Source organism: Brachypodium distachyon, chromosome 2 (genome assembly GCF_000005505.3).
Source record: "Brachypodium distachyon strain Bd21 chromosome 2, Brachypodium_distachyon_v3.0, whole genome shotgun sequence".
Classification (NCBI taxonomy): Eukaryota; Viridiplantae; Streptophyta; class Magnoliopsida; order Poales; family Poaceae; genus Brachypodium; species Brachypodium distachyon.
In genome coordinates this window covers 48,520,445-48,657,130 of record NC_016132.3, presented here as the reverse complement: position 1 = coordinate 48,657,130, position 136,686 = coordinate 48,520,445, and the positions used below count along the sequence as shown (strand labels likewise).

Genomic DNA, 136,686 nt, shown 5'->3' with positions numbered 1-136,686 from the left:
GATGGTGCCTGTCCAGGCTCCGTGGTTGCGTTCAATGATAAAAACCTAAGCATGTGAACCATGATCTCGCAACTTTTCTTTATCTCTAAGAAATCTGATCGTTGCCGATTTTCAAATAAACGAATTTTTTAAACCTCATCCGATCGATCCAGGTCATGATTGAATATTTGATTTGACAGCCTTCTTTCCTTGCTCCCTTTGTAAGTGCCCTCTAAAGCAGCTAATGGCATATACTAGGAGAGCTTTGCAGTCCTTTTCAAGAATATATACAATATGGAAAAGGAAAAAAGAAGACAAAAGGAGCAAAAGCAACTGTTGCAAAAGAGGGTATGGACTATGTATCCGGGCCGGTGATCACAGTTTTATGACAGAGAGCCGTGACAATGACACGTAAAATGTATACCATGACAAGGACGAATGTTATATTTCACCAAATGAAGGGGGGAAACTACCAAAATGCGCTATGTTAGCACAAGTGTCACTGGAAGGTTGCTCGGTTAGGAGAGTTGGTTGAGATTATATATTTTTTTCTTTTATCTTGGATGTAGAGGTTAGGGGTAATAGAGCTTTTATTTTCTCAAACAATCACATGAGTGCTTGAAATTACAATTATCTAGCTACCATAAATTTCAAAATATTTATTGTTCAGCAAAATCGAGCCGTAACATTTTTAAGAAACAGGAAATTGTTTCCTACCACAGGGATGACAGTCTAGCCGTATTGCCGTCAGATGCGGTGCACCATGATTTTTACCCTGATGGCCTGATCAATAGCTTAGTTGTTTGACATCTAAACTTAGCATAAGATAATAAAGTTAGAGACAAGCACAAGGAGTGCACACTTTGTTTGTCCGGATGGCTGCCCATGTTGTATCTATTCACCTGCAAGGCTGCAACATCGATGGTGAACAGATGCCTTTTGACAACAATCTGTCAAGTTCTAATTAAGATGTTTATGTATACATAGCAAATAGCAGGAGAGGAAGTGGTTGCTGTCCCGTAGGTCATGGTTACACTTTTAGGGGACTATGCTGATGGTGAATTAGTTTTATGCAAATATTGGTTCAAACATAACGATTTGGGGTGGGTTGTCCAATGTAAAATGACTCCAGCCCATGTGATGTTCTTGCAGGATATGTTTTGTTCGTCGGTTTAATTACACACACTCAGAGTTCAAAGAATGAGCACTTTGCTAAATAAAGCCCCTGGTCCTGATGGTTTTCCCATAGAATTTTACCAGAATTTTTGGCATTTAATTAAGGCTGACTTCATGCATCTTTTTAAATTGTTTAATAGAGGGAAGTTAGATATTGATAGAATTAATTATGGTAATATTACTCTTTTACCTAAGGGGCAGGATGCTGATTGTATACAAAAGTATAGGCCTATTTGTCTGTCCAATACTCTCTTGAATTTTTTTACTAAAACATTGAATTATAGAACTATGCTAGTAGCTGATAAAGCAATAGATGAAGTGCAATCTGCCTTCATCAAGGGTAGATTTATTTTGGATGATGTAGTGTTACTGCATGAAACCTTGCATGAGGTCACTAAGACCCATACTGATGCAGTCCTTTTTAAGGTTGATTTTGAAAAAGCGTATGATAAGGTTAGTTGGAGCTGCCTTCTCAATGTTTTACAGATGAAAGGCTTTCCAAACCAGTTTATTAAGATGGTGATGCAGATTGTTTCTGGGGGGTAGTGTAGGGATAGTGGTAAATGACATGTTGGGTCCTTACTTTAAAACTAAAAAAGAACTCAGGCAGGGGGATCCTTTCTCCCATTATTTAACTTGGTAGTAGATGTGCTTAATGTTTTACTTAAGAGGGCTCAAAAACAAGGTCTAATTAAATGTTTAATTCCTAGACTAGTTCCTGGTGGTCTGAATATGCTTCAGTATGCTGATGATACTATTTTTTTGTTTGATGGGAATCTAGAAGGAGCTAGGAACCTCAAATTTCTGCTCTGTATCTTTGAACATATCACTGGTTTAAAGATTAATTTTTATAAAAACGAAGTCTACTATTTTGGTAATGCTGTAAATAATAGTGAGCCTTGGCTCAAATGTTTACTTGTAAGATTGGTACAGTTTCATTTAAATATCTTGGTATACCTGTGCATAATAAACATTTAAGTAATGCTGATTGGAAAGATACAGAAGGAAAGGTTGAGAAGAAATTAGGTTGCTGGAAAGGCAATTTACTTTCCTATGGAGGGCGCTTGACTCTTTTAAATTCTAGTTTAACGCATGTTCCTTCTTATATGGTGTCGCTTTATGTTTTGCCTAAAGGTGTTAAGAAACATACAGACTATTTTAGAACTAGGTTACTTTGGCAAGAAGATCAAAGTTGTAAAAAAGTATCATCTTGTGAGCTGGCAAATTGTATGCCAACCCAAAGAACAAGGTGGTTTGGGTGTTGTTGACTTAACTGCTAAAAATATTAGTTATTTGGGTAAATGGATTTGGAGATTAGAACATGAAGATGGTCTTTGGCAACGTCTGTTAAGAAATAAATATGTGAAAAAGGGCACACTTGGTCAATGTGGTAGAAAAACAGGGCAATCTCAATTCTGGAATGGTTTAATGCAGGTTAAAGATTTATTTTCTCAGTTCTGTACTAAGAGAATAGGGAATGGTAAAAAGACCAGGTTTTGAAAAGATCAATGGCTAGGACCCTCTAGTTTACAACATCGATATCTTAGGCTTTATTGCATTTCTATAAATCAAGACATTAATGTATTTGATGCTATTAGCAATAACTTACAGATCCTCTCTTTTAGAAGAAATTTTACTACTGATACATATAGGATGTGGCAAGATTTGCAGAATTATTGTTCTACAGTAAGGCTTACTAGTGGGGAGGATAAATGTCATTGGATTCTAGAGAAAAATGGTGTGTTTTCTGTTCGATCTTTCTATAATGCATTAGTTACCTGTAGGATTAGATTTCCTTTTAGACAGTTTTGGAAACTTAAAATGCCACTGAAGATTAAAGTATTCATGTGGTTGATTCATCGAAAGAGTATCTTGACTAGAGATGTTCTGTTGCATAGGGGGTGGAAAGGACCTAAGAAATGTGTTTTCAGTGGACAGGTAGAAAGCATTAATCATCTTTTCCTTGAATGCCAAGTTACTAGATTTGTTTGGACTACCATAAGCTGTGCTTTTGGTATTAGGCAGCGTCCTAGTTCTATGCAACATTTACATACTTGGGTTTGTTGCTTTCCTATTTCAATTCAAGCTAGTGTAACTATTGGTGTGGCTGCTCTCTGTTGGTCAATCTGGAAAGCTAGACATGCTACCTGCTTTCAAAGAATTGTTCTTAAAGATCTTGCTAACTTGGTGTTTTCTGTTTGTCACTGGTTGGAATTTTGGGCTGGATTGCAGAAGCATAGGATCCGGCGCCTTTTGCTGTATATTGCGATGGTCCTCAAGACTGTGATGGCTGACGCTATGAACAAGACTCATGGATGGGGGGCGTTGAGGCGCTTGGAACATTGATACCCGGCTTCTTCTATTTTGTTAGCTTGTTACTGGATCTGGTAGTTGCCCCTGAAGTTTGTTTTCAGTTTGGTTTTGCTCTAGCGGTTCATAGCTCGGGCGTGTGTCCCGGCTGTGGTTTACTTTTGTTGTTTTGACTGTTGAACTGTGAACATGCACGATGCGGTTTTTTGAATGAAATCGGGAGCAAGGCGCCTTTCTCTAAAAAAAAAAGCAGGCCGACATAAAAATGGCCATGTGGATTTGGTGCATCTGTTTTCTTGACCAGAACATGCTTTTGATTTGTTATTGATTAAAGCACACATGTGTATAAAATAAACTACAGACGAATTCTGATTTGTGGCACGTATGGAGTATGGTTCATGTGTAAATTAAATAAACTACAGGAGAGTTCTGGTTTGTGGCACGCATGTAGTATGGTTCCTGTGTATTCTGTTGATATATAAAACATGCACCCACGAGTAAGGAGCTGATTATCAGCTATTAAAAAGGAGAGAAAAGTATATTTTTGGACCTCAACCTTCACACACAGACACACACACACAAAAAAAATAATTCTAGTTTTGGTCCCTCTGACTCTAAACTAGATAACTTAAGTCCTCCAACTATTAATGTCGTATGGTTTTAAATTTTAATATCTTATCCCAACTTAAACAGTTCTGACTGAAAACTTTAAGGTCCTTGTGTGTTTAAATGAGTGATTTCTTTCTTTTGACCCCATTTAGTAAAACTTGTGCCACCAATGACCTCATTTAAGCTTTTAATTTGAATTCCCTTCTTCTGAAAAGTGAAACTTTGGAGGGGGGGGGTCAAAAATGGAATTCACTCATTTACTTTTTTTGCTGGGAATGCATACAGTAGTAATATAGCAGTTGCTAGCTGATTTTTTCACCTATACCACCAAAAAAAAATTGAAACTTCTGCTTCGGCACACCCCTCTCCTTCAAATTGAAACACAAGGACGGTTCAGATTGCACCATACCCCTTCGGTAAGAAGCACACGATAGTCAATTTAAAATTTATAAGCCTCTTTGTCCCTCCTGGCTCCCTCTCCAGCACCTGCTCTCTCTGTCTCTCTCCCGCACCTGCTCTCGGGGGCCAGGGAACCGCTCCTCATCTTGCCTCCCTCAGTCTTCCTTCTATGTTAACCTTACCTTTCTAATTTCCCCCATCAATTGAATCACTAATTTCACTGATTCTGATCTTGTCAAGCAGGATTGAAGTTGCCGACGCCAATTAAACTGCTATTGCTCCCCAACCGTCTGGTGGTTCGTGAAGGGGGCCCGTTCCCCATGGCACTTCGCCTTCCCGAGGGGCAGAACGGGTGAGGTCGGGGTCTCCGGACGCTGCTGTCCATCTGTCGCGTAGCTCGGATTCCTTGGCTTTTCTGAACAGCTGCGACCGACAAGGGAGGCGATGCCGCGGTGGCGTGTTGGAGGAGGGAGGCGGTGGCGCCGCTACGAAGAAGGAGCCGACGATGCGACTGGTGCGGCGGCGCTGGTGGGTTATGAGAAAAAAAAATCTGTTTTTCATTTTTTTACCAACATAAAAAGTCTATAGTACCCTTGAGTCTGGGTACAGAAGCAGACCGTGTCGTTTTTTCAAAAGAGGCACTCAAAGCATCGCATACTGGCGTTCATGCCTGTTTAATGACGTGTCAAATCAAGAATAATTCTCTAGTCACGTTGACTGCCATGCGGTATTCAAACCTCAGAGCGTGCGTGCAAAACGGCAGGGAAATAGCTTTTGATGGATCAGTTTAATTAACCGTGTCACTGACCTGTCTGCCACCGATCAATTTCTAGCTATTTTTTCCTAGCAAAAGAACAAAATAAGAGCTACTAGTTGCTTTCAATGTACATCATGTGTTGAAAACGCAGCTACGAGCTGCGAACAATTGGATCAGTGGGTTTGGTAAAGAAGCAGATTGTGTTAAAAAAAGAAGTAAATACTTTCTGCTAACGTAAAGCGCTTCCATTAGGGTTCTGCGGTAGCTTTTACGGGTTAGCTTTTGGTGATTAGCCTACTCGATCAGCGGCATCATTGTGTTGCAATTTGGAAATGATGAGCTCATCATATTATGTATATATGTACTCACCTTTGAGGGTAGCTGCGCTGTGCACATACTCGTTTGACACACTTTGTTTCTTCATTTAGTTGCAGATGCAAGCCAGGAACATGTGTGTTAATTACCCCCAACAGTAAGAGTAGGGGGAATGGTTTAGGGAGTCCGCAATTTAAAACAAGATTTCCAAGAGGTAGAGAGGGTATTACTGTATTAGGTTATATCTCCAATGCAACGCAAGGGTGCTTGCGTACGTTTAAAGACAGATAAAACAGAAACATCAACATAAACGTCACACCCTCTAATGTAAACTATTATTTCATGGACGTTTAGACAATTAAAAAAACACCACTATTTTCTTGGGTTGTATAATTCACTTAAACATTCAGACTCTATGTTAAGAGTCGATGCCAGCTTCTGGGTTGAAAATAAATTCTGAAAAGTTAAACAACTAAACGGCATCCCCGTAGGAGATAGCCTAAGGGCTTGTTCGGTTGTGGGTTTCCCTGTGCGGATCGGACGCACTACTACAAAACGGTATATATGTAACGGCACATCAGTAACGGGTCCGGCGAGACCGTTACTGATGAACAGAGCGGGGTCTGTCCGTCCCCGCCCAGCCATACATCAGTGGCGGTCGCGCGAGGCAACCGCCACTGATGAACCATCATACCTCGCGAGACATCAGTGGCGGTCGGTTAAGAGACGACCGCCACTGATGAACCACGCATCAGTAACGGTCGCGCTAACACGACCGTCACTGATGTACCCTCTATTATCAGTAACGGTTGCCTAAGTCCCGACAACCACTGATGAACCACGCATCAGTAAAGGTCGCCCTAACGCGACCGTTACTGATGTACCCCCTATTATCAGTAACTGCCGCCCAAGTCCCGACCGCCACTGATGATTGTCGCGTTTTAAATACGCGGGGCAGAGCCACTGGTCGCGCTGCGGGTTGTAACGGACCAGCTGTGGCCCTTCTTCCCCAGCGAAGGCGAAGCGCTGCCCGAAGGCGCCATGGCCGCCGGCGAGCCCACCAGGTAGCGCCTCCCTCCCTCTCCCTTCCTCCTCTCTCCCCCCCCCCCGCGCCGGGCGGCGAGCTCCGATCTTCGAGCCCGAAGCTTCCCTATCCCCTGCGAGCTCTCTCTTCCTCCCGATCTGTCTCGCCGGCCTCCAATTTCTCTCCGAATTTCCCCAATTTCAAATTTTTGAGCTCCGGTCGTCGGCCAAAATGCGGCCTCCTCGTCGTCGCCCGGAGCTTCCCTCTCCCTTGCGAGCTCTCTCTCCCTCCCGATCTTTCTCGTCGGCCTCCAATTTCTCTCCGAATGTCTCTAATTTCAAATTTTTAGTTAGCCCCGGTTAATTAACACCTTAATCCCCTTGTCAATGATTAGGCTAACTATTCTGCTTGTGTGTTTTCTTGTGTATTGTGTTGTAGATCGAAGGACCGTTCTTGGATGTACGCCAAGGAAAGAATCAATGCTCGATGGATAACCGAATGGACGGTCTTTTTTGGAGTCGCGAAAGGTGATATGGAACGAAAAGGACTTGTGATGATGCGTTGTCCATGTCGCAAATGTGAAAACACATGCATGATGAAGCTTGAAGATGTTCAGATGCACGTGCTGGCATCGGGTTTTGTGGAAGGTTATTCTCGCTGGACTTGTCATGTGAAGGATGCGGTTGATGTCGGTAGCGGTAGCGAAGATGATGATGTCCTGCGGTATGATCTGGCGGATGATTCCGAGGAAGAAACAAGGGTCGATGAGGAGGCTAATGTGGAAGGTGAAGGAGCTCCACGTGGCAGGATTGCCAAAATGCTAGATGACCCGTACCTACGGGACCAGTTGGAGGACCCCGAAGATGAGGCAGAGTCTGCTCAGTTCAAAAAATTGTTGGAGGACGCAAACACACCCTTGGATGATGGAGCTGGCGAAGAAAACAACGTGCTCGAAGTGACGCTCGAACTTTTGAGGCTAAAGGCAGCATCATGCTGTCAGACAAGGGCTTCACGGACTTGTTGAGTTACCTTACTTCGGTTTTTCCATAGCCAAACAAGTTTCCCAAGAGCACATACGAGGCGAAAAAGATTACATGCCCGCTTGGATTAGACTGCGTGAAACATCATTCATCTCCAAACGACTGCATGGTATACATTGGAGAGTACGAGAACCATGAGAGCTGCCACATATGCGGTGCATCGAGATACAAGAAGAAAAACGCAGAGCTGGCGAAGACGATGGGGAAGAAGTGATGAAGGGCAGGCCGGCAAAGACTATTTGGTATCTTACGACACGTGGCCGAGTTGAGCGTTGGATGCAGAACGTTAAGGACGCGAGGTATCTCGTCTATCACGATCCGGCGCAGGCTGCATTCGATCCTGAAGGGCACTGCCGTGTGGAGGAAGCTGGGGTCCTAAGACACCCTGCCGATGGGACTCAATGGAGGAACTTCGACACGGCATTTCCAGATTTCAGGGCAGAGCCCAGAAACCTGAGGCTCGGTCTCAGCACTGATGGGATAAAACCTTTAGGAAACATGAACAACAAGAACAGCACATGGCCAGTAATCTTGTTTGTCTACAACCTTCCTCCATGGTTAATCATGAAGAGAAAGTACATCCACATGTGCATGCTCATACAGGGTCCAAAGCAACCAGGAGCTGACCTAAATGTGTATCTGCAGCTAGTGAAGGATGAGCTAAAGCAGCTTTGGAACCCTGGCAGAGTGATTTGGGACGCAAACAGGAGGGAGAACTTCACGATGAGAGCAGCGCTTCTGAGCTGCGTGCATGACTACCCCGCGAATGGAAATACTTCATGCCAGGTGACAAATGGCTACAAGGCATGTACAAAGTGCGGGGAAAACACTACATCGGAGAAGTCGCCCGCTTCATCCAAAATTGTTTACATGGGCCACCGAAAGTGGTTGGATGCTAAAGATCCTTGGAGGGATGACAAGGAAAGGTTCAATGGGAAGACGGAGCACGAGACAACGCCGAAGGAGAAGTCTGGTATGCAAATTCTTGAAATTGTGAACGATCTTGAAGTTGTCCCCGGAAAGATTGCTGCGAAGAAATATAAGGAACCTGAAGACGTCGTGTGGAAAAGGAGGTCCGTATTCTGGGACCTGGAGTACTGGGCATATTTAGAATGCCGCCACAGCATAGATGTCATGCACGTGGAGAAAAATGTATGCGACAGCGTGCTGGGGTTGCTGATGAACATTCCAGAGAAGACGAAAGATGGACCCAATGCACGAAAGGACCTGGAACTCATGTCTATTAGAAAAGAGTTGTGGGGCAAAGATCAAGTGTCGGCAGCTGACAAGAATGGTTTCGTGACGGTGACCATGCGGTGTTGTCTTGCATGTTACAACATGTACAAAGACGAGTTGCGTAGGATGTGCCAGTGCCTGCAGGGCATTAAAGTCCCATCGAACTACTCGTCGAGCATCAAGCATCTAGTTGACATGAAGAGTCACAAGCTATCAGGCATGAAGTCTCATGACAACCATGTCATTCTCACTCAGTTACTTCCAGTTGCAATCAGAGGTATCGTGGAGCCGCACATAAGGGAGACAATCATGAAGCTTTCTGGCTTCTTTGACATCATCTCGCAGAAGTCAATCACCGTTAGACGATGCCAGATACTGTAGGATAGTATGATACAGATTCTATGCGAACTCGAGATGTTCTTCCCTCCATCATTCTTCGATATCATGGTCCATCTAATGATCCACATATGCGATGAGATCTTGTCCCTAGGGCCCTCATTCCTGCATAGCATGTATGGCCCTGAACGATACAACGGTGTTCTGAAGCGCTACGTTCGTAACAGATCGCGTCCGGAAGGTAGCATCGTGGAAGGCTTTAGGGCAGAAGAGTGCATTGAGTTCTGCATGGATTGGTTGGCCGATCAGAAATCAATAGGTGTTCCGGAATCACGGCACAGGGCAAGCTCGAAGGCGAAGGTGGCCTTGGACATACATTCCTTAATGTCTATGGAAGAGAAAGGGAAGCTGACTTTGAAAGAGCACATTTGGTTGTGTTGCAAACTGTCGATTGCTGCAGGCCTTATCAGGAAATGCACATGAAACAACTGCGAAATGAAAACCCTAAAAGAGGAGAAGTCTGGATCCACTGGGAGCACAATAAAACATCCGCAGCGTGGCTGAAGAATTATTGGTACGGCAGGGAGACGACCTATGAATCAGAAGAGACGGTTGCATGTTTGTCACGGGAACCTGCTTACCACGTCTCTACTTAGCAATCATATGCGATCAACGGCTATAACTTCTACACTGCGTCTCAGGACCGTAAAAGCACGCATCAAAATAGTGGTGTAGTCATGACTTCTGAGACCGCGACCGACGACAACAGCAAAACCAAAGCGTTCTTCGGTGTTATCAAGGAGATCTGGGAATTGGAGTACACGATCACAAAGATCCTAATGTTCCGTGTAAGATGGACCAAAGGTGACAAAGAAGAAAGTCACAGGTTCACGACGACGGTGCTACCTCCTGAGATCTCTTGTGAACAAGTTGACGTGAGAAAAATCCCGGCAAGAGAGGAACCATGGGTCTTTGCTAAACAATGCAAGCATGTATTCTACATAGATGACCCGGCAAATAAAGGCCGCGCCGTAGTAAGAAGAGGGAAAAGAAGCATTGTTGGAGTGGACGGAGTTACATCACAAGAAGACTACGAAGGTTTCCATGATCCGACGACCGCCGCAGATGACGAAGAAGCGGAATGCACGATATTAACGAGGAAAAAGGAGAAGGAAAAGAAGAAGTGATGGGAGCGAGAGTGAGAAAATACCACAAAAACCTACCTCAGAAGCAGTACTGCGAGGAGTCAAGTTATGACTTACCGAAGGAAGGAGAAGCACCAGTAATCACATTGTAATGTACTTGTACTGAATTTGAATGCAAACTTTGTACTAAGTGAAATTATGTGTGATCGATGTACTTTTGTGTATGCATGTTAGTACATGGCTTTGTCACTCCCAAAATTTCAAATTTAGCAAAAAAAACACTCAAAAGGACAGGTTTTAAATCTTTTAGCAAAAAAAACTAGACAAAATGCATGAATTTATTCATCAAACTTCAACTTTTTGATTTCATCTATTGAATGTGACAAGTACATCTTCTAAAACACTCAAAAGGACAGGTTTTATTTTTTTTAAACGTTCCTGTAATTTAAATTGGTACAAAGCTCAACAAGGACGGGAACACATCAGTAACGTCCTGTCTTATATGATAACAGGAAAATGCCCACAAATGGGAGGAGAGCAAGAGGTCAGAAACATCTGACAACTCCGTGCAGAGCAAGAGGTGGGAGTCGGCTGTGACCGCCGTCTTGCAAAAGACGGAGCACACGGGCCGTGTTCTAGGGGAAGGCGAAGGGGCCTGCTGGGATGATTATTTCCCGCCTGCTCCGAAGCGAAGCAAGGTCCAGGAAAAGCTCCCCGCTTTTGCTGAAATAATAGAACAAGCTAAGGTGGAGGCGCGAGAGCAGGCATCTATGGTGTGTCAAGAGGTGTCAAGAGAATATGCAGTGCAAGCCGTCCATCATTTGGTGTCGGCATTGGCCAAAGACTACCCCGCCCTTGACGCCATACTCGGGGGAGGAGTGGAAGGTTTGAGGAACCTCCTTCCTCCTCTTCCCCCGCGAAAGAGCACCCCGCTGAAGAGCAGCGCCGCCTCCGACACACGTATGGACGACGAAGACACCTACACCCTAGGTTACAGCCCGGCTCCTAGCATGGACACCCCCCCCCCCCCCGCCCGCTAGCCAACCGGACCCAAGCGAGGGCATTCGGGATAACGATCCAGGTCCGAGCGACAACATCCTTGTAAGCATACTTTTCAAACTCTTTTTCACTCCTTACCTTCATGAATAAAGATTTTACACACATATGCCTTCTTCTTGTTACGCGCAGGCACCGGTGAAGTGTCGTATCCACGTAGACAAGCCTGGGAAGCCTGTAGGCGCCATTGGCCGCCTGATGCCCAGACAATCACCGCCACTGGTGCACGGCATTCTTATGAATGACACACAAGTGAGTGTGATGGTGGACTCCATCGTCGACGACCATCGTGATTATGCTATCCCGCTACCTCCGGAGGAAGGCGTGGATATCCTAGGCGGTTGTCCAAACTACCGCATTATGTGGCCTAGGAGCTTGGTATCTCTTTACAACCAGCGCCGGCTCTCTATGACTCCATCTCCGTCCGCCCACAAAGGTACTTCTCAATCGCCGCCCGGCCTTTCCCTTAGGATACTTCCTCCTGTCGATGCCGGTGGAGATGAAGAGCGGGCAATGTCGATGCCTCCACAGCTCAAAGATAGCCAGACCACAAGGTCGGCACAGGCTAGAAGTCCCTCCTACCTTCTCTCTCTTGGGTGCCGCTGAGTCCATGGGTGGCCGCAAGATCGATGACAAGTACAAGGCAGAGGAGCAAAAGGCATGGGACAATAAGAGGAGACATAAAAAGAGGGGGCGCGGCGGCAAGACCATCAAGGAGTCCTCCAATATCAATCAAGATGAGATGCACTATGTGCCTGACATGAGTCTGGGAAGACAATAGGCCTGACATTCTCATGAAGAACCCCCGTCAAGGCCAGAGATTCGAAGACGGATCCTATTTCGTGGCTAGAGAGTTTGACCGGGTGCTTATTTACTATCCTGGAAGACCGATAGTCACCGAAGATTCCCTGCGTGCCGTGTCCAGAGAGATGCAAGAGCTTCATCAGTTCTAGCATGCAAGCATCAGCTGGTTCTCAACAGCATGCCCAACAAATCAATATGTGAATCCCACGAGACTATGGCTTTTTGACCAAGAAACTGGAAACATTCAGGAACGTCCTATCACCTTTGGTGTGGAGTTCAACGAACTGTTCCACCTCTTCAATCGCCAAAAGCTTGATATCAACCTCTTAAGGCTGTGGTTTGCCTACCAAATAAGGAAAATGCGGCGAATGGAGGTAAAAAAAATAGCCATTCTAGACCCCGCGGTGTTCAACTACGGTGACATCGGTTGAGTCAGAAAAGGATCACTCAAGAACCCTGACATCTAAATACTTGGTGGCATGTCTGGAGAAATACGCGGACCACGACTTTATTCTCTTCTTCCTTAATTTGGAGTAAGTTGAATTTTATATATGGAACCGTTTGTTTTTTCTAATTCAGTCTTTCTTATACACCCTTAGATACTAATTAAAGTTTGTTTCTTTTGAAAACAGAGACCATTGGGTGACACTACTCATTTGTTTGCCTTGGTCCGCGGTGTACTACTTCGATTCACTACTTCCAAAGAAGGGTGTTCGAGGTCGGTACTGGAAACCCATCAAATCACTCATTAACACTGCCTGAAAAGTGGCGACCAAGGGAAAACTAGCTGGTAAAGGCTATAAAGACAAGCCTCACCACAACCATAGGTTCACTTGCCAGCAACAGCCGGCCGACAGTGTGTACTATGGCTACTATTGCTGTCACATCCTTATGGAGAATGCCAGCATGTTCAAGCCTGAGTGGAGTGGAACAAGTGGTGACTAGGGTTCACCCACAACAATAGTTTCAAACTTGAAATGAGATACATTTGTATACTTTATATGCTTCTATGAAATTTTGACACTTTGTAATCAATGACGTGAAGTGTGATACATTTGTATTCTTTATATGTTTTAAATGATGCGGCTTTATATACATTTGTATGCTTTAAATGATGTGGCTGTGTATTTTTCTGTGATGTGATGTGCTGTATATATTTTTCTGTGTATTTCCTGTGGTTTTAATTATTTTTTTAATTACCGAAAATGTATCAGTGTCAGTCGCTCGCCCGACACTGATGTGGCAAAGCGACCGTTACTGATATACATATCATCAGTGACGGGCGCGGAAACGTGACCGTCACTGATGATGGTATTCATCAGTAACTGTCGGGTCAGGCTGCCCGCCACTGATGATGGTACATCAGTAACGGTTGGAGCGACCGTTACTGATGATACCCATCATCAGTAACACGAAGTTAGTAACGGCGGCCCCGACCGTTACTGATGTTGTTTTTCGACCGTTACTCATAAGCCTTTCTGTAGTAGTGGCGGGATCAACGGGAATTTGTGCTCAAATCTTGATAATTCCGGTTGATCCCGGCCGGGCTGGACAAAACGAACGGGGCCTAAAGTGGAAGATTTTGGAGAGAGATATTGCCAACGGAGACGACGGAGAAGTTGGAAAAGGCGGTGACACGTGTCGCCGAGAGAGATTGGTGAGAGAAGATAATAATGTTGATCGACACCCCCCCCCCCAACTCGATTACAGGGATCACACGCAAGTACACACACAAACATGCCTCTTATGCTCTTATGCCCAGTATTTGGCATCGCCGTGTGTTGCGCTAAACTTATTTTATAATCTGCTATGAGAAAATACACACAAAAGCATATAGAAGTTGGTTAGCCAAACATAAAAATAACAGAAACTGTTGGAAAAGCTAGATTATCATAATAAACCTCACCAAACTCACCCCTTAGTCATACAGTACAGCAGAGCACACCCCACACAACACACATACACCACCGAGAGGGAGTGTTTTTTCGAAGCTACTCTACATCCAACGTTTTTCATCCGATACTTCTTTCCCTCCGTGAGATGGTCCAAGCTGATGGCTTGATTGCAGCGTCGGATGTGTGTCGGACAAAAAAGGCAGATGTATAGCATTAATTGTGTTTCTACATGTTCTCTAACCGAAGGATAACAACGGGAGTAACTGAACTTTAACTTAGCGATATTTTTATTTAGGGTTGAAGAAAGCTATAATGATATACTAGTATTCTTAATTCTCCTTATACCTAATTATATGTAGAAACCTGAATAAGTTGGTAGATTATAGTGCAAAATTGGTATTATTTGTTTCACCGTGTTAGTACTGAAAATTTCAACAAGCACCATGACATAATTAAACTAATTAACATTTAAATCCTTTAGACAATATCCTGGGTTATGTGCGTCTACATTGTAATGTTACCGTCGAAAAATACTACAACTGTATCTTTGATAAGAGACAGAGTTCATAACTATTCATATATCCTTAAGTAAAAAAAATAGTGTTTGCAAATCTTATCGATCTTATGGACTTGTGCCCACCCTTTTTTGTTGAAAAGCAAGGTGGCGTGTGTGTTTTATACACACAGCTGATATGCAGACACGCACGCCTGTCCAAATTATTCTACGTGACAGATAAATTTGTGATGGACAATATCCTAACTGGTGGTAGCAATTTAAGTCTGGCACGGTAAGAACTACTAGCTAGTGGCACCACTAATGAGGGTAGGGCTAAAAGGACTTCCCATTTGTCTTGTTAACTTTACCACCCCAGAAAGCAGTTTTGCTTGACTAAGATATATAGTAGCAAATTATAGCAAGCTGCATGCTTTATCAGAGACCAAACCCTACACTACACTGCAGGCCCAATTGCAAACAAAAGGGCCAACATTAGTAAAGATAAGGTAGGCCTATATATAAGAGAGCATTACTACTATTAAAACATGACATAAATGAATGAAAAAGTAAAAACACTACTTATGGGCGAGGCCGTGACTGCGTGACATAGTCTATAGTTTGCAATCCTGTAGGGCTGTAGGCCAACTCTCTCCAAATATATATATGCTTTGAATCGAGATCCCAACTCGTTCAGTCGTTCTGTTGCAATGTGATGTGTACATCTTTGTCGTGCAAAGCCAAAATGAGCATGAATTTGGCGTCCAGCGAGCTGGCATTCTCGGTTTGCAAAAATAAATAAATCCATAAGAACCATGACATGATGTTTCGGCGATTCTAAAAGATTTTTGCAAACATGGACATGCATGATCTCTGGTCCCTGAAATCGAGACTCTGACAGATTAATTATGCAAATCTCTTAAAATAAACTAACTATGGTGTACATGAACAATGCAAGAGCAAGAGTCCCTGAAATCAAGATTGCACTGGATCGATCCATTCTCTCTTTCTCCTGTATATTTCAAACACTATGTATATCATGCATTCACCGACCAACTTTTCAAAGCCAGAGTTAAGAAAGAAAACGCGCGCGTGTGTATATCCCTGTGCTATATAAAGCCCCCAGTGCGGAGTCCATTGCAGTTGCAGCAACCGCAGCGAAGTGACCTGTGCTAGCTAAGTGTGGCTACTGCGACGTACGGTTGCTACCACACCCAGCTAAAAGATGAGTGGTACCGGCCACTCGGCAAGCACCGGGGGCGCCGGCGAGCGGCGGAGCATCGGGGGCCTGTTCAAGTTCGCCGACAGGGTGGACATCCTGCTCATGGTGCTGGGCACGCTGGGAGCCATCGGCGACGGCTGCTCCACGAACCTCCTCCTCATCTTCGCCAGCGACGTCATGAACTCGCTCGGCCGCGGCCACGCCCAGCAGCAGGCCAGCGCCACCACCGTGCACTTCATGCACGACGTCGAGAAGGTAATTACTGGTGTTCGGGCAGCTTGGCGGACCGGCCGTTTCACGAATGTGTGCATCGATTGATGCAGAGGCCATTCGTTGTTCATCCTTTTCGGAAAAGAAAAAAAATTGATACATGGGGTTATGGAACGCGTGAACTAATTCCACAGGGATTCGATCCAGGGGAAGAAAATTACTGCATAATCCGGCATTTCCAAACGGGACTAGATTATATACTCTATTCATTAGTACAAGGCTTAATTTGTAGTTTTCCTACGTTTTCCACCGGCACAAAAACTAACTCCTTGCTGCGTTGTTGGTGCAGTCGTGCCTGAATTTCGTGTACTTGGCATTCGCGGTCTTGGCGGTGGCTTCCATGGGTTAGTAATTAACCTCGAATTTGCACTTTGATGCATACGTAGCACCCAGTGATGTACCGAAGTCGAACACGCAGATTTTTTGGTCAGTTGCCTGAATCATTTTCTGTGTGTGTGGACGGATGAGGCAGAAGGGTATTGCTGGAGCCGGACGAGCGAGAGGCAGGTGCTCCGGATCAGGCACCTGTACCTGCAGGCCATCCTGCGGCAGGAGGTGGCCTTCTTCGACTCGCAGGAGGCCACCACCTCGGAGATCATCAACAGCATCTCCAAGGACGCATCCCTCATCCAGGAGGTCCTCAGCGAGAAGGTAATTAGCTACTCCTCAACCCAAGCAAACCATAACTTGGGTGGTTAATTACTTTGTTCAACAAGGACCTTAATCAATTAATAAAGGTGCTGGTCTTTCACAGATCATCCAGGAGCATTTTGTAACTATTGTTTGGCCATAGCCATAGATTTACCTTGGAAAGCTGGAACATCCTCCCTTGTGATTCATGCGTGCTTTATACTACTAGTGTGCTTTGTTCCTTTGCGACGGTGGCATACCTACTTTGCTTTGCTGACTCTAGATCGTCACTGAATCAGCGCTGAGTCAAACAGTTTGACTAATAAATGATACTCAATCATAGAATCGGGAGGGAGAGATTTCCCTCACTTGATCTTGTTTTGGGATCTAGCTAGACTGCATGCATGTTTTATCTGTCAACCACTGCCGAAGGACATGCAAATAAAAAATGCCCCCAACATATTCATGTGATTTTCCTTACACCTTAATTCCTTAAAGGTAGGCCTACAGAGGGAATATGGGAGCACGTCAGGAGCTCCTAATGAGGCAAAGGAATGTTAGAGATACTTCCCCAAAAAAACGTCTTCATTAAATAAGTGGAGTGCAGTATCTTAGTTCCACTGCTACTGAAGTTGATAACTGAATACTGGAGTGTGTTGATCTGAACTTGACAAGTTTTCAGTAAGTGACATGGTGACTGATGAAACACTGACGTGATAAAAACAAATTTTGGAAGAAAGAAGTATAAGAAAAAACCTTTGAGATGCAAGAAGAAACAACAGTATAGCTGAATGCTCTTCTTGATTCTTTATCTTGAACAGGTTCCTCTGTTTCTGATGCACTCTACAGTCTTCGTCTCCGGACTGGCCTTCTCCACCTATTTCTCCTGGAGGCTAGCTCTGGTTTCTTACCCTCTAGTTCTGCTCCTGATAATCCCTGGGCTCATCTATGGCAAGTACCTTCTGTATCTCTCACGCCAATCCCGCCACGAGTACGCCAAGGCAAACTCCTTGGTTGAGCAAGCGCTCGGTTCGATCAAGACCGTTTACTCCTTCACGGCAGAGAAAGGGATCATCCAGAGGTATACATCAATTCTCGACAAGACAATCAACCTGGGGATCAAGCAGGGCATCGCCAAAGGACTTGCGGTCGGATTCACTGGCCTTTCTTTTGCCATTTGGGCATTTCTCGCCTGGTACGGCAGCAGACTGGTGATGTACCACCATGAAAGCGGAGGAAGGATATATGCTGCAGGAATCTCCTTTGTTCTGGGTGGCCTGTATGTTCTTGTGCCTCTCCCTTCTCCCCTACTGACTGACTTACATTTGATTATGCAGAATATAATGATTATAATACCCTGAAATGTTGCAGATCCCTTGGAATGGCACTCCCAGAGCTGAAACATTTCATTGAGGCATCCGTTGCTGCCACGAGAATTCTCGAACGGATAAACCGTGTGCCACAGATTAACGATGATGACCCAAAGGGGCTTGTTTTGGAGCAAGTCCGTGGCGAGCTTGAGTTCGAATCCGTCCGCTTTGTGTACCCATCAAGGCCTAATATGACAGTCCTCAAAGACTTCAACCTCCAGATTTCTGCTGGCCAGACTATTGCTTTGGTCGGGTCCAGTGGCAGCGGCAAGTCTACTGCAATAGCATTGGTGCAGCGCTTTTATGATGCCAGTGAAGGAACTGTCAAGGTCGACGGGGTTGACATTAAAAAACTTAAACTCAAGTGGATCAGGAGCAAGATGGGGCTTGTCAGCCAAGACCATGCACTGTTCGGCACGTCCATAAGAGAGAACATCTTATTCGGCAAGCCAGATGCAACCATGGATGAACTCTATGCAGCATCCATGACCGCAAATGCTCATAACTTCATAAGGGGACTTCCTGAGGAATATGAGACTAAGGTATGTGTATCACAAGGAAAAAAAATTGAAGCGGCTTAATCCCTGTTTCCCTTGCCTTATTGCTGCCTTCACTCTCCTTGCAGATTGGTGAGCGTGGCGCATTGCTATCAGGTGGCCAGAAGCAGCGCATTGCCATTGCAAGGGCAGTCATCAAGAATCCTGCTATACTTTTGCTCGATGAAGCCACAAGCGCACTTGACTCGGAATCAGAGAAGCTGGTGCAGCATGCACTTGATCAAGCATCTATGGGAAGAACAACACTGGTATATTATCAGCACCTCAGCTCTTCCAACTCTTAGTTAGAATGCTGATCTTAGAATTTCTTGATTTGTTTAGCGTTGTAGCACTCATTATATGTTAATGCTGATCAGGTAGTAGCTCACAAGCTTTCCACAGTGAAGAATGCTGATCAGATTGCAGTAGTGGATGGTGGCACCATAGCTGAAATCGGTACACATGATGAACTGATCAGCAAGGGAGGCCCATATTCACGACTTGTGAAATTGCAGAAGATGGTGAGCTACATAGATCAAGAAAGCGACCAGTTTAGGGCCTCCTCAGCAGCACGGACCAGTACCAGCCATCTCAGTATGTCAAGAGCAAGTCCCATGCCACTTACACCAGGTGTTTCAAAGGAAACTGAATCCTCTGTTTCTCCCCCTGCACCGTCTTTCTCCAGGCTTCTTGCAATGAATGCACCAGAGTGGAAACAAGCACTCATAGGCAGCCTCTCAGCACTGGTTTATGGATCCTTGCAGCCCATCTATGCTCTAAGCATCGGAGGAATGATCGCTGCATTCTTTGTTCAGGACCAGAATGAGATGAATGCAATTATCAGCCGCTATGCCTTGATCTTCTGCTCATTGTCCATGATATCCATTGCTGTTAATCTGTTGCAGCACTATAATTTCGCCTACATGGGGGAGCATCTAGTTAGGCGCATCCGAGTACAAGTACTGGAAAAGATCTTAACCTTTGAGGCAGCATGGTTTGATGAAGAAACTAATTCAAGTGCCTCATTGTGCTCTCGGCTAAGCGATGAGGCTTCTCTTGTCAAAACCCTTGTCGCAGACAGAATCTCCCTGCTACTTCAAACAGCATGTGGAATTGTAATTGCGGTGACAATGGGCCTCGTAGTAGCATGGAAACTTGCTCTTGTCATGATTGCTATACAGCCCTCTACTATGATATGCTATTATGCCAAAAAGATAGTTCTCTCAAATGTGTCAAGGGACTTGGCAAAGGCTCAGCATCAAAGTACTCAGATTGCCATTGAAGCTGTTTACAACCACAGGATGGTGACCTCCTTTGGATGCTCATCAAAGATTCTTCAGCTCTTCGAGCAAACACAAGAGGAACCATTGAGGAAAGCAAGGAAGATGTCATGGGTAGCAGGGATCACTACAGGGCTGTCACCTTGCCTCTCATTCTTATCGTGGGCACTGGATTTTTGGTATGGTGGAAAATTGGCACAGTCTGGGGAGATCTCAGCGGGTGATGTCTTCAAAACCTTCTTCGTCTTGGTGAGCACAGGAAAGCTGATTGCTGATGCTGGCAGCATGACATCTGACCTGGCAAAGGGAGCAAATGCTGTTGCTTCAGTGTTTGAGGTGCTAGATAGGAAATCTATCTCTCCACAAAATTCACAGGTAACACTTTCATAACTACTCACATGAGCACTGTATAGGATGAAAAATCTATAGCCTTGCAAAAATAGTGATTCTTTATCATGCTAGATTGTTGTATACATAAAATAACACAGCTACTGCACTGTAGGTGGAAAAGGACAATCCGAAGAGCAAAATACAAGGAAGAATAGAGTTCAAAAGGGTAGATTTCGCATATCCAACAAGACCACAATGCCTAATCTTGCAGGATTTTAGCTTGGACATCAAAGCAGGAACAAGTATTGGTCTGGTCGGGAGAAGTGGATGTGGTAAATCTACAATCATAGGTTTGACCCAGAGGTTCTACGATGTTGATAGAGGTGCTGTAAAGGTTGATGGTATGGATGTGAGGGAGATGAACATTCTTTGGTATCGAGGATTTACAGCTCTAGTAAGTCAGGAGCCTGCAATATTTTCTGGCAGTGTCAGGGACAACATTGCCTTTGGTAAACCAGAAGCTGATGAAGAAGAGATTTTTGAAGCTGCTAAAGCCGCAAATGCACATGAATTCATCTCGTAAGTATTCATTATACTTGCCGCTTGCATATTAAATTATGTTCTCCGTTACAGTAAAAAAGTTATGTACTCCCAGTATCCATATGGAATTTAAAGCTTACTCCTTTTCAGATCTCTGAAGGACGGATATGATACTGATTGTGGAGAACATGGCATACAATTATCAGGAGGGCAGAAGCAAAGGATTGCAATTGCGAGGGCAATAATCCGTGATCCAGCAATACTACTTCTTGATGAAGCAACAAGTGCTCTCGATGCAGAGTCAGAGCAAGTAGTGCAGGAAGCCCTTGATCGCATCATGTCAGGGAGGACCACAATCGTGGTGGCACATCGACTAAACACAATCAAGAATGCAGACTCAATAGCCTTCTTAGGAGAGGGCAAGGTGGTGGAGCGTGGTACTTACCCACAGCTCATGAACAAGAAGGGTGCATTCTACAACCTGGCAACTCTTCAGAAATAAATTGACTGCTTAATAATGTAAACTACAGCAGTAAGTGATATCCTATTGTAGCCTAATAATATAGTATAAGAACAACACTCCTTGACAAGTGTTGAAATGGCAGAGTATGCGCATTACAAGTAGTAATGTTTTTTTGCCTCTCCTGTTAGCATGATGTGGATTTTAACTTTTAGGACAACGCTAAATGATTACTGCAAACTGTAACATAGCCATAGCCAGAAGAAGAAATACCTACAACTGAACACAACCCTGACATCATCGTCTCTACTGTTACTTGAAATTGATATGTAGGAGGCTTCCCTTAGATATCTCGATCTCCTTGCTCATGTTATCCATTTCTACCGTGACCAATGCCTCCACATCAATTACTCCAAGTTCAGCCGAGGCTAGCCGGTTTTTTAGTCCAACAAGAATCTGCTCGTAGTTCTTCAGAACTGTCTTAACCCTTACTCTTTCCATTAAAGACTTCTGGACTAAGCTCTCATGCTCAGCAACTTGATGCACCAATTTCTGCATTTCATCCTCCTTCGTGGTCAAGGACTGCTGCATGTCTTTGATCTCATCCAGAAGGGTGTGCAACTGCAATCTTTTCTTCAATTCTTCCAATGTCGAGACAGCTATGTTAGAATCACTGGTCGCTTTCTTGTAATCTAATTCCAAGTTAGTGTATCCACTTTCTAGTTCATTGAGCTGCCACTTGAACTGATCTCGTAGCTTTTCAGAAAACTCTTCCTTCCGGATCTTCATGTTGAAATTGTGAATCTCCTTGATTTTTTTAGCATGCTCCAGAAATGCAATCACTATCCTTTTAGCATCCATATCCTCAAGACATGAATCCCATTTAAGAATTTCTTTCTTCACAACAGTTTCAATTACATCTGCGCACAGTAGGTCTGAAGGATGACTCCGAACAATTTCCTGAACATGTGAAATGGTCTTTAAAAAGTTGTCCCGTTGAATATCAAGTAAAATTTTCTCAATGGGATTTGCATGTAATGAGGGCTTCCATGTCAAATATAGCTCATTCATTTTCAAAGGTGCTGAGACCTTGGAGTTGGTTGGTGGTGATGACTCCATGACACCTGTACGTATGAGCGACTCAGAAGTCTCTAAAGCATTTCTATTGATTTGTTCTTCAAAAGTTTCTTCACTATGTGCAGGCTCCTCACTTGGGACCATATCACCTCGTGCTGATTTGAGTCTCTTGCAGTCTTGAGGGAAGGAACCTAAAAAGGCACAAAGTGATTGATTCAACTAGAGTATCATGCTTGAGAAGGCATAAGTTCTAACCAATAGGAGACGCAAAATACCTATCATATTCTTACAATCTCCTTGTAAGACACTGCCTGGCTTCTTGTTGAGTAAACGTGCTTGTCCTGCTCTGTCCTCCACCCTATCTATTGTGCTGGTTGGTGATGATTCTAACACTTCAGGTCGTTCTTTCAATAGGCTCTCTATGCTGTCATGAGAAATATTTAGGCGTGCCAGTCTTGGTGATCTTCGTGGTGTTTCAGAAGTTTGCTGTGTACGCGACTTGCCAATTCTCCTCTTTTGTTTGCAAGACAAATCACATAACACATGGTCGTCAACTAGCTTTCGCTTCACTGCAGACTGGTCACATTGTAGAGGCTCGCTCAACAAATTAGGCTCGTCAAGACTGCTGTTCCTGCTATCACATATTTGAGTAGAACAATCATCCTCTAGAGGGAAGAAGCGCCGTAGTTGTATCTTTATAAAATCAACTGGACAATAAAAATATATGTAAATATAAGTTTTCAGCATGTTACCATTGCAAAAGAGACATGAGAGGAGGCCAACAAATCTTACACTGCAAAACAAGTTTCTTCTTTAGAAACTGGTTCTGTGTTTGTGGTTTGCCCCTACATATATCAAAATCTTCCGCAGCTGCATCCACATTCCACTTGTACAAACAGAGTATAGCACAGAATAATTCAATTGTCACTTTGTCAAGATGCAATCTTCTCATTACTTCAGTCATTGTTTTAGCTTTGTCATCCTCCATTGGTCCCTTCAACAATAAGCATGTCCTTAACTCATCTTTTGAACCACCAACTTCATGAAGATGTAGGTCAGCGAAGCCCTGTGATGAAATATGCCCATGCCCTTTAGTACTCCTTTGAAAGGTCTCTAAGTTGATATAAATGTATCAGCTTAAGGAGACAAAAATTACTACTAAGGTACTAATCAACATTTTAAGCTTCTGCTCCTCTGTGAATTCAGTGTTACAAATATGAAATAACAAAATGAAATAACGAGTAAAACATCCTCAAGTGATATGAAGAAATAAATCTTCTGAACCCTAAGCTTCTCGAGTCAACAGCAATTTCATGTGCTTTTACAGATCAGCATGTGTTGTATAATTGTAAATCGTGTATTCTATGATTCAAAATATTTACTTATAAAGATTTGAGTTGGTGGTCGTCCGTTCACTCCATTGAGACTATTCCGTAAATTGCTAAAAACTCAACGTAATTTCACTCAACCAATATCTTTAAGATTGTTTGAATCAAGATAATTGACCTAGAATTATTTGGATTGATGTGTATTTTGAGATAATTGTTAGTCAGCAGCAATATACATATAGGGACAAAAACACATTTACGCAACTTATGTACATTTTCGTAAGTAACGTAGCAAGGCACGGGCATTTAGCTAGCATAAGCTTAATGACCGCACTTGCAAATAAAAATGATCTAAATCTATTTGGATAACAAAGTGGCTTGATATGAATAAAGAGTAGGCAAAAAACATACAGAGAGAAAATTATTCTGCACAAAATTTATTTAGTTCTTTGCAGAAGATTAGAACAGAATATTACTTCAGTATCAAATTGATCTGGTGTCTTAACCAGTGAGTGACTATGCATGAGACCATTAGCGATCTCTGTTAGTTTATCAGCACTATGTCCCCTTCTATTAGAGGGGCATATATCAGACCGGAGTTTTGCTTCTAGATTCCCAGTAGCTTGAGCACCGCTTCCTGAATACCGAATTGCTTTCTCACAAGCATTCCGACCAAAAACAGAAACCATGAAATGCAGGTCCATGTCATATCTGAAGAGAAGAAACTCGTATTCCCTCAAAGAATTGTCCTCCACAAACCTCGACCATCCGGTGGTCATAAATACGCGACGATCAACTTTCTCTAGCTCAACAGGCCAAGTCTTCCATTTTGAATGCTTAAGCATAACTTGAGCAGATGAAGCCACAGAAGTGTCTGAACGCCTGCCGCCCACATCTGGAATGTGACAGAGGAAGTCTCGAGGTATCTCCTACATATGGAAGCAAGGTTAGGGCATACTTTAAGCTATTTCCAATTTGCTGCAACTGCAAATATCAGTTTTGATATAATAGGCTAGTTGTGAAGAGCGAGTCAAATGCAAATGCATCATTTTGCTAATTATGTACATCAAGATGTCATTGAGCAACACAAATGTATGCTCACAATGTGATGGTTTACTTCCACTTTTGGACAACATGCATGCATAGGGAAAGCAGTATGTCACCAGCCGAACCTCTCTCTTTTTTGAAGAAATGCCGAACCTCTCTCGGCCTAATTATGCAAACAAGCATGTAATCAGACGTTGCCAGATTGGTGTCCTTTCTAGTTGTGTATCGATATGAACAAACATAACATGTGGAGTTTTGAACTACCTGTCTACTGCATCGCATCAGTTAAAAATACTACGGAGTACAAATCACAAGCATGGGAATGCGAACTAGTTTTTTTAGGAAGACGCACATGCAAACCATATTTTTAAAATTTGAGATAACAACCATGGGCTTCATATGAAGCATCCAATCCACACAGAAAAACTTCATACAAGTATTTGATTTTACACCAACCACCTATCGGGTAGCACATCTGCCAGTAGCCCAATAGAATATGCAATGCAAAGGATCGCGGCCGGATAAAACATGACTTTTCAAGGGCGCATGTCCAGGAGGGGAAAAAAGGGGGGGACAACCCAGACCAAAAAATGCGCACATGCAAACACCACAACAACTGAAAAGAAGGGGGCGGAGCGGCCCGCGGGGGAGGAAAATACTGACGAGGCGACGGGCGAAGTCGCCGACGAGGACCTTGAAAAACCGGTGCCTCCCCTTGCCCTCCTCTTCCATGGGGAAACCAGCAGATCGATCTTCCTTTCCTCTGGGACTGGGAGAGACGGAGAGGAAGTCAGTAGACCTGAGAGCTGAGAGGCAACAGAGTGAGGCTGGGGGTGGTTGGCTGTTGGACGAAGAACCGAAGAAGAGGGAGAGGAACCCGTTGGCTTGGCTTTCTCCTGACCTCGGAAGAATCGTTCCCCTGTCAACGGCGGGGCGTGCTCCTTCTTACGCGACAGGCAAGAACGAACAACGAACAAAAAAATCACGAAACAAGAACGCACGTGAAAAACCCTCTCAAATAATGAGAGGGAAAAAACACGGACGTCAGCCAGCGAAACTTTATTATATGGAAGTGTTTACAACGACAAAGAGATTTGACGAACTCAACTCATCTCAAAACGGCGGCATACAAGGGGTATATATAGCAAGAGCATTAGGGCAACTTAGATCTGTAACGGTCACACCGGAAGTTCCGGTTGGAGGCCGGAAGTTCCGCATATTCTTGAATATTCGAAAGTTCCGCAGCAAGTTCCGTAATTTCCTGAAAAGTAACAGAGAGCATCCGAAGGTTCGGCCGGAAGTTCCGGCCCCTGGGAATTTGGAACACAAACCTGTGCACGGGTTGTCAGCCGTGGAAGGAGGCACACTCATCAGTCACGTCGGGCTTAGGCTCGTGCTCATGAGTCATGTCGCTGGCAGCAATTCTGATTAGCTTTTTTTTTTACGGAACAACAGTTCTGATTTCAGGACGCGTGATAGATGGAACGGAGGAAGTGACCCCATGCTATCAGAAAAGAAAAGAAGAACCGCAACGAAAAAGTCATCGAAGGATACAGCCTCCCATACAAAATAAGTGTTTCCGTTTGAACTAGCTTTGAACTAAGCTTAGATTAAAACAGAGACAATTACTCGGTTTTTTATTGGAGGGAGTGTGTTTCTTTTCGTTGTAAAGTAACCGAAGGGGTTTAGAAAGGAACGCGAAAGTACACCCAAGAGCGTTCCTTTCTAAACCCCCTGGGCCATTGAAAGATCGTCGACTAAAGGGGGATGAATAGGAGACTAACAAATTTTAACTTTTCTTTTTCTTTCTTGAAAGATAAAACACTTAATCCTAGGGGTTACTAGATTCTCTAAAGTAAATGCAACCCTAGAATGAAATACAATAGCCGAAGCAACAATAGATAGCAAGAATGTAAGGGTGAAATGATACCACGCGTGGAGACGAAGATTTCACCGCAGTTCCACCTATTGGGATCGGTGTACGTCTCCGTTTGGAGGAGTGCTCTATCACAAAGGTAGAGACGTCATGAAGGCTCACTCTATTTTCCAACTCACCACAACACAAAGGTGGAATGAGCTCTCACAACACCACAAAGGTGAGGTGAGTTCCACTAATGGCTTCCTTGAGGGCGAACGCCGAACCCTTACAAACTTGATCGGAGCAAACTCCACAACTCAATTGGAGGCTCCCAATCCAAGCCCACAGCTCCTCACACACCAAGGGAGAGCTCGAGGTGACCACTTCCGTTTAGGGTTCCCAACAACCCAAGAGAAACGAAATCCACAAAGAAAACAAGGGGAATCAACTTTTGACTTGTCGAAACCCTAGAGCAAGATCTTCTCCTCCAATCCTCAAAGAATCAAGAGTTATGAGTGGCTAGGGAGGGAGATCTTGGAGATTTAAGCTTGAGGTGTTCTTGAGGTGAGTGGTGGTGTTCTTGACTGCTTGCTCGATCAAATGGCTCGTTGGGGACGAAGGGGTATATAAGTGGGTTACCAAAAATCGAGCCGTTAGGCACAGGTCGGGGTAGTCCGGAACTTCCGCTGAATAGCCGGAACTTCCGACTGACCGGAAGTTCTGAATATACACTGGAAGTTCCGCATATTCCCCCGGGACTAACAGAGAGCACTCGGAGGTTCGGGCGGAAGTTCACCCCGCCTGGAAACCTGAGATGCCAGAATCACCATCAGAAAAATGTTTTCTTCTCACACCTTTTTGGGTAGGCTTTTTAGTGGGTGCAATTTGGTGTAGATGTGTACGTGAAATTGATTCACCCGTTACCTTCCCTTGTGGATCCCCTTTTAATAGTACGGATGTCCTATGACTCAAATCAACCGAAAAAGCCGCTACACACCACTACGCTTCTTTCCTTTTTGAGGGTCCACAATTCATCTTGTGTCGAGTTCTTTATAGATCCTGAAATGCTTAGCACAAGATTAGATAACAAAACACGTTGTCATCACCATCAAAACCACTTAGGAGAGAAATGCCCTTTCAATCTCCCCTTTTTGGTGAATGATGACAACACACAGATTTGCATAAAGAATAATCAATTAAGACTAGATGCATGGAATATAAAATATAGACGGGCTCCTCCTAGGTGTATGTACTAATTTGATTTGCTTGACATGCAAAGTGCACATACAGTAGGATCAACACTCCCCCTAGATTTTATAAACCAATAACTCATTTGCAAAGGATTAAAGGTATTTCACTAAAAGATCTACAAGGATATGTAGGATTCATTCATAAAGAAGATATAGATCATACCTCCACAAGGCATACCAATTTTGAATGAAACCTACAATGACTTATTCAACAAGATATCGAGCAATGCTTCCAAGAAGCATAAAAGATTAGATAAGTCAAACCAATTGAACATATACCTTTTGCAATGAGATCTTGTGATGGAGCACATATCTAAGAGCACAAAAACATCACATCGCCACACAAGATTAGTAAGACTTGAGATAAACATTAAAGTCATATCTAGAACAAATAATCCATCACACAAAGCTTAAAGCTAGCTATTACATCACACAAAGTTATCAAGTCTTACACAAACCACGAATTTAAAATAGTTCAACAAACTAGATAAGTAGCACAAGCACATAAAAACTCCATGAATAAGAACGAGCCTGTGACTAAACCATGCAAATTCCCGAGGCCCTAAACTCTCCCTCACAACTACACTCTCCCCCTTTAGCATCAAGACACAAAAAAGGGAAGAATCGTCCCAAGAGAGAAACACACAAATCACTCGGAGAAATCATCATCAATGTCTTCTTCCTCATCCTCTTCTTCACTACCCTCGGTAGCAGGCACTTCATCTTCATCATCATCCTCATCTTCTTCATCACCACGCACCGGAGAGGGAAGATGACCATCATTGCGGTTCCAATCTCCATGGGTGCTCCTCCAACTCTCAAAGTTCTCAACATCGGACACAAGAGAGCTAGGAAAGCCCATATTGTTCATAATGCGCTCTTGACGACGAAGAATGCGATGATTAACTTGCTCAACCTTGTACAACTTCCCCTCATTAGATTGTTGCATGCAAAAAATCTTCCTTAGCATGCCCTTCCAACCACCTTGCTTGCTAGAACCACGTGTGTGAGAGGAGGGTCCCAAACCCAAATCTGAAGAAATATCCTCAATCTCAACCGGGGCTTGAAAGTTGTTCGGAGGCGGTGGAAGGTGTCTCTTCTTCTTCAGCTGCTTGGAGGGGTGAACCACAAACGCTACATCATGCATGAGAGGTGCCTTGGCAAGAACGAGCTTCATGATGTACGGGGCATAGGGAGGCACTCTCCTATGGAGAATAGCAAAATACAGTTCATGCCATAAGTAATCCATCACATCCAACGGTGTATCTCCATTCTTCCTCCTATGTGTTTCCAACATGAGATTGACACCAAAACCATGTATCTCATCCGAGTTACCCGTCTTGCAAGCAATGGTTTCTCTGTAGATGCGTTGCAAGATGTCATAGGTGGGCTTCACAAAATTTGGTCCCTCCAAGAGTAACCCTTCCTTCCATGTAAAGTGGCTTCAACACCTTCTTGCCCGCAGCGTCATTGTCATGGGGGCGAAAACCAGATGGAGTGCAATGTCCAGCATTCTCATACCCAAGGAGGCTCGCAAACTCGGCCCATGTGGCAGTGCAAAAGTGGCTCCTTGACATCCATGAAACTCTGCGAATGTTCTGGTCATCTAGATCTTCTTGGAACACCGTGGCAAAAAAAACTAAGCCACAAGAGTCTCATCATAAGGTTGATTCAAGGTCATCATAGGAAACAAATTGAGCTTCTCACAAATAGATAGCGCTTCTCCAAAGTACTTCTTGTCGGCTTGCATAGCTTCAACATTGATAGAGCATTGAGAAACAACTTTGGTCTTGGGAGGCAAATATATCTCTTCAAAGATACGAATCTGAAAGTTGGTATGGAAGTGATGGTTGTTATCCTTGAGATCTGAATCAGGGTCCTTCAAATAAGGATTAATGAACCTCTCATCCGCAAACACTTGCTCGGGCCAATGCTTGATAGGAAACTTGCTGGGCTGAGCTTTGGAAGTCAACTTTCGGCAAGAGGACTTGGACTTGGCGAGGTCTAGCTGCTCACGCTCACGTTCTTTCATCACAATCACTGCCCTCTTCTTGGTTGTAAGCTTCTTGGGAGAAGGAGGAATGATCGGATCCTTCCCCTGTCTTGACGAGAACTAGTACCCCCTGTGAACAGAAAGTGATACGAGGGACAATAGGTAAGTGCTCAGGATTGTAGAAGTAAAGAATCGATTAATTGGAGTCGAGGCTGTACAGAAAGATTGTCCAGGGACTGGAAATTCCGGCTAAAATCCGAAAGTTCCGGTCGCGACCGGAAGTTCCGGGGTCCCGCAGAAACATGACGAACCCTAACTTCCAATCCCTCAACAATCAAGCCATACAATCTCAAATCCAACTAGCCTAGTCCTTGCATTCTACACAACAAAGGAATTCCACCAAGAAATTTGCCCTAATTTCTCACATTCATCCAAGGATTCAAACAAACCCTAGAAGGAGAGAAAAGAGGAATTACTTGATTTCACCATGGTGGAGATCGAAGAGAAACACGTCCTTGTTGCAGATCTGAAGAAAGGAACCGGATCTTCCGGTTGAATCCAAAGATAGAGATGCTTCCTTGGAGCTAGGGTTTGAGGGAGCAAGAGAGATGAGGAGGGGGTCGGGCTGGAGTGGGGGAGAAAACCCCACCCGGTCGGCCCCCTTCACTTAACAGGAAAACTCCTTGCCGGAAGTTCCGTCCGACAGGCGGAACATCCGGGTGACCGGAAGTTCCGCCCGAGAGCCGGAAGTTCCAGCAAACCCAGACACAGAAAATGGATTCAAAATGTGGGAACTTTTGAGCATAAAGAATAATACATTGTTTTCAGATAAGATGGCTTGGGTTAGATCACACAAAGTTGGAAATATATTATGGCATTATACACTCAATTTGTAAGAAGCAAAGTCAAAATACCAAATATGAGTGCATTTTCATAGATACATAATATGTTAGATTTGACTATATAAGGATTTGCAATGAATTAAAAGAACCAACCTCACAAAAGTGAGGGCGGTGGACTAGGCCACCATATTTGAGTATGTATGAGCTTGACACCGCGAATATAAATTCTTGTGCTCAAGACTCAAAACTCACATTGAAGCTCAATGTATGAAATTAATGTTAGTATAGTAAGAGTAGCATTTGCCCATGAATTGAGCTATGCCCCCCCTACATCCATGCGCACATCCAGACTAGACAAATGTTAACCGTGGGTACGGGTGCAAGTTTATCAAATCACAACACTAGAATCTAGGATATTTAGCTCATGCTTAACTCCCGAAATCTTGCGTCATCAAGTGGCTTCGTGAAAATATCCGCTAGTTGCATACCGGTGAAAATATCCGCTAGTTGTAAGAGAGATCAATATCACCACGGGCCACGTGCTCTCGAATGAAATGATGATGAATCTCAATATGCTTCGTCTTGCTATGTTGCACGGGATTGTGGGCTATCTTGATTGCACTCTCGTTGTCACATAAAAGAGGCACACTTTCACAAGTGATTCCATAGTCCAACAATGTTTGCCTCATTCATAATAATTGTGCACAACAACTTGCGGCGGCTATATACTCGGCTTCCGTCGTGGAGAGAGAAACATAATTTTGCTTCTTAGAAGACCAACTCACCAAAGACCTACCAAGAAATTGGCACGTCCCAAAAGTTGACTTCCTATCCACTTTGTCTCCCGCCCAATCCGAATCCGAATTTCCCCTGAGCTTCAAACTTGATCCTTTAGGATACCATAAGCCAAAGTTTGGGGTATGAACCAAATATCTAAAGATTCTTTTGACCGCCACTAAGTGGCTTTCTTTTGGTGTGAATTGATATCTTGCACAAATAGCACACTTAACATAATATCCGGTCTAGATGCACAAAGGTAAAGCAAAGAACCAATCATAGAACGATATACCTTTTGATCCACATCTTTACCATTGGGATCGAGATCAAGAGAGCTTGATGTAGGCATTGGGGTCTTGGCATTCTTGGCATCATGCATCTTGAATCTCTTTAGCATGTCTTGGGTGTATTTGGCTTGATTAATAAAGATTCCTCCTCTCAATTGCTTGATTTCAAATCCAAGGAAGAACTCCAATTTACCCATCATAGACACAAATTTTTCGGTCATTAGCTTAGCAAATTGATCATTGAACACATCATTAGTAGAACCAAATATGATGTCATCAACATATAGTTGGCATATAAAAAAATCACCACCAACCATCTTAGTAAAAAGAGTGGGGTCAATACCCCCAATTTCAAAGCCACGATCCACTAGTAGCTCCTTTAGGTGTTCATACCAAGCTCGAGGTGCTTGTTTGAGGCCATAAAGGGTTTTATCGAGTTTGTACACGTGGTTAGGAAATTGAGGGTCCTCAAACCCCGGTGGTTGTTTGACATATACCAACTCATTTAGTGGACCATTAAGAAATGCACTTTTCACATCCATTTGTTGCAAAGTAATGTTATGATGCGATGCATATGCAAGCAAGATACGAATAGATTAGAGGTGAGCAACGGGAGCGAAATTTTCACCGTAGTCAATACCCTCGACTTGGAGAAATCTTGAGCCACCAATCTTGCCTTGTTCCTTGTCACTTGTCCAAGTGCATCTTGCTTGTTCTTGAATATCCATTTGGTATCAATGACATTCTTGCAATCTTTTGGTCTTTCCACCAATGACCATACTTTATTGCGCTCGAAGTTATTCAACTCTTCATGCATGGCATTAAGCCAATCCGGATCCTCGAGTGTTTCTTGTACCTTTTGGGGCTCAACACAAGAGACAAAAGCATGATGTTCACAAAAGTTAGCTAATTGTCTACGAGTAGTTACCCATTTTCTCACACTTCCTAGGACAATGTCCAAGGTATGTTCTTGACGTTGAAGTCGTGAGGCAATCTTCATGGCCCGACATTCCATAGCTTCTTGAGATAAATTTTGAGGCTCAATGGAAGCTTGAACATCTTGAATATCTTGATCTTGGACATCATTTGGTGAAGAATCACCAACATCAACATTTGGTTGAACTTGTCCTTGATCAACTTGTTCATCGACATGAGAGACTTGTTCTTGTTTTTGGCTAGCTTGTGGATCTTGTGGAGATGACGGCTCCACTTGAGTAGAGCATTGTCCTTCTCCTTCTTCCATACGGGGATCCTCAACGGGCATAATTTGACCTATGCCCGTTCTTCGTATGCCTTGGGAAGGAATCTCATCATCTACATCCACAACATCAACTTGCCTCACATGGGAGCCATTATTCTTATCAAACTCCACATTACAAGACTCTTCAACACATCCGGTGGATTTGTCGTAGACTCTATAAGTGTGGGAGTTTGATGCATAGCCAACAAATATGCCCTCATAAGTTTTAGGCTCAAATTTAGATAAACGAACACATTTCTTAAGCACGAAACACTTACAACCGAATATCCGAAAGTACTTGAGGTTGGGCTTGCGTCCCGTGAGAATTTCATAAGGTATCTTGTTCAAGATCTTGCGGAGACAGAGGCGATTAGTAGCATGACATGCGGTGTTGATAGCTTCGGCCCAAAAGTTGTATGGAGACTTGAACTCCGCCAACATTGTCCTTGCTGCATCCATGAGAGTTCTATTCTTCCTCTCCGCTACACCATTTTGTTGAGGGGTATACGCAGCGGAATATTGTCTTTTGATACCCTCATCACTCAAAAACTCAATCAAGGTGTAATTCTTGAACTCGGAGCCATTATCACTCCTAATAGCCATAATCTTTCCATTGTATTGGCGTTGGGCTTCATTGGCAAAATCGATGACGGTTTGTTGGGTCTCACTCTTGTGCTTGAAGAAATATAACCAAGTGTACCTAGAATATATAGTCATCAACAATAATCAAACAATATGTCTTACCACCAAGACTATCATATGTAGGAGGACTGAAGAGATCCATATGAAGGAGCTCCAAAGGCCTCGTTGAAGTGATAATTGTCTTGTGGTGATGTGCGTTCTCGTGTAATTTCCCTTCAATACAAGCACACACGGTCTTTATTGAAAGAAACATTGGTTGGTCCTAGCACATGCTCACCTTCGAGGAGACTTTGCAAAGATGTCATAATGACATGGGCTAGACGGCGATGCCATAGCCAACCCACATCAACTTTAGCCATTAGACATGTTTCTTCTCTAGTGGGTTTCTTACCGAAATCTACCACATAGAGACCATTTTCCACATATCCAACAAATGCTACTTTAAGAGTCTTGCTTCACAAAAGAGTCACACTAGTTGTGCCAAAGAAGGAATAAAAACCCATATGTGCAAGTTGAAGTACCGAAAGTAAATTGTATGAAAGGAACTCAACAAGCATGACATTCTCAATGGATGTATCCGGAGAGATGACAACCTTGCCTAGTCCCAATACCGTTGATTGTGAAGAATCTCCAAATGTAACTTGCTTGGACCCTGATGTACTCATTTTGGCATCCACAAGCAATTCTTTGCTCCCGGTCATATGATTAGTGCGTCCACTATCCATGAAGATCGACCGGAAGCAACCTCCTACAAGTTTAAGCTTTGATTTTAGGTACTCATCTTTGAATGGGTCCTTTAGCGTTAGCAACAAGGGTCTTAGGAACCCAAATAGACCAATGAACATATTCATAAGGAGAACCAACAAATTTGGCATTAACATGCCGATAATTAGTACGACAAAGAACATATGAGGGATTGAAATCCCCGGCACTATTATCATAGGTGGCCTTGCCACCCTTCTTGTTTTTTGACTTCTCCTTGGCCGCCTCCCATTCCTTCACAAAATAAGCATTAGTGTGGGGAAGTGCATTGGCCTTCTTCTTGTTGTTGCTCTTCTCATTGGGGTTGTACCCAATTCCCTCCAATCCAAAAGTTTCCTATAATCATTCAAAAGATCATGGAGGTTCTTCTCCCCTTGGAAGCAAGTGGCTAGGCCCTTTTCAAGTTGAGCCTTCAACCTAGCATTCTGCTCAATCATAGATGTATGCTTAAAACAAGAGTTAGTTGAAGCATCTTTATCATTAGAAATTAATTACTTAACAAGAGAATATAGAAGATAATCACAAGACTCTTTGAGATACTTGTACTCATTTGTCAATGACTTGTGATCCTTTCCAAATTTGTCAAAGTCCTCAAGGAGGTTCTTATGACCATTCTCAACTTCACTTATCCAATCCAAGTACTCATTAGCAAGGGTAATAGCATTATCATAAAAAAATTTAACTTTAGCAAGTTCCTTAGTAAGTGACTCCTCAATTGCTTCCCTATTTGCTTGTTCTTCCTCAAGAGCTTCATCAAGCTCCGCAATCTCATGAGCGACAACGCACTCAAGTCTTACCTTCTCATCCATGAGCTCATCATGTTCTTCAATAATAGCTTGAACTTCACCTAGTTTTTCCAAGAGGTCTTCAAACCTATTTTTGGTCTCACCTTCCAAGCTTGCCATGAAGATCTCGAACTCATTCATGTTATGCTTAACAACACTACTCTCCTCCACACAATCAAATAGAGATAAACTCTTAGGAATGACATGTTTGGTGGGAGGAGGGATTACCGAAGAGGTCTTGGCCATAAGGCACTTGGGTGAGCGGTTTTTGTTCTCATTGGGGGAGTCGAAGAGATATGGAAGTGAAGAAGAAATGACAATGTTCGCCCTCTCCGTGGACTCTTCATCATCATCATCATCATCATCATCATCTTCGTCACCCTAAGCATATTCTTCTTGAACAAGAAGCATTCTTGGTTGCCTCTTGTTTGTTGGCTTCTTGTGGAAGGAGGGCTTGGTCTTCCCCTTAAGGATAAGGCGACCACCATTTTCCTCCCTCTTCTCATAAATACACTCTGCAACGAAATGGTCATTGTTATCACAATTATAACATTTATGAGATCTTTGACCTTTGGGCTTGGAGCTTGAAGCTCCCTTGTTGTTGTAAAAGTTGTTGGGGTTGAAGGTGTTGGTCTTGACAAACTGCTTGTTCTTCCAAAAAGCTTGAGCCGTAAGAGCCATATGATCACTAAACTCATAGTTGCAATTTTCTTCCGTGATCTCAACCTCTTCTTGTTGGGGTGCTTCACATGGAGTTGAGGTGGGAGTCACGTTGGCCTTCAATGCAAGGTTTGAGCTGTGTGAGAGAAACTTGGGACGAATGAGGTTGTCCTCGGAGGTCTTCTTGAGAATATACATAGCCACGAACTCTCCCATCACTTGACTTGGAGTCAAACTATACTAGTCCGTTCATTGCCTAATAATTGCGGCATGAACCTCTCGATGTGGGGAGCTGGTTTCTATGAATAGACGCTTGAGCCATTCATCATTGATGTCACGACTTTCATGGTCCTTCATCTTGGCTCCAAGAGTGATGACTCTCTTATATAGCTCATCCGGAACCTCTCCATCCTTCATGAAGAAATTTTTGCATTCGTTGATGACCACTTCAAACTTCGACTTCTTGACACTCTTATTGTTGTCAAAGTGGTCACCAATGAGCTTCTAAGAATCTCTAGCAGAATCAACACCACGGACAAATGTTCTATACTCCAAGGGTAGAGCCCTTAGGAGTATTCCAATGGCATGCTCATTGAGTTGATTGTCCACATACTCTCTTCGTGACAAGTTCTTTGGATCATGAACAAAGTAACCTTCTTCAACAATTCTCCACAACTCTGTTGATGTGCTCTTGAAGTGAGTCCTCATGGAATGAAACCAATCAACGTAATTAGTAGAGGTTAGCAAGGGGGTTCACCTTGGTTATACGTAGGTGGCAAATTATGGTGGCGATGATTATATTGAGGTGGTGGAGTCACCTCACTATACAACCCATAGCCACCCCTACCTTGGGATTTGGTAGCACTCTCTTCGATAGCCTTAGCCTTGTTACGGGCTTCGGCATCCGAATCTTCCTTAGTCAAATCCACCGCACGTGGTGGCTTGGCGTGGAAAGGCTCGGTAGAAGAAGAAGAGGCTTTGTTAGGTAGGTGTTCACTAATCTTTTTGTCCACACTATTTAGAACAACTTTTTGCATGTTATCCAAAATCAATTTGATGGATTTAAAAGTTAGTGGAGCATTATCATCTATCACCTCGATTTCTTGGGGTTTCACGGTGTGTCGTACCAGTGGCCCACAGGGTCCCACTAATACGGGACGCGTGGGTTGCCAATAACGAAGCCCCGTCAGGAAGGCCTCCTGGGAAGCGATGAGTCCGGAAGCCTGCCTCGAGGAGACGGCCTTTGGCGAAGTTAAAGGCTAAGGGCCGAGTACAAGATGTCCCTGGGAAACCCCAGTCCCGGAAAGCTGAAGGAACGCCTCCGGCAACTAGCAGGTGCGCTAGTTAGGAAGGTGCAACCCAGCAACCTGCGCTAGGGCATGCAGGCGGGACCAACAGAATAGTGAAGACAGGACAAGACCCGGGCGCAGTGCATTTAATGCACCGACAGGAGTTTTATCGACAGGCCTAGCCTTGCTGAGCAAGGCTAGGGCAACTACCCTGCGAACTGTTTTTTTCTACCGTGTACAGTAGACAGGGCGCTGCATGGCGTCCAGCGCGGATCAACCAAAGTGTATCTCTTGTGGCCAGGACACGCGTCTGGAAAACGTGTCACGCTGCATGTTTAGGCACCTGTGGTATCCCCTTGTCTATAAAAGGAGGACCAATGACACCGGTCAAAGGGTTCCAACCCCAGTAGTTAGAGCATAGCACAACGTTCACCTAAGTAGCCAATCCGGGAACTCCCCGGGTAATCTGTACGCACTCAAACTCGTGAATAAAACTAAAAGCAGGACGTAGGGTATTACACCTCCGGGTGGCTCGAACCTGGGTAAACTCTTGTGTCTACACTTCGTGTCTTTCGCCACGTCGGCGATCGCCGGAGCGATCACCTCGCCCTCCACCGAACCAAAAAGGGGGTGTCCGGCATCCCCGGTGCCGGAGACCGTGCTCCGACATCCGGCGCACCAGGTAGGGGGCCTGCAGAAAGCTTCGGGTGACCGCCGGCGTCATCATCGTCAACACCGGCTTCTTCGCCTACGACGTCTTCAACAACTAGTTCGCCATGCCGCCCAAGAAGGAAGACGAACACCGGGTCGACTTGCGCGACACTCTCGCCATGCGCACTCAGTCCCATGATGCTACGCGCGCGTCACAAGCACAAGGGGACCAGGGGTCCCCTCCACGGCAGCAGCAGCAGTCTCATCTGCCACCACAACCTCCTCGGCCGTCGGTAGACAACCGGCTGAGGGGGCCTGCGGCTCCTAGCATCGGAGCCAGCCGCGCGCGCCGGCCAGGGAGTCCACTCGCGGGCCGAAGACGCGCAGTGAAACTGCGCCACGAGCACAGCGCGTCGCGTGCGACGCCGACGGAGTCTCGCCCCACACACCCGAGGGCACCGGGTGACAGGGCGGAGGGCAGCCGGTCGGAGAATCGGCAGCCTCCTGCCCAGACCCCGGCGGAAGCCATTATAGCTGCGCGTGTCATGGTGCGCTACGAGCCACCGCAAGGCACGCCGGCGCAAGAAGCATGGAGTGCGGAGCTGGACGCGCTCCTCGCACTCGCCGCCCAGCAGCCGCAAGGCGAGGGCGCCTCAGCTGGTTCAGGCCGGGGGCAGAACCCGGGATGCAGAGACGCGCCCCGCGTCTCAGGATGCGGAGAACACCTCCCCCGCCAGGAGGGCAAGGAGGCGAGGATCCCCGTGGGATCCTCGAATTCGTCAACGACCGTTACACGGGGTGACGCGCGAGGCGTCCTGAACGACGGCCAGCAGGAAGACCTCCGCCCGCGCTTGGAGCGCCGGCGCCGGCGTGAAGCAGACCGCCAGCGCCCAGAGGAGCAGGAAGATGCTCCCATGGGCGCCGAGGACGGCTGCGCCGCGTTCACTCGCGAGCTGCGCCGGGTGACGTGGCCCCACAAGTTCCGAGCGCCGACGCTCGGGACGTACGACGGGACCGTGAATCCCAAGGATTTCCTCATGACCTACACGTTGGGCATGCACGCCATTGGCGCCGATGATATGGTCAGGGCCAACTGGTTCCCGATGGTCCTCAAAGGATCAGCGAGGACTTGGTTGCTCAACCTTCCCGCCGGGTCCATAGCCTCCTGGGCTGACCTGCGCGAGCAGTTCGTGAACGCGTTCCAGGGTGGCTACAAGTGCCCGGGAACCATGGCGGAACTACACACGGTCGTGCAGAAACCGGGGGAGACATTGCGGGACTTCACCAACATGTTCTCCAGCACGTACGCCATCAACGTCCGAGACCCGAAGATGCATGAGAAGCTCAACACGCACCGGATCCGGACCACAAGGGATCTCTACGCTCTCGCGCACAAGTGCACGATTGCCGAGGAAGGGCGGTTGGCGCCCGAGCTTGCCGCCAAAGCAGCGGCAAAACCACCGGAGGGCTCCGGGAAGAAGAGCTCCCAGAAACGCGACGGGAAGCAAGTGCTTGCCGCGGAGCCGGGGGCTCCCCAGAGGCCCGCCAAGAAGGCGGCGGCGGCGGGAGCATCGGGCAGCAAGCCGGCAGCGGCCGCACGCTGCCCCATCCACACCAACGCCACCCACAATACGCAGGACTGCCGCACTCTCCAGACCATCAAGGAGACAGCGCCACGAGGAGCGCCGTGCTACCGGGGCGTGCTTCAACTGCGGGGACATCGGGCACCTCTACCGGGACTGCCCGAACAACCCCCGTGGCGGAATAGGCCGGGGCGCAGCCGGCAGCGACAAAGGAGAACCCGCGGGGGGTCACGGTCAGGCCCGCGGCGGCAAGGACCGGCCTCCCCATGGACGCGACAAGCCTCGCACTGAGCAGCGCGAGGATGTCTACAGCGATGACGCCGCCGACGAGCCCAGCTTCCAGGAGCCTCGCGACGTCGCCTGCATCCACGGGGGAGTGTATGCTCTCATGTCTCGCGCTGCCATGAAGCGGCTCACACGTGAGGTCTGCGCCCTCCTCCCCAGTGTGGAGGCGCAGCAGCCGTTGAGGTGGTCGCATGTGCCGATCACCTTCAAGTCAGACGATTACCCGATCCATCCCTTGGGTTCAGGGGTGCTCCCCCTCGTGGTGTCGCCGATCATAAACAATGTGACGGTGACCAAGGTTCTGGTGGACAGCGGGGAAAGCCTCAACCTGCTGTCCGCCAAGCTGGTGGAAAAGTTTTAGCTGCCCCTGGAGCAGATGAAACCCACCGACCCGTTCCGGGGGATCAACCCCGGAGTGGTGCAGCCCATGGGGCGAATCATGCTCCCGGTGACCTTCGGTTCCCGAGAAGCGTTCCGGACGAAGCACATCATTTTCGATCTGGCTCACACCCCGTTGCCGTACAACGTGATCATTGGTCGGCCAGCGCTGATCAAGTTCATGGCGGCAACGCATTGCGCCTACGGCGTGATGAAGATACCGTCGACATACGGCGTTCTCTAGTGCGACCTGAAGGACACTGCTTGGTGCGTGGGCGAGGTCATGAAGACCTCCGCAGTGGCAGATCTCGGCGATTACGACGTTGCCGGGAGCGAGGATTCACTTGCGGGTGAACAACCCGCACAGAAGAAGGCGCGAGCCGCTCCCGGGCAGGATGCCGGGAGCAGCTCCAGCTCCAGCCCACGCGTAAGCAAGGGCACGAAGCTGAAGGAGGAGGGCACCAAGGTCAAGAAGGTGCCCCTGCATGCCGGCAACGAGACACGCACCGTCTCCATCGGTGCAAGCCTCGGCGACAAATAGGAAAGTGCCATCGTTGCCTTCCTCCGGAAGAACTCCGACGTGTTCGCTTGGAAGCCGTCAGATCTTTCCGGAGTCCCTAGGGAGGTGATTGAGCATCGGCTGGCGGTGCGGCCCGTCAAGCAGAAGGTTTGCCGGCAATCCCAGTAACGCAAAGACTTCATCCAGCAGGAAGTAGAGAAGCTCAAGAACGCCGGGGCGGTCAGGAAACTGTAGTACCCTACTTGGTTAGCAAACCTTGTTGTAGTCCCTAAAGCTGAAAATAAATTGCGCATGTGTGTAGATTTTACTGATCTTAACCGTGCATGTCCTAAGGACACCTTCCCTGTACCCCGTATCGATCAAATAGTAGATTTTACAGCAGGTTGTGAGTCTTTGTGCTTTCTAGATGCCTTCTCCGGCTACCATCAGATCAAGATGGCAGTCAAAGACGAGGAGAAAACAACGTTTATCACCCCGATTGGCTGCTGCTGTTACACGTGCATGCCTTTCGGGTTGAAGAACGCGGGCTCGACATTTCAGCGTGCTTTGCGCGAGTGTCTGGGACCCCAGCTAGGCCGGAACATCGATGCCTACATGGACGACATCGTCGTCAAGTCGCTGCGTAGGGACTCGCTCGTCGGTGACCTGCAGGAGACGTTCAACAACCTCCGCAGGATCAAGCTCAAGCTTAACCCTGAGAAGTGCACGTTCGGTGTGGACTCGGGGCACTTGCTGGCTTCTTGGTCTCTCACAGGGGAATCGAAGCCAATCCACAGAAGATCGAAGTGATCGAGAAGATGGAGGCACCCCGCAAGGTTAGAGACGTCCAGCGCCTCAACGGGTGCGTTGCGACGCTTGGGCGTTTCATCTCATGGCTGGTCGAGCGAGCCCTGCCTTTCTTCAAGGTGATGAAGAAGAAGGGTCCATTCAATTGGACCCCCGAGGCGGAAGCGGCGTTCAGGGACTTGAAGAGGTACCTGAAGTCGCTGCCGGTCCTCATCGCCCCCAAGCTAGGCGAGCCGTTGCTGCTGTACCTAGCAGCGACGGATCAAGTAGTGAGCTCCGTGCTCGTTGCCGAGAGGGAAGAGCAAGTCTCGAGGGCTGAGACGGAAGGGCCGGGGGCTCCCGGCGAGCCTAAGGAACCCCCGACTACCTCCTCTGCCCCTGGATCCGAGGGGCAGCCGACGTAGGCTGCCCCCCGCAAGCGGCCCGAACCTGGGTAAACTCTTGTGTCTACACTTCGTGTCTATCGCCACGCCGGTGATCGCCGGAGCGATCACCTCGCCCTCCACCGAACAAAAAAGGGGGTGCCCGGCATCCCCGGTGCGGAGACCGTGCTCCGACACGGTGGGTTCCCCATCATCGCCGTCCATACTCTTAAGAGCGGTAAATCCCTGATTAAGAGATGAGGCTCTGATACCAATTGAAAGATCGGTATGGTCGACTAGAGGGGGGGTGAATAGGAGACTAACAAATTTTAGATTTCTTTTTTCTTTTCTTGAAAAATACAACACTTAATCCTAGGGTTTACTAGATTCTCTAAAATGAATGCAACCCTAGAATGAAATGCAATAGCCGAAGCAACAATAGATAGCAAAAATGTAAGGGGGAAATGATACCACACGTGGAGACGAAGATTTCACTGGAGTTCCACCTATTGGGGTCGGTGTGCGTCTCCGTTTGGAGGAGTGCTCTACCACAAAGGTAGATACGCCACGAATACTCACTCTATTCTCCGTCTAGGGTTCCCAACAACCCAAAAGAAACAAAATCCACAAAGAAAATAAGGGGATTCAACTTTTGACTTGGTGAAACCCTAGAGCAAGATCTTCTCCTCCAATCCTCAAAGAATCAAGAGTTATGAGTGGTTAGGGAGGGAGATCTTGGAGATTTAAACTTAAGGTATTCTTGAGGTGGGTGGTGGTGTTCTTGGCTGCTTGCTCGGTCAAATGGCTTGTTGGGGACGAAGGGGTATATAAGTGGTTCTCAAAAATCGAGTCGTTAGGCACAGGTCGGGGTAGGCCGGAACTTCCGGCTGACCGGAAGTTCCGAATATACACCGGAAGTTCCGCATATTTCCCGGGGACTAACAGAGAGCACCCAGAGGTTCGGGCGGAAGTTCACCCCGCCTGGAAACCTGAGATGCCAGAATCACCCTCAGAAAAATGTTTTCTTCTCACACCTTTTTGGGTAGGCATTTTAGTGGGTGCAATTTGGTGTAGATGTGTACGTGAAATTGATTCACCCGTTACCTTCTCTTGTGGATCCCCTCTTAATAGTACGGATGTCCTACGACTCAAATCAATTAAAAAAACCGCTAAACACCACTACGCTTCTTCCCTTTTTGAGGATCCACAATTCATCTTGTGTCGAGTTCTTTATAAATCCTGAAATGCTTAGCACAAGATTAGATGACAAAACACGTTGTCATCGTCGCCAAAACTGCTTAGGAGAGAAATGCGCTTTCAACCCCGACCCGCGAACCTAAAGTAAAGTCTTCACTCGGCCCACGCCGCCTGAGTCGGAGAGCTCCCAGACTGCCGCACAGTCGTTGCCGAGGACACCACCCACCCTTGGCCTCCGCCGATGATGTCGATGATGCACCGCTTTCGGTACGAACTTCGAGGACGAGGATGCAGAGCACTTTGTCTGGTAAGCTCTTCGGATCTCGCGGTAGACCGCAGCCAGCGAGGACGCTCGCCTCTAGAGGTCCGCGGCCGAAGAGCTCGCACGGGGCATCCGCGCATCCCAGGAGCACACGAAGACGACGGAGGCGTGGCGTGCGCAAGCGGAGCTCCAGACACTCATTTGCATCTCCCCCGAGTCCGAGTGAGCCGGAGAGGAGAGGTTACCGATGTCACTGAGTTGAGTGCCGCCTTTTGTTTGTTTCTTTGTAGCTGAACTATGTTCACTACTCCGTATTATCTGTCCGAGAAGTCTGAAATGATCTGAATGTGAATCGACGCATGAACTTGTTCTTTTAAATTTACAGTACGAAATTAAGGATATATTCTGCCCGACAAGAAATGACACCGTAAAAGCATTTTTAGGTATACCATAAAACAGTTATACGGGCCAGAATATGAGGTATCCGCTGAAGATGCTGTTAGCCCAGCTAACGGGACGATCAGCTGGAGTTTTAAATAAAGGGCCATGAGCATGACATAAATGGAGAAGAAAAAGAAGCAAGCCTACAACTCAAATGAACTTATTCCATGATTACATTTATAGCGCGCAAAGGTCAGCCTCAGTAACTTGACTTGTCCAGCCAAATTATTAGGCAGACTATCCTAATAATGTTTTTTGCCGTTCCACCAATCCATTGAACACCGCCTCAGGTGAAGATATCTAAGTTTAAAGGAACAGATATTACAGAAGATCCTTTCTAGAGGGAGAAAGAAACTATTTCAAAAAGAATGGAAGAAATAAAATTTGAGAGCCTGAAAATGTGCTAGAAGAATGAACAAAAATATCCCACTGGGGCCAACAGATCAAATTAGCTTTGCTAAATCTGAAGAGCAGAAGCAATAGAATCTGCCAGACTGAGAACTTCAAATGGCCGCCTGTCCTTGACCGCTTTGACAGTGAGAGGACACGAATCGGTGATCCAAAAGTGGCTCAGGGCATGCTCCGGACCCTCTGAAATTATCACATGAACAATTTGGTAACTATATTCAAGAAAATAAACAATGAATTATTCAACTGAAACTACTGGACTAGCAACAGCTCTTGAAATTTCAGCTGCACGAGGTGCTTCCGCCATTTTCATGTATAATCATGTGACAGAAGTTTGGAGTTGAAACCACGTAGAGATGGCAACTGGCACGAACAACCAAAAGGTGTTTGGATAGTGCTTCATACAGTTTAGTGTCTCGAGGTGTTAGGACAAATGATTTTACTTATGTTGTGAGAAATGAGGAAAGGCTACCTTAGATGAAATTAAGATTTGGAGTTGAAACCTTGTGGGATTGGAACTGGTACGAACAAACGAAAGCGGGTTTCCAAAGTACTACACATAAATTGGTGTCTCAAGGTGTTAGGACAAAACATATTTACACATCACTACTGCATCATCAAGGAATTATAATGCAAGGAGTATCAGAAGATTTTAGGAGAAACAGCATTTGGAATCAGACCTTAACCTTCAAATCCCTGGATTTCGAACCCTGACTTTTCTGATCCCGGTTAATTAAAACTTTAAATTTAACTATATTGTGATTAGTCAGGAGAGGTTATAGGGGGTAGATGCAGCTCAAGTGCATCATCAAGGAATTAGGATGCAAGGAAAAGCGTAAGATTTTATGTATCGCTGGAGAAACTAGAAGCCATGTTACATTGTTACTCATCTCTGATGGGAGATTTGCTTACCAGGATATTTCTTAAGCCGAAAAGGTTTGCAGCTGGAAGCTGACTTGTTAAAATAAAATAAATGGCTTTGCCCTAAGGGTGAATTGCTATGTTGCTCTTTGAAAAAGTCAAGAGTTGCCCAGTCAAACATGTATGGCAGGAGAAAGAATAAATGATTTATCTTTGACAAAAGTAAGAAAAGAAAGGGAAAGACAAGTCACACCAACCAGTTTGACCGTGCTCTTCAAATTTAGTCATATACCATTCGAATTTATCTTTTTTTTAATCCCCATTCAAAATTATCAGCTGAGAAAGAAACTAACTTGTTTGTAATAATATGTATTGCCTATGATTCAACAGCCCTAGAGTGAAAAATGAGAACACTATGGGGTACTTATCAGCATCTAATATTATGAAGCTAATGATGGGTACATACCTCCATTATCAGGCTGAAATTTCTCCCATGACTTGTTGGGGAAAATGCCATGTGTTACATACGCACTAACCTTTGCTGCTCCATGAGCTGCCAAAACTTTCTGGACAGGAAACATGAATATCAGTTTACAAGCTTAATGAAGTATTGTACAAATATATAATTAGAAACTGTTAAGAAGCGTCCTCTAAGAAAAGAGTAAACTGACAAAGAAATAAATATCTTCAACCACAAGGCTACATGGGTTGGAGACCCACAATTAATACATTATAAAAGAAAGAATATAAGCCATAAACAAATTTCATTACCTGGCATTCAATCAAAGTACCACCAGACTGCACCAAGTCATCCACTATAACAACATGACGGCCTCTAGCATCTCCCTCTTTTATACGCACAATTCTCTGATCCCCTTCTCTAACTTTGTTGCATATAATCTATTTTGAAAAACATTTTATGAAAAAAACAAGTTATTGTACAAGGATAGATAGGGTGCCAATTTTTGTTGGATTTTAGAGGTATTCAGACAGAAAATATTTACCGTAGGAAAATGTTGAAGTTGCTTATGGAAGCGCTTCCATGCGCCATCATCCGGAAAAGCTATGACTATCTGATGAAGATATAATAAAGGAGCATATCAGACTTTATATCACATAACAACTTATTTCCATCATTTAGTCAGGGGTACTTACGTTATCAGAATCAGGTAGCTCCTGAAGCCTACTTATCAGCAAGGGGATTCCACTCTCAAAACATGGTAAGACTGCGTCTCCAAAGTAGAATCTCTCCTGTTGTATTGTCATTAGATAAGTTATTCCATGTTAAAAAAAAATCAAAGGGAACAGGGGAAGGAGTCAATTGGGTGACATAAAGATTTCACTTACCTGCAAAGCATGAATATCAAAAATCACTAAACTGGTTGGTCCGCCCCTTGATATTGGTATGTGTGACAAGCTTCTAGCGAGTGTGAAGGCTGTTGCAACATCTCCTTCATCTTCCATACGCTCGGAAGTCCCAGTTGGGAAAAATGGGAGTATAAGAGTAAATGAAGCAATAAACAGCTTCGGCAGAGCATATATAACCGACAGTTGCTCAAATATGACACCAGGCGAGCTAAATGATGCTAAGAATGCGACGTGTCGTCCACGGATGCTCTGGGCATTCGTGATAAACAAATTTGGGAATCCATCGGCAAAGGTCCTGAAAATGGAACCAAATATATAACATAAGGAGAAGAGAAGATTGGTCTAATTTTGGCTAATATTAATTCAATTGCTGCTAACAAAGGTATGGTAGAAGAGAAGGGGGAGATTGGTGTACCTCCAGGAGATGGAGCAGAGCTCGATGTCGTCGTTCCGGGCGGCCACCTGCTGCGCGAGACCCCGCATCTCCTCGCAGTGGTAAAGCAGGATGCTCTTCTGGGCCCCCGTGCCGCCGGCCATCTTGGGCACGGCCAGCGGCGTGAGGTCGGGGTGCAGCACGTGGAGGCCGGTCCCGTTTGCGCTTCCCGTGCCGGTGCCCGTGCCGCGGGCCCCGCCGAGGTGGAGACTGGCGTGGAGCCTGCCGGAGGCGGAGGCGGGGGCGGAGGGCCGAGGGGAAGGCCAGGGGAATGCGAGGCTGGGTTTGGGGCCCGGGTGCGTGGGCGGGGTCGGGGTTTTGGCGCGGAGAGCGGCGGGGGAGGCGGAGGCGGCCGTTGTTGCCATCCTTCTCTTGCCGCAACTGGTGACGCGGCCGCGGCGGGCAGGCACGAGTTGTGATGTGGCAGGTGAACAACGGGGAGCTAGAGCCTAGAGGGGATCGTGTTGCGTTGCAGGTGCGCGCGTTTACGTGCTACGCATATGGGTCTCGCGTAGGAGGCGGGGCGAGATGGGTTTATTACTGTGATGAGATTTGGCGCGGTTTATAGCGGTTGGACTGCACAGAGCGGCGTGGGCGCGCCGGCGGCACCGGTGGTCGTTGGGGTTGGTGTAGTGTCAAGGCGCGGGAGCCGGGCGGGGCAGACGACTAGAGCGCGAGGGTGGCGTACGTGTGCCGGTGTTGTCAGCCGTTAGGGATCCTGAATCGCTGTGTTTTTTGTGTTGGGACGCTGGACGTTGCGTCACATGTATTGCGCCATCTTTGTTTTGTTTTTTTCGTTTTAAAACGTGATACTTTTTTTGACGGTATGATTGCGGTTTTAATTTAGAATTATGATTGGCGACTGTACTCATGATCCAATTCGTATTTTGGATGCAAATACGAAAATGGGGTTCTCTTGTAGCAAAAGGGTGTCCACTGCAATCTGCTGCAAAATATGTTGGGAGAAGTAAGTGAGCATCGATTGTACATGTATCTATTTTATTTCTCACATGCTTTGTCAATGTAAACACCAGGATATCAAAAATCAGGCAGAGAATTTTGGAAGTGTTACCTTTTTACGTCAGGAAAAAAAGGGGGAAGGCAGTATTCGTGCCGTCGTGCGGCGGTGCGGGTCCCGAATCAACTTTCGGGGAAGGCAGAGCAAGCCTGCAGCGATGGCACGGCGTTTGCGGGGGTTGGTAAGGACTAAACAAATTTATCCGCAGTTCCTCATGGACCATGACTCGTCGTCTGATCGGTTCTGTAGCGCCGGCGATGTGTCTAGCAGCAGCAGGCTGCGCAGCGCGCTCAAATTCTTTGTTGCACGATTTTGCCACGAGCGACGTCGACTTCCACCGTTTCCACGTTCTTACGAGAGTACTTTTCCACATTGTCCACGCGAAGATTAAAGTAGACTTTCCTTCCTACTTAGTACGCGAAAACTCGTTGTCGTTTCTACATCTCTGACTGAACGTTGGCGAGTCAAGATTTTTTATGTCTCACTGATCATGAATTGGGGAGTCCAGATTCAGCAGCGGAAAAAACAGCATTATTTCATTTGGGATACCGTACACTGCATTGCCAAGGTGTGCAGTAAATCCCCTCTGGATTGCTCAGTACCAAGGCACACAATTTCTCGTTCATTTTGCTGTTGATCAAGCTATCCGGAGCCTGACCGCCGGCACGGGCGGCTCGACCACCCTGAAGATGTGGACGCGGAACTCGGCCGCCCCGACGAGCTCGAACACGCAGCAGTCCCCTTCCTCGAGGCAGTTCCCGCGCGCGAAGGCGCACCAGCCGCGGGACAGCCGGTCCCTCGTGTTGGGGATGTAGAGCACCGCCCACGCCTTGCCGTCCGGGTCCCGGAGCGCCATCTCCGCCCTCTCCCGCGGCAGGTGCTGCCGCGAGAACCCCGTCGGGAACCTCTGCAGGCATAGACGAGAGAGAAGAGTCAGAGACGCATCACATTCACGTCTCTCAATTCACGTACGGCTCACCATCATGAAGGAGTAGTAGACGTGCATGGTGCTCATGCGGATGACGCAGTGCGGGAGGGAGGACCGGAAGGAGCGCGCGATCTCCGTGGCGCGCTGCCGCTCGGCGCACGTCACGGGGCGCCGCCGGGACACGTAGCCGTTGTAGCGACGGACGGAAGGGGGGATGCCGGCGGCCACGGCCAGGTCGTCCTGAATGCTCCGCGTCTTCGCCGGGCACCCGTCCTGATCGGCGTCTGGCCCGTGGCGCTTCTGCGACGGTCCGGCGTTCGAGCGAAGCGGGAGCGCGTGCGCGTCCGTATCCGCTTCTGTTTTCGCTGCGATGGACTGCCCTGCTGATCCTGCAACACCCGTTTGTAGCTCTGGTGATTCTGGCGAGAAACTGGGCACAGAAGCGAATTTGTCGTCCGCTAACTAGAGACCACAACATAATTAAAACCATGACCAACTCACCCATGGCCATGTGACGTGAGATGACCTCCGCCCATCATTTGAAACTAGAATTGTGAAATTCATTTTAAATTCTAAAAACTAACTTGTTTTGGCACGAAATTGACTACATGAATTCAATTTGCAATTTCATGGAATCACAATACAACTAACCTCAATTCCTCTCTACAAGCCATCATTTCTCTGGAATTGTCTCTAACTCTACAAATCCATATGGTAGACAAACATGATTTTTGAATCCGAAATTCAAATTTAACCAAATGAAATCCTACCAAAAATTAGATTTCATTTCATTTGGACCAAATGAAATGAAATGAGGGGTGCCAAATGAGCGGTTACGTCTTTTCTCAAATGTATGAAAAATTCTTTCCATACTCGTGAACATTTTTTATACACACAAACATTATTTTGTAAGTCCATGACCATCTCATCATAAAGTTCCATCAATATGAGTATAAAGGTTTTATGTACGACATAATTTTTTTATTAATATACAAGGAAATTTTTCACGAGTTGCACGTTTTATTTAAGATGCACGGACAAACTTCAAAAACAAATGGATTTTGGAGTTCTTTTTTTAATTTTTACTTTTTGTTCTAACAAAAAGATTTTTTTTCCCCTTTCTCAACAACCTGGGATGCATCCCAATTCTTTTGTGACCCACTACACTTTGGAACTTTCGAAAAACAGTTTGAAACATGTCTAACATCCCTTTGAATTTTCCAAAATCAAGCATGATTCGTAAAAATAAATCTCATTTCTCATGCTGAAGATTTAACTTCGAGCACCATCAAGCAAGGGCATCAAACAAAAAAAATCAAAACGTAAAATTTTGAGACCCATGGAAATGTGCAGAATTTAGAATCCTATTCTCTGCTGTTTTTGTTTTTTGTACAACAATTAGACACATTATTGTCAAGGAAAGTCCAAATATAGACAAAATGGAAAAAAAAAGTCACTTCAATAGGCTTTTCTTAACAAAAATATAAGGGAGTGTCTAGGTGTAAGTCGACTGAGAAACTTTGTTTCTCAGTCAATGTGTGTGGGTCGGTGTGTGTTGGTGTGTGTGCGTATGTGTGTGTCCTTGTGTGTGGGGGGGTCTGTGTGTGTGTGTCTGTATGTCCGTGTGTGCGCACGCAATTTTTTTTAACAAATTATCTTAATTGCATGAGAAATTTTAAAAAAATTATAGGTGAAAGTCTTATAATTGCACTGAAATTTTTGTGTGCAACGTGGAATTTCATATGCAATTTTCTTAGGCCGAAACTATAACAATGATCAAATTTTAAAAAATAGCAAGTGAAAATATTATGTACAATTTTAAAAATTGCAGGTGAAACTTTATGTGCGGTTCTAAAATTGCAGTTGAAAGTTATGCATGCTTCTAAAAATTGCAGTTGAAAGTTTATGCGCGATTCTAAAAAATTGCAGGAGAAAGTTTATGCCCGATTCTAAAAATTGCGGGTGAAATGAGAAGGATATTTTAACAAAAAACATAAGTTTTTAAAATTAATTTTATTTCACATTGTTGACAAGCGGATTGCCTATGGTGTGGATACTCAATTTTACTACTAAAAGAAGTGTAAGTGATACGAACACTAATACATTGGGCTAGGCATAAAAAAAATCCTTAAACAACATGAAAAATAAAAGGTTTTGTGTATTTCCAATAAATGGTTTTGTGTATTCCATAAAAATAATCCATATAGAAACAAGGGATAATGAAAAGAAGAATCAAGACATAAAGAAAAAGAAAGAAAAACAAAAGAAAGAAAAAAGAAAGAAAGAAAAAAGAAACGAAATGAAGAAAAAAAAAGCTACACAAGGGGTTCCAACAGGCGCCTGCTGCATCCAAGTACAACACAGCGCACGGGTGGTTGCCACTCGAACAGTCAACTCTTTCTGAATTTGTGCTGTTGTTATTTTGTATGTATATTCACATTTCTGTTTAAACGCCCGCACGAATCTCAGCGTATGATCCGACGGTTCAGAGCGTCAACTGCGAAATATCAATTTCTCAGGCGACTGAGTACTAGCAAATCCGAAAATATAACTATCCGGGAGTGGCGGAGAGAAAAAAAAATCTTACGGAGTAATAGCTTTCAAATCCTTATTCTAAGTAAAATGATTAAATATAGTTATCCGAACCGATAAATTAGTATATATCTGGATGCCATCTTTACCCCTTTATGGGTTCTTCCGAATTTCAGAACACAAATTAGATCCGATGATTAAGCAATCGATTGCTTACTAACCGAAAACGAGACAGATTGAGCATAGTAAAACCGCTAAAAAAGCATCGAAATAGCAGAATAATGCGCACTGTTAGTGAATTTTTTAGTTTAGAAAGAGAACGGAGAGAGCAAATACCACTTTGACTTACCGAGCTCCACCGTTGAATTGGGGCACGCGACTTGCGGCTGCCGGTCGCCAGGCGCACCACAGTACGGCACCAGCTCCTTGCCAACCGTATCATCACGCGACGAGGCCTTCCTCGGCCGGCCCCGTTTCTTGCGCGGCCCATCCTCGCCGAGGCGCAGGAGGTCCTCCCGCTCGCAGGCTGTCTTGTCGAACACCATGGCGGCGAAGCGCGTGCCGCCGTCGTGCCGGAAGACGAGGAAGTCCAGCTCCCGCAGCGCCTGGTCCTGCACGAACTTGGTCCAGCCCGAGGCGAAGAAGGTGCCCTCGGCGGCGGTCCGGCGGATGACCACCGGCCACGTTCGGCCGCTGGGGCCCTCCAGGGTGGCCGCCATGGACGACGACGCCTCCTTCAGGCTCTTCTTGGCCTTCGTTGACGCCTCCCAGGGGATGTGCTTGCAGAAGTTTGGCGGGATCTTCTGCAATTTGCTTGCATGCACGGAAGAGTTATTTTTCAGAGGAGATTAGCATGAAACTTCCTTAATCACTCTTGCTGAGATGACATTGCACGGCTTCAATGCTTCATGCATATGATGGCATGTGTGTTCCTCTTTTTGGTGTTTTAAGCGCGGGGGGGAAGTTAATTATTAACCAGGTAAACAAATATGCGTGTTCTTTTTGGTCTGCAGAGTGGCAATCGTGCATGCTGCAAGGCTGTAACCTGTAACTATCCTTTGATTCGGAGGTAATTTCCTCGGAAAACGCCAAGTTGGTTAGAATGCACAAACATCAGTGCATCACATACATCTCCGGACCGATCGTTTTCACTCACCAGGCGCTTCTGGAAGTCGCCGATAAGCACCTTGAAGAAGTGCGGCCGCCTCCCCCCTGTCGCCCACGGCGACTGCCCCTCCGCGTCCGGCATTGATCCTTGCCAGCTCTTAAACGTAAACACTCACCTCGATCAGCAGCACGTACCCGCGCGCATACATGCATGCACTGCCGCGGAGGAGGCGCCCGGGCACGGCCGATCGATCAGGAAGCTAGGCTAGCTAGTCTACCGAGCGTACCGAAGGAAGCGAAGCATTGGATGGAGGGGCATTGGAGAAGGGGGTCGAGGGAGGCAGGGGCTGGCCGGCCCGGGGGGGACGCGCGGTGTGGGGGTGAAAGAGACGCGAGAGCTCAGCTTTTGAGGGGAGCAGTTTTTGGCTGTGGCGAACTGGCGATTCGGGTGACAGTGTCCGCGCGTGCGCCGGGTGTACGCCGCGGCCCGCGGGTATCCATCCCATGTACTACATAATTAAACTACTCCGCCCAAAAGCCTCCGGAAACCGTGATTTTGTTGTACAATGACCATCTAGCCTACCGTGGGCAAGGTCACTTTGGCACCGCATATCATTATTTATTTGACAAAACAACGATCAACGGGTTATTTATTGTCAGAGAACGGTCGAAAAAGAATTTCGACCGCGGAAGAAGTGGCCCAACCTGTGCCGAAAAACAGAAAAAAAAAACACTAGAGTTTGGAGGAAGGGTTCAGAGGGTCTAGAGAAAACTAGAAAGAGATTACATCTTTACTCTTACAAAGATCTCAGTTGATGGTGGCGACGATTTGTCATCCTTACACTATCACGTTACCTATTGATTTGGCAAAAATCGTCAACACAAGAGATCAAGTATGATTAGAGAACAAATGGACGATGAAATATTTTTTTAAACATGTGGTGTATTCTCTAGTTTATAGCATCACACGGGTGTACTTCAGAAAACACGAAATATCTTGTTACATGAAACACGTATGTACGGTTGGATCATAAGTGTTTTCTTCTTCATCTTTTTGTGGGGAGATCAGAAGTGTTTTTTAGAATACCATAGGATTGTTTTGCTGTAGAGGTCATTTGGTTAAAAGGAATGATATCTTCAAAATTCATAAAGATTGCTTTTCTAGGTATGCCCCAATTCCATAGGAATCAGAACAAGAGGTTAGATCGTTTGAAAACATTTCTTTGCGTTTATGTTGTATGGCATGTGCTTAATCGCTCTACAAATTTCTCATGTTTTTCTTGTGGTGCAACCGAACAACTTCTATCACCATTCATGTGTTTTCAATTCGTGTAGGATCCAACATGACATGCCATTATGTTTTTAATTTTACCTAATTATGTGTTTTTCTGTTCCTACTATTCTCAAGTCATGTGATCCAAAGAGACCCTAGAGGAAAATAATCATAGTTTATGCTAGTTATTTCGCGTAAATTATTTTTTATCCTTACTATTCCTTCCGATCCATAATAATTGTCTCAGGTTTAGTACAACTTTGTATTAAGTTAGTGCATAATTTGAGACACTTATTATGGATCGGAGGGAGTACAAAATAGTTGAAATCAAATTGTACTCCATCGGTTTGAAGTTATGAGATGTTCTAGCTTTGTCGTAATTAAGTCAAATTTGTTAATTGGCTAAGTTTCTAGAAAAATCTACCAACATATACAACACTAAATTAGTTTTATCCATCATGATATATATTTTCATAATATACTTATTTCATATTGTAGCTATTAATATATTTTTATGTAATGTTGGTCAAAGTCTAAAAAGTTTGACTAGGACAAAGTTAAACATCTTATAATTTGAAACAGAAGGAGCAATTAGTTAAGGGTTTGAAACATTGCTCGGGATGAAGTGTGTAGCTGCGCGAGCAACATGATCCGTTTCCTGAGCATGGCATTTGTTTCTAGATAATGAAAAACAATTCTTTCTCGATCTCTGCATTATAGTGCACTATTGAAATAAGTGAAATATATGATAAAATCCTGCAAAACAGAGAGGATAAAATTGTCAAACCTGGCGAGAAAACAGATTATGCATATGTAACATACAAACCATATCTTATATATTCATATCACGGAGACATGGAAGCATGTGTAGGATATAGTGATATCACTATGAGAGCTCACCTTTTAGGATTGCAGGATATGATTCAATTTGTTGTCATGTCAAGGCTTACCTTCTATCATTGATGATAAAATGTTGATTGAATGATTGTAGTAAGTGTCCAATAATGGAAGTTTGTCTGTTTTATGCATAATTTGGAAGAGGAGTGTGTACATCTTTTCAAAGACTTGTTTTTTGAACTTATTCTTAAAGAAATTTTTGTTGCCCGTAGATTAGTGAAGATTATTCCTTAAGACTCCCTTTTTTAGGGAATATCATTTATTATTTAGCAAAAATAGTTACGTCATCCATGATAACACTCATCAAGTAGCCGGGAGGATACAACCCCTTAAGGCTCCCTTCAAAAAGAGAGGGCAGGCTTCCAGGCCTGACTTCCACACACACACATACCCCAAGTGCGTTTAGTTGAATTTCCAAATCGATTCTACTCGGTGGTTTGGGCACAGCATGACAAAATAAGCTATCAGTACGAAGATCGGACAGATATTTCGCCGTACAAATCTGCGTTGTGCTCATTCACCTCTCTTGGCTACCATAGTGCAAGATAGTACGGCACGGTCGAAATTGCAACAGTTCCATACGCGTCTCCATTATCTCCCTTTAGCAATCCAAGATTCGTTGATCTAGCCTGTAGGTCTCCGCTCAATCATACGAGAATTACCACTATTAGCATCTTATCCATAATTAATTGTCACTTTTTTTAATAACAGATGCAACTGCAGCCCCAAAACCAAAAGGGAGCCTGGTCAGCCACTACCACATTGAATCTTTGCTTTTGGAAACACGCAATGGCCAAAGCCACTCCAGGCAATGTGCCCCCAATGAGTGTCTACCAACTTTTCCCCAGTGGTTCATTTCTTGGCATCATCGTACCCACAGGCCACAGCCTCAAGGAGGGGAATCTTGTCTGGTGTCTCCACTCTCCACCAACAGCCAAACATGCACGCAGCACAGCCAGGACAGGCAGAGTACCGAGGCAGAAATTGTACAAACTTTTTATTCCAAATATATTCTTCTCCGCCACAGGGAAGATAGCTAGTTGTAGCAAGAGAATACAGAGGCTTATCTGGACAACCAGGCATTTCACATTACATCGCAAGGGAAACACTACAGAACAGAACATGTAGTAGCAAGAGAAATACTGCAGGCAGGTAGCACATGAAGAAGAAAAGAAACAGAGCTTAGACCAGCTCCGGTTGCACAGCTTAACCACAGCATCTGGTACTGGCCAGGTATTGTTCTTTTAACGGATTTTGCAGAAAATTATTGGATAAATAGCAGCTGTACATAATCGAAATGGATTTGGATTCACCGGTAGTTGCGGTAAATTGGGCTGTACATGCAGCTCTCTGCATACTTCACCAGGTCCTTTGGCCGAGGGCGCCTACTTGCCAGACCTACACGTCAGATGAATCGAGGATCAGACAAGCAGTTAACAAGCATAGATGTCCCTTTGTTAGGGAATTAGGTAAGTATGATGCTGACCAAGTTCATATGCCTTTGCAGCAACGTTGGCTGCAATGTGAGCAGAGATCTTTCTGATGTTTGAGAAGGGAGGATAAATGAGCCCCTTGTCGAAATTCTCCTGTGTGACCTGCTGAGCCAGAGCCTCCGCTGTTACAGGATAAGGAATGTAAAGTAAGTATGTTGATTCAGCATATATTTCAAGAAGATCTAAAGTATGCATCCATCCACAAAGTAATTCTATTTAGCCTAGTGGACTTCCACGGTAGACAAAAAAGGTTAAACGGAAAAATTCACTTATTGACAAGAATGTACTGTTTACTTTGTACCACATCTTCTTTGGCTGATTCAAGCTCATGCAGACACGACCATATGGTGACAATGTGAATTCACTTATTGACAGTAGATGGTATGCCATATAATGCATACTTGCTATCCCTAGTAGTACTTACAGGCTGCAAGAAGCATGTCATCATGCACACGGATTGCCCCAGACATCACCACACCAAGGCCAAACCCTGGGAAGATATAGGCATTGTTCGCCTGTATACCAGGACCGAAGATCAAATAGTTTCGTTCAGACCATTGGAAGCAGCTAAAATCTCTGAGATGAACATGAGTTAGTTATTCACACCTGACCAGGCACATACATCTTGCCATTGTACTCCACTGGATCAAATGGGCTTCCAGTTGCAAACACTGCTCGACCCTGCTAACACAGACTGTTAGCACCAAAATATTGCTGCTGATTGATAATGTTGCATAGCTCTATCAATAACAATTTCCAACAGGCGAGGTGACTGCTGATAGAGATCATTACCTTGCTCCATGTGTAGGCCTGTTCGGCGGTGCACTCAGCCTGAGACGTTGGGTTTGACAGTGCAAGAATGATAGGCATCTACAAAAAACACAATGTTATCTTCTAACTTCAGTGGTCCAAAAGTCTCAGAAGTAACAAGTTGTCATGGTGAAAGTTACCTCGTTAAATGAGGAAATGGCTTCAACGACCTCCTGTGTGAAAGTTTGCCCCTTTCCAGATGTGCCAATCAACACCGTTGGTTTGATAGCCTGGAAGGTGGAAGACATATTTCGATCAGAAGAGAAGCTTGTAAAGATTCAGGAGATTGCGAACAAGGTTAAATAGAATTTTCTTTTTCAAAAGTGCACTCATACATTTACTGCATCTAAGAGGTTGCCCACATGCTCATGCTCATGAGCCCATGGTTGCTTGAAGTGTTGAAGGGACTCCTTTCGCGTACTGACAATCAGGCCCTGTCATTGATTAGCATCTACAGTTAGCGAGTATGAATACACTGAACTACTGAAGTTCTGGCAGAAATAGTGAAAGTAAGAGATATGGGGTATTCCTAAAAATTGAACCTTTGAATCAACAAGCCAGATTTTCTTGCGGCATTCTTCTATTGGGATTTTGGTCTGCACTTTGCACAGTCAACAATGGTTAGGCCATCTAGATTCGAGACATGTGTGCACAAGCTGCAAATGACAGAGAAACCAAGAGAAAAAGATGCACCACCTGTCTTGACATCTCAAGAGCTATAAGTTCTGCAATACCTGTCCCAGCCTGCAAGCACCAAAGCGAAGCTTATTGGTTTGTAGAGAAAATGTGAATCAAAGCAACAATAAAAGAACAAGATGTATACAGCCTTCAATAAAACGACACTGAGAAGCATATGACCTTTATTTTGTAAGGTATTATACAACCTTTAATAAACTGAATGATTGATATCTACATTTTCAATATAGAACAATACAAAAAAGGGGGAGAACTGATCCTGATGAAGTAGCAATGCACTATTTCGACTACAGAATTGCAAATTGTTGGTGCACATAAAATTATGTAATCAAATAAGGGACACGTTAGACTATAAGATCTATGATAGCTGGCTAGTATAAACCTAGAAGAGTAGAGACTCGCCTAAATTGTAAATTTGATGTAATTTGGAGAATTCTAGCTAAACAAGAAGGTCGACTTCAGCTATTGGAGCTCTACAAAAGACTAACATTGGCCAAGCACAAAAATAGAAATACCCTAGTATCTTAAAAAAATGAAGCCAAAGAGTGGTCCCTATGTGTAAACTAATAATACATTAAAATAAGAAAGCATAAAGAAGAGACCTCTCCAGCTCCCAGGAACAGGTAGGTGTGCTCTGCCAATGTACCACCGACTAATTTCAGTGCTGCAACAAGCCCAGCAAGGACCACAGAAGCTGTTCCCTGCAATATATACAAAGTAAACCCTAGCCCCCAGCTCACAGTACAGACAGCGAAATGTTCAGGGCAGCTCCATGCTACTAACAGTTTATGATATCTTGCAGAAATTGTACATTTCCACTTAACATTACAAGCAAGCTAACAGTCATCTAATAACAGTACCTGGATATCATCATTAAATACGAGGTGGGTCGTGCCATATCGTGCAAGGAGATCGAATGCATTATGGTTTGCAAAATCCTCGAACTGCATGACAAAAAGTCATTAAGCAAATATGATACTGTTTCATAGTTTTCAAACAAAGAGGCATGTCAACGCACACTCAAATGTTTTTCCGTTTCAGAATTTTGTTCAGAATATAGCTTTACTAGCATGTAGATTACCTGAATGAGAACTTTCTCCCCGTAGTTTTGCTTCACAGCAGCCATAAATTCATGCAGAAAATCAGCATACTCCTGATAGCACAAAAAAAGACCAATTAAGATTTTCAAGTTGTAACTAGAGTGAGTTGTCAAAACAAGCAGAAGCAGATATCGTTGTCCAACCTGGCCAATTGCCCTTCTTTGCCTCAAGCCAATGTAAAACTCATCATTTAGAAGCTGCTCATTATTTGTACCAACATCCAATGTGATTGGCAAGCACTTCAGGAACACACATAACATGTTAGTTCATGCAACAAGAAATGGTAGTCTGACGAAAATGTAGATATAGTGACAACTTACAGCAGATGGACGAACCCCTCCCAAAGCAGTGTAGAGAGAAAGCTTACCAACAGGAATCCCCATTCCCTATATAGAAAATATTGTAATCAACACAGGAGGTTGATATAATTTATCATAAATTTTCAAGATACATATAAGAAAATACCTGGCACCCAAGATCTCCAAGCCCCAAAATTCGCTCACCGTCAGTAACAACAATGACCTGAATGCTCCTCTCTGGCCAGTTCTTCAGCACCTCAAGGATCTTTCCCCTGTACATCCCAGCAAAATTCCATATGAGGACGGACAATAGAATCGCAAAATAATACAGACCCACAAATAAAAACTTACTTCTCTTTCAAGCTGATATAAAGACCCTGAGGACGACTAAATATGGAGCCATACTTTTGGCAGGCCTCACCAACAGTTGGAGTGTACACAACAGGAAGCAACTCCTCAACATTGTCAATGAGGAGCTTGTAGAAAAGCCTCTCGTTGCCTTCCTGCAATATGGATTAAAAGAACAGCGTAACCAAAATGGCTCGTATCAGCTATAGTATGAACTATAGCAGAGTTCCAAGGGAGTCATCCCATTCATGAAACAAGAAGAAGTGAACAGTTACCTGAAGGTCCATCATAGCCATGTAACGCTGCAGAGGTAGCTGGTACTGGCGGATGTTATGCATGATCTTCCTCTCCTGGTAATATCACAGAACACTGGATCAGAGATGTGCACACACATGAAATGATTCGCGAAAATAATAGTCGAGGATCGTTGAACCTGGAGCTCCTGGGATATGACTGTTGGTGGCAGAAGGCCACGAAGGTAATGTGTCTCTCGCTCCTTCTCTGTGAAGGCAAGCCCCTTGTTGTAGCGTGGATCCCTCAGCAAATTGTAACCGCTGCCGCACATCAAACAAGTCAGAATTTCCGCATTCCAAATTATGCTTTGAAAAAAAAAACAGGTCTTGTGCAAGTGTATATATAGTAAATAATTTCTCCTTTCCGCAGGGTTGTCATTCATACTCATTGATAAATGAATCAAATTCATCTCCCGCAGAAAAAAAAAAGATGATTAAAATTCTACCCTATAATTTTTAGGAGTAACCGAAGTATCACTATAGTCAGTGTGAAGTACCATATAGCTTACAAAATCATGGTCAAACTGGCAAATTCTGGAATATAAAGTCGGAACATATCAAAGTTTGGTCAGATCAAAACCTGAAGCCTCATGATTAGAACTTATTTACTAATAGAATACTAACAAGGGAGATCAAAATCCCGGTCACCAGAAGCCGTAAAACGTTTGTCTCCGGCGAAGAAACAGAAACACCAACCCCCCCGGGGCCCAGGCCAGGCCACGGCAGATCAGAAAGCTTATCCTTGAGTAAAAGCATACTAGCGGATCGGACTACAGTCTCTGCACCCAGCGGCCCATCCACACGCTCACCTCGCGACGGAGACGGTCCACGGCGTGACGAGCTGCTCCTCGGTGGCGCGGTCCTCGCCGTAGGTGTCCTCCACGCCGCCGCCCACCGTCGCCGCGTCGTCCATGTCCAGGACGCACGGCGCCCCACCTCCCCGTATTCCCTTCATGGTGCTCTCCATCTCCCCCTTCGCCGCCGCTGCCGATGACACAAACCCCCTCCTACCAAAGCACCACCACTTCGCGGCCGCCGCTAGTCCTCGAGCCTCCCCGCACAAGTGGCACCAAGAGCAACCACTCTGCTGCACACCACTCAAGCTGCTTCCCTGGGATTGCCACTGCCGCGCTACTGCTAGTAGCTGATGGAGCAGTGGTATTTATCAAAGGTGGTGGCATGGTATGGTTAGTGCGGGAGTATTAGTATACTACTAACGCATTATTGATTCAAGGCACGATTAGGCTAATCTTTGGTGCCGTGGGGAAGTTGACCGGAGCGTGAGAGGACCGAGGAGGGAGCAGGAGGCGCGAGATTACCGTAAGGAAGGGGGCGCGCATGGTCGCTGGCCAGCGGGGCCCGCGGCCCCTGAGAGCGATGGTAGGTCTGCTCGCCCGGCGGCGAGGGAGGTGGAGTGGGGAATGGGGATGGAACAAGTGGAAGCTCGGACGTGGTTGGGTTGGCTTGGCTTTGGCCCTTTCGCCGGTTTGGTCCTTATTATAATCTCGTTTTCACCCGTTTTTCACTGTCTTTGTGTCTTTGTGTCTGTGTATTTTTTTTCCAGCAGATTATAAGGTAAGTCTAGCGTAGCACAATTCGCGATATCAAACTGAGCCTAATTAGTAGAGTGCATTACTGATTTTTTCAGAAAAAAATAAAAATCAATACTGTGTTTTTGTATTTCTGTTTGATAAGATATAATAGGACAATCGTCATGTGTATATATAGAGCTTTTTCTAATTGTTTGTTGGGTTTTTGTTTGGCCTGAATCCAGTTACATTGTCATGTCTTTTTTTATGTATTACTAATATAATAGAAATTTCTAGTTAAAGAACATGCCAACATGTGGAAACAGACACGAACACATTTTTTTATTTAATTCATGTGGAAAATGCTTTTGTACTCATATGTCCTGCATATTTCTGGTATGATTTATGCCTCTTGTCACTTTGAAAATGTAATTATATCATTTTCACATGTTCAATTTTACTCTTTTTTATACATGTTGTGAGTTAAATTTTGTGAAACTTAGGATGGCGTGAATTTATGAATGGAGGCATTACAAATGACATTTTTTTCATGTATATAAAAAAACTAAAGAGGAATTAGAGGGCATTAAGTCAGTTAAGAGACTGTAAGAGGACAAAACATAGTTTAAGCACAAATGACATTTTTTTTCATGCATATAAAAAAACTAAAGAGGAATTAGAGGACATTAAGTCAGTAAGAGACTGTAAGAGGACAAAACATAGTTTGGTGGTTAATGGATGGTTGTATCCCTAGCTTCCGAGAACTGAATGTCATGCTCGATGCCCCGTGTGTATCGTCATAAGAAGACTATTTCTTCAATAACAAACAATGTATGTCGATAGGAAGAACACCCCTACGGATCGTACTTGATGTCTCTAAAAGAAATAAACTGACCATAAATATAAAGATATGAGTGATCAGCGGAGCAGGGAGCACAGTTTTTGCCCACCAATGATCAATGAAAATAAGAGTATATAGGTGCCGACGAGATGAGCCTAGAACCCTAAGAAAGGCCGTGGCCCCATCATCATGTCAGTGGAATTATGTAAAGAAAAAAGAAATGCAAGGACCTTCCATAACCTCTCGATCACGACGGGGATGGTATTCACCAAGATCAAAGGGGAAGCAGCCAATTGAGTGCTTGCTGGGGCACACCGCAGTATGTTGTTTTGCCCGGGTCGGACTATTTTTATTTGTTGGTTGTATTACTCTCTAAACTCTCCTTATTCAATGGTATAGGCAAGTATTTTGCCTTTGTTTCAAAAACAAGTTGATAGGGACCAGTTATAATGAGGGAAAAGAGATAAGGCGCACGAAAAAAGAAGAAGAGAAACGTGCCTGATCCATGGTCCGACGACAAGAGTCACTCTCGGCATTGTTAAAAGGAAAGCAACGTTCCACTGTCGCGTGGGCTGCTCCCCCGCTCAGTTAGCAACGGTGGACCGCCACCCCTGCATCGAAGTTAACACGAAATAAATTCCTAGCCTAGCTTCTGTGTGGAACAGAAGGAACGATTCCGTCACGTTGTGGAGTTCAGTGATTGGCTGATTAATAGCACCTCACCAACAGCAACAACGATTTCTGTCTCGTCGGCCTTTGTTTGTGGCTTTAATGGAAGAAGACGCGACACCGTCTTCCAACTCCCGTTATCAGCATCGCACGGAACAAAAGAACTTCCACGATCAGATCTTTGAGTAGCAGCCCCATCGCACCAAACCAAAAAACAACTGGAAAAACAATGGTAGTATCAACTCGCGACACGATAATGTTCCCTCTACTACTTCGATCAATCATTTAACTAACGTTATTGGGCAATCATCCACGAGATGAGTACTCCCACGAGAGAGAGAGAGAGAGAGAGAGAGAGTCCAGACAGCCGTCCCCGTCTACATGGACACTACGATCACAAATCATGATATGTAATGTATTATCCGCAAAAAATATTACCCATTCCTTATAAAGAAAAAAAGGCGCACATATATTTCAGATCAAGCCAATTTGGTTTGATTATGGCGAGTTAATCATTCGATGCTCTTTCTAATCCACTTGCATGTGCGGATGTGGAGACATTCTAACTTCTTTTGGAGCAACTAGATGCAATCGACCAGCGAATAAAGGCTATGAAAGTCAGAAATAAATACATTTTTTTTCACACATTAACATAAGACATAACATGTCACAAAATTAGAAATCCAAATTCAATTTGCATATCAGAAAACAAAAGGTATATAGATCTGCCGTGTTGTGTATAGTACAACCAGCCGAAACCAATTTCCCCCATTGTGTAGATTAAATTTGGAATTCAATTTTATGGCATGCCAGATAGCCAGATTTGCATGTTGTAATTTCAAAGTTATCCTACATGTTCAATCTTCAAATCAATAGATGTTCTCAGTTCACATGTCCCGAATGTTTCCTTTCAGAGAGACCTCATTGGTCTCAAGCTGTGGGTTGGAATCGTTTGCTCCAGCGATTGGGCGGGGTTCAGCTAACCCAAGGACCTGATGTGTTCCGATGGAATTTACATCAGTTAGCTCGACGTACCATGCATTGGTCCATTCTGAGGTGCCTTCGACGAATAGACAATTGTGAAAACTAAAAGTGCCTCTCAAGGTAAAAGTATTCATGTGGTTGTTGCGACGAGGATCATTCTCACAAAAGATAATTTGTGAAAAAGGAATTGGCATGGAAACCCAAAGTGTGCCTTTTGTTCTCAGGATGAGACGATCGAGCACTTGTTTTTTATTGCCAGTTTGCATGTTCTGTATGGTCCACCATTTAGGTGGTTTCTAACCTTCGCCCAACTCGAAGCGTGTCAAATATTTTTGCCAATTGGCTAAATGGTATAGGTAGAAAGTTTAGAACTAAAATTTTGGTGGGGACGACCGCTCTTTGTTGATGCATTTGGCTTTGCAGAAACGAAATTGTATTTAACAATCGACAATCCACCTCTTTTATGCAGGTTATTTACTGGTGTATGCACTTGAGGATGGCAATGGGTACCCGAAACCCGATTACCCGACGGGTTTAGACCCGATTAGTTGCGGGTCTGTTATCGGGAAAATTTCGGACCCGACGGGTCTGCCGGGTCCGGGTTTGGTATTGCTAGCCCCGAACCCGTAAACCCGCGTACCCGGACATACAACGTCCGGCCCAGCACATAAGGCCCATTCATTCGGCCTGCCTGGCTCATTAGGGTTGCCCACCAGGCCACGACCCACGATTGCCTCTGCCCAATGGCCTCCCCTAGCATGGATCTATTCCCGTACTCCCGTGTGCGCCGCTGCTCCAACCTTCTCCTTCCCAGATTTTTTGTTCGCTCGTTGCTGCGCCAGAAATAGCCCGAGGCGACGGCTCCTCAGCCGGAAGCAGATCGCGTCAAACCTCGCCTCGCCGCCGGCGCGTCGCCTGGCCCTCCCCTCGCAGCACTTCGCCGGAATCGTCTCGCGGCCGCTGCACCGGCGCGTCGTCTCCTCCGCCCGACGCGCGGCGCCCTCTTCTCCTCCCCTCGCTATCACGCAGCGCCAGCGCCGTCTCCCTCCTCCGTTCGCCGGCGTGCAGCGCCGTCTCTCTCGTCCCCTCCCGTCCGCCGATGCGCAGCCCTGTGGAGGAGGAGCCGGCCAAATCCGGGTCGGGTATACCTACGGGTCCGCGAGACCCGCGTAGGGTCCGGGTCGCGGGTGCGGGGCGCGGTCAGGTCCGGGTTTGGTATGGCCGGTCCCGGCCGGCTCTGTTCATGGCCGTTGCTTCAACGAGAGAAAGACAGACCTATGGTTACGGTTGCATGCGTGCAAGTGAAGCGGGCAGGGAGGTGTTCACCCACGATGGGTGGCAGCATGGTCTATCTGCTTCGCGTTTGTTCGGTCGTAATAATTTTTTGACTCTCGGGTTTGGTTACGTAGAAACCGGGTGGTTTGGTGTATCTTGTTGATGCGACATCTTAGTTCAATAAAGCTTTCATTATCGAAAACCTAGTAGATGTCATAGCGGTTAGTCCGGTGCTTTTTTTGTTTGTTCTTCGAGTTCGACTAATTGAGATGTCAAGTTGAGTAATGAAACTAGAACTCGAATGCACCGGTAAACACAGAATGTTTTTTTAGAACAGACAGAATGAAATAACGTAGCAGTCAGCCCATATTGTTTGGGCTGGGAGCAATACATGCTTTTCATCCTAAATGTAGAGCCCGTCTATTCAGGTCCAGCCCAAAGCTCCAGGCCCACAATATAATCTTTAGGGCTTTCCTAGGGCCACAACCTCAGCCTGTGTACAGTGTGCCACACCTTCTCCGGTCCTCCGACTACTCCAAGGCGGCGCCGCGCAAGTCCAACCATGGCGGACAGCAACTCGAAGGCCACCGCGGCCGTCACTCATTTTTACAGACTTAGACTGATGCTGGTGGGAAAAAGAAGTAAACACTCGTTTACATTCAATTACACTGTGTCTATTACTACAGGTCTGACTCTGGCGACGGCATAATTATGTCTCTGTGTTACTAGTGGGAAAACGAAATTTTTTCTCTTCCGAGCTGAAGTAATATTTTGTAATTCCTGGATGTGAACCAGTTTTGGCTGTGGTGTCTCATGACATTAACATTTTATTGCAGCACATCTGGTTGTAACAAGCTGCGACAACCAGTGTGCCGTGATACAAATGGGCATTGCTCTGACCTTCTGTAAGAACAACGTCAAAGTAGATCTGAAGTTCAACATTTCATATTGTACTCCAGGACTGTGGATTAACATTGAATTTGTCATGTCTTCATTTGGTGGCGCCTGTGCAGTGCAGCACAAGCATGAGGGCGCATACTATCTGTTGGTAGAGTCGCATTCTCGGTTCTCGCTGTCCTGCGGAGGCAAACCAGAGCCTCAGTTTCTGTTCCTCACGGCGCTCTTCACCATGTTCCCTGGAAGTGAGGATGACGGCGTGACAGCCTTCCGTATCTTGAAGAGGTTCCACGCCGTCCCCACGGTGTGACCGGCCGTTGCGAAGGCGTCTTCAGTCGCCTCGCCTGCGCTCTCTCCATACCTACAGAAGAAAAAGCTCCTCAATTGCCGCTTTCCAGATGCTGATACGATTTTCGGAACAGAGAATTGATTTTGGATAATGCCCATGTAACCATGTTCTTACCTCCTAGACACTGCACCGGAAACAACATTGGAGGTTGCAGCCAGTGATCTCCTCTCGGCAGCCTCTACAGCGTCCATAACTTTATCTGCCACACAAATGCAAAGCAATATAAAAAGCCTTCCAAATTCCCATCCCTCCTTCACTGAACAATAGGTGAATAGCTATCGATCTGATTATATAATGGCAAGGTTGGTTTGATTAGTGTTTTGCAAGGCACTCACTGATGCCATCAAGCGTGGCCAGAATGACCTCTCCGGGGACGGTGGCGAGGAATGCTTTCCCTTGGTTGGAACGAAGCAGCGGCGCGGCCATGGACCCCGTCACCGAGATGACCGTGTCTAGCAGCGATTTGCTCATCTTCTCGGTCATCTCGGACAGCTTCCTGACCCTGAAGAACCAAAAGCCACAGCACAGGCACATGGTTTCATTAACACCAGCCACTAGAAAAGTAGAAATAGTAATCCACACAGGCAGGAAGAGATGGTTCAGTCACCTCTTGAGGCTCTGGTTGACCCCTCCACGCTTTGCATGGCTGCTTCGGTCTGCCGCAGCCGTGCCGCCGAATCGTTTGCTCCCACCGCCGGCAGCTTGAGGGCCAATCAGATTGGCTCCCCGTTGAACCTGCAAGGACGAAGTGGAGTCAGTGCAGTGGACTTGTCGTAACAAAACAGGGCTACAGGAGGGACAGAGCAGAGACCTGGCTGGCATAGGCCTCGCTGCACATGAAGATGCCCTTGACAAGATGCCCGGTGCCCGCGCCGATCGCCTTGGCCAGCACGCCGTTGTAGCTCTCTATCCTCGGCGCGAAGCCGTTCCAGTACCCGTCCGGCGATGCCGCCGCCGCCGATGAGGACTGACTTGAGCCCTTCGAAGGCGTGGAGAAGCAGGCGTTGGACTTGAGGAAGGCGTCGAGGGACGCCAGCAGCGCGGCGTCGGCCGTGGCGGCGGCGAAGGAGACGCCGTAGTTGAGGAAGGAGCCGTCCTTGTCCGGCAGCGTGAAGAGGTAGTGCAGCCGGTCGAGCTTCACCACGGGCTCGTCCTTCGCCAGCGGCCAGCCCAGGTCGCGGCCCACGCGCACCACGGTGGCCACGGCCGCGTCATCCTTGACGATCCTCACCACGGCGAGCTCGCCCCGGCCGAGCTCCACGGGCCCCTCGCCCGCGTCGGCCATCAGGTGCACCGACGCGCCGGGGACCCGGACCAGCGTCTCCTCCCGGATGCCCCGAGGCTTCGATGACGAGGACATGGTGCCGCAGCAGCCCATGCGCCGCTGCTACACACGAAATCGTGAGTAATTTGGGACTGGCTGTGATGACCGATGAGATCAAACCACGAAGAAGGCAGGCTGTTCGGCAGGCTGTGGCTTCCAGCTACATATATATCAACCAGACAGGCGAAAGAAAGAACGAACGGGAGCTACGCGGAGGGAATAAATCCATTGCAACTAGGTGGTGTTCTTTCTCATTCCTTTGCGGCCGACGAGCGCCTTTATTCCATTCTTCAGCGTTAATACATTCGATGACACCTACAGGATTACAAGATGATGTTGGAATAATCACGGCCCAGAGCAGACATTCTTTTGGTGTACAAGCTACACATATATTTATATATGGTACACAAAAAGTACTACTCCGTATTTGATAAAAAGAGAATGTATATGAGTGTGGAGCTATCGCATCAACAGTTCCATTCACACCAAAAGTTACAGACTTACAGGCAAGAGCATCAAAATGGATTAGCGCTGCAAGTTTCACCGATGCTAATGAGCAGATTACAAACAGTCAGAGTGGCCACCCTTCCAACCCAAAATAATAGCCACAGTTTTTAACACAGGCAGTAATTAATGATTCTCGTGTTCTCTACAACAATATCCAGTTTTCTGCTATCTATCCTGCCATGCTCCATGATTGCATCAAGCGAACCATTCCGTACATAACTTCAGTATGAATATTTTTTATGGAGAAATTGTCATATACAAATTGTTCTGTAATCCATACATGGTCAAAAAAAAATATGAAACAGTTCTTCTATAACAGAATGTACGTTCAGAACATGTGTAGCTTACGCTGAATATTTGACAGACAAAAAAAAGGTTAGTTAGGCAACGATGTGCCGTGGCTATGTGAATAAAAGGCTGTTATTGCTTCTGAACCAAATGAGCTATCAAATTAAGCTAATATTTCATCGTCCTGGAGGTATTGAGAATAGGACGCTGCCAAGAGAGCAGCCCCAATGCCTGAGCCGTCATCAACAGGTTTGATGACAATAGAGGATGCCACCTCCTCACCAAGCATGTCCCTCAGAGTGCTCTCCATGCACTGACCGAAGAAAGTATAGTACTTGTAGACTCCACCGTCCACAGCGATAACCGACCTTGGCTTGTCGGCGCTGCAAGTAACCCGGTCGAGCTTTTTGAGAATTCCGTATATCCCAGCAGCAGCCAGTCGTGCGCCACGCCTAGCAACGACCTCGCAAACTTCCACAACCAGTTTCCTTGTTTTCCTTGAGGTGCTTTCGATCTGAAAACCAGAAGAGTCAAGGTTGTTGGGTTGTAGAGGCTGAAGAACAAATGACAGTACTGTTTAATTTTCACTGATCAGGTTAAAAGATGAGAAATACCCCCAAGATTTCTTTCAGCTTGAGGCTAACCGTTTTGAGATCAGATGATGTATCATGATGCATCATCAACATGTGAAATGTCCTGGACACCAAAAATAAAGTGTTTTGTGTGAAAACCAAGTGATTAAGTCTAGTTTAAAGATCTGCCAACTCGTGTTTGAATCCACGACGGGATGATAAATTAGTCAAAGAATGCCTAGAAAAGACATTTACGATTGCATTCATTTCCATAAACTTGCATATTTTTGTAATAAAGAACTCCTTGCAAAGTTCGCACTGCAGACTGAATGAAAGTTGAAGATATACTCTAACTTGGCATTGACTACCACATTCAGACCAGATTTCTTCTAATTTAGCCATTACCAGGGATAAAAATACACCTGTTGTAATTTTACTGGTATTATATCCACACATGACACAAGAATATAAGGTTACGGAATTTCCTTGCTTAAAGTGTTCATTAAGTTATATTCTTGTTGATACCATTCAGCTCGCGACAGCTTAACAGGAGCTTGTTTACAGTTATAATAAACGACTTGAGTTAGCAATATGTTCAAGATAACATTTATGTAAGAAACTCGGAAGAAGGATTTGGTTTGCAGGATAAATTAGCGAATGCTAATTAGAATAACATACTTTAGAATGTATGGGGTCTCAAGTTTTGGAGGTGTATGGTCACCAAAAAGAGCAGCTTCCTGAGCCATCCTTAACAAGATTCTTCGGACAATTTCCCCCATATACATACCAGAAGTTAACTTCTCGTAAATCTGGAAACAAATATACTTATCCGTACTCATCAACCACTAAAAAGGGAAATACCATTACTGTAGCTTATCAAGGGCAACGCTGCAATACCTGTTCTCCAGGGTTCAAACTTTCTGCATCCAAAGCTTGATCAAATTCAGTGAGTGGAAGATGCCCAGACTTAAAATTTCCCCACTCCATGTTTATTATCTGTTACAAAGCAAACTAATTAGGATCCTCACAGCAAGCATAGCTAATCAATGAGGTAGAAACTTTCCTTCATTCATTATCAAATTTTCTTGTTGCTTGAGAAAAAAACATCATATTTTCTTTTTGCTGCAATACTGCAAGTAATAGAAGCACAGTAGTTTATATAGTTTTTGCCTTGCAAAGTTGAGTTCATCGGGTCGGAGGTTAAAGATTAGAGGCACTCACCATATCTGCAGACTTTGGCAGGTGGACATGCCATTTAGGAATTGCATGTACATGCTCTATGTATGCTGCATTAGTACCAGTTCCCAGTATAACAGCAACTATTGTATCATTGTCGACATATCTCCCAGCAGCCAGTGTCCCTACTGTATCATTGACCTAAAAAAGTAGTATCTTATATTTCAATCTATGTTGACAGAGAGACAGGTCACTGAATCACATCACTGTTTTCCAGCATTATTACTCCCTATGAGCATATATTTTTCTTAGATAACAATCAGAATACTACAGATGTAAAAAGAAACTGACCAGTGCTGAGACTTTCATAACAAGTCCTTTCCGTTTTATAGCCTCATTTAATTCAGCCACAATATCCTTGCCGACCTGACTTGAAAGCAAACACAACAAATTGACAATCATCTAATCATATCCCAAGACTGAGATCCAGTATGATAGTGGACATAGTTGTGTGTACCTTAAACAAAATTGTGTTCTTGTGTTGGCAAATTTAATTTGGTTTCCATATAATTAACTCACCATTTCATCAACTGCAAAATTCTTTGTCCACTTGATAAGAATACCAGATGAAATTGAAGTTTGCTTCACCGGAAAGGAGAATGTAAAACCGAGTTCTCTCTGGGTGCCCTCAGGAAGATGATAGTCTACACCCTCAGAGGCAACAAACTTTGTTAATGCAGCAGCAATAAAATCAAATAGTTCCTGAAATTTTTTACACATATGCAAAGTTAGCAAAAAATACACACGTGACTGAAAATCTGAAATGAACATTAGTGACAAATAGACATGATTAGTTATCTTGATAATGGACATGATTATTACATGTGGACTTCCGGACATTAAATGTTGTGGAATGGATACCCCCACAGATTCTTGCTTGATAACTCGTTGTTCCTTGCCCCCCAATTGAACCCGCAGAACACGAAAGTTTGTCCCTCCAAGATCAAGTGCATAAAATAGCCCTTTCTCATCCCTTCAAGAAATTCCTAAGCGAGATCATGTTATATTTTAAAATGTAACTTCACGCATCAATTGAAATTTAAGATAGTCAGCAGAGAGCCAGAGACACAACTCAATAAGTCACGTTCATATCCTACACAATATGGAATATATAAACGTTTACAAAATTGGGGAATGCCTATGCTGCATCATGGAAATTTCTTGATATAGTTGTCCGTTCGCCATTTTGTATAATCATAATGGATGACCACAGTGCTTATTTCAGCACACAACATACAACTAATGCCAAGGACTAAGACCAAGACAAGTTCCTGTGTATCCCATCGGATCAAAGGAATGAGCTTGTATGAATACTATGAAATTCATATGTAATGAATCAATCCGTAGAAATATTGGACGAATTCTAACATGAGCTTGGTACAGACAGAAAATTTTCTTTGTGTTTTGCATGGACCTTCTCGCTGTTCAGAGCATAAACATTTTTGCAAAGTGTTTTTGTTTCCTGCCAGATTCAACATGCCATGACACCTCCCAATCGTTGTAAAAAATAAAAAAGGCCTAGGGCTTATTCGGTTTGGAGGAAACAAAACATAGGAAAAGTAGGATGGCCATTGTCAAACTAAGGATTGAGTTTGCCTCATTCCTTTGCAAAAAATGAGGTTGGACTAGATGTTGAGTTTCTTCCAAAAACACAAGAAACGAATAGTATGCCTAATGATTTGTTTTGCTCATTTCCTACAAACGGAATGTCCAAAATCCTGTGTTTTTCCTTTGAAAATACTCCAAAACGAATGAGCCCCTACAGGTTTTCGTTTCCTATTAATTCAGACTAATCTTATTAATCATTCTCAACCTTAACCGAAGACGTGGGGTTTTTTTTTTGAACAGCAAGACGTGGGGGGTTAATTTTACCCGGAGGGGAGGGAATCAACGTAGGTGACGAGCATCTTGAGCTTGCTCCCGTCCTCGGAGGCGAGCCCCGCGCGCATCTCTACGTCCATCGCGTCCGCCACCATCCGGAGCCGCGCCGCCGGCGCCGCGCACCGCTCCTGCAGATCACATAGCACGGCGGCCGCGCGCGCCCACCGCTTCGCCTCCCGCAGCCTCTGCCGCACAACTATGGCGGCCGCCGCCGCGACAACCGCCGCCGCCGCTAACACCGCTGCCTTCCGCATCAATGGCGCTCGGTTGGCTGGCGCTCCCTCGACTCGACCTCGGGCCTCGGCGGGTACCAGGAGCTGATCGCGAATTGCGAGTCAACGCAACGGGGTCAGTTTGTCGTTTGGTCTGGACTCTGGACAACGGCGAGCATTGACTCAGTCACGGTCAAGACGAAGAGCGAGTTTGGTTTGAGCCCATGTAGGAGAACCAAATATTTTGGCTAGCTAAATTGTTTAATTACCGACCTTTTGAATATTTATGAGTTCATCACTAAAACTGGAAGATCCGTCACGATTTTTTGAAGTCAATGTTAATGTTTATGTTTTTAGATCCACTCTTCGCATCTTGACATTTCTCAATGCATGCAGTGACAAAACTAAAATATAATAAATTCTTTATAGGTTTTGAAAAGCCGCATGAGTCACCCACATCTGGAAGTGGGAAACTAAGATTGTTGCACGCATCATGTCCGGGAAACACCCCTCGCAAGACAAGAAGAGAAACCGCTTCTCCATCGGTAAATCGATGCATGCATCATGTCGGAGAAACACCCTCGCAAAACAAGCGGAGAAGCCACGTCTCCATCGGTAAATCGATAATTAAAAGACGAAATGAGAGAAGCTGAAAACCAATGACTCTATTCACATTGCATACAAGATTTGACATTTTGTCAAAATGAAAGTACACAATAAAAGTTCTATTTATAGTTCTTTCAATAAGGAGCGGAGAGTCCATCCTGAACATGGGTACACCTAAGGCCATAAAGCAGTTGTTGGTTAGAACTCAAAACTTGAAAGCACCTCCAGTTCGCTTCTAATTCTATTACCATCTGTTCCTAGACAACACTGGCAGGCTCGAAGTCCCTAGCAATGTAACATCGGTTATAAACTGTGATTCAGTCTCTCAACGATTGATGCGACCATGGCAAAAAAATAATAAATAATAATTATATGTGGTTGTGGCTATTTCTCAATCTCCTTAATTTAAAAATATGTCTTAAATCTCAGTTGACGTACCATGATCATTGGATTAAGATACGAGTCATTCCCACTCTCATCTCCCACCTGATGTCGTGGAATTAAAATTCGACACCCAGACATCTGGCTGATCTCAAACTAAATACAAGCTACTCCCAATAACTAAACCGATTATGAATATTTCCTTTATTTTCGGAGGTAAGAACATAACAAAGATCAAACAATAATTCTTTTACGCATAGATCAAATAACACTTACTCCAATGTGCAGTACAATATCGCGCTATGTGCTTTTAACAAGTCTGATTATTATTAACTGAAGCAACAGACACCAGCATGCTTGAGTACAAAAGTCATAGCAGAAGCAGAAATCAAAAATACTTTTGTACTATCGATTGGCTCCAGTATTCATACATCTCCTCCTCCTGGTCTCTCGTTCGGCTGTCAATCACAGAGGCAACGCATCTCGATCCGTCAGCGCTCATGAATCGACCGCGAAGTCATAGAGATAATCGAACTTCCCGTCGACAGCGTCAGCCATCTCCAGCCAGTACGTCTTGTACTCGTCGTGCGCGAACTTGCGCCTCCCCTTGGACGACGACGCCCGGGCCTTGCCGCTGAGCTCCCCGAACGCGCGGCCGCCGGCGGACTTGGAGTGGTTGGTGGGCTTCCCCGACGCCCTGATGTAGCCGCCGTTGGCCACGACGACGGTCGTCGTCGGCCCCTCCTCCGCCACGGCGTACACCGCGCGCCGCTTGCACTCCGGGTCGACCAGCTCCCGGTCGTAGACTCGCACCCACCCTCTCTGCCGTCCCTCGCGACGCATCTTTGCTCGGTTCTTGTTTTGCTTTGTGTTGTCGTTTGGCCGAGATAGGAGGTTGCCGCTGGCCAATTTTTATATACGCGGCGCGGGGCACGGGCTTGAATTCACTTCCTTGGCGGACACGGGTCCGGCCGGTGTCGGCAACTTGGGGTCCAAGTTTCTGACGGTTTGACCCCACTTTATTTTTTTTGGAAATCTGACGGTTTGACTTGAGGTGGAAGTGATGACTAGTAGGCCCAACAATTTTTTCGAGTATTGGCCTGGGCTGGTCCAGGCTAGACTTTTCGAGCCTTTTTGTTGCATGGAAGCATAGGCCGAGGGTCTCCCGTCGAAAACAGAATGTATAGGCCGATGGTCAAATCTTCTACTCTCTCCGTTCAATAAAAATGTCTTAAGTTTGTCAAAATTTGGATGTATCTAAACACGACTTAGTGTATGGATGCATTCAAATTTAGTCAAAGTTGAGACATCTTTTATTGGACGGAGGGAGTAGTAAAGAAAAAGACCAAAAAAAGGCCGATTGTCAAATGTCAGCAGAGTGTTTGTTGCAGACCGCGCGCGTTTGACAATTGACATGACGACGCATTTTCAATTCGAGGACGGGCCAATACGACATTGATTTGGATGCCTACAACGCGGCACCCTGTTCTTCGCAATTGCTCGGAAAAGCCAGATTTAAAAATGCAAAAGACGTGCATATCCAGTGCATCAAAGTCTCATGAGGTCTCTTACTATCTGAAATCACTTTCCTCTTTCGGAGCGGCGCGCCCTGAGGCCACCATCAACTAGCCATGTCGCGCCACGGTACCGTGCGAACGGCCGTCTTGTCGCTGCTGCTGGTCTCCATCTGCTTCGCCAAGCACGCTCGCGGCCAAGCCCCAGACACCCTCGGTAATTAAGCTGCAAAGTGCAAACCATCATCACGTCAATCTTGCACATAGCAACATTAATCAAGGAGATCAGTTGATCTGGCTTGTGATTGCAGGCTTCATCAGCATCGACTGCGGCAGCCCCCCGAGCTCCGCCTACATCGACGCGATCACCGGCCTGCCATACATTTCCGACGCGCAGTTCGTCGACACCGGCGTGAGCCACAACGTCTCCGCCGAGTACGTGGACGCGAAGCTGCCGAGAATGTACTACGACCTCCGGAGCTTCCCGACGGGCGCCCGGAACTGCTACACCGTGCGGCCGCTGACGCCGGGCACCAAGTACCTGATCCGCGCCACGTTCCTGCACGGCAACTACGACGGCCGCGGGCTAGGCAGCGGCGGCCTCGCCGTGTTCGATCTCCACCTGGGCGTCAACCTCTGGCAGACGGTCAACGTCTCCAGCGTCTCCAGCACTTTCCGGGCGGAGATCATCAGCGTCGTGCCGGACGACTACGTCCAGGTCTGCCTCGTCCGCAACCCGAGGCTGGGGCGCGGCACGCCCTTCATCTCCGGCCTGGAGCTGCGGCCGCTCACCGCGGGCGCGCTCTACCCCGTCGTGGCCAACGCCTCGCTCTCCATGGCCGTCCACGGCCGGCACAACCTGGGACCCGACGACGAGTCGCTGGTCATCAGGTACCCGGACGACCCCCACGACCGTATCTGGAAGGTGCTGGCGAACCTGCGTTCATGGAGTCCGGCCAACACGACGGCCGCCGTCCGCAACGTCGCCGGGGACCGGTTCGAGGTGCCGTCGGCGGTGATGCGGACGGCCATCACCGTGGACGACGGCTTCAACGTGCGCTTCTACTGGGACGCCTACGGTTCCAACAAGGCGCTGGTCTACTTCGTGGCGCTTCATATGTCCGAGCTCAGGAAGCTCAACGGCAGCGAGGCGAGGATCTTCGAGATCTACCTCAACAACGACCTTTGGTACGGCAAGTCTTTCTCCCCGGAGTACCTGTACAGCAACGCCGTGTTTGGGACGGTGACCGGGAGCACGGAGTACACCTTCAGAATGGAACCCACCGACAACTCCACGCTGCCGCCGATTCTCAATGCGCTCGAGATCTATGTCATGGTGCCCACTGCAGAGCGTGCAACTGACGGAGGAGATGGTATGGAATGCTATCTCATTCTGAGTACTGCTGATTATTAGTGTCTCTGTAGTTTACACATTAGTCTGAACTCTGAACTTTGTGAAAAGAGCTGATATGTTCTTTTGCATTGTTTCCACCTCATTTGGGGGATCTAGTGAGTGCCATTATGGCCATCAAGGCGAAGTATCAGATCAAGGGGAACTGGACGGGTGATCCTTGTGGTCCAAAGATATATTTGTGGGACGGTGTGAGTTGTAACTATGCAATCTCCAGTCCACCAAGGATCACCTCTCTGTGAGTTCCTGCAAGATACAAATTCAGTCCCAAATAGGTGATGCAGAGAGATAAATGACAAATGTATAATCACTGGATTGCTACTTCTTGCAGAAACTTATCCTCCAACGGATTGGCTGGAGAAATAACCACTGGTTTCAGAAATCTCACTGCTCTTCAGAACCTGTATGTATTTATGCACTATCTGATTTACTACTCTAGACCCCTGTCAATATTTTTGGTGCTGTATATCTTCCTTACACGGTGCTAATAGTTGACAGAACCTTTGATTTTTCAGGGATTTGTCTCACAACAGTTTGACAGGGAATATTCCTGAATATCTAGCACAACTACCTATGCTTTCTGTCCTGTAAGATCAATGACCATGAATTTTATACTATGATGATGAACCATTATATTTACCTAGCATCAATCTCATCTGTTTGTTTTTCAGAGATTTGACTGGCAACAAGTTCAATGGGTCAGTTCCAGAAAATCTTCTTAAGAGAGCGCAAGAAGGATCACTGACACTAAGGTACTATTATCTTCCAGTTTGTCCTATACTGAGTAAAAACAGAACTTACATATTGGTAACTCCTTCCAGAAAAAAAAATCAAGGGCCTACTCGTTGTCACAACTCACGGTCCTATTATGCATCACAAACAAAGGATTGAAACTTCTTAAGATTTTTTTTATAGGTCTTCCGTATTAGTCTGAGAAGATCAGAGAAGAGTGGAACGTTTATCTTTCCAACATCTTATATTTTGCCCTTATTTAGTTTCCACTAGTATTTTTTTTGTGTGAATTGTGACCCTTCTTTTTGGTGATTTTAGAATTGAAGCCAATATAAGCAGCTCTGGTAATGGTCCCTTACATGACCAGCCGGAAGGAACAAAACATAACACGGCCACTATTGCAATTGTCGTTGTGGCTATTGTCGTGGTTTTTGTACTGGTGGTGGCAATTGTTACACTGTGCCTTTGCAGGAGAAGAACTGAAAATGGTGACTTTTATTAACTACTCCTTCCGTTCCATAAAGAACTAGATCTAATTCAAATCCATGCCAATCTTTATGGAACGAAAGGAGTAGCAACCAAATACTTGTGTGATTTGTCGTTGTGGAGGAAAATAATTTTTTCGTATGCGTGTTTGGTACTGATAAACTAGTATATGTACAGATCCTTCTGTCAAACCGCTGAATGGAAGTAACTCCAAAGAAGATACTGAAGATGCTGTCTCTTTGCAATTTGAAAACCGTCAGTTCAATTACAAAGAACTAATGACTATCACAAATAACTTCGAGAAGTCTATTGGCAAAGGTGGGTTTGGAGTGGTGTATCTTGGCTACTTGGAAGATGGAACCCCGGTTGCAGTCAAGACGCGTTCTGAATCATCGTCTCAAGGGGTTAATTGAGTTCTTGACAGAGGTTAGGTTTCTTCCGGTTCCTCCCCCTCATTCTTACAACTTTTATTTCCTGTAATAATCTACAGCTAACTAACCCAATTAATTCAGTCAACTATTTTGGGTGCACGAATTCTTTAATTGCTCCAAACCAATTGTATTACAGCAACGAAATGCACTAGTCACCTACTGACAGAACTACTCTGGATTGCATTTCAGGCTTTACATCTGATCAGAGTTCATCACAGGAACCTGGTCTCCCTGGTTGGCCACTGCAAGGATGGACAGCACTCAGCCCTTATCTATGAGTACATGTCCGAAGGGACTTTACAAGAAAAGCTAAGAGGTAGTAACTTGAAACTGGAGTGCTCTACCATGCCTGAAACTCGTACTGACCGCTTGTATTCTATTCTGCAGTAAAATCTCCTGACACTGCACCCCTACCATGGCGCCAACGGTTAAGAATTTCGCTCGAATCTGCTCAAGGTTTCCTGGCTAGCTATACATCATTTCACCAAACAAACAATTCTGAGTCAGAACCAACTTTGAATTGTTTTTTTTGTTTCTGATGCGTACGACAGGCCTGGAATACCTGCACAAGGCATGCAAGCCGCCCCTGATCCACAGGGATGTGAAGACGGCCAACATCCTCCTGAACGGGAGCAACCTCGAGGCCAAGATAGCCGATTTCGGCCTGTCCAAGGCCTTCAACAGCGACCTCCACTCCCATGTCTCCACACGAGTAGTGGGCACCCCAGGATATCTCGACCCCGAGTACGTTCAGTTCAACCACTAAAAATGAAAATCACAGAAATAAAGGGAAACGTGGCTGCTCGCTGACACGCGCTTAACTTGCTGCAGGTATTACACTTCTTTCCAGCTGAGCGAGAAGAGCGACGTGTACAGCTTCGGGATCGTGCTCCTGGAGGTGGTCACAGGCCAGCCTCCCATCCTCCCGGAGAGCGTCCACATCGTGCATTGGGCGCGGCAACGGCTCGCCAAGGGCGACATCGAGAGCGTCGTGGACGGCAGAATGCAGGCGCGGCACGACCTCAACTCCGTCTGGAAGGTGGCCGACCTCGCGCTGAGGTGCACGGAGCAGGCGTCCGGGCAGAGGCCGGCCATGGCCGACGTCGTCGTCCAGCTCAAGGAGAGCTTGGAGCTGGAAGAGGCTTATGAGAAGCTGCATGGCTCGTACACCGGAAGTGGCAAGGTAAACGGGTATGCGGAAACCAGTGACGCTGGAAGCCAGAGCACGGTGAGTGGGAGGATTGCAGATTTGGCGGGTGGTCCAGCGGCTAGATAAGATTGGCGTGGATGAGGTTGTGAATTGTAATTTATCCGAGATTTTCCTGCGCAATTACCATCGTACCAGGACCAGGACAGGACGTATGCTGGCGTACGTATGCTACACCAGCAAAGTGTCAAATCGTTCGAAATTGAAGAGACGGATTGGTTAGGATCATAAGAAGTATAACTGTGAGCACGTCGAAACAACACTCCTCACAAGTATTTCAACCAACACCATGTGTGCATAGAACAAATCTGAACCAGAATATCAAATCTGAACACACCGAGTTCGATCTCAAACCTGCACACAAGATTAACAGCTGCAAGGATAGCTTACTAGAACATCAATACCCCAATAGAATCATCCATATATCAAAAAACACAAGTATGCGTTATCTCAAGTGTCAACTCAACCAAATAGCACCAAACTTGAGCAATAGATGTCAATGCAAGTAGAGATGGTGAACAGCAACACATATAGAAAGGGAATCACCAAATCAAGAGGGGACACAGAGATTTACGTGAAAACCCCTTGCGGGGGAAAACACGGACGGCGGCGAGCACAGAGCTTCACTATGGAGATGAACAGTACAAGGTGAAAGCCAACAAGGATGGGGAGGCTCCAATCCCACAACAATCTCTCTCAAATCTAGATGGATTTGGTAGATTAAATGCCTCTTCTCTCATCCTAATCCTAGAGCTCTCAAGAACACGTGAGACTCAACTCTCTGTCTATTTTCGAGCAAGGGAAGATGGCTAAATAGAAAGCTTTGCATTCAGCCCCCTTAGCTTTCTAACATGTGCAAACAACTATTACTTCAGCCTACCACATGTATAAGCATTGTTTTACATGATTAACAAGCCAAGATGGCTCTCAAATGGTGAAATTAGGAGCTGCACATCACAACTAACTCGGACCAAAAATACCGTCGTTACATGATTAACAAGCCAAAATGGCTCAAAATAGCTCTCAAATGGTGAAATAAAGAGCTGCACAACTGACTGGGACAAAAATACCGTCGTCGATCAAAACAACGCCGTCCTGATGACAGCACGGATGGTTGGAAATGCGAGCCACGGAGTAACGGTACGTGCGGCGGCATCGGATCTGGGTCTTTCCCAGCAATTCTGACGTATCAGTTGAGATGTCACATGGCAGGCGTGAAACTGTGAAAGGGAGCTTCGATGCCTCTCTGTTTGGGCTGGCGCTTTCTGAAGTAACCGTAGGCTATAGCTGCCCTGGTGACGATCGAAACTTGGGGCCATGCGCACGGCTTTTTTCATCCTCGTTGACCCTTTACATGTGCTGTTCTTTGCCTGCAAGATTAATCAACTCCTCGACCCGTTACATCAGTTCAGCTCAAACTAAATTCTGATGACGCACAAGGCAATTTCTTTAGTCACTACTTACGTAGTTCTATACTCATGTATGGCCATCGATTCACTTGGCGTCGAAGTACGTATGTATAAAAGCGCTGACACTTTATTACATGGGTCATGAGTCATGACGTCGATCTCTTTACATGTATGCACAAGGCCTCGCGGAAGCAAAATTAACTTTTAGATCTTACAATTGCTTGAAAATATAACGAACCAGATTGAAGTTTCGAGTTGACGAGTTTTATCCAAATCGTGGTCTATTTTGTAGTTATGTGATGATCGAATAGCAATTCCGACGTTGATGCACGATTATACTACACAATAACGCAAGTTACAACAACCGCAGATTCATTCCTAGCTAGTAGGTACTAGTACAACAAGTCTTGCGTCGATACAACCAAGAGCGAAAGGACCACCAAATTCAACGACCATGCTGCTCCCGCTCGACGACTCTGGCAACGGTATTGCGTCATCCACGTCCACGGACCACGCACTGCTACCTGCTGCAAAACTACTGGCGGCCGGACTTGTTCTATTGACGGTGATGGCGATTGCGACAACATGGCCTCCCGGTCTGTAGACGGGCTAGTGCTGGTCGTGGACTGCTGCTCGACGACGAGCCCCATGAGCTCGGCGTACAGCTGCTCCGACTCGTGCGTGAGCTCTCCGCCGTCGTCGACCGCTGCAAGGGCTGCGTCAAGATTGACGAGCGCAGGAGGAGGAAGAGATTGACCATCAACCATGGAGGGGCTGTTGGCGGCGGCGATGCCGTCGTCGCCGGTAGGAGGAGGTGGCGCTGCTGTTCCCGTTGTGAGGAGCAAGTGCCTCTTCTTGAGCTTGGTGTTCCAGTAGACTGGTTCTTGACGTCGTTGCCTGTCCGGCTGGGGAGCCTGGCCGCGATCACCGACCACCTGGTCGGTTGCGAACCACAGAAGTGCCAATTAGTTCAGCTGCCAAATGTGTAACAAAGAGATTGACGGATGCACGTGGTAGACACTGATTAATTCATACTTGCTCCCGATCTCGCCGTAGAGGGACAATATGAGGTTATCCTCCTCCTTGGTGAAGCCGCCGTGCCGGAGCGACGGGCGGAGGTAGTTGAGCCACCGGAGACGGCAGCTCTTACCGCAGCGATTAAGCCCTGATAATATGTACGGAGTAGATTAGATTAGAGAAGCGAAAAACAACAGTTCTTTACAGGAACAGAGAGTAAAGTGCACGCAGAGCAGAGTCGATCAGCGAGCATTCTGACACACGACTGTCACAAGCAAATGAACTGTACTAGACTGTGTTGGCTCGTGATCCAAATCCCAGCGGCTGAAAGTTCGGCCCAACTTCCAGTCATTTCAGGTGCCGAAACTTGCGATCCAACTTTCGGCCGAACCTCCGGTTGCTCTCTGTTACTTTTTGAGATATTGCGGAACTTCCGGATATTCAAGAATATGCGGAACTTCCGGCCTCCAACCGGAACTTCCGGTGTGACCGTTACGGATCTGACTTGCCCTAATGCTCCTGCTATATATACCCCTTGTAAGCCGCCGTTTTGAGATGAGTTGAGTTCGTGAAATCTCCCTGGCGTTGTAAACAATCCCATATAGTGAAGTTTCGCTGGCTAGCGTCCGTGGTTTTTCCCTCTCGTTGTTTGAGAGGGTTTTCCACGTTAAATCCGTGTGTCCTTGTGCTGTGATTTCTTCTTCATTTCTCGTTCTTGCTTGTCGCGTTCATAACAAGTGGTATCAGAGTCCCAAGTTCCGCCTAGGGTTTGCGACATGTCTACCTTGAAGTTTGATCTGCCACAGCTGGACTACACCACACGATTCTCGTTATGGCAAGTGAAGATGCGGGCGATTCTCGCCCAAACTTTAGATCTGGATGAAGCACTTGATTCCTTCGGCAAGAAGGATGAAAAGGAGTGGACTGCCGTAGAGAAACGCAAAGATCGTAAGGCTTTGTCTTTGATTCAACTTCATCTGTCCAATAATATTTTGCAGGAAGTGTTGGAGGAGAAATCCGCAGCAGCCCTGTGGCTAAAACTGGAATCGATCTGCATGTCTAGAGATCTTACCAGTAAGATGCATGTAAAGATGAAGTTGTTCACCCATAAGCTGCAAAAGGTGGATCGGTAATATCTCATATAACTGTTTTTCGAGAGATAGTTTCTGACGTGCAAGTTTTGGAGGTTAAGTATGATGATGAGAATTTAGCCATCTTACTCTTATGCTCGTTGCCTAGTTCCTATACAAATTTCCGCGACTCAATTCTTTATAGCCATGACTCTCTAACCCTTAATGAGGTTTAGAAGCACTTAGACAGAAAGAAAAGATGAAGTCTATGGTGCAGATCGATGGGTTGTCGTCAAAGGCAGAAGCTCTACAGATTCGTGGCAAGACCGAGCAGAGGAACAACAACTATGGCAACCGAGATAAGAGCCGGGACGGAAAAGCTTGTTCAAAGTCCTGAGGAAAAGATAAGTTCTGCAGGTATTGTAAGAAAAACAATCATGTTATTGAGGATTGTTATAAACTGCAGAACAAGGAGAAAAGGAACGGTACCTACAAACCGAAAGGCAAGTTCGATGGTACTGGTAAGGCCGCTGTCGTTTGTACCGACAGCTCTGAGGGTGATTGCCTCACTGTTCTGACTGCTTGTGCTTCACGTGATGATGAATGGATTTTTGATACAACATGTTTTTTTCATATTTGTTGTAACAAGGATTGGTTTAGTTCTTATGAGTCTGTGCAGACTGGAGATTTTGTGCGTGTGGTCAATGACAATCCTTGTCATATTGTTGGCGTTGGGTCCGTTCAGATCAAGACCCATGATGGCATGACACGCACGTTGAAAGAGGTGAAGCACATACCAAGCATGGCCAGAAATTTGATCTCGCTTAGTACCATGGATTGTGACGGTTACAAGTACGCCGGAGGGCGTAGACTTTTGAAGTTATCTAGAGGTTGTCTCATTCACATGATAGGTGATATGAATTCTGCCAAATTATATGTTCTTAGAGGCAACACTTTGCCTGGTTTTGATGCTGCCGTTACACCTAATGATTCTGATGATTGTGCCTTGTTCTCATATTAGATTATGTGCATGCTGATGTTTGGGGACCCTCCCGTAAGACTTCTATTGGTGGTGTTAATTGCATGCTTACCATTATTGATGATTACTCAAGAAAAGTTTGGCCTTATTTTCTGAAACACAGGTCTGATGTTTTTGGTGCTTTTAAGAAGTGGAAAGCTATGGTAGAAAAGCAAACTGAAAAGAAGGTAAAAAATTTGCCTACTGATAATGGTGGTGAATTTGTTTCTGATGAGTTTGAGGAGTTTTGCAGCAACGATGGTGTGGTTAGGCACTACACGGTTGCCCGTACTCCACAGCAAAATGGTGTGGCTGAACGCATGAATAGAACCATCATATCGATGGCCCGTTGCATGCTGTCCAATGCAGGTTTCGGCAGGCGTTTTTGGGCTGAAGCAGCTTCCACCGCATGCTACCTCATAAACAGGTCGCCTTCTATTCCACTTGACAAGAAAACTCCCATTGAGGTATGTTCTGATAAACCTGCCGATTATTCACAGTTGAGAGTTTTCGGTTGCACCGCTTACGCTCACATTGATAATGGAAAGCTAGAGCCTAGAGCTGTTAACTGCATTTTTTTTTTGCTATGGTTCTGGAATTAAAGCTTTCAGGTTGTGGAATCCTGAAGCTAAAAATATTTTGCTGAGCAGGAATGTTGTCTTTAATGAAAGAGTTATGTATCATGATACTTTGTCCACTGATGCCTCTCGCATTGAAGAGGAGAGACTTAAAGTGCAGGTGGAGCACGTTGATGAAATTGTTGACAACAATGATGCTCAGGTTGATCATGGTATTGATGATGGGAACAACGATGATAATAATGATGATATTGTTCCACCCTCACCACCTGTTTTGCAGCAACCCACACGGTCTATTGCAGCTCACCATCCAAAGACGAAAAAAGGTCCTCGCCCACGTTTAATTGAAGAGTGTGATCTTATTTATTATGCTTTGAGTTGTGCAGTACAGGTGGAGCATAATAGTGAACCGGCCACATATAATGAACCTGATGTTTCGGGCGACCGTGTGAAGTGGTTGTCTGCCATGCAAGAGGAGATGCAATCTCTTGAGAAGAATGGCACATGGGATGTTGTGTTCTTGCCTAAACAAAAGAAGGCCGTTCGCTGCAAGTGGATTTTCAAGAGAAAGGAGGGTTTGTCTCCTAATGAGCCTACGAGGTTTAAGGCAAGGTTAGTGGCAAAAGGTTTCAGTCAATTACCAGGTATTGATTACAATGATGTGTTCTCTCCAGTAGTAAAGCATAATTCCATCCGTACTTTCTTTGGTATTGTTGCTATACATGATCTTGAGTTTGAGCAGTTAGATGTGAAGACCGCATTTTTGCATGGAGAGCTTGAGGAGGAAATATACATGGACCAGCCTGAAGGGTTCATAGTTCCTGGTAAATAGAAGTTTGTTTGCAAGTTGAAAAGGTCCCTTTATGGTTTGAAACAATCTCCTAGACAGTGGTATAAAAGGTTTGATTCATTTATGATCTCACGTGGCTTTAGTAGATCTCAGTATGAGAGTTGTGTCTACATTAAATTTGTTGATGGATCACCTATATACTTGTTGTTATATGTTGATGATATGTTAATTGCTGCCAAGAGCATGAAAGTAATCACTACTTTGAAGTCACAACTAAGTAGTGAATTTGAGATGAATGATCTTGGTGCTGCTAAGAAAATCTAGGTTGCTGTTTCTTAGTCAGCAAAGTTACATTGAGAAAGTACTTCACCGTTTTAATATGCATGATGCAAAGTGTGTTAGTACTCCTATTGCTTCTCATTTCAAGTTGTCAGCGTTGCAATGTCCTACTTCTGATGAAGATATTGAGTATATGTCACGAGGTCCCTATTCTAGTGCGGTTGGTTCCTTGATGTATGCCATGGTTTGTTCACGTCCTGATTTATCATATGCTATGAGTTTGGTCAGTCGTTACATGGCTAATCTCGGCAAAGAACATTGGAAAGCTGTGCAGTGGATTTTCAGGTACCTCTGTGGCACATCCAATGCTTGCTTGAAGTTTGGCAAGACTGATGAGGGACTCGTTGGCTATGTGAATTCAGATTTTGCTACCGACTTAGATAAGAGGAGATCCCTCACAGGTTATGTGTTCACGGTAGGTGGATGTGCTGTGAGTTGGAAGGCAACACTGCAAACAGTTGTTGCTCAATCTACAACCGAAGCAGAATTTATGGCTATTGCTGAAGTTTGCAAAGAATCTGTTGGGTTGAAAGGTTTATATGCTGAGATTTGTCAAGATGTTTCTTGCATTAAACTGTTTTGTGACAGTCAAAGTGCTATTTACCTTACTAAGGATCGGATGCTCCACGAGAGAACCAACCACATTGATGTCAAGTTCCATTTTGTTCGCGACATTGTTGCACAAGATAAATTGAAGGTATGCAAGATCAGCACTCATGATAATCCTGCTGATATGATGACAAAGCCTGTTTTTATTGCTAAGTTTGAGCTATACTCAAGTTTAGTTGGTATAACTGTTTAGCCCCTAGTGGCTGTTGACGCCGAAAATGTTTTCTTTGTTGTTTCAGTAGTTGTTGCTCTTCATGCTACAAGGAAGAATTTGCTATAAGGAGGAATTTGTCTTAAGGTGGAGTTTGTTGGCTTGTGCTCCAAATCCCAGTGGCTGTAAGTTCCGGCCCAACTTCCAGCCATTTCAGGTACCGGAACTTTCGGCCCAACTTCCGGCCGAACCTCCGGTTGCTCTCTGTCACTTTTCGGGAAATTGCGGAACTTGCTGCGGAACTTCCGGATATTTAAGAATATGTGGAACTTCCGGCCTCCAACCGGAACTTCCGGTGTGACCGTTACGAATCTGACCTTCTCTAATGCCCCTGCTATATATACCTCTTGTAAGCCGCCGTTTTGGGATGAGTTGAGTTCGTGAAATCTCCCTGGCGTTGTAAACACTCTCATGTAGTGAAATTTCGCTGGCTGACGCCCGTAGTTTTTCCCTCTCGTTGTTTGAGAGGGTTTTTCACGTTAAATCCGTGTGTCCTTATGCTGTGATTTTTTTCTTCGTTCTTCATTCTTGCTCGTCGCGTTCATAACGGACTGGTAGGCGAGTTAATTAAGCAGAAGACGAACAAAACGATGATAAGGTTGCGTAGGTACGTGACGCGACTGTGCCAATAAACTACGTAATCTCTGTCAAGCGTCAACTAACCTAGCAAGAACAGAGATGTTAAGAGTACCTGCTTTGTGGGGGAGCGTGAGCCAGTTGCCAGCATTGGAGAACCTCTGGACGAAGCTCCTGAGGACGGCGTCCTCCTCCGGCGACCACGGCCCCCGCTTCACGCTCCCCTTGTCGCAGCACGGCGACCTCCCCATCGATCGACCCAACGCAGAGGGGGAGAGAAGAGGGAAGAGAGCTCGAGCGTGCGGGATATTGCTCGGGTTCCGGTCTGCAGCCAAGGGATTATATCCAACTGCAGGAACAGCGCTGCTGCATACCTCTGCACACAGCCAAGGGATTATATAGTCTCATCCATACGTAAAAACTAACTACAGTAGAAGTGTTCAGCCACTACCGACAGGGGTCCGTTTAATTCCTCCTAGTGCTAACTGTGTGTTGAACTGTGGTATGTGGCACGACTTGAGTACCGAGCAGATAACCGTCAATCCTTTCTATATGATGCCGTGGAATGTTACGTACTCCCTCCGTCCAACGGAGGATGCCTCAACTTTAACTAAATTTAAATGCATCTATATACTAAGTCATATTTAGATACATTCAAATTTTAACAAACTTGAGACATTTTTTATTGCACGGAGTGAGTACTATCTAAGTACCTGTCGTTGCAACGGAGACACAAATATTTCAATGATTCACGTCTCAAACATAGATTAGACATGTGCATTGACCGATCGAATTTTTCTTTTCCAAAACGTAATTGACAAACCACAGAACTTATCTTAATTTGTGAAACTTACCTTGCACATGTGCTTAATTTTTCTCAAATACAGATTACGCATGGTTTCCTTAATTTGTGGAACTTACCTTGCTATGAGATTAATTTGTATAACTTAGTTTGCTATGAGCTTAATTTGTGAAACTTACCTTAGATATGGACTTAATTTTCTAGACGAACCGGACGTGAGAAGTCAATTGACGGACGTACTGCCAACTGATTAGCATTGGCATGTATAGTGATAGTGAAGATTTTCTTCTCTTAAACACTTCACGTACCTAAAGACGATAAAGTATGCCGTACAATAGATTATCTTTGGGTGTCCTTTCTTGCAATTTTAAAATAAAAATATGTGATATTTAAAATTGATAAAGAAAAAACTTGTAATGAAAAGTAAAATACAAACACAATCTGTTGCCAGGCATCAACCTTTTTTTTTGTCAATTTTGTTTGGCTTCACTGCCTAGATTTGCCAGACCAGGTCGGTATCAATGTTAGGCACTAGGTCAACGTTGTCTTCTCTTAGCTAATAGATGATCTTTTCACAAGAAAGATAAGACAAAGAAAATGCAAATTTCCCACTGTACTGGATTTCATCTTTTCTTAACATTTATTTATTTAATTTTATTCATCCAACTATTAATCGTAAGATAAACCAATAAGAGATGATCCACTGTACAATATGTTTTTTTTGTCTTTTATAAATGACGTGGAACACATAAGAAAATGATGCCTTATCAACCATTGTACATGCCCATATGGTGCAGCAAATTATGAGTGCCGTGGATATCTTAAGTAGGCAATCTTTTTTTTCCGAAAAATCTTAAGTAGGCAATCTGCGTAGACTCTTCTCAGTTCTCACCAACCAAAGGATATTGCTTCATTTTTAACAGCTACGGAGTAGTAGTATCTAAGGGCGGTGTACCAGGATGACACTGTACAACCCCAGAAAAGAAGAAGAAACGGAAAGAGAAAGTACGTAGAATAAAGGTATGAATAGTGGATTTTCCATAACAAATTACACCGGTAGCCATCAATCTTGTGAACTTGCACCTCAAAGTTCAAAGAAAAAGAGAATAGCCATGATATAGCAGAGTGGGGGAGCTTAGCTGGGGCCAACCCAAGGTAAGATTTTCAAATTACTGTTTTTTGAACGCAACCCAAGGTAAGATTTTCAAATTACTGTTGAAGATGAAATAATACTCCCTCCAATCCCATATTAAGTGACTCAAATTTATCTAAAAATGAACATATCCATATACTAAAATACGTCTAGATACATGTATATTTCGACACTTAATATGAGACGGAGAGAGTACTATTTTGGTCATTGCTATGATATACAGAGTAATACTTGGAATGGCCCTATCGACTCTGTTTCAGCCCCCTCCAAAAATTTCTTGAAGCACAGGTCGGTATAGCATCTGAACACCTGCACTCGTTGTAGCTAGTAGACAATAAACTTTATAGTTCATAGAAATAACCAGTGAAGTGAATTTATAAGTATAGTTTGATTTGATTTTGAGACAATTTTTTGGTCGTTAAAGTGATAAAAAATATGTTGCTGCCCAGGATCGAACTGGAGACCTTCAGTGTGTAAGACTGACGTGATAACCACTACACCACAGCAACTATCTACGCTGTACAAGTTTTATGAAACTAATTGGTTGTTATTTATTTTACCATGCAGCTTCTTTTTGAAGACGTATTATCATATTTTGTTAATCCAGTAAGTTCTTTTTGAAGACGCATATAACATTTTGCTACGAACAAAAATGACGGATTGCTTTGGAATCCTTACCGTTAGATTGCACACGCTAACAAGGCGGATTGCTTGGGGATATTACTGAGCAGGTTGTTTTTGCTTTCAGGTAACGTAGGTGGATTGCTAGGGGATCATCATTCGTCACTGGCTCACTGAGCTCTACAAACAGGCTCATCTCAATAGTAACATGTTCGGATAATACCGCTTAGAGCCTGAGATCCATAGACATGTCTGGACAAAATCCAGGCGCTATCAAAATTAATAGAGTACAACTATGGAGTTCTAGTACAAGGATTTGTACCGCCCAATAGGCAAAGAACACTACTACTACACACTACTTTTCTATAATCGGATGCGGCAATCATCTTGGCGACAACCCAGGTTTAATCTGGATTGACTGGCATTCGGTCACTTGCTATCTGTATGGTGTATTCATGCATCAGGTATAGAAGATCAACAAGAAATTGGATCTGAATGGTCCATACAGTAGGGCGGGCGGGCTGCAAAAAGAAACCCTGCAAATTTAGCCTTTAGGGTGAAGCATTGCCGACAACACAAGCAACATCGGCACAAAAATAACCCTTGAAATTTTATGGATACCAGAAAAACAATTTTTGGGCAGCTGCATCCCTGAAAGCAGTCAACCAGTGCCAATTTATATTTATAAAATATTTTTTCTCGAACCCGCGCCTAAGTGCGTGTCATTTTCATTAGAAGAAGTGCCGAGACGGCAAAAGTTACAAAAGCCAACGGCAAACGAAAACAAAACTCAAAGCAAATGGCAAGTGCCAAAGAAAGAAGAGAAACAAAAACAAACTGTACATTGCGAAAAACTGAACCAGTCTGGCGGGCGCAAGTGCAGTGGATATATATATAAAGAGAACTAGTCCGGCGGGTGCCAATTTAAATTGATAACTTACGCACTTATGAGAGGTTCCAACTTCTGAACTTGCAAATTCCACGACGTCCTTGGTCAAACGATGTGCGAATAGATTCCACCATACATGAAACAGAAGGAGATTCTAATAGCTCAATTTCTCGTCCCTGTTAATGTGGATATGTAAATACATGGAGCATGCAAGTAATACAAAAAGGTGGCTGAATGCGCTTACCAGTTCGGCGAGTCTGTCTTCAAAGCTACTCTGACAACTAATAGCTGGCATAAATACTTTCCGATATGCTTTCCTCAAGCTCCGTACCTTGATTTTATGAAGAGTCCAGAACAATTTTATGATATAAAACTATTGCAAACATCTAGCTAGTAGTGTTATTGGGAACTAAAACCAAACCATCGGAAGTGTGGGGAGTCCTTAAGCAAACAGCGCAGAAAGTAACTACCGGTTGATCGTTCTGCATAGTTACAATAGAGAACACACCCTCTGTTTTGTTAATGATTGGTGCTTTTTACTAAGATTTTCATGCAGGAATAGTTGATACATTTCGATTCCTAATGCATGTTTTAAAAAATTACCATCGGCCACTGCTCTTGACTTGCATTGCCTCATTGCTTGTGCTTGAGATATTATTGAAGGGCATCCTGGTTATGTTTATCTAAATTGTGATTACTCAGTATGTTTGATCCAGTAAAAATATCAAATGTTTGAGGATGGATGCACTATTAACGATGATATGATAATTCTTCATGACTGCTGATACAATCTGTGACCAGTTTTAATGGACTAGATTATCAGATAATAATAAAAATGTAGGGTAACTGAAGGGTTCCTATAAATTTTCTTTTTTATTACAGATTCCTCTCTATTGGCAGATCTTCCTCCTATAAGGCATTGAAGTTAGTTTACAGCTTGCTTACTGCAAATTTGCAGTAAATGTTGTAATATGTTTAATCATTTACCAAATATCAATATCAGGAAACAGAACATTAGAATTTGATACACTATTTTAATTACTCTCTTCGGGTCAAGTGCCAAAGGAAGAAAGATAAGTATTGCGGGTATGTTATCAATCAGGGCTACAATTTTCGGTAATATATGAAAACCTCTAGGTCTGAGAAACCATTGCGCCTAAGACCTTCAAAATTCAGACCACGAAGCTCTGCCCTATCACCTGCAACCATCATGTATCTTGGCACATCTTGTGCAACCTGATATAAATAGAAATCAATTAATTCACACTCTAAAAGCACATTATTCGAAGTTTACACAATGAATTGCAGTGCCAAAAATAGGCTGACAATTTAAAGGTCGTGGTAACAACAGTGTCATGGGTGTTTGGTTATTAGGGCGTGCCAGAAACAGGCTGAGAACTTAAAGGTGGTGGTAACAACAGTGTCATGGCTATTTGGTTATTAAGGCTGCTCTCTATGGAAAGGAAATCAGGTGCATCAATTTCAACTAAGCAATGAATTCATCAATTTCCCAAAACCTCGAAGCCCTTTTTCCACCTCAGGGATTAGGACCTGCCAGCAGATAGATGAGGGCACATGATCTATCCCTGGTCTCCGAAAACTACAAGGTCCTGAATGTGACAAACAGTACAATCAGCCTTCAACAAATACACTATGCGAAAGAAAATTATGGAAGCAACCTTCACACTAAATGAAATTCAACATGTCTCCATGCAGAGATAGTGCTGCACAATTTCGCATGATCATGCACCTATCCCTAGAAAAGCAACATCAAATAAGGTGTATCATGATGACAGAGCAGTGGAAGCTGGCAGGAGCCAAGGTGCTGCACCATCTGCTTGATTCTAGGCCTCCTGACAACATCTAGCCGGCTGGATAACGAGGAATTTTGGTTTTCATTGTTGCTTCTTTCGCTTTTCGTTGGTTCTTTGGACAGCACAACGCTATCACCTACGGATGTTGTGTGGCTTTACACCATTTTTTCAGGGGTTTTCCAATACAAATGACACGCCCCATGCGTCTTAAAAGAATGTGTGCTGATTCTCTAGCTTAGCTTACATTCAACAATTTTATTAATTTTTAATATCTAATAGCACTTCTTTGGCTGTGACTTGTAAAGAACACCTAATGTACATAGAAATTTTAAGCATACCACCGAGCCGCCTCCTAGAAACGAGAAGGACCCAATATGACAAAATTGATGGACAACGACAGCTCCTGCAGTATGAGTGCAGTCCTGAAACAATAGAGTGTTAGCAATATGAAAATGGGCCCTCAATGAACAAAATGCGGAGGAGGTTATCTCAGAAAAATGATTACTCACTTCAACAACAACATGGCCGCCAAAAAGAGTATTGTTAGCAAATATGTTGTTGCTACCAATCTTACAATCATGTGCTATATGGCAGGACCCCATTATAAGATTATTGTGACCAATAACCTATAAAAAATGCTTGTTCGTAAAAAGGGAGAAGTGAGCTCAGCAAATATCTTTTGATCAGAAGGAACCTGAATACCGTGTGGTCACAAGATTTAGAAGAGCGGTGAATAGAGCAGTACTCTCTGATCTCGTTGTTGTTACCTATGTGTAGAAAGCATTCATCTCCTGGCTAAACAGGAGAAAAAAGCAGTATAATGTTATGCACAGTGCATGAGATTTCAAGTAGCCAAATGAAACAAAACACAAATACAATAGTTTTTATTGAATAGGATCCATAGTTCATAGACAATCGTTGTATGAATGGTAAGCAAAAAAAGAAACACCATGTGCCATCAGTACACGAAAAGTCAAAGTTGTTGCTAACCTTATATTTGAGATCTTGACACTTAACACCAACAACCGCATAGTTCCCAATGACATTGTTTTCCCCAATAATTGTTCGTCCGGGGAGATCTGCACCAAGGATAGCACCACTGCCAGAAACTAAATTCCACAGTATGAATTGGCATAAATGATGTTATTGACGTCTATATTTTCAGATCTCATTCGACATTGCAACATGGAATCCTTGATCTTTTGCACGTTTCAGGCGGCGTAAGACCTTAAGTGCTGCTGGCTATGGCTCAGTCATCGACAAAAACTAACAGAGCCCTGACCATGAACCTAAAAGGTGGTGTGAACTATTTCTGAATCCTTACCAAACTATATTATCACCAGTAGTGCAGTACCAAACTTGGAGCTCCATGTAGCTGGTGATGTTATACAGCTCATGGTAACAACAACCAAAACTACTTTTGGTTGTACTTTATCTTGGAACAAATTTACAAGTTATTTATTATGTCTACTTATAGTTTAATAACAACCTGAATTTTCAATGACAAGGTAATGCAAGCATTTACAGGAGCAGAATGAGAGAAAAGCAGGAAAAGAACATAGAGAGATGCCATCATACGTGAGAACAACGCATCCCTCCCCTAGATCAGTATCTCCCATGACATGGCTCCCAGCGTGTAACTGACAGGCATCACCAATACTGGCTGAAGCCCCCACGGTGCAAAATGGGCCTATTGAGACACCCTACAAAGCGGTTCAAAGCACATATAGAATTAAAGACATTAGCTTTTTTTATGACAAAACGCACGGCTAAAAACTACTCTTAGACAAAGAAAGCAATCGTCTTAGTTTGTGAGCATACAGAGGTAAACACGAGTCTCGCATGGGCCAGATCTAGCAGCCGAAACAAAGCTGCTCAATGGACGGTACTATTGCAATAACACGGTTAGTATTGAGCCCATGGTTGGTCGTAGTGTACTATTGCAATAATATTGAAATACTACGTACACCGCTACAGCGCTGTTACTATCCAGAAACTCAACCCAGCCATGACCCATGCCCGGGGCGAAAGCTGCGATATGGATCCCCGTACGCGTGTATGGAGCGCATGCGGGAGGCTTCACCTGGCCGATGGAGGCGTCGGGGTGGACGACGGCGGCGGGATGGATGAAGCTCGTGGTGGATGCCTCCCTCGCCGGTCCCTCGGAAGCACCTGCGAGTCGGTGGTCACGGTGAGAAGCAGTCCGGCATGACGGGGGCTAAAGCTGCGGAAACTAGTTACGATCGGAAGAGACTTGAGGGGGGAGGGAAGCAGGCATACTTGCGTGGAGACGGCGGGATGCGATGAGGAGTCGTGGGAAGAGGAAACGGCGGGCGGCGCTAGAAGCGGCGGCGGCGGCCATGGGAGCGGGTCGGGTGTGGGAGAAAGAGGGGAAGTGGACCACCGGGGAATAATGAGGTCAGCCGGGGTAATTACGAGCACCGGTACCGCTTCGCTGAGACTGGCTGGCCTGGCTGTGTAGCCTGTGTGCGCACCCGTCCGCATTCTAGACTTCTAGGGGCACGGCCGCACGGGTGCGTATACGGAGTATGCGGGTTTTGCGGCCGTAGGCAGGCAGCCGTGCGACCCAAATGCAGTCTCGCGAGCTGCAGCCTACTTTGGCGACGTCAGCCGATCTTTCAATCTTCCGAGAAATTCGAGCTAAGGTGGAATGTGAATTTCCCACGATATTGTGCATGCACATTATGTTAAAGAAATGCATTTTGGGAGAAAAAGTATGCATGTTTGAGTTTAAAAAATATTGATATCGATGCATTGTGTGTTACAGCGTGAACACTTGTCAAAATTTATGAAAAAATGTTACAAATCATGTGTGGTAAAGAGATTAGTGTACCAACTATATTATACTTCTTTGATTTTTTTTTGTAGTTTCTTGAAATCTAATAAAAGTATTTTGACATTTCCTTGCTCCTGCAACTAGTTGTGAGAATTATTTCATTCTACATATCACTTAAACTCTGACGCGATATAATAGGAGACAGTCCCAATCTTTATGAACTGGACACGCGCTGCAAACTAAAATTAAATCCCAACCACACACATCAAACATGATCAGTGGCGTATTCAGGATTGTTCAAAATCTAGCGCTGAACTAGGCTAAATGTAAAAGCCTAAGGCTAATACTCTATAAGCTTGTTTTTTTTTGTCAAATCATCACTACTGCACATACACGTATGAACTGTGACACGCCCAGGGCTGCAGCGTTTGCCCTAGGCGTGATTCCGCCTCTGAACATGATAAACTCAGGGAGAAAGTTGAGATCGATTCCAACTACACATAGGGCTTGTTTGGTTGGAGACCTGATGCAGCTGGCCTGGCCTGACCACTTCCCTGGAATTTGCCTGTGTGTTGTTTGGTTGCCGTCCTGAGTATCTTCTCTGCATGCCTATCTGAGCTGTAGCACACCGCGATTAGCCTGACCTGAGGTGTAGCACACCGTGATTAGCCTGGCTTAGGTTACCGATTTTGGAGATGGCTACGGATGTACTAGTATGGACCCCACATCATTTATCATTTAGATGTACTACATGCTAATTCTTCATTTGTCAGGCAAGTGAATCCAACCAAACAAGGATACTGCTTAGCTGCCTAGCCAGGCAAAAGTTGCTCAGATTTCAGGCTATCCTCCGGCACCATTTTTTGTCAGGCAGGATGCTCAGGGTGGCATCCAAATAGGCCCATAGACTTGGAATATACTTCAGGAAAATTGCTAAATGAACCAAACTCTCAATTAATCCATAATTTCACTTCCACATGAATGGTGTGTTGTTTATCAACATTTCACAAAAGAGGGGACGACAACTTTGTGGAGGTCTTGGAATCATCGCCGTGAGATGTAACCTTGGTCATCCAGAGGCGCATAACTCAACTTATTCTCAAAATAGGTATAGATGCAAAGAGGGATGTGCGCGGGGTAATATCCAAGTATAGCCTTAAGTGGGCCTAAACACGGTTACAAGCCTGTCAGATTAACTTTAACCTACTGCAATAACTCGAACCAAATATATTGAATCGGGAACTCGAAGACACCAAAATTGGCCAACGGACTCGGCTTTGTCCAGCTGCTACATGCAAACTTGCATAGATTGGATAGCTAGTACACATGCCTAGTAATTGGGGAGTTGGGGGCTATATGTAAATAAATCGCGCCTACTAGAACGGACTGAGTGCATATTTGGAAAGGAGGTAGTACAATAAATGATATTAATCGTGTTATGTTGTCTCTTGATAAGATGTATAAATACCGAAAGTGATAATGAGATTGATGTTCCTATTTTACAAGAGTAGTCCACATCACAAAAAAAAACGTCACACTTTAAAAAGAACAATTAATATGTTATATGTAGAAAAAAAAGAATCGCAATAATATTTAAGACAACGGAACAACCCGAGATATTGATCGTGAAATAATAGAATCTCAGGCCTGGACAAGTGAAGCAAAGTGTTTGGAGTCATCTCTTGTGACGTACTGCCGGTGACGTATTGGCCATTGTTGCGTGTGCCCGGCCCCACCTCTCAGTGGCCACGACACTGGCCATACGACACTTGAACTGCGTCCAAAATGCTTCGACGGCTGTGATGTTGGGTGAGAGAGACAATTGTTATTGCGACACATATATTAGTGTAGACTAGGACAAGATTGGAAATAAAATCATCCAAATGATGATGGGAGGGAGCTATTTTAGCGGGCTTGGTGCGTTGATGGGGCTATATTAAACCAAATCAAAGTTTAAGGTTCTAATCTGAATACCAATGAGAAGTCCAGGGGTAATTTGGACTTCGTTCTTTTGGGTGCAATCTAGTCCGGTGACCTATTTTATCCTGAAAGCAAATCCCGGTCGTCCGATGCCAGCCCATGGTTCCAGATGCCCGGATTCCCAACCCACTAGTTCCTCACACGGTTCCTGAGGGCCACCGAGCGGCAGAAAATTCCAAGTATACCCTGCACGTCCATCTTTGGAGTATACTCAGGCTAGAGGGTATGTCTGTCATTTCAACGAATCGGAACAGAAATGGTAAAAAAAAGGTCCGACACGGAGGATATGAGCTCGTGCAGGAGTGCGGCTAGGGTTTCTCCCACTCACAGTCCCCTCTTCTCTTTCTCCAACCCCTCGCCGCCGCCGCAGCCAAAACCCCTCCTCCCCTCTCCTCATCTCGTATTCGAATGGCATCCCTGTCCATCCGGCGAAGCTGCTAGTTCGTTCGTCTAATTTCCCCCCGAATAACTTGTTCATCTACCACAACCCCGCATCTCCGGCACCGCCGACATGTCGACCCTTAATCCGTTTGACATCCTCGGGGCCGACGACAACGACGACCCCTCGCAGCTGCTCGCTGCGGCGGCAGCGGCAGCGCAGAAGGCCGAGGCGAAGAAGCCGGCGGCGGTGCCTGCTGGAAAGGCGGCTCCCGCGGCTGCCAAGTTGCCGACTAAGCCTGCTCCCCCGGCACAGTCTGGTGAGTTGTCGCTGCGAGCATTCTAGATCTGGGGTTTTGCTGTTTGGGCATTTGGGCTTCTTTCAGCTTTCGATTTGAATCGATTAATTCATAGTAAGTTCCAAGTTTGCGCATGTTAGCCAAGGATTTCATTTTGATTTCCTCTCCAATCTTAGGGATAATCATGTCGGCTGTAAATTTGATGCTATTAGTTGTTGGTGTATGCTTTTCATGGCTGTAAATCATGTGGATGTTTGAAGGAGTATATACCTTCCTTCAAACATACAGTCCGAGCTCTCGTTTAATTTTTACGTTTTAGCTCTCTTCACAACATATTTTTTCTCATTCAAGCCGTTAAAACATTCCACATGTTTCAGTGAGGGATGCAAGGAGCGGTGGTGCGCCATCGCGTGGAGGATTTGGCCGTGGTGAACCTGGCCGCGGTAGAGGCGGGAGGGGATATGGCCAGAACCGTGACTTTGGTGGCGAGAACATGAATGGCTACCAGGGAGGGTACGGTGGTGCAGGTTTTGGAGATGGCGCTGTATCTGGTGGTGGAGATGGGGACAGGGAGAGAGGCCCCCGCCCCCCATTCCGTGGAGGTGGAGGTAGGCGCGGTGGCTACCGAAACGGTGAGTATGGTGATGACTCAGAGAGGCCACCTCGGAGAAATTATGAGCGCCACAGTGGTACTGGCCGAGGCTTTGGGATGAAACGTGATGGTGCAGGCCGTGGGAACTGGGGGTCTTCCACTGATGAAGGTCTCGCACAGTAAGTAAACTGAATGTATCATTGTTTTTCAATGCTATCAGAACTGTTAATGCAGATATAACAAACGAGTCTGTTTTGCGTAACCAGGGAAACTGATGAAGCTCTTAAGATTGAGGACAATGCTCCCATTGCCGAGAAGCAGGATGAGCATGATGATCCTCCAACAACAGAGGAGAACAAAGATAACAAAGATGTTGCTGCAAAGGAGGAGGAAGAGAATGAAGAGGATAAGGTAATGGATACACTCTTAATATCTTCTGAGGATATTACACTTTCTTTTAGGTTTGCAGAAGTCAAAATGTGTATTTTTTTCTTAAGTCAATAATGGTTTTACCAGTAATCAAGGCTTGCACTGTCCCTTTATTGTTTTGTTATCTCATGGGCAGTATAATTTATATTACTGCTGTTAGTTTATGTGTTCTCTTATACTTCATGTGTACTGTTGGATTGATGTGTTTCCTTCACCCTTAGTGGTTCAGTGCAGTGAAGGGCTTTGTTGGTAAAATTATTTTCATACCTTGCGGGAAAAACAAAGAATTTTGGATTTGTCTAGATTGATTTTTGCCCACCTGTTTGGTTTATATGATTTCCAGCAAAGGAGGTCCACACGAACACTCTGGTTTTACAGGAAAATTATCCATCCTGCAATCTCTTTTCTTTTGTCATCCTTTGCATGGGATCGAGGCAAGATCATCCAGTTACTAGGAAGATTTTCCGGTGTACTGAAAACCTCTGTTATGCACTTGCACCCCTTTCCGGTTCCTTGTTTTCCTGGAGTATTTTCTTGCATCAGTCGGTGTTTCTGTTTGAATGAGTCATAAACTCATATTGTTTTTGCAAGTAATTGGTGGACCATTTCCATCGAATACAAATAGATGAACCTTCCCCTTTGCTATTGCATTTGATATCTAATTTTCATTGTGGGCAGTGTGAGTGCAGAGTTGCACACCCCCTTGCATCTATTTGACTCCCATCCATCTCAAATCTTGTTGCTTATGGGTTCCAGCTCCTTTTTACATGAAAATTCCCACCGTGATGATCACCTGACGTTCTAATATTCAACTGCAGGAGATGACTCTAGAGGAGTTTGAGAAAATAAGGGAGGAGAAGCGGAAAGCACTACTTGCACTGAAGACTGAAGAAAGAAAGGTTGAACTTGATAAGGACCTGCAGTCTCTGCAGCCACTCTCTACGAAGAAAGCCAATGATGAAATTTTCATCAAATTGGTAAGTTTCACAGCATATGATTTTGTTGGTACGTACATTCTGTAATTTTGGAATATATGAATGATGAAGTCTCTGTCTTATTAGGGTTCTGACAAGGATAAGAAGAAGGAAAGTGCTGAGCGCGACGAGCGTGCCAAGAAGGTATAAATAAAGTTTCTTTTCCCTACTATGTGCTAGCATTTTGCAGCCCTGAGTGTGATTTTTAGATGATCAAATCAAACTAGCTATTACGTTTAGCTGTTCCACTAAAGTTTCTTGCCCATTGAACTGGAGTATTCGATATTTATTTATATATTTGATTTCTTATTGAGCTTTTTTCTGCCTCTATAGTCTAACTGGGTACCGTAGGTTTTCTCAAATTTCCTTATAACTTCTGCTTCCGCTCTTGTGATAACTAGCTAGTTAGATACCAGGCAGGGTATTATTTGACCAATTATCTTGGGTAGTTGGGTTGGAATCTGAAATTCTGGAACAACCATGCAATTGCAAGCTTGGGATTTTTGTTGAGTTATAATTGTGCATCCCAATTTTCTAAGCTTCAGTTTGTCATAGATTTATGCAGAAATAAGACTTGCTTTAACTCGGGAGAAAAATGCTGCTTCCTAATGTGTTATGATCTTTTCCAGTCGGTGAGCATCAACGAGTTCCTGAAGCCTGCTGAAGGAGAACGGTACTATGGCGGCCGTGGTCGTGGAAGGGGCGGCCGCGGGGATCGTGGCGGGTTCAGAGGCGGATATGGCGGGGGCGGATACCAGCGTGGACCAGCTGCCCCATCCATCCAGGATCAAGCGGAGTTCCCGACCTTGGGAGGAAAGTGAAGGTCGCATGCTGTCTTCTGAACCGCATTGTCTTTACCGGTGGTGTCGCCTTTAAATTTTGCCCGACGTTGAATTATTGTGTCACGGTTAATCGGAACCAATAATGGTTTGTTGCATGTGCCTTTCTTTCACCGTGTGTTACTCGACTTTGTATACCGGAGTTGATTGTCGGAATTAGCCTCTAGTTTTGTAGGCTTTGTCTTAATTTTTGGGTTAAAAGCGTAATTTCTTGCATGCCTTGTTTCTAAAAGCTCGTTATTGCGAAGCTTAGTCTTCATACACAAATGACTCGTGATGGCAGCGGTTGAATATACTGGTTGTTCGCCGTCGTTCGACTCAGCAACAATTGGAAGATGGGGTGTAGATAACCACCATTTACATTAACGTTTTCTCAGTATTCCGGCCCACCTTACGAAAGTCAGGTCCATGAAAGCCCAGCTATATCTCCCGTCATACAGTCATGAAACCCTTGCCTCTTCCCGGCTCCCGTCACGCAATTCCCGCAAGTGCGGCGACAGCCGGTCATCGTCGGTGGCTGCGTAGCGCGGGCGATCGCAGCAGCGGACGGCGGCGCCCTGCCTCATCGGCCTGCCATGCCCCTGTACTTCCCATTGTTCCGCCATCCCGCGCGCGCCGCCGTACGCCGATGCTGTAGATTGGCGGGTAGGTTGTTTTCTTCGAGTCTTTGAGCATTCGAATTCGTAGCAGACTAGCAGTCTTTCTCTAGGTTTCTTCTTCTGCCCACGCTGCACCCAAAAGTCGGGTCAAAGGCGCAAACCACGCCGCTCTCTGAAGCTTACAGGCGAAGAAGCTACCCCACTTTGTTAGAAAATTTCAGTCGTCTCTAATGACTCGTAGGGCAACAGTCATATATAGCTCGTATAATCTCAAAAGAAATCAACGGCTGTATATATACTCCCTGTGATCCTAAATTCTTGTCAACCAAAACCACGGCAAGAATTTAGGATCGGAGATAGTATTTATTAGGCTGCCTATATATTACTATGGTGACCGTAACCAGTGTACCAATGAAGTCCTTGTTTTCCAATGCTGTAGACCAAATGTGCGGAAATGAGGGCTCCTAGTCATAGTACTACATCAAAGTATCAAACCACCCCTTTGTCAGCCCTTCCTTTTCGCTTGCCAGCTGTTTCATTCATTCAATGTACAAGCAAGGCAGCAATCTCTCAAGGAGCTTCAAAATGGAGCTGTTTCGCTCTGCAATTTCCAGTGAACTTCTTGGTAGAGCCATGATACAGAGAATCGATCGACAGCCCAAGGCAGAAGAGGAGGAACTCCAGAGGTTACAGACAGTGCTGTTAAGGATTGACAACACCATTTTAGGGTGGGGTTTTCCTAACACCCTTCCTATGGTATGGCACGAAACCATTAAAGAGCCTTGTAGGTTTCCCCCCATGCCCTTGTTCACCAGTATTTGATGACAACTACTGATATCCAACTTTGAAAAATGAGCAATGGTCAACCACCTTTAGGGGATATGATCAAATCCACCCATATGTACAACACCAGTCGCAGGGAGGTCCAAAGTCAGTTAAATATTTTTTAATACACTGAACCACTCCATATTTCTGAATGCAGTCAGTATTTATCAGGTCGTTTAAGGTATGTTATACTCCCTCCCTTCCGTTTTAAAGAGTTTAATGCACTTCAGTATCGAGCTACTTGTGCACCTGTTGAACAATACTGTGCTTCCTTCAGAAAGGAATTTGACAGGAATATGTTAAAAGCGATGCACGAATATGACAGACATGTGGCCATACTAACATTACCATACCTGCATTTTCATGTAAGACATGCATAGCTAGGGAATTGGCACTTGCGGCAAGCTATATCAGTGAGATCATAGTACATACTCCAGATTGCTTCACTTGAGTAGTTAAGACAGTCAGTGTGCATGATGGGGCATGCTATGTTAACTATACAATACTAATAGTTAAGATTTAATTTCAACGTTGAAGTGATGTTACACAGTTATTTTATGGTTCAATTTGTTGCTAGCATCCAGATTCCATTTCAGGTCTTGCTGCACAAACTGGAGACTACCGAAGGGACAACACAAATATACAGACACCTACTAACATTACCATACCCGCAGTTTCTTGCAAGACATGCATAGCTAGAGAATTTGCCCTTACAGTAAGCAATATCAGTGAGCTCAGACTCCAGACTCACTTGAATAGGTGCATATGGGGCATGCTATGTTAACTACACAATAATAGTTAAGATTTCATTTCAATGTTAAAGGGATGTTACACGGTTATTTTATGGTTTAATTTGTTGCTAGCATTCAGATTTCATTTCAGGTCTTGCTGCACAAACTGGAGACTACTGAAGGGGCAACAGAAATATACAGACACCTAACCTGATGATAAAGATAAACTCTTCAAGCATACACTTGCATGGAGGATTAAATACTATGCAACCGAGAGCGCTTCTTCTTCACCACCATACGGCGTGATGTCATTATGCTGCAACTCATCAGGTAGCTATAGTAGGGAGGTATATGAGATTTCCATGCAAGGAATTCGAATTTTCCACGAGGTATAGCTCTTCCGCACACAATATCATGCAATGTTAGCTTGGGAACTTCCTGCTGAGGAGAACACACCTGATAACAGCGATGGGCTATAACCATAAGGGCTTCAGAATTGCCGGTCATCCTCCAGATGTATATAGGTTGGTCTTTCTGCAATAGACTAATGGGGTGTTCGCCAAACATAAGTAAATGCTTGGCAGTGAATTCTCTGATGTGCTCAAGAACCTTGCGCCAAAACCAGACAACAGGATTAGCTCTCAGTAAGGTGCCAATTATGTATGCACTACTGAAAGAAGAATTCAGTTCAGCTGCAATCTCCATAGCTATAGATGATAGCTGCAGATAGTCCTCGGGGCCAGCACTTCTGAGCGCAACCATTTTGAAAAGGTACCAGTAAGCTTCCTGGGGCAAAACATTCAGTTGGAGAGCCTGTGTTGTTCCAAAACGCATGATCCTCTCTGACCTGCTAGTAACTATGATTTTACTCCCATATGCCATATGGCTCAGTGAAGAGCATAACCTTCCCCATGTTTCATTTTCCAAGTCCCCAATAAGTTCTAGAATCATCAGTAACCTCCCATCAGAGGCACCATTTCTATACTTGATAACACCACTGTCTTGCAGAGTATTCGCCTTCACTGTCATGCATTCAAGATCGTCTCCACTGAAGAAAACAATCGAGGAGAAGTAACTGCGCACCCTGTCGTCGTAGCAAACATGCTCAACGAGGGTGGTCTTTCCAATTCTTACTGGTCCAACTATTGGTAGAACACTACAATTTCCTGTACCAGGAGGCCCAATCTGCAGCAGAAAGCTCACGATCCTCTCATATTCTGTGTGGCGACCAAACATATACATGTCCGAAAACAAGTAGCTGCTGCAAGGTTGTCGGGACACCGGAGGGTAGCTCTTCAAGAACACCACAAACTCTGCCATGTCGGTGACAATCATCTCAAGGCCACAGAGTGCTTTCCTGAGCTCATTGAGACCTTTGCCATCGAACACCATGTTCTGTGGCGACTGGGCAGAGAGGTGGAGACGCTTGGCCGGATTGAATCTTGACAGGACGAATGAGTGGTTGCTCACCTCATCTTTGGCCGCTGCATCGCCGTCACTATGGCCTCTGCAGGTGAAGACGTCGAGCACGTAGTATCCTCTGTACATGCCGTGCCTAAGCGTGTCGAGCTGCTGGAGCATCGCTTGGTTCGTGATGTTCCGCCTCTCGGCCTCCTCCACGATGGCCTGGATTCGGAGGAGCACACTGCGTAGCTGTTCCAGGCTCTGTTCCGCTCCTCCAGTCTGCAGCCGATGGTATCTGTCCACGAAGAAGGATATGGACCTACTGATAACATCGCCAAGAACTGCAGAGATAACCACCTCCATGGTTAATCCCTTTGGAGGGAACGGGAAGAAGAGGCCTCTTTTTTGTCTGTTTGATCTTCTTTTGATGGGCTCTATCAATCTGCGGTGCTGGTTTCAGGTCATGTCTTTCTTTGAACCTGAGTGCTATGTCGATGTCACAGTCCATTCAAAGTCTTCAGTATTTCATTGATTTACTATCAGTTACCCTCTTCTGTAAAAAAATGTTTGGTCCAGCCACTCTGCACCTTACACAACCTTTTTTTTTACAGCACGCCTTACACATAGCTTTGCTCTCTATTCTCCTTCCCACTACATCGATCCGTTCAACCCTCCTTTTTATTTTCACACATAGCTTGTGGAACCTGGACAAAGTGTTAGGCTGTGTTTGGATGTAGATATTCAAGGGGTGGAATTGAATTGGGTAGGAATTCCAATTCAGAGTGCAAATGGAATTGGCCTACAATACCATTGTAGTTGTTTGGATGTGCATGTAATTGGTAGTTGGAATTGGAAAGTACATCCCATTCCAATTCATGTTTGGGTGTACAAAGAATGGAATTGTGAAGTAAAAAAACTGTTTGAGCATTGTATATTTGATCTGGGTGCAAAGAGAAATAAACAGAAAAGAAAAGAGGAAAGGCAGCAGCACGTGCTGCTTGGATCCATCGGGAGAGGCTTTCGATATATTGGGGCAAGGACTTGGCCAGCGGTAACCATGGCTGGCGGCCAGCAACACGGCGGCGCACGGCCGAACAGGCTCTGCAGGGTACCAAAAAGGGTACTCAATTCCAATTTTGAATTCTGGGGTTAAATATCTACGTCCAAACGGGGTACGTATTAGGGAATTATAGGTAATGAGCTAAGTCTTGTACTAAGGTTTAGTCCACGTTCTGCCCTAGAGCGGGTCAATTGTGCAACCAATTCTATTCTCGTACGTTTTTTTTTCCAAGGATAGATACAGAAGGGATAATGTAAGCCACCTTTTCATCCTTTGAATAGATATTTTTGATGATACGGAATATAGAGAACATAGCCATCTCTTCACAATGATGAGAAACAACTTCCCTAGAAAATGACATTTTCCTCGCAAAAGAAAAAGTTGGACAAGGAAAAACGACCTTGTCACCATTGGTCGCGTCATCCATCCGTGCAGTACTATTGACCCGTACACAATCAATATGAACATTGGACGGAGAAAGATATGGTGTTAATTGTTTAATGTCATCTCTAATAAGTGAGTATATAGATGGGTACCACATACCCTAACTGTCTTAGCAGGCTCAATTGGGTCATAAACCATTACCATATGTCACATAATTTTTTTCCCTTTCTAGCAAGAAAAATAATTTCTATTTATTAGTGGCCACTGAGGAGGCACTGACTCGCTCTCGGTTGTGTCAATTTCGTCGGCCTTGTTGTCAAAGTTGCAGCAACACATGTGTAGAAATGGGGACTTCTACGCGTCAAACTCTGAAAGAGATAAGAATGGATTCGGCGACACAAATTTAATTTATAGAAAAATTCAAGAAAAAGTTGCAATGTCTTTTCTTATGGAACAAACCAATAACTAGCAGAGGAACGGTCCGGAGTTGAAACAGGGGATGCAACCCTTGCATTTCGTTCTTTATTACTCAAGACGCACTTGTTGCTTTCCAAAAGAGATTGAAATTCTAAGTGCAACGCCTTTTTTTTAACACGAGTTCAGGGCCTATTTTATTGTAATCCCTCTGTCCCATATTAAGTGACTCAAATCTGATCAATATTTATGCCTAAAATGCGTCTAGATACATCTAATAGAAAATCAGTTAATACAAGACTAAGAGAGTATGTAACTACGTGGTTTTAGAATTAATCAGATGGTATAAGTTAGACCAAAATTTCGTCTAGGAAAGATATTGCTCCGAAGACCAACGTTTTAACGTGAAAAATTGGTTCCCTTTATCTTTTTGAGTTTTTCTCCGTATTTTGGCCCATGTGACGAAGTGAAGCCCATGAAAAGTCCAGCCATATCTCCCGTCACACCGTCACGAATCGACACGTTCCTGCCGAACTTTGCCTCTTTCCAAGTCTTTCGCCCCGTCCAATAGCTGCGAGTGCGGCGACCGCCGGGCGCCGGCCGGCGGCTGCGTGGCGCGGGCGTCCTTGGCTTCTCAGTGATCTTTGCAGCGGATGCCGGAGGCCTTCTCCCTGCCTCGTCAGCTGTCTACTGTCTATGGAGTCTATGGTCCGCCGGCCCGCGCGGCCGGCCGCACCTGCCCTCTTACCCTACTCGCCGAGATTCACAGGTAGCAGGTTCTTTCTTTTGAGCATTCGGATTGTTTGAATGTACTCGTTTCGTGTGCCATGCTGCTCTAGGGTTCTTCTACTGCGCGCGTTGTACCCCAGATTAGTCAGGTCAATTTGTGCAAACCAACGCCACTCTTACGGGCCTCTATTCCAGTTTGGCAGAAAACTTCAGTACTCTCGATTGACAAGGAAGTCAACACTCATAGCTCATATAGTTTTGTAGTCTCAATAGAAACGAACGGCCGCATATATCACCGCATTCAAGAAATCAGTGTAGTAATCTAGTACAGTATGTTCTGAAGGTTTTAATATATTCAGTAATGAGCTACTTGTTCACCTGATGGAATATACTGTGCTGGTAAATGGTTGTTGGAGAAGGAAGTTTGCCAGTATGAGCTCTGAAATGGTTCACCAGTCGGTACAACATAAACGGCTTCATCTTCAGAATGGAATTGGGACGTTAAATATATTAAATGTAACGCCACGAGTATGACAGACATGGGGCCACACTAACATTACCGTACCTGCATATTCATGTAATGACATGCAAACAAAGAGAATTTGCATCTGCGGCAAACTATGTCAGTGAGATCATACTCCAGATTTCATTTTGATTCAGTCAATGCGCATGATGCAATTTTCACTACAGAATTATAGTCAAGATTTCATTTGACTTCAAATGTATGTTACAGAGTTATTGTAGTTCAGTTTGTTGCCAGCATCCAGATTTCATTAAGTCCTCTCTGCACAAATCAGAGACCACGGAGACACGGAGGGGCAACATACAAATATATAAACACCTAGCCCTAGGATAACCTCCAGTAGCGCACGCCTGCATTAATGATCAAATAGTTTGCAACCGAGAGCGCTTCTTCTTCTTCACCATTGTACGCCGCGATGTGACTATGCTGCAACTCATCTGGTAGCTATAGTAGGGAGGTATCTGAGATTTCCATGCAAGGTATTCAAATTTTCCATGAGGTATATCTCCTCCCCCCATAACATCAACCGCTGTTAGCTTGGGAACTTCTTGCTGAGGAGAGCACACCTCATAATAGCGATGGGCTATAAGGACTTCTGAACTGCCGGTCATCCTCCAGAGGTATATAGGTCGGTCTTTCCGCACGAGATCAACTGGATGTTCGCCAAACATAAGTATATGCTTGGCAGTGAATTCTCTTATGCGCTCGAGAACCTTGCACCAAAACCGGACATCAGGATTAGCTCTCAGTAAGGTGCCAATTATGTTTGCATTGGTGAAAGAAGCACGCAGCTCAGCTGCAATCTCCCTAGCTATAGATGATAGATCCGGACAGTCCTTGCGGCCAGCACTTCTCAATGCAATCATCTTAAAAAAGTACCAGTAAGCTTCCTGGGGCAAACCATTCAGTTGTAGAGCCTGTGTTGTTCCAAAACGCATGATCTTGTCTGACCTACTTGTAACTATGACTTTGCTGCCATGTGCCATATGTTTCAGTGAAGAACGCGACCTTCTCCATATTTCATTCTCCAAATCCCCTGTTAATTCCAGAATAATCAGTAGCCTCCCATGCGAAGCACCATTTCTGTACTTAACAACACCACTGTTTTGCAGAGTATCCGCCTTCGCGCTTTCAAGATCATCTCTGCTGAAGGAAACAATCGAGGAGAAGTAACTGCGCACCCTCTCGTCATAGCAAACATGCTCAACAAGGGTGGTCTTTCCAACTCTTACTGGTCCAACTATTGGAAGAACGCTACAATTTCCTGTGCCAGGGGGAGCAACCTGCAGTAGAAAGCTCACGATCCTCTCGTACTCCGTATGGCGACCAAACATATGCATGTCTGAAAACAAGTAGCTGCTGCAAGGTTGGCGGGAGATTGGAGGGTAGCTCTTCAAGAATACCACAAATTCCGCCATGTCGGTGACAATCATCTCGAGGCCATAGAGTACTTTCCTGAGCTCATTGAGCCCTTTGCCATCGAACACCATGTTCTTTGGCGACTGGGTAGAGAGGTGGAGACGCTTGGTGGGATTGAATCTGGACAAGGCGAATGAGTGGTTGCTCGCTTCATCCTTGGCGGCGGGATCACCATCACCATGGCCTGTGCAAGTGAAGGCGTCGAGCACGTAGTAGCCTCTGTACATGCCGTGCCTCAGAATGTCGAGCTGCTGGAGCATCGCTTGGTTTGAAATGTCCCGCCTCTCGGCCTCCTCGACGGTGGCCTGGACTCGCAGCAGCACACGGCGGAGCTATTGGACGCTCTCCTCCGTTCCTCTGGTTTGCAGCTGGCGGTATGTGTCGATGAAGAAGGATATGGACCTGCTGATAACATCGCCAAGAACTGCAGAGACGATCACCTCCATCCTGAATCTTTCTGGAGTGAAAGGGGAAGAAGATGCTTTATTTGTGTCTGGTTTTTCTTAGAGGGGCATATAATGTTTGGTGCTGGCTTCAGATCATATCTTTGACGTTTGAAGGTACAAACATTGACATCACTCATTCATGGGGGGAACTTGACTAGTTGGCCTGTGTGACTGTACAAGGAGTACTTTTCCCAATCTGTGCTCATGAGTACCCGATCAAGTTTCTAATAACCAGGGTTTGCTAGAGAATTTGCCAAGTATATTTTCGCCCGGATAACGTGATCTCTGTAAATCTAAGCTATCGCTTCTTAACCGGTATACGGTTTTTAACTTGATATAAAAAGATTTTCAACATAAATATCCTTAGGTTGACACCCATGACTGACCGTGCATCACGTCACGGTTAAGCAGGACCAGCATACCCCGAGCATGTGGACGGCCTTTTCGTCAAAGTTGCGGCAGCACATGTGCAGAAATGAGGACTTTATGCATCGAACTCGAACCCCGTACACTCCTTGGCCATTCCCTCCTCTTCTTCGTTCGATTCAACAACTACACCAGCAATCTCGCAGGGGGGTGGGCTCCCGAAATGGAGCCGCTTCTTTCTGCAATTGTGGGCGATCTTGTCACTAGAGCTCTGTCCATGATGGTGAAGCGATACGTGCAGTACAAGGGAGCAGAGGAGAAGCTGGAGAAGCTCCAGAGGCTAAAGGGGCTGTTGCTGAGGATCGACGCCGCCATCGAGGAGGCTGAGGGCCGGCACATCACCAACCAGGCCATGCTACAGCAGCTCCAGATGCTCAGACAAGGTATGTACAGAGGCTACTACATGCTGGACACCTTCAGGTACCGAGCCCAAAGAGCCGGCGGCGAGCTGAGCCTGAGTAGCACTGGCCGTTCACTTGCCCTGTCCAGGTTCAGTCCTTCAAGTTCCAGATGTTCGCTCTTCTCCGTGTGCGATGCCACGAGCATGGAGAGCTTGCTTGACGCTGGAAGCAGCGATAATCTGGACAAGATGCTTGGTAGCCTCGAGAGGATGATGGGTGGCATGCGGGAGTTCTTCGTCACATTCTTGCCCAGCTATCCTCGCATCTCCCGGCAACCTTACAGCGCCTATTTGTTTCTTGACCAGGTCATGTTTGGTCGGCAGATGGAAATGGAGACGATTATCAATTTTCTGTTTAGAAGTCAGGCCGAGAGCAATGGAGACCTGGGCGTGCTTCCGATAATCGGCGCGGCGAGGGTCGGAAAGAGCACGCTTGTTGAGCATGTCTGCCTGGACGACAGGGTGCGCGACCATTTCTCGTCGATCGTTTTCTTCACCGGAGACGATCTTGATGGCGGAATCTTGGCCAGTATGAGAGGTAGCGGCGTGGTCAAGCAACAGAGCCTTGCTCCCACCCCTGGCCGAGGCTCGCTTGCTGTCGTTGAGCTAGCCAGGGACATGGAGGAGGAAACGTGGAGGCGGCTCTACACTTCTGCAGTGAACCACATGTCGCCAGGCAGCAAAATTTTACTGACGAGCCGTTCAGAGAAGACAGCATCATTTGGAACAGAACGGGCTCTCACGCTGAATTTCTTGCCCCAAGAAGCTTACTGGTATTTCTTCAAGACGATCGCATTTGGGAGCTCAAACCCGGCAGAGCGGCCGGAACTGGCAGCCCTCGGTATGGACATCGCGGTGTACATGAACAGGTCCTTCATGGCGGCGAACACCGTCGCCGGATTACTGAGAGCCAATCTTGACGCCAGGTTCTGGTTAAAGGTGCTGAGATGCCTGAGAGATTTCGCGAGCAGGCACCTCAGCTTGTTCGGTGAGCACCCGACCGATCTACTGCGGAAGGACCAGCCCGTGTACATCTGGACGATGGCCAAGAGGAAGAACGTCGTTGTGATGCGCGATATTTACCAGCACCGCTCTCCCCAGAGCAGTGAGGTCCCCAGGATAACGGCGCAGGACGTCCTGTCTGGGAGTGTCACGTCTCTGGGGAGATTTCAAGCAGTGGCATGGAGGTCGAGGATACCTCCCTGCTTCACCTACTTGGTGAGCTTCGTCGTGTCTCCGACTGACAAGCACGCGGTGATCGGTAAGAAGCGGCCTCGGTCTCGGCGGGACAGGATTTGATGTGAAAACTCTGTAATTCTGCAATTTGTAAATCTTAGCCTGCCGCCTTAAAAAGAATTGTTAAGTTAAGTTCTTGTTTCTGTCGGTGTGTTACATCTCCTTATATGTACTTATAGATTTGCTCCTTGGGTCTCAAGCTATAACTTTTCAAGTGGAATGCTGAACGGTTGAACCTGATAGTCGACACTAATCACACAGCATAACCCTCTAGTAGAACTGCTCCCATGCACAGATTGGCAGAACCTTTCTTATCACAAATTGACGGAGAAAACGTGTATGAAGATACAGATGCTACTGACACAAAACCTCACAGTTGCTAATCCAACACTTGCCTACCGTTTCCCTTGAAATAACTGAATTTCAAACATGGCCTATTCCGTATATATAACAGGAACAACACAACGTCCGTTAATGCGCTCTAAGCTAGGATCAAGCCTGGTCAATATGCAGCACAAACACTAGCTGGCTGTTAGCCCCTTACAACAAGTGTACCTCGACGCACAGGATCATGGACTTGATAAAATGAACAAAACCACACCAAATAGCTTACCTGCTGCCTGGAGCACTCCTTGTTTGTGTGTTGGTGTCTCTGGACTGAACAATGAAGACCTAATGTAGTCGTCAGTCACTCAGTCATATTGGGAGTTATCTTGTAATGTCATTGTTGCGAACTACCTGCTAGTCACAACCGCACAACCTTTCTTCGCCTTTCTTCTTTATGTTCCTAGACCTCTGGGCTCTTTGCACAACCTTTCTGGTGGCAATTAAAAATATAGGAATAATTTTATAGTGTCAGATAGTCTGCAGATATTTGCAGTTCTGTCTTCCCATAAAAGATCATATTTACCAAATACTTATTGTTATTTCTGTTGGTACTTGTATATTATTTCAAAGAAAGTTACACCAAAACAGAGTGCCCGCATGATGTGCTACTACATGTCAATGTAAAAGAAAATCCACGGGCTGACGTTTCTCGCCAGGGAATTATGTATGTCCCACAATTGGTGTCGGTTTAGTAATAAACTTTATAATGACCAATTCCCATGGATGTATGATTCATGTTCTCTTTTTTCTTTTTCCCTTGTAATAACGTGGGTTTTGTGCATCTCTGGATGCAGAGGCCATAGAGATGTTTTCTTCTGTTATCTAAAAGAAACGTAAATCCAACCTGTAAAGAGTGAAGTCAACTAATCTTTGCTCATGTTTTTTACTACTTTCTCCGGCCGGAATTACTTGTCGAAATATCACATGTATCTAGATAGTTTTTACACATAGATACATTCGTATTTGGATAAATTTGAGACAAATAATACCGGTCGGAGGGAGTACTAGTTGTGGAATGATGGCCGTAGTGTTGACGCATGTGTGTCAAGCCCTTGTTGAAAGCATTGGCTTGAAGCTCTGCTTCGGAGATGATAATATCATATTCAACTTTTTTGTCAGGAGTCCGCAACAACGGCGTATGGGTGTTCTTTCTTGAAAGTGCAAAAATTCCTAAACCTCGTATAGGCATGACAAAATTGAAGTAAACAAGTAACAAGATGGAATGAAACAATTATGATTTTTGTGTGGAACACCTGAGCCATGAGGTGATTGAGTCGGACTGCTAAGTGGCTACCGGCCGGTGCAATCCTACCACATATCATAATGGTTCCATTGAGGGTTTATAGAAAGTTTCATGTGTGTCATGGTGCAATCCTATCACAGATCTCAAAGAATTGACCAATGGCCCAGATTCAACCCTGTGCACAAAACTGCATCAAATTGACAAACTTTTACTCGATTTGAATTGTGTGACACAACTTACCAGATTTTGCACATATACTGCTATATTTTACTATATTTAAGAGTGAGGACGAGTTCTAACATCCCTACCCGTGCATCATGCAGACATGACTCTGATTAGGATGGTTGGGATCTAGGCGAGAATGTGAGGTGTGAAGTGAAGGTTTGGGATCCAATCAATGGGATGTTGCTGGAAGAGAAAAGCATGGGAAGAACTAGTCTTCGCTGAGCAAGACCGCCATACCATGGTTGAGATGAGTCAATGGGGCAATTCGTCGTCTGTATGACAAATGTGTCGCAAAAATTTAAATTTAGTTCAACATGTCATTAAATACAGGTGTTTTTTTTTTGAAATTTAAGTACTCTACTGCTGTAAATGGTTGAAAAATGAGGGTCGGAATCTCCTAGTCGAGACTGGAAAAAAGATTAAAAAAAAATGCCGAATGAAGGAAGCGCATTGTTTCGCATAAGAGATCTTGTCTTAGACGGCAAATGCATGCCATGGTACACCCTTTGACTCCTTAAGACGTCTTGCGTACTCTGTTCTTAGCTATAGGTGAGATCATGCATGTTGCATTGAGAGAACGTACGTGTAGTAAAATTCAATGAGTAGCTGTTGTAAGTCATAAACACGTTTGGTGAAGTTACGACATTTTGGTCTAGCGTACGGCCTCGAACAACCGCTAACTGCCCAACCAGAGAAAAAACGGGCGCCGTTCAAGTTCGGTTGTTATCGAAGATTATGGATTAATAGTAAGTGTGTGTTAAGGCTGTGAAGCTAAAGGAACGTTTGGATGGTGACCGGACTTCACTCTACCAAATTTTTCATCATTGACTAAAATTTGGCTCTTGTTTGGATGAAAGCCAATGTTTCGGCAAACCAATGCCCCACTAACAAATCTAGTTCAGTTTTTCAGCCAAAGCTGCCAACTCATGGGCAAGCAAATTTTGACATTGAATTTGTGGGCTCAAACCAAACAGCCCCTAAATATTGGCAAGCAAATTTTGACATGGAATTTATGGGTTCAAACCAAACATCCCCTAAATCCGGCAAAGCAGACGTGGAAAATGCATCTTCATCCAGGAGTACGTCTTACATAATCTTCGAGTTACAAACAAACACCTGACACTTAAAAAAATGCAGGATTCGAAAAATACATATGGAAATGCAAAGCATATTTTGTTTGGTAGGGATAAGACTTTGATCAACAATATCTTGCTAATGTTTGACTATGACACAAACTCACAACCATACGCAATTACTTTCAAATATAAATGAAATGCACCAATTACCCGCAAAAAAAAAATGCACCAATTTTGTAGCATGTAGATACGTATTAATAGAATAATCATTGGCCAAACCAAATTTTGCAGATGTGGCTCTTCGGATTTTAGAATTAAATTTGAAAGAATTTGGAAAGAGTGGGAAATGCTCGCAAAATACAAATTAAAATTTCTAAGAGGTATAATCGCCTCTCTTGCTACGAGTCTTTGAAGTTAGTGTAGAAAAGCAATACATGAGATATTTGGTGCCCTCATTTTGTTTTATCCAAAATGAAGAAATTACTTCTACCAACTCCAAAAATATCGATAAATTGATGATCCACAGAAAACGTCAACCATACAATTTATTGCACATACTCTCTTCATTGCAAAATATAAGATGTATTTCGTTTCTTTTGACCAAGCCTTTGACCAACAGTTAGTATGTTAATATTTAAATTTTGTGAAGAAATATTATATTATTGTATTCATATCCAAAAGTACTTTTTTTCGAAAAGGAGTACCCTCGGCCTCTGCATTAATTGATGCACACAGCCATATATTCAAAAGTACTTAGTTACGATCCGTGTCACATATGTCACATGTTAATGAAGTAATTTTGGATCAAAGCCTTAATTAAAAGAAATAAAATACGCCATTGAGCAGTACAAAAATATAATTTTAGATAAACCCCAACGAATATTCCAAGGTAACTTAGATGACACTGGAGAAAGATGGTTATCCACCCCACGTTTCCAAAACAACCCAAACAAAAAAGAAAGTAAGTAAGAAAGAAAGGTGACAAGTGCTCTTCACGTGAAAGCTGATCCAGTTTCATGTTAGCAGACCATCAGAGAGATGATTTAAGCTTTTTTTTTCTTCGTCCAAAAATCCAACACATACTACTTATCCTACCATATTTATCTTAGCCTCTTAGAAGTGTTAGAGATGCATGCTTAATCTTCTCTAGTTAATCTTGCGTTCTTGACAATTCAACGTGATGGCTAATCATTCATTTGCTTATGACCGTTGTAAATTACCTGCACAAATTTTGGTCAAAATAGTACATGCATTTTCTTTGCTTATGATCGCTGTCAATTACCTGCACAAGTTTTGGTCAAGAATACCTGCAAAAAGGCAGATGTGCGCTGCCCTTCAATACCTGCGCAAAACTACTTTACCTATTTTACCTGCCTTTCGCAGGGAACACAGAGATTATGACCGAAAGACAACACTGAACAACTTGCACCGACAACGCGACAACATCCCAAAAAATCCTTTGCTCTCTCACATGCGCAAGAGAAACAAGACAACCATGAAGGTGTGCCGTGTGCACCCATTTACCCAAGGCTTCAAGACTGATTACAAGCTTACAACACACGAGATACTAAACTAGATGTTTTTTTTCCTTCTGGCGATGAACTAGAGGTTGTATACAAGTATCTGAAATCCCTTCATGGGTTTCCAAGATACTTTTCTTTGGGCAGCTAATTAATCTGTTTTTACCGAAAGCCTGTTGAGCCTTTTTTTCCCCCTCTAATTCAACCATGCATTTTTCATCTATGAAATACCTTTCTTTGGATAACCAAATGAGCCTATTTTCCTCAAAAAAACCAATAGGCCTTCCAAATACCTTCCTTTGCATGAAGAATTAACCAATGCTCCTCCTTAAAAAAATCGTTACAGGTTCCTAATAAAAATACCTTTGTTTTTCCTTGAAACAAAACTGTCCATAACTTTGGTAACTTCTGAATCCTTTTTTTTCCTTCAGAGCTCTGATGAAATCCTTGATGGTGGTTGCAACTTGCAGCATCATTCCGCCTGTTGTGCTATATAAGCACGCCGCACGCGCCTTCTCCCCCTCTCCCATTTCCGCAAACACCTCGCAAGAAAAAGCAACCAACCCCCATGGGCGGCCTCCTCCCCCTCCTGCCGCTGCTCCTCCTCCTCCTCGCCGGGGCGGCGGCGGCGGCGACGCGCCCGCCGTTCGCGTGCGCGCCTGGCGGCCCGTCGACGAGGCTTCCGTTCTGCCGGCAGGCGCTGCCGCCGCGGGCGCGCGCGCGGGACCTGGTGGCGCGGCTGACGCGGGCGGAGAAGGTGCGGCTCCTGGTGAACAACGCGGCCGGGGTGCCGCGGCTCGGGGTGGAGGGCTACGAGTGGTGGTCGGAGGCGCTCCACGGCGTGTCGGACACCGGGCCGGGGGTGCGCTTCGGCGGCGCCTTCCCGGGGGCCACCGCGTTCCCGCAGGTCATCGGCACCGCCGCCTCCTTCAACGCCTCGCTCTGGGAGCTCATCGGCCGGGTACGTCGTGCGTACACTTACGTTCTACCGCGTGCTCGCCCTCGTGACATTGGCCACGCCGCCGGCATTGCCATTGGCCATTGCTTCTCTTTTGCTGTTTGCTCTGTCCGCGTGCATGTGAACTCTTGTTTTGGCTGCGTGCGTCTCTCTCAGTGAGGCGTGCCTGCCTCGTGCCTCGAGCAGAGTTCAGTTCAGAGTGGGTTTGAGTGGAGTGCACTTCTCATTTTTCTTGATGGTTGCTAGCACGAATCTAAAAGCAAGATCGTACCGCACGGAACAACCTGTCAGGATACCCCTACTCTTCCGAATTTTTTTCATAGACCGGTAAAAACATACTCGCTCCGTCACATATTATTTGGCCGTGGAGTACAAGACGAATAATCCACACAACATTCACATGAACAACGTTCCGGCCAATGGCCATAGGACCCTAACTAACCAAGCAAGCAGCCCCTTTCGATTACACTGATGAACCTGACAATTGATCATGCTGTGCTGCTGACGAACTCACGAAATTCTCGGTTATCGTCAGTGTGAAGTGATGCAGGTTCATGTAGAAAGAGCCAGCTAACTAACTACCAAAATTGCAGCGTACCGTGCTATGGCACTGTCAGTCTGTCACAGTAAGTAGCATCCAGTGGTGTGGATGATTGGTAGGTCCGTAGGTGAATAAGTACTAGTACTAACTCTTATCCATGTAGAGGCGTGGAGCCTACAACATGTGTGAATGATGAGCCAAGGAAGGCAAACGACCCATATGTCCTTTTGCAAGTGGCTGCCTGCCTTTGACACTTTAAAGCTACTTTTAAAGACAAATCTAGTGACATTCATCCATCTAAACACAAAAATAACAAGATGGCATACATTTATCTATGCGGTAGCAACTTAATTACAACTTTTCATTAAACCAGCAGCATGCACATGCAGTACACTTGCTAGCTGCCACCATACTGTGCCAGCATTATCAAGGGAGACAAATAAATACCAACCCCAAAGTGTTGCACTGATCTGCTAGTACAGTACTATAGCTAAGTTAGTGTAGTGGACCAGTGGTAGTGTCCGATTTTACCAGGGTGGAAGGGAGTTGTTGGTGGAATTCCTGGCTGGCCAATAGCGCGACTTGATCGAAATTCTTGGCAATGTGCCCGGACCTGGGTACATGCGGTTAGGAATTCAGTATACTTCTTTGTCTTTTGATGGAGTCGATGATGTCCTTGGTAGTTATTTGGCTGTTTTGAATTTTGATTTTTTCTTCTAATTAAAAAATAGAACATACAATTTTATTGTTTTTTTTGTTCAATTCGAGAGTGAACTAGCATTTCAGTCTTTGAGCAAGTTGGTACCGACTGGAGCAGTGGACGGACCTGTGTCTTCTGTCCCTTGTGAATCCATCCAATCAAGCAGCTGCATCGTAACTTGATAGGGGTACAGTGCAGCATCCATCCAGACTACCCACGTGATTCGTCCGAGAGGCAGAGATACGATCTCATCTCGGTGTCTGTGCACTTGCATGATTCATGTTGCTACATTTTCTCCCATTTCATTGCTGCACGGTTGTCTAGAAGCTTTCTCTATATTTCAGTCAATTTTGCAAAAAGCTTTTTTGTAAAGCACCCTGTGGAAATAGACATAATCGTAGACAACTTTACATTAACAGCATGGGATGATAAGTAAGACAATATATAAAGTGAAAAACTGTTTTCAGTGAAAACTTAAAAAACTGTGGAGTAATGTCTAGTTCCGACGGCAAAGATTGAAGCAACGTGGGTTTAAAAGGAAACAAGTTGGAACTAGTGATTCGAGGTTTATGAGTTTTCCATAAGATTTGTTTTAGCGATCGGAGGTTTCACATTTCATTGGACTGTTTATTTAAGATTTAGCCAGAACGGCTTTCAGTTTTAGTGATCAGATGCTTCACCTTTTCTTGATCCATTTATTTAAAATTTAGTAGTGGTTAGTTATCCTTCTGAGCTTTCTTTGTCATCACCCGTCGATGATCATTTTTCACCTCCCTAAAAAGGTTACATTAATATTCTACTAAGTTTACATATTTTTCAAAGTACAGTTTTAGTCTAAGAAATGTGCAAGTCTTAGGTTAGGAAATACTCCCTCCGTCTCATATTAAGTGACTCAAATTTGCACAAGTATGAATGTATCTAACCAAAGAACGTCTAAATACACGTATCATTTCGTCACTTAATATGGGATGAAGGGTTTTTTTTTCTGCGGCGACAAAATTAAAATACAAATGCAAACAACTTTGTTGTAAGAAAAACTAGCTCATAGGTACTAATTAAAGATTGTTTATTCCTTTGTTGTTGATTTAATAAAATTATAGTCCCATCTAAAAAGTTTTGTTGTAAGAAAAACTAGCTCGTAGATACTAGTTTTGTTGCAATTGCATTAAATCAGCAACAAGTATTTAGAAACGAAGGGATTATTAATACTCTCTTCGACCCTAAATTGTTGTCTACATATTACATATATATCTAAACGTTTTTTAAAAGTAGATGCACATACTTAAAACTAGCTCATTGCTCACCAAACTAGTCGTACTAATGTACTCTGATACATAAGTATACTTGTACTAATACATGTATACATGCAGGCGGTGTCAGACGAGGGCCGCGCGATATACAACGGCAGGCAGGCGGGCCTCACCTTCTGGAGCCCCAACGTGAACATCTTCCGCGACCCTCGGTGGGGCCGCGGCCAGGAGACGCCCGGCGAGGACCCCGCCGTCTCCGGCCGCTACGCCGCCGCCTACGTCCGTGGCCTCCAACAGCAGCACGCCGGCCGGCTCAAGACAGCCGCCTGCTGCAAGCACTTCACGGCGTACGACCTGGACCGCTGGTCGGGCGCGGACCGCTTCCACTTCAACGCCATCGTGACGCCGCAGGACCTGGAGGACACCTTCAACGCGCCCTTCCGCGCCTGCGTCGTCGAAGGGCGCGCCGCCGCCGTCATGTGCTCCTACAACCAGGTCAACGGCGTGCCCACCTGCGCCGACCAAGGATTCCTCCGCGGCACGATCCGTGGGAAGTGGAAGCTCGATGGGTACATCGTCTCCGACTGCGACTCCGTCGACGTCTTCTACCGGGAGCAGCACTACACGCGGACCCGCGAGGACGCCGTCGCCGCCACGCTCCGGGCGGGGCTCGACCTTGACTGCGGCCCCTTCCTCGCGCAGTACACCGAGGCGGCCGTGGCCCAGGGGAAGGTGAAGGAGGCGGATATAGACGCAGCCGTCGTCAACACTGTTACCGTGCAGATGCGGCTCGGGATGTTCGACGGCGACGTGGCCGCGCAGCCGTTTGGCCACCTCGGGCCGCAGCACGTGTGCACGCCGGCGCACAGGGAGCTGGCGCTCGAGGCGGCGTGTCAGAGCATCGTGCTCCTCAAGAACGGAGGGGGGAACAACATGAGGCTGCCGCTGTCCTCGCACCACCGCCGCGGCACCGTTGCGGTCGTTGGCCCGCACTCGGAGGCTACCGTGGCCATGATCGGGAACTACGCGGGCAAGCCTTGCGCGTACACCACGCCGCTGCAGGGGGTCGGCCGGTACGCACGAGCCACCGTGCACCAGGCGGGCTGCACGGACGTGGCGTGCCAGGGCAGCGGCCAGCCGATCGACGCTGCGGTCGACGCGGCCCGCCACGCTGATGCCACGGTCGTCGTCGTCGGGCTTGATCAGTCGGTCGAGGCCGAGGGCCTGGACAGGACAACCCTACTCCTTCCAGGCAGGCAGGCGGAGCTCGTCTCGGCCGTGGCTAGGGCCTCCAAAGGGCCGGTGATCCTCGTGCTCATGTCCGGCGGGCCAGTTGACATCGCGTTTGCCCAGAACGACCGGAACGTCGCCGCCATCCTGTGGGCTGGGTACCCTGGCCAGGCCGGTGGCCAGGCCATCGCTGACGTGATCTTCGGCCACCACAACCCAGGTACCTACAATTGGAACAAAAAGACCGAAATTTCCATACCAAGAAAGTGAGCTTGAGATTGATTTCGGGTTGGAACATGGAATTTGTGCAGGAGGGAAGCTACCAGTGACATGGTACCCGGAGGATTACCTGCGGAAGGCGCCGATGACGAACATGGCGATGCGCGCCGATCCAGCGAGAGGTTACCCGGGCCGGACATACCGGTTCTACGCCGGCCCGACGATCCACCCGTTCGGACACGGCCTCAGCTACACCAAGTTCGCCCACACGCTCGCGCACGCGCCAGCACACCTCACCGTCCGGCGCGCCGCTGGACACCGTACTACCGCCGCCATCAACACGACCACGGCGTCGCATCTCAACGATGTGAGAGTGGCGCACGCACAGTGCGAGGGCCTGAGCGTCTCGGTCCACGTCGACGTGAAGAACGTCGGCAGCCGGGACGGCGCGCACACGGTGTTCGTGTACGCCTCGCCACCCATCGCTGCAATCCACGGCGCGCCGGTCCGGCAGTTGGTGGCGTTCGAGAAGGTGCACGTGGCCGCCGGCGCCGTGGCACGCGTCAAGATGGGCGTCGACGTCTGTGGAAGCCTCAGCATCGCCGATCAGGAAGGGGTCCGGAGGATCCCCATCGGCGAGCACCGCCTGATGATCGGCGAGGAGCTGACCCACGCCGTCATGCTCGGTGTCGAGCAGCTAGCGGCATAGAAAGCATCGCAGGTAGCAACTGTTAGGCCATGGATGTCTTCTTGCAGGGGCTGCGATCTCTTTGGGGGTTTTGACTTTTGATGTATTGATTCGGGAATTGGGTTTCCATAGTGCCGGGCACTGTCTCTGCAAAGGTGGAGACAGGAATAAGGGATGCGCCACCTCATCACTAAAATTGTTCTACGTCTGAAAACGATTGATTAACTGGAAGGAATACAAAGAATCATTGGTTCTTCTTGTGTCAATGCTCAAGTATATGTAGTTCCTGAATCTTCTCTTCCCGGTTTTAGTGTGAAAATCTTGCACCAGGGAGGCAGGGATCGGACATCGCAAAAGAAGAGAAGTGGAGAAAGGGAGCGTCTAACGCTAAAAGTCGACTGAGTCGATGGATCGCCAGCGTCCGATTTGCTCCCGTACAGGCTGTTGTGACGGCCTAGTTCTTGTGGGTGTAGCTGTAGCCTACTGCTTTGCTGTTTTGTGTGTGTGTCTGAATCGGGCTGATTGTGTTGGCCTACTACTAATCTTTAGGCTAGCAACGAGCCTGAGCCTCTCTGAAAATGAGTCTGGACTGCGCCATGGTCAGGCTTTTATAACGCTTTGCAAAACAAAACAGGAAAAAGTCCACAACTCGGCCCAATAGTGTCTCCTGCGTGTTTTAATTCTGATTTAAAAACACAAGATTCACAGAAAATAGAACACATAAACACTGTAGTATTTTAAAACAAATGAAATACCAATAGAAAAGCACAAAACACCAACAAAATGTTTTAATCCTGAAAAATAAATTTGCAAAACATATTGCACATTTGGTGAACTGAAGTTGCACGACACATAAAGTGCAGCTTTGGTTTTGTTAGATGTGAAACTATATATAAAATATTTTACAAATGAAACACAAAAATTGTTTAGAAGTTGGAAAATAAATTTGCAAAGCAAGTTGCACATTGGTGAACTCAAGCTGCATAAGACAAAAAATGCAGCTTCAGTGTTGTTAGATGTGAGACTACATAAAAAGATTTTCAATAAATGAAATCCCAATAAAAAAACTTGAAATACATCTTGGTGTGGTGGTGGAGTTGTGCGTGTATGACTCCACCCACCAAGTTTTAAATCCTGGTGCTCACAATTATATTGTAGGGATTTCTATTACGGTCTTTCCATTAAAAAAACAAAACAAAAAAATGTTTAAAGTTGGAAAATAATTTTACAAAATCAAGTTGCATAATTTGTGAATTCAAGTTGCACAAAATCAAATGTGCAAATTTGGTTAGAAGATGTGGAACTAAATTTAGAAACATGAGAAATAAGTAGTCTTTTTTTAAAAGATCTTGTCTGTGTAAGGCCTGACCAAGCTAGCCCAAGAAAAAAAAGGGAATTAAGGACGAAAATAGAAAAGTTGAACTAGCAGGCCACTCGTTGTATCTGCCTGTAAATCAGAGCCGATTGTACAAAAGAATCGTACATTGACAAATTCGGAACAAAAGCTGGAAGGTCCGGAAATTGACTACTCCGTGTTTCTCAGGTGACTTAGAAATAGCAAAACCCATAAAGAAAAATCAATCACGTCCAATTCTCGTTTGTCTTGTTTCTTTGTTCTATTAATTGCATCTTGTCGGTCTTGTCGCATGCAGTGCTTCTGATTGTGAAGGTCTCATATGTCATATCAAGTCCTTTGCTTCTTGCTAATGGCATTGTTGTTGTTTATATTGAACCATAGGTTAACTGCAATACTGTATTGACAGCACAAGTTGCTCACTTCCCAATGAAATCCGCACAGACGTGGGCTAATTTCCACCCTAAAATTCTGTTTTAACAAGTCCGTCAGCGGATGTACGGTTTAGGAGATCCTCGCGATTTTAGGTTCACCGGCGTGCAGCTCCGCTCGACGCCGCACGGCAGGACCACCTTGGCTCCCTGATTGCTTGATTCGAGAAATGGGACCACAAACAAAGTGACTCAGTGACTCCACGCCGTTCCGTTGCATTTGGAAATGAAATCTGGCCACACATGGTACCAACCCGGCCCAAGGGACGTGGACAATTTGTTGCTACATGCCGTTTGCTAACCTTCTGGACGTTCTCTCGCATAGTAGCGGTACCCACGTTTCTGCTTCTTCTTTCCTCGTGTATAAAACCACTGTCGGCGGACTGAGAAAACTAAATAAAGTGGATCAATAGGTTTTGCTGGACTGAGAAAACTAAACAAAGTACTGATCTAGATTGGTTGGGCCGGTTGGTACCACGAGTGGTGTGGATTTGAGTTGGGCATCGATCAATCGAATTGAGCCACATATATATGTGATAGACTAGCTAGAGAGACATTACATGGCAGGAGGCATGATGGAGCAAGTCGGCGGCGCCGTCTCCGACAGCGTGCTGGTCGTCTCCTTCCTCGCTGCGGCCGTCGTCCTCCTCCTGTTCACGCTGGTCAGACATGGCCGCACGCAGCAGGGCCGCCTGCCCCCAAGCCCCATGGCGCTCCCGCTCCTCGGCCACCTCCACTACCTCATCCGCGCCCCGCCCCACCGCGCATTCGACCGCATCATCGCCCGCTACGGGCCCCTCGTCTACCTTCGCCTCGGGCCTTCCACCCACTGCGTCGCCATCGGCTCCGCCGACGTCGCCCGCGACTTCCTCAAGTTCGAAGGCAGCATCCCGGAGCGGCCCCTGACTGCCGTCACGCGCACCCTGGCCTACGAGTCGGCCGGCTTCGCCTTCGCGCCCTACGGCCCGCACTGGCGCTTCATGAAGCGGCTCTGCATGTCGGAGCTGCTCGGACCGCGCACCATCGAGCAGCTGCGGCCCGTGCGCGCCGCGGAGCTCGCGGGCGTCATGCGGGCCGCGGCGGCGGCGGCGGAGCAGGGCGGGACATTGGACATGAGCCGGGAGCTCATCCGCATGTCCAACAACGCCATCATGAGGATGGTGGCGAGCTCGCTGCCTGGCGACATGGCGGACGCGGCGCGGGACTGCGCCAAGCAGGTGGCGGAGCTGGTTGGGGCCTTCAACGTGGAGGACTACGTGGCGCTGTGCCGCGGCTGGGACCTGCAGGGGCTGGGCCGGAGGACGCGTGACGTGCATGCCAGGTTCGACGCGCTGCTGGAAGTCATGATCAAGACCAAGGAGAAGGAGCGGGGCGCTGCCGATGAGGCGGACAAGGGCGGCAGCAAGACCAAGGACTTGCTTGACATCCTCATGGATGCGGCGGCGGACAAGACCGCCGAAGTCAAGCTCACCAGGGACAACATCAAAGCTTTCGTCCTCGTGAGTGCCACTGGTCTCTTCTTTCTGATTACTACACGCTCTCCTTTGTTATTCTCCCGGAAGAATTGACTCGAATTGTGCATGCATGTGTGGTTAGGACATCTTCACTGCTGGTTCGGACACGACGGCCACCACCGTGGAGTGGATGCTAGCGGAGCTGCTCAACCACCCGGCATGCCTGGCGAAGCTGAGGGCGGAGCTGGACGAGGTAGTTGGCAAGTCCCGGCTGGTGGGCGAGCCGGACGTGGCGCAGATGCCGTACCTGCAGGCGGTGCTCAAGGAGACCCTGCGGCTGCGGCCGCCGGCGGTGTTCGCGCAGCGGGAGACGATCGAGCCCGTGCACGTCCGCGGGTACACCATCCCTGTCAAGACGTCGGTCTTCTTCAACATCTTCACCATCGGGCGCGACCCGGCCTGGTGGGAGGAGCCGCTCGAGTTCCGGCCGGAGCGGTTCATGCCTGGCGGGGCCGGCGCGGCCGTGGACCCCAAAGGCCAGCACCTGCACCTGATGCCGTTCGGGAGCGGGCGGCGCGCGTGTCCCGGCATGGGGCTCGCCATGCAGGCCGTGCCGGCCTTCTTGGCGGCGCTGGTGCAGTGCTTCGACTGGGAGGTGCCGAGTCCGCCGCTGGACATGGAGGAAGAAGCCGGGCTGGTCACCTCGCGGAAGCAGCCGCTGGTGCTCCTGCCCACGCTGCGCCTTAGCCCTTCTCTTCTTGCCTGAATGCATCCCATCGACTCAAGGATCCCACTTTAATCATTATTTTCATACCTCATATGGTATAATAAAAGGGATAAAAATAGCGGATGCGTGTTTACTTGTTGCTTCGTGACACAAAATGTACCAATGATCAGCTGTACTAGCATGATGCCAATGCACCAAGGATCTTCCCCCTTTGAGCCAAACCTCCAAGAGCAAATCAATGGCACCGCCGTTGTCCAGTTTTCAACTGGTGAAAAGTGTAAAGTGTTGCTTGGCGACACAAAATGTTACGCATCCATCCGTACCAACAAACCGAGTTCTACAAAGAACAGTTTCTGTAACTTTGAATTGGAAAGAATATTGCTATGGTCCAGCTCAATGTCCTCAACTTAGCCCGCCAGTTCATCCGTTTACCCTTGGAAGCTGAGGATTGGAAAATATGAATTGCTCCCACACAATTTCGTGAAGCATGCAAGAACCTTTCTTTTAAGGTATGATCATCCTCTTAAGATCAACAGGCATGATAACTTCTGCAGCAAGGCTTACTTACAAACAGAAATGGTACCTGAAATCATCTCTGTTTTGCAAAAACCCAATGTTCATATGCAGAATAATCATCTCTGTTTGCGCCACGCTTCTACAAATAGCGAACACAGTAATTTCCTTACTCTTGCGATGACCCATCCTGGGTGAATATGAGTACATAATTATACCAACCAGCATTACATAAACTAGGCTCTTGAGAGGAAAATTAAAGGAAGTTGTTAGCTAAAGAATTAAAACAGGGTAAGAGCTCTCAAATATATAATTTCTAAAGTTCTGTCATGACAAAAAAAAGCACAGCACCTTGTTAGTTGTTACATCGTTAACAACTGAACTACTGAATAAGAATAGTGCGACATCTCAACAAGTACAGGTCTTACAGGAATAACATAGCAAAAAAAAACCAAAATAATTTTCACAGAAGAATTCGCTTTTTGGATTGATCATATCGAAGAATATGGAATGTGTATTTGACAATTCTACACAGAAAAAAAAACATGCATATGGCAAAGTACCATGAAGCACTCTGCAGGTATATACTGCCTTTGTTCCACAATATCTGTCCTGAGCAGATATACAGGAGAGAATCACACCATACTTGCCCTTACTAGATAGATCAGTAGTATTTGCATCTAACAGATTTAAGAATGATCAAAATTCATCAAACTCAAGTATATGAGTAGGACACATATTGTGAAACAGACGGAGTATCTATCTCCAGAGTACACATGACATGAAAATATTCAGAATAGAAATGGCCAAGTAAACTAATTATCCAAATAGCTGATCGTGGTCTCATAGAAAGAGAACAAGAATGGCATCAAGTGGTGAGTAAGCACTACGGGAAGAACTATTTTGCCCACCCTCAGTGCGCTAAGCTTTTTAGCTAGAAATCAAAGCATAAGCCCAGACCCACTGGCAGGTATTTGCAAGCATGGGGCAATGACAGTGGCGTAAACAAGGAGGCACAACTTAATGGGCACACCCTTCTCCGCCGCATTGTTGTGATGATGCTAGCAACACCAATGCCACCGACGGTAGCGCAAAGAGAGAACAAGTATGATGACTGCTGGCACTCTGAAAAGGTGGGGCATTGTGACTCAGAGCGGTATGAGGGTGCAAAAATGCATATCTCAACCTGGGCTGATTCATACTATCTTTAGAATTGTTTTCTCCACTAAACAAAGTTCTGATTTTTTTTCAAAACAACATAATGAACATCATGCTATAACATGTATCCTTTCCAAATTTGATGCGAAAAATATGACCATATGCATTCTACAGAAAACATAAACAAATTACCACAGTTTCAATAGCAGACCATTGGGTATCCCATATTATTCAGTATTCACTACACAAGCTACCATTTTTTTGTTACAGGACACACATGATCATCATATCTGTAAGCAGTGAAAGTGAAGTCAAGTAATCTCTGCTCATGTTCGGCTACTACGATGGGAGAGCATTGAAATAACCTGGAAAAATGGCCAGGATGCTACGGCAACTAGGGTGACATTGCTGCAGTCAGACATGTGTGCGTGTGAGGTATTATGCACATACAAAAGACAGAACATTAAGGTTAAGAAGATCTAGAACCGTCAGAAAACTTCTACTTCATCTGCAGAAATGCAGAAGTCAAGAACAACTATAACTGACACTGCACGTCAAAGAAGCAAGGGACGTCAATGGGGAAAGTGCGCGGCGTATGGTACATAAAAAAGAAACACAAGCCTGCCAAGTACTTAACCAGATCTCTCTTTTTATATCTGTTCATACGAATGGGTAATCTAATATATGGGTGCACTGATAGAATTAAATAATACACCTAAGGAGGTTGGTGACAGACAGGGACATGGTTTTAAGATCAAAGCTAAGAGGGCTTACACCATATTTCAAAAGCAATAGTTAGCATTGCTATGCTCATATAGATTCAGTAACCTAGACTAAAGATTGAGTACATTCTCAAACAAATTCGAGGATGTAGTGACTTTTGTGCATTTCATCTCTTAGTGCCTTTAGGTTATTGGAAATTCCCTGGATTTATGATACGCCAAACCTCAGCCTCCTAGTAAATGCTCACTAGTGATTTGAATTGATGTCCGGCAGAAAAGCAATACAACACATATGTTCAAACTTCAAAGGCATGCGTGTAACCATGAGAATTTCTAGCTGACAGCTTCGTTTACCACAAAAAATGTATACATAGAGCTGGAAACATGGGTCAACACACAGCAGAAATTAGACGAGAATCAATCTGATTATCTGAATACGAAATCAAGTACTCCAGGGGTGTTAACAAGGCACAACAATACTATAACACTAGGGCAGGCGAAAATCACACTGACACTCGGCCTGGCTATCCAGTTCGATGACAGCACGGAACGCACAACGAATATGCCACCCTCCTGATAGATCCGTGAATATTTACCAATCACAGGTCGTCGTGGAGGTAGGTAGGGACGTACGGGCCGGCGGCGCAGACCAGTTCCGGGAGCAGGTTCGGGGCCGCGATGGCGACGGCGGTCTTGAGGGCGAACTGCAGCGCGCTGACAGCGAGGCTGCGCGGCAGGACCTCTGCCTGTGGAAGCAGTCGCTGATGGCGCTGCGTCCACACGATCGCGGCCGCCCTTGCGGCGCCTCCGCTAATCGCACTCCCCGCCATTGCCTTGCCGGATGCGGCGAGCGTTGCTTTTTTTTAAGGGGATGGATGCGGCGAGAGTGCGCAGGCGGGCTTTATGCGAGGAAGAATCGAAGGGGCTTGCGATTGAGAGACAAGGTTAGAGGCCCCTGTTCTACAGGCCTTTTTATGGGCCAAATACCCAGATGGCATTCTACTGGTTGAGTAAATTACAGAAAACCATAATATTACCGGTTATGTTTTCGTATAGATACCGATTTACGTTTCGGTGACTAAAATTCATCGGAATCCGCCGGTTGGATGTATCCGTGCATCCGTTTGTTTTGAACCTTACGATCAAAATATGGTGCCTCATACGGCAGTCTATGGAAACTTGCAATTACCCACCCGCATCTAGACTAAACCGCCATCTCTTTTTTCAGAAACCCCCATCACGTCTTCGTCTTCCTTTGCCTCACGTCTTTTCTTTTTCCTTCGTTTAATCAAATTGATTGGCCATAGTTCGTCGGCCTGCACACGCCATGGCTGCGGCCATCTTGGAGGACCGTCGTCCGACCTCCCCATCCTGCACTTGCTATCTCTCGGCCATCGATCTGTGCATATGCTGCACGGAAACTCAATTAACACGTCTAATGGATAGATCTCGCCGGGAGAGAAATTCTGGAGAATTTGTGATCTTGTTAGCACAAATTGGTCTCAGATTTCTTCGCTCAAAATAATAATATTCTCAGATTTTATCACTGATGTCTTCCTTGTCTTCAGTGAACTCTAATTAATTAGCCAATTGATTGGCCATAATGCGGCCACCTAGAAGAAGAGATCAAGCAAATAAAGGAAGCATACAAGCCCGTCCATGGGGAGGTGCTGCTGGAGGCTCTGGACGTCGGAATCGCGTGACCGTCGGAGCAAAGCGGTGGCACTTGTTCTTCCTAGGGCCGCTCCTGGAGAGGGGATATCAGCAGATTTCCACGGCAAGTCTGCAATCAGGACCTGCAGTCTCACGAGGGCCGAGCATGATTCAGTAGCTTCCGTGGGTACTTTTGCAAAAATAAATTGCTAGTTTGGTTTGCAGGCGGGCGTTATAGTGCAAAAGCGCTGCAGACTGATCTAATCCACAAGATCGTAATCATAAGGTTAAAAACAAACGTATGCACCCATACATCCAACCGGTGGATTCACCTGATACGTCGCTTTAATTAACCCCTCGTTCCCTAGCGAATAAACACGTTTCTGACCGCTGTGGTCCACTGTCAGGCCAGCGTGTTAGGCGGTCCAGCATGGCCGCCGTCCGAACTGAGGCGCCGGGTACCTGCTTCTGCCGATACCTTTTTTTTTGAAAGGTCCAGTAAACGCTGGCTTTCGATGTATTAGCAGAGGGAATAATTACAAGGCTGCCCTGAGACAAATGAGTAAGAAAAAAGGAAAAAAAACCCGAGACGTGGAAAGGTTAAGAAAATCAAGGTGGTTCCCAAAGTAACTTCCTAAGGGTCTTGGCGCCCGCGAAAGCCCACTCGCGGATCTCATCCTTAATGAAACAACAAATCTGGCAAAACAAAATTTCCTTGTCGTTGAACACCTTGGAGTTGCGCTCGCGCCATATGGCCCAACAGATGAGGATGAACATGGATTTGATCCTTTGGCGGTGCTTGCTTTGAGTGGCCGAGATCATCCTCTCGTAGAAGGAGTCAATGGAAGCCGAAACATGGCAAATAGCGGTGGTGATGCCGGAACAGTAGGGCCAGAGAGCCACCTCGCACCAGATCTACCGGGCATCGGGACACTCGACGAACAAGTGATGCGAGGTTTCTAAGTTGCGGCGACAAAGGGCGCAAAAGTAGTCGTTGGGCCAGCCCCTGCGCTGGAGACGGTCGGCGCACCAGAGGCGATCGTGGAGGAGAAGCCAAGCAAAAAATTTGAGTTTCAGGGGTGCCCAAACACGCCAGACGTTGCGCTCGTGGTTCGAGCGGACGTGGCCCTCGAAGTGCAGTCTGTAGGCAGAGCGGGCGGAGTAGCATCCATCGGCGGTGATAGTCCAGCGGATGGTGTCGGGCACGCCAGGGAGGAGGAGGATGTCGGCGTCCTGGAGCATAGACCATGCCTTGACGAACCCGAGAAGGAGCTGGGTGGAGAGGTCATGGTGCAGGTCATCCACCCATTTGGAGCCATCGAGAGCCTCTGAGACGTTCCGCCCTTTGCGTCGTGCATGCGCTGTTGGGAATATGCCCTAGAGGCAATCATGTATGATGTAATTCCCAATGTATTCATAAATATTATTAAGTTGTCCTTGTTTGAACATCTGATATATATCATTGAATATGTGATTTGATTGTGGAACTATGTATTCATGTTGTTCATACTAAATTGTCCTTAGTCATTGAGGTTGTGCTGGACACATAACCTAGACTAATGTGAAAGTTGGCTGATGACTTGGTTCCACTTGTCATGGGCATGGTGATGTCATTTCAGCTTACACGGACTCGGCTAAAGAGTTTAGCGAGTCGGACTGACCCATATTGAGATGCAACGAGTAGGTCGTCATTTGCATGTCTCAATCAATGTAATCCTTAGACCTGAGGTTATCGCACAATCCGAGTTGTGGATCACCAACTTAGGTTCTGTCAAACGTTGTTCCGTAACAGGGCAGTTATAAAGGCAGAGTTCGGGTTGACTGAGAATCAAGCTGTGTGATGTGGATAACCAAGATGGGATTTTGCCCCTCCGACTGGAGAGATATTCTCTGGGCCCTCTCGAGTGATATGATTCGGGAAGCATGGCCATGCGCGACTTGGTTAACTGTTAACCGGGTCGATCGACTAAGAGTTAGTCGGATGAATCGTATATCACAGATCGAGAAGAGAGTTGAACTATTAAAGGGATGACGATTAATCGCCTATAGTTCGACAAGGTATATCGTGAGGCAAAAGGGACTAAGACGTATGTCACATTGGAAGGTACGTCGTCATGACTCGATGGTACTTGGGAGTCGGCACGTTCTGCTAGGAGCCGCTACCGATTGATCGATTGTGAGTCGGACTCCAATCGTGTCCAAGTCGCCATGAGCCTGCGGGGTCACACACTTAAGAGCGGGAGCAAGTATTTGGTCGGGTTGGACCCGAACTGGAATTGGGCTGACAATGCGAGTTGGACTCGCAGGGTGGATGGGCCACAAGGCTTGGAGCCCACTTCCACTCGATATATAAGCAGGGGCGTGGGATGCCTAAGGGGCACGGATTTTCCACTCTCATGCGTTGAGAACCCTAACCCGATTCAGTTCAACCGTCGCACCGGACCTAGCAGTCCGCCGCCGGAGCTCCTCCTCGCACGTGTGGATACCGGCAGAGGTGCTGTACGTTCAGCACTTTGACGATCGCGGGATTGGATCGGTTGGATCGGATCGAGGGACTGCACTGCATCAAGGCGCCGCATCAATAATCCGCAACTGCGCGTCTAGTGGTAATCCTCGTGGCCTTCTACCTCGGCTAGATCTTGGGAGTTCGCGTAGGAAAAGTTTTTTTGTTTATCTCTACGCGCCCCTTCAGTGGTATCAGAGCGGTAGCTTCTGGTATTAGGCCCTTGATCGCGCATATGTGATATGCAGTAGGCATTAGATTGGATCTAGTTGCTGTTTTGGTGGTCGGTCTATGAGATAGATCGGTTTTGTACAAGGTTGATTGGATCAATCATACTCGGGGATATGGATGATCTGTTGTCCGTGATCATACTGCTAAGGTCGTGGAACGACATACCCCTACCGGTCGGTTTCCGCCATCGGGGTATACTGTGACACGTAAATCCAGTTGCGGTGATCGAAGATCAAAGAGTTTGGTCGAATCGGAACACAGATCGGATCTGGGTAAAATTGTTTTATCCGATGAAGAAATCCATGATCGGGGTATACCGCCGGCTTCGCCCTGTCGTAGCGCCTTAGATGTCGTTACGAGATTCACAACGCCGATAGATATCGATTCTATGCATAACTTGTTTTGCAGGATATTGTGAATGGTATGGCTTATGTGCATGTGATGTGTGTAATCCATACGTGATCTGCGTGTCACGTTTTTTGTCAGCCGGCTGGAGCCTAGGTGCTGTCATTTATTGTATAACGACCTGCGTGTCGAATTTTCCATGTAATTTCCGTTCACTAGCTAGTGTAGCTACTTGGAGAACCTGGAGGACATGCAATCCGATGTACAAGTCGGCGACATGGAGTAAGGCGGCACGTGACAAGAATTGGCACGAGTCTACTTACAAGCTTTGTGGAGATGGAGATCACCATGAAGAGAGCCATACCATTTCACATTATAATTGCTTTATTTGTGTTATTGTTATGTCTCAGTTTTACCTCTATTAGATAGTTGGTAGTTTAAATCTCTCAAAGAAGGTCTAGTCGGTCGCCCCGCCAAGTGCTGCACCATCACAAGTTGGACATTCTTGGTAGTGGGCTCATGAAATTGAGGTGCTACCAATTCTTTCCAACTAGGTGGGTTTGAGTCGGACTCTTACAGCGGAAGCACTTGGTAAGCTAGACGAGTCCATCACAACGGTTGTGGGGCTCGGGGCGAGGTAGGTCGGGAGCCGGGGCATGTGATGCCACCCGACTAACAGGAGTCGTATGAGATGCGATTGGCAAGGTGTTGCCTACCTAGATCACTTGGCGGCTAGCGGTGATGCTAAAGCTCACTAGTCGTTTTGCTTATTTAGGATCCTGAATCACTTAGTAACCATCGGAGAGATGTTGGTTCTAGTGAGAGCATAAGTATTAAAGCGTTTAATATTCCTGCTCTTTTATGAATACATGTCTTAAGTGTTTTGCATATTTTCTGTTGTAGATCAATGGCACCTAGCAACCTTCCTCATCTGTCCACTTTTGCGTTGAGGTCGATCCTAGAGAAAGATAAACTTAATGGAACTAATTTCACCAACTGGTATCGTAATCTGAGGATAGTCCTCAAGCAAGAAAAGAAGGACCATGTTCTAGACACTCCACTTCCAGATGAGCCTGATGAAGATGCGACAGTCGCTGTCATGAATGCCCACCGTAAGGCTAGAGATGAGTCTACGGAAATTAGCTGTCTTATGCTTGCACACATGGAACCGGACTTGCAGCAGCAATTCGAGAATGTTGAGGCCTACGATATGATCGAAAGCCTCAAAAGTATGTTCCAGGCTCAGGCAAAGACCGAGAGGTATCAAGTCTCTCAAGCTTTGCTTGGCTGTAAGCTCAAAGACGGTGATCCACTGAGTCCGCACGTGATCAAGATGACTGGTTACGTGCAGTCTTTGGATAGGCTGGGTTTTCCCATAAGCGATGAGTTCGCTACAGATATAGTTCTGAACTCTCTTCCTAGTGCATATGCTCCGTTCATCTCGAACTATCACATGCATGGTATGGATAAGAAGCTCACTGAACTACATGGGATGCTCAAGACAGCAGAGGCTGACCTCAAGAAAGGCACCAGTCAAGTGTTGATGGTGCAGAATAAGGCTAAGTTCAAGAAGGGTTCTTGGACTAAGAAGAAGAAGGCTAAGTCAGGAGGCAAAACTCAGGACTCTGTCCCGAGCGCTGCCTCAGGGACTAAGCCGTCTCCTGCAGCTGGATCCACTTGCTTCTATTGCAAGACGGATGGGCACTGGAAGAGGACTGCAGCAAGTTTTTGGCTGACAAAGCCAAGAGTGGAAGTGGGACTTCTAACTCAGGTACGCTTGTTTGTAATGTTATAGACATTTATCTTGCTGATGCACCTAACAGTTCATGGGTATATGATACCGGATCAGTAATTCACATCTGCAACTCGTTGCAGGGGCTGGTAAGAACTAGGAGCGTGGCAAGAGGCGAGGTTGATATTCGAGTCGGCAACAAAGCGAGAGTCGCTGCGTTGGAAGTCGGCACGATGCAACTTCATTTACCTTCAGGATTCTTAATGGAGCTGAATAATTGTTATTATGTTCCAGTGCTTAGTCGAAACATTATTTCTGCCTCATGTTTAATGAGACAAGGTTATGAGTCGAATATTAAGAATAATGGTTGTTCTTTATATTTGAAAGATATGTTTCACGGCTTTGCACCCGTCCAGGACGGGTTATTTATTTTGAATCTTGATAGTGAATCAGTCTATAACATAAATGTGAAAAGGTTAAAACCAAATGATCTGAATATGACTTACTTTTGGCACTGTCGGCTTGGTCATATAAGTTGGAAGCGCATGAAGAAGCTCCATGATGATGGACTTTTAACTTCGTTCGACTTGGAGTCGTTCGAGACATGCGAGTCATGCCTACTCGGCAAAATGACCAAGACGCCTTTTGCAAGGAGTTGTGAAAGGGCGTCCGACTTGTTGGAACTAATACATAGTGATGTATGTGGCCCAATGAGCACGACAGCCAGAGGTGGTTATGAGTACTTCATTACCTTCACTGATGATTTGAGTAGATATGGATATGTCTATTTAATGAAACACAAGTCGGAAGCCTTTGAGAAATTCAAGGAATTCCAGAGTGAGGTACAAAATCAACTCGGCAAGAAAATAAAGTTTCTACGGTCGGACCGTGGAGGCGAGTACATGAGCCATGAGTTTGATGACCATCTAAAGAGTTGTGGAATAGTTCCTCAGCTCACTCCACCGGGTACGCCGCAGAGGAACGGTGTATCAGAACGGCGGAATCGGACCTTGTTGGACATGGTACGATCAATGATGAGTCGAACAGATCTACCTTTGTCATTTTGGGGATATTGTCTAGAAACTGCAGCGTTCACACTAAACAGAGTACCATCGAAATCGGTAGAGAAAACACCGCATGAGATGTGGACTGGCAAAAGGCCGAGTTTGTCTTTTCTTAAGATTTGGGGCTGTGAAGCATTCGTCAAGCGACTTCAGTCGGACAAGCTCACGGCCAAGTCGGATAAGTGTATTTTCGTGGGGTATCCAAGGGAAACCTTAGGGTACTACTTCTACAACCGAGAAGAGGGCAAAGTGTTTGTCGCTCGGAATGGTGTCTTCCTTGAGAAACAGTTTCTCAGTCGGGGAGTCAGTGGGAGCACAGTGCAACTCGAAGAAATTTTGGAGGAACCTGCTAGAGGCGAGTCGGCTACAGTCTTGGAGGCTGAGCCGGTCGTGGTATCTATGCCGGCAAAAGCACCAGAACCACGGAGATCTGCTAGATTGCAAAGTGCTCGTGAAGTATTACTGTTAGACAGTGATGAGCCGACAACTTATTCGGAAGCGATGGTGGGATCTGATTCTGAGTCATGGCTTGGAGCCATGAGATCTGAGTTAAAGTCCATGGATGAAAATCAAGTTTGGACCTTGGTTGATCTGCCAGACGGTGCAAGACCCGTCGAGAGCAAATGGGTCTTTAAGAAGAAAACTGACATGGATGGAAATGTTTCTGTCTATAAAGCACGGCTTGTCGCGAAGGGGTTCCGACAGGTTCAAGGAGTTGACTACGACGAGACCTTCTCGCCCGTAGCGATGCTTAAGTCGGTTCGGATCATGTTAGCTATAGCAGCCTATTTCGACTATGAGATATGGCAGATGGATGTCAAGACGGCTTTTCTCAATGGAAATTTAACTGAGGACGTGTATATGATACAGCCCGAAGGTTTTGTCGATCCAGCTAACGCTGACAAGGTATGCAAACTTCAGAAATCCATTTATGGACTGAAGCAAGCATCTCGGAGTTGGAACATTCGCTTTGATGAGGTAGTCAAATCGTTTGGCTTCATCAAGAGCGATCATGATTCTTGTTTGTACAAGAAGTTTAGTGGGAGCAAAGTAAATTTTCTAATCTTATATGTGGACGACATATTATTGATGGGAAATGATGTCCTGATGTTGCAAGAAACCAAAGAATCATTGGAAAGGAGTTTCGCAATGAAAGATTTGGGTGAGGCAACTTACATACTGGGAATCAGGATCTATAGAGATAGATCTAGGCGGCTCATTGGATTGAGTCAAAGTACATATCTGGACAAAGTGTTGAAGAAATTCAACATGGAATCGTCTAAGAAGGGATTCTTACCGATGTCCCATGGTGTAAAGCTTAGCAAGACTCAGTGTCCTTCGACAACTGATGAGCGAAATCGGATGAGTGCGATCCCGTATGCTTCGGCAGTCGGATCCATCATGTATGCCATGATTTGTACTAGGCCTGATGTTTCCTATGCTCTAAGTGCAACAAGCAGATACCAGGCTGACCCTGGCGAAAGCCATTGGGTAGCAGTTAAAAACATCCTTAAGTACTTGAGAAGGACTAAGGACATGTTCCTAGTTTATGGAGGTGAGGATGAACTCAGTGTAAAGGGTTACACGGATGCGAGTTATCTCACCGACTCAGATGATTCTCGTTCGCAATCTGGATATGTGTTCGTGATGAACGGAGGGGCTGTGAGCTGGAAGAGTTCCAAGCAAGATACTGTGTCTGCGTCTACAACAGAGGCTGAGTATATTGCTGCCTCAGAGGCAGCAAAGGAAGCCGTTTGGATCAGGAATCTCCTGATTGATCTTGGTGTGGTTCAGGGCGCGTCCAATTCATTGGACGTATATTGTGACAACAATGGTGCTATCGCACAAGCCAAGGAACCTAGACAACACCAGAAGAACAAACATATACTCATGCGTTACCACCTCATTCGCCAGTTCGTCGAACAAGGTGATATCAAGTTATGCAAGGTACACACGGATGCAAACATTGCAGATCCGTTGACAAAGGCGCTACCACAGCCTAAGCATGAGGCGCACATGAGAGGTATGGGCATTAGATGTCTAGACATATGATGTCAAGATGATTGACTCTAGTGCAAGTGGGAGACTGTTGGGAATATGCCCTAGAGGCAATCATGTATGATGTAATTCCCAATGTATTCATAAATATTATTAAGTTGTCCTTGTTTGAACATCTGATATATATCATTGAGTATGTGATTTGATTGTGGAACTATGTATTCATGTTGTTCATACTAAATTGTCCTTAGTCATTGAGGTTGTGCTGGACACA

General features: G+C 45.5%; 16 protein-coding genes, 1 long non-coding RNA gene, 1 other non-coding gene and 1 pseudogene across 28 annotated transcripts; 6 read left to right on the top strand and 13 right to left on the bottom strand.

Moving 5' to 3' along the window:
• The first annotated feature begins 15,707 nt into the window (after positions 1 to 15,707).
• LOC100830015 (putative ABC transporter B family member 8) lies at positions 15,708 to 21,439 on the top strand. Of its 2 annotated transcripts, none has more exons than XM_003569656.3 (9): positions 15,708 to 16,051; positions 16,356 to 16,410; positions 16,539 to 16,717; positions 17,518 to 17,975; positions 18,068 to 18,608; positions 18,692 to 18,871; positions 18,980 to 20,257; positions 20,385 to 20,791; positions 20,903 to 21,439. In XM_003569656.3, exons 1-9 carry the CDS (start codon positions 15,800 to 15,802, stop codon positions 21,252 to 21,254), a joined length of 3,702 nt encoding a protein of 1,233 aa, XP_003569704.1. In that variant the 5' UTR covers positions 15,708 to 15,799; the 3' UTR covers positions 21,255 to 21,439. The 2 variants fall into 2 exon arrangements, with proteins under 2 accessions (XP_003569704.1, XP_024314770.1); XM_024459002.1 differs by having other exon boundaries at positions 16,485 to 16,717.
• On the bottom strand, positions 20,043 to 25,631 carry LOC100831234 (B3 domain-containing protein Os03g0120900). Of its 3 annotated transcripts, none has more exons than XM_014899379.2 (6): positions 25,328 to 25,631; positions 24,094 to 24,546; positions 23,042 to 23,355; positions 22,565 to 22,923; positions 21,486 to 22,480; positions 20,043 to 20,179 (listed from the first exon to the last, which is right to left on the bottom strand). In XM_014899379.2, exons 1-5 carry the CDS (start codon positions 25,394 to 25,396, stop codon positions 21,525 to 21,527), a joined length of 2,151 nt encoding a protein of 716 aa, XP_014754865.1. In that variant the 5' UTR covers positions 25,397 to 25,631; the 3' UTR covers positions 20,043 to 20,179; positions 21,486 to 21,524. The 3 variants fall into 3 exon arrangements, with proteins under 3 accessions (XP_014754865.1, XP_014754866.1, XP_010232255.1); XM_014899380.2 differs by having other exon boundaries at positions 22,565 to 22,920; XM_010233953.3 differs by having other exon boundaries at positions 22,565 to 22,996; positions 23,082 to 23,355; positions 25,328 to 25,630.
• An 18,004-nt stretch (positions 25,632 to 43,635) lies between these two features.
• LOC100831433 (ribose-phosphate pyrophosphokinase 3, chloroplastic) lies at positions 43,636 to 47,127 on the bottom strand. Its single transcript, XM_003569661.4, has 7 exons — positions 46,567 to 47,127; positions 46,131 to 46,446; positions 45,939 to 46,034; positions 45,788 to 45,856; positions 45,555 to 45,683; positions 45,250 to 45,349; positions 43,636 to 44,105 (listed from the first exon to the last, which is right to left on the bottom strand). Exons 1-7 carry the CDS (start codon positions 46,947 to 46,949, stop codon positions 43,972 to 43,974), a joined length of 1,227 nt encoding a protein of 408 aa, XP_003569709.1. The 5' UTR covers positions 46,950 to 47,127; the 3' UTR covers positions 43,636 to 43,971.
• A 984-nt stretch (positions 47,128 to 48,111) lies between these two features.
• Positions 48,112 to 52,561, bottom strand: LOC100830619 (B3 domain-containing protein Os01g0723500). The gene is made up of 4 exons (XM_014898787.2): positions 52,219 to 52,561; positions 51,412 to 51,865; positions 48,582 to 48,919; positions 48,112 to 48,509 (listed from the first exon to the last, which is right to left on the bottom strand). The coding sequence occupies exons 1-4, from the start codon at positions 52,309 to 52,311 to the stop codon at positions 48,240 to 48,242; spliced, it is 1,155 nt and encodes a 384-aa protein (XP_014754273.1). The 5' UTR covers positions 52,312 to 52,561; the 3' UTR covers positions 48,112 to 48,239.
• Positions 52,562 to 55,309: 2,748 nt separating this feature from the next.
• LOC100830323 (NADP-dependent malic enzyme) lies at positions 55,310 to 60,847 on the bottom strand. 2 transcript variants are annotated; one of them, XM_003569657.4, is made up of 20 exons: positions 60,698 to 60,847; positions 60,188 to 60,522; positions 59,519 to 59,639; positions 59,361 to 59,435; positions 59,089 to 59,240; positions 58,904 to 59,009; positions 58,759 to 58,824; positions 58,582 to 58,677; positions 58,420 to 58,491; positions 58,199 to 58,282; positions 57,941 to 58,039; positions 57,339 to 57,386; positions 57,185 to 57,238; positions 56,978 to 57,076; positions 56,783 to 56,872; positions 56,625 to 56,702; positions 56,439 to 56,513; positions 56,257 to 56,347; positions 55,826 to 55,954; positions 55,310 to 55,737 (listed from the first exon to the last, which is right to left on the bottom strand). In XM_003569657.4, the coding sequence occupies exons 1-20, from the start codon at positions 60,716 to 60,718 to the stop codon at positions 55,649 to 55,651; spliced, it is 1,980 nt and encodes a 659-aa protein (XP_003569705.1). In that variant the 5' UTR covers positions 60,719 to 60,847; the 3' UTR covers positions 55,310 to 55,648. The 2 variants fall into 2 exon arrangements, with proteins under 2 accessions (XP_003569705.1, XP_024314475.1); XM_024458707.1 differs by lacking the exon at positions 60,188 to 60,522 and having other exon boundaries at positions 60,698 to 60,818.
• A 4,449-nt stretch (positions 60,848 to 65,296) lies between these two features.
• Positions 65,297 to 67,419, bottom strand: LOC100830822 (senescence/dehydration-associated protein At4g35985, chloroplastic). The gene is made up of 5 exons (XM_003569659.4): positions 66,734 to 67,419; positions 66,530 to 66,657; positions 66,258 to 66,424; positions 66,037 to 66,121; positions 65,297 to 65,934 (listed from the first exon to the last, which is right to left on the bottom strand). Exons 1-5 carry the CDS (start codon positions 67,298 to 67,300, stop codon positions 65,775 to 65,777), a joined length of 1,107 nt encoding a protein of 368 aa, XP_003569707.1. The 5' UTR covers positions 67,301 to 67,419; the 3' UTR covers positions 65,297 to 65,774.
• A 524-nt stretch (positions 67,420 to 67,943) lies between these two features.
• Positions 67,944 to 72,131, bottom strand: LOC100830315 (hexokinase-9). Of its 2 annotated transcripts, XM_003567013.4 has the most exons (9): positions 71,722 to 72,128; positions 70,672 to 70,822; positions 70,369 to 70,551; positions 70,141 to 70,215; positions 69,835 to 69,990; positions 69,511 to 69,609; positions 69,292 to 69,422; positions 68,656 to 68,737; positions 67,944 to 68,555 (listed from the first exon to the last, which is right to left on the bottom strand). In XM_003567013.4, the coding sequence occupies exons 1-9, from the start codon at positions 71,982 to 71,984 to the stop codon at positions 68,205 to 68,207; spliced, it is 1,491 nt and encodes a 496-aa protein (XP_003567061.1). In that variant the 5' UTR covers positions 71,985 to 72,128; the 3' UTR covers positions 67,944 to 68,204. The 2 variants fall into 2 exon arrangements, with proteins under 2 accessions (XP_003567061.1, XP_024314476.1); XM_024458708.1 differs by lacking the exon at positions 68,656 to 68,737 and having other exon boundaries at positions 71,722 to 72,131.
• Positions 72,132 to 73,159: 1,028 nt separating this feature from the next.
• Positions 73,160 to 73,808, bottom strand: LOC100832037. The gene has a single exon (XM_003569663.4). It carries the CDS (start codon positions 73,770 to 73,772, stop codon positions 73,428 to 73,430), a length of 345 nt encoding a protein of 114 aa, XP_003569711.1. The 5' UTR covers positions 73,773 to 73,808; the 3' UTR covers positions 73,160 to 73,427.
• Positions 73,809 to 74,554: 746 nt separating this feature from the next.
• LOC100830009 (putative leucine-rich repeat receptor-like protein kinase At2g19210) lies at positions 74,555 to 78,935 on the top strand. Its single transcript, XM_010235202.3, is given in 13 exon segments — positions 74,555 to 74,660; positions 74,755 to 75,816; positions 75,954 to 76,092; positions 76,186 to 76,257; positions 76,370 to 76,441; positions 76,526 to 76,606; positions 76,905 to 77,074; positions 77,250 to 77,482; positions 77,484 to 77,498; positions 77,693 to 77,819; positions 77,891 to 77,959; positions 78,055 to 78,247; positions 78,335 to 78,935. Coding segments are annotated over 13 exon segments (2,778 nt in total). The 5' UTR covers positions 74,555 to 74,560; the 3' UTR covers positions 78,780 to 78,935.
• LOC112270686 lies at positions 77,791 to 78,341 on the bottom strand. The gene is made up of 2 exons (XR_002963093.1): positions 78,066 to 78,341; positions 77,791 to 77,972 (listed from the first exon to the last, which is right to left on the bottom strand). It is a non-coding gene; the product is annotated as an uncharacterized LOC112270686 (long non-coding RNA).
• Positions 78,936 to 80,335: 1,400 nt separating the features above from the next.
• On the bottom strand, positions 80,336 to 86,677 carry LOC100829697 (annotated as a pseudogene).
• A 2,041-nt stretch (positions 86,678 to 88,718) lies between these two features.
• TRNAV-UAC lies at positions 88,719 to 88,791 on the bottom strand. The gene has a single exon. It is a non-coding gene; the product is annotated as a tRNA-Val (tRNA).
• Positions 88,792 to 89,058: 267 nt separating this feature from the next.
• Positions 89,059 to 94,145, bottom strand: LOC100831733 (probable acyl-[acyl-carrier-protein]--UDP-N-acetylglucosamine O-acyltransferase, mitochondrial). 5 transcript variants are annotated; one of them, XM_003569662.4, is made up of 11 exons: positions 93,887 to 94,093; positions 93,690 to 93,778; positions 93,185 to 93,309; positions 92,597 to 92,705; positions 92,309 to 92,401; positions 92,116 to 92,232; positions 91,945 to 92,028; positions 90,924 to 91,028; positions 90,037 to 90,123; positions 89,845 to 89,968; positions 89,059 to 89,424 (listed from the first exon to the last, which is right to left on the bottom strand). In XM_003569662.4, the coding sequence occupies exons 1-10, from the start codon at positions 93,966 to 93,968 to the stop codon at positions 89,849 to 89,851; spliced, it is 1,011 nt and encodes a 336-aa protein (XP_003569710.1). In that variant the 5' UTR covers positions 93,969 to 94,093; the 3' UTR covers positions 89,059 to 89,424; positions 89,845 to 89,848. The 5 variants fall into 5 exon arrangements, with proteins under 5 accessions (XP_003569710.1, XP_024315001.1, XP_024314999.1 ...); XM_024459233.1 differs by lacking the exon at positions 93,185 to 93,309 and having other exon boundaries at positions 89,059 to 89,439; positions 93,887 to 94,145; XM_024459231.1 differs by lacking the exon at positions 93,185 to 93,309 and having other exon boundaries at positions 93,887 to 94,145.
• Positions 94,146 to 96,682: 2,537 nt separating this feature from the next.
• Positions 96,683 to 100,110, top strand: LOC100831128 (RGG repeats nuclear RNA binding protein A). The gene is made up of 6 exons (XM_003569660.4): positions 96,683 to 97,081; positions 97,438 to 97,831; positions 97,919 to 98,063; positions 98,900 to 99,058; positions 99,143 to 99,199; positions 99,685 to 100,110. The coding sequence occupies exons 1-6, from the start codon at positions 96,895 to 96,897 to the stop codon at positions 99,874 to 99,876; spliced, it is 1,134 nt and encodes a 377-aa protein (XP_003569708.1). The 5' UTR covers positions 96,683 to 96,894; the 3' UTR covers positions 99,877 to 100,110.
• Positions 100,111 to 102,311: 2,201 nt separating this feature from the next.
• LOC100829390 (putative disease resistance protein RGA3) lies at positions 102,312 to 103,816 on the bottom strand. The gene is made up of 2 exons (XM_024458852.1): positions 102,506 to 103,816; positions 102,312 to 102,383 (listed from the first exon to the last, which is right to left on the bottom strand). The coding sequence occupies exons 1-2, from the start codon at positions 103,814 to 103,816 to the stop codon at positions 102,312 to 102,314; spliced, it is 1,383 nt and encodes a 460-aa protein (XP_024314620.1).
• Positions 103,817 to 105,972: 2,156 nt separating this feature from the next.
• On the bottom strand, positions 105,973 to 108,279 carry LOC100829702. Its single transcript, XM_024459976.1, has 2 exons — positions 107,676 to 108,279; positions 105,973 to 106,080 (listed from the first exon to the last, which is right to left on the bottom strand). The coding sequence occupies exons 1-2, from the start codon at positions 108,240 to 108,242 to the stop codon at positions 106,075 to 106,077; spliced, it is 573 nt and encodes a 190-aa protein (XP_024315744.1). The 5' UTR covers positions 108,243 to 108,279; the 3' UTR covers positions 105,973 to 106,074.
• Positions 108,280 to 108,601: 322 nt separating this feature from the next.
• Positions 108,602 to 110,689, top strand: LOC100829395 (disease resistance protein RGA2). Of its 2 annotated transcripts, none has more exons than XM_003569655.4 (2): positions 108,602 to 108,743; positions 108,840 to 110,689. In XM_003569655.4, the coding sequence occupies exon 2, from the start codon at positions 108,904 to 108,906 to the stop codon at positions 110,551 to 110,553; it is 1,650 nt and encodes a 549-aa protein (XP_003569703.2). In that variant the 5' UTR covers positions 108,602 to 108,743; positions 108,840 to 108,903; the 3' UTR covers positions 110,554 to 110,689. The 2 variants fall into 2 exon arrangements, with proteins under 2 accessions (XP_003569703.2, XP_024315743.1); XM_024459975.1 differs by having other exon boundaries at positions 108,605 to 108,743; positions 108,837 to 110,689.
• A 4,755-nt stretch (positions 110,690 to 115,444) lies between these two features.
• LOC100829091 (probable beta-D-xylosidase 2) lies at positions 115,445 to 120,793 on the top strand. Its single transcript, XM_003567011.4, has 3 exons — positions 115,445 to 115,902; positions 118,511 to 119,840; positions 119,932 to 120,793. Exons 1-3 carry the CDS (start codon positions 115,510 to 115,512, stop codon positions 120,546 to 120,548), a joined length of 2,340 nt encoding a protein of 779 aa, XP_003567059.3. The 5' UTR covers positions 115,445 to 115,509; the 3' UTR covers positions 120,549 to 120,793.
• Positions 120,794 to 122,688: 1,895 nt separating this feature from the next.
• LOC100828788 (cytochrome P450 93G2) lies at positions 122,689 to 124,884 on the top strand. Its single transcript, XM_003567010.4, has 2 exons — positions 122,689 to 123,811; positions 123,909 to 124,884. The coding sequence occupies exons 1-2, from the start codon at positions 122,873 to 122,875 to the stop codon at positions 124,530 to 124,532; spliced, it is 1,563 nt and encodes a 520-aa protein (XP_003567058.2). The 5' UTR covers positions 122,689 to 122,872; the 3' UTR covers positions 124,533 to 124,884.
• The last annotated feature ends 11,802 nt before the right edge of the window (positions 124,885 to 136,686 follow it).

Excerpts from the sequence above, each read along its gene's own strand:
- LOC100828788 (XM_003567010.4), top strand. The coding sequence starts at position 122,873 with ATGGCAGGAGGCATGATGGAGCAAGTCGGCGGCGCCGTCTCCGACAGC. Across the intron at positions 123,812-123,908 it reads ACATCAAAGCTTTCGTCCTC|GACATCTTCACTGCTGGTTC; the intron begins GTGAGTGCCACT and ends ATGTGTGGTTAG.
- LOC100829390 (XM_024458852.1), bottom strand. The coding sequence starts at position 103,816 with ATGGAGGTGGTTATCTCTGCAGTTCTTGGCGATGTTATCAGTAGGTCC. Across the intron at positions 102,384-102,505 it reads TAGCCCATCGCTGTTATCAG|CTACCTGATGAGTTGCAGCA; the intron begins GTGTGTTCTCCT and ends TCCCTACTATAG.
- LOC100830315 (XM_003567013.4), bottom strand. The coding sequence starts at position 71,984 with ATGCGGAAGGCAGCGGTGTTAGCGGCGGCGGCGGTTGTCGCGGCGGCG. Across the intron at positions 70,216-70,368 it reads ATTTTGCAGTTGATGAAATG|GTCGGCAAGGATATTGTGGC; the intron begins GTGAGTTAATTA and ends CTTTCAAGTCAG. Across the intron at positions 69,423-69,510 it reads GTTTGAACCCTGGAGAACAG|ATTTACGAGAAGTTAACTTC; the intron begins GTATTGCAGCGT and ends ATTTGTTTCCAG.
- LOC100829395 (XM_003569655.4), top strand. The coding sequence starts at position 108,904 with ATGAGGACTTTATGCATCGAACTCGAACCCCGTACACTCCTTGGCCAT.
- LOC100831234 (XM_010233953.3), bottom strand. The coding sequence starts at position 25,396 with ATGGAAGAGGAGGGCAAGGGGAGGCACCGGTTTTTCAAGGTCCTCGTC. Across the intron at positions 23,356-24,093 it reads CAGATCAATTTGATACTGAA|GGCTTCGCTGACCTACATCT; the intron begins GTAATATTCTGT and ends ATTTCATCACAG. Across the intron at positions 22,997-23,081 it reads GAAGAAACTTGTTTTGCAGT|TTGATTTTATAAAGATACAA; the intron begins GTAAGATTTGTT and ends TTTATTGTCCAG.
- LOC100830822 (XM_003569659.4), bottom strand. The coding sequence starts at position 67,300 with ATGGGCTGCTGCGGCACCATGTCCTCGTCATCGAAGCCTCGGGGCATC. Across the intron at positions 66,658-66,733 it reads GCGAGGCCTATGCCAGCCAG|GTTCAACGGGGAGCCAATCT; the intron begins GTCTCTGCTCTG and ends TCGTCCTTGCAG. Across the intron at positions 66,425-66,529 it reads GTCAACCAGAGCCTCAAGAG|GGTCAGGAAGCTGTCCGAGA; the intron begins GTGACTGAACCA and ends TTGGTTCTTCAG.
- LOC100830323 (XM_003569657.4), bottom strand. The coding sequence starts at position 60,718 with ATGCGCGCCCCCTTCCTTACG. Across the intron at positions 59,241-59,360 it reads TGGCTATGATGGACCTTCAG|GAAGGCAACGAGAGGCTTTT; the intron begins GTAACTGTTCAC and ends TCCATATTGCAG. Across the intron at positions 56,703-56,782 it reads CCATTTCCTCATTTAACGAG|ATGCCTATCATTCTTGCACT; the intron begins GTAACTTTCACC and ends TGTTTTTTGTAG.
- LOC100830619 (XM_014898787.2), bottom strand. The coding sequence starts at position 52,311 with ATGCCGGACGCGGAGGGGCAGTCGCCGTGGGCGACAGGGGGGAGGCGG. Across the intron at positions 48,920-51,411 it reads CAATTCAACGGTGGAGCTCG|GATCAGCAGGGCAGTCCATC; the intron begins GTAAGTCAAAGT and ends CGGGTGTTGCAG. Across the intron at positions 48,510-48,581 it reads TCTACTACTCCTTCATGATG|AGGTTCCCGACGGGGTTCTC; the intron begins GTGAGCCGTACG and ends CTATGCCTGCAG.
- LOC100831733 (XM_024459233.1), bottom strand. The coding sequence starts at position 94,111 with ATGCGGACGGGTGCGCACACAGGCTACACAGCCAGGCCAGCCAGTCTC. Across the intron at positions 93,779-93,886 it reads ATCCCGCCGTCTCCACGCAA|GTGCTTCCGAGGGACCGGCG; the intron begins GTATGCCTGCTT and ends ACCGACTCGCAG. Across the intron at positions 91,029-91,944 it reads TTCTAGGAGGCGGCTCGGTG|GTTGCACAAGATGTGCCAAG; the intron begins GTATGCTTAAAA and ends TATTTATATCAG.
- LOC100829091 (XM_003567011.4), top strand. The coding sequence starts at position 115,510 with ATGGGCGGCCTCCTCCCCCTCCTGCCGCTGCTCCTCCTCCTCCTCGCC. Across the intron at positions 115,903-118,510 it reads TCTGGGAGCTCATCGGCCGG|GCGGTGTCAGACGAGGGCCG; the intron begins GTACGTCGTGCG and ends GTATACATGCAG. Across the intron at positions 119,841-119,931 it reads CTTCGGCCACCACAACCCAG|GAGGGAAGCTACCAGTGACA; the intron begins GTACCTACAATT and ends GAATTTGTGCAG.
- LOC100830015 (XM_024459002.1), top strand. The coding sequence starts at position 15,800 with ATGAGTGGTACCGGCCACTCGGCAAGCACCGGGGGCGCCGGCGAGCGG. Across the intron at positions 16,718-17,517 it reads AGGAGGTCCTCAGCGAGAAG|GTTCCTCTGTTTCTGATGCA; the intron begins GTAATTAGCTAC and ends TATCTTGAACAG. Across the intron at positions 17,976-18,067 it reads TCCTTTGTTCTGGGTGGCCT|ATCCCTTGGAATGGCACTCC; the intron begins GTATGTTCTTGT and ends GAAATGTTGCAG.
- LOC100831128 (XM_003569660.4), top strand. The coding sequence starts at position 96,895 with ATGTCGACCCTTAATCCGTTTGACATCCTCGGGGCCGACGACAACGAC. Across the intron at positions 97,832-97,918 it reads ACTGATGAAGGTCTCGCACA|GGAAACTGATGAAGCTCTTA; the intron begins GTAAGTAAACTG and ends TTGCGTAACCAG. Across the intron at positions 99,059-99,142 it reads ATGAAATTTTCATCAAATTG|GGTTCTGACAAGGATAAGAA; the intron begins GTAAGTTTCACA and ends CTGTCTTATTAG.
- LOC100832037 (XM_003569663.4), bottom strand. The coding sequence starts at position 73,772 with ATGCGTCGCGAGGGACGGCAGAGAGGGTGGGTGCGAGTCTACGACCGG.
- LOC100831433 (XM_003569661.4), bottom strand. The coding sequence starts at position 46,949 with ATGGCAACAACGGCCGCCTCCGCCTCCCCCGCCGCTCTCCGCGCCAAA. Across the intron at positions 45,684-45,787 it reads AACTTCAACATTTTCCTACG|ATTATATGCAACAAAGTTAG; the intron begins GTAAATATTTTC and ends TTTTCAAAATAG. Across the intron at positions 44,106-45,249 it reads ATTTCAGCCTGATAATGGAG|AGGGTCCGGAGCATGCCCTG; the intron begins GTATGTACCCAT and ends TGATAATTTCAG.
- LOC100829702 (XM_024459976.1), bottom strand. The coding sequence starts at position 108,242 with ATGCTCCAGCAGCTCGACATTCTGAGGCACGGCATGTACAGAGGCTAC.